Source organism: Hylobates moloch, unplaced genomic scaffold, assembly GCF_009828535.3.
Source record: "Hylobates moloch isolate HMO894 unplaced genomic scaffold, HMol_V3 SCAFFOLD_15, whole genome shotgun sequence".
In the NCBI taxonomy this organism is placed as follows: domain Eukaryota; kingdom Metazoa; phylum Chordata; class Mammalia; order Primates; family Hylobatidae; genus Hylobates; species Hylobates moloch.
The window spans coordinates 30,154,646-30,283,490 of NW_026652290.1; the positions used below are offsets into that span (position 1 = coordinate 30,154,646).

General features: G+C 39.7%; 2 protein-coding genes, 1 non-coding gene and 1 pseudogene across 5 annotated transcripts; 2 read left to right on the forward strand and 2 right to left on the reverse strand.

Annotated features, from left to right (window-relative positions):
- Nucleotides 1–1,558: 1,558 nt before the first annotated feature.
- NPHP1 (nephrocystin 1) lies at nt 1,559–92,401 on the reverse strand. Of its 3 annotated transcripts, none has more exons than XM_032177479.2 (20): nt 91,943–92,399; nt 88,419–88,492; nt 67,597–67,657; nt 66,393–66,517; nt 57,813–58,005; nt 56,462–56,563; nt 53,079–53,179; nt 52,715–52,757; nt 51,090–51,174; nt 49,646–49,740; nt 48,169–48,297; nt 31,700–31,774; nt 25,635–25,745; nt 24,472–24,554; nt 22,211–22,287; nt 21,263–21,362; nt 9,905–10,017; nt 7,411–7,484; nt 3,837–3,881; nt 1,559–2,264 (listed from the first exon to the last, which is right to left on the reverse strand). In XM_032177479.2, the coding sequence occupies exons 1-20, from the start codon at nt 92,009–92,011 to the stop codon at nt 1,992–1,994; spliced, it is 2,028 nt and encodes a 675-aa protein (XP_032033370.1). In that variant the 5' UTR covers nt 92,012–92,399; the 3' UTR covers nt 1,559–1,991. The 3 variants fall into 3 exon arrangements, with proteins under 3 accessions (XP_032033370.1, XP_032033369.1, XP_058284881.1); XM_032177478.2 differs by having other exon boundaries at nt 51,090–51,177; XM_058428898.1 differs by lacking the exon at nt 7,411–7,484 and having other exon boundaries at nt 2,142–2,264; nt 51,090–51,177; nt 91,943–92,401.
- Nucleotides 72,092–73,099, forward strand: LOC116483433 (alpha-centractin-like; annotated as a pseudogene).
- A 1,200-nt stretch (nt 92,402–93,601) lies between the features above and the next one.
- Nucleotides 93,602–93,708, forward strand: LOC116484430 (U6 spliceosomal RNA). The gene has a single exon (XR_004252588.1). It is a non-coding gene; the product is annotated as a U6 spliceosomal RNA (small nuclear RNA).
- Nucleotides 93,709–99,049: 5,341 nt separating this feature from the next.
- MTLN (mitoregulin) lies at nt 99,050–104,030 on the reverse strand. The gene is given in 5 exon segments (XM_058428091.1): nt 99,050–99,140; nt 99,732–100,147; nt 100,150–100,326; nt 103,235–103,351; nt 103,956–104,030. Coding segments are annotated over 4 exon segments (645 nt in total). The 3' UTR covers nt 99,050–99,140; nt 99,732–99,871.
- Between the last annotated feature and the right edge of the window lie 24,815 nt (nt 104,031–128,845).

Below are 128,845 nucleotides of genomic sequence, written 5' to 3' on the forward strand. Positions count from 1 at the left end.
CAGTGAACTGTGATTGCACCACTGCACTACAGCCTAGGTGACAGAGTGAGACCCTGCCTCAAAAAATAAATAAATAAAAATAAAAAATAAAAAGGTAGAGCTTAGAAATTAAAAGTCGTTTCTACAAAGGACTTTCACAGTGAGGAGTGATATGGGCTCATGTTCTTGCAAAAACAGGACTGCAGGGGACTAAGAGTAAGAGGAGGCAACTCAGTAACAGCGTAGGAAAAAGTCGCTGTGCACACTTACCACCTCCATTTGAAAGGCAAAGCCCTCCCTGGGAGCAGGAGCTGGGGAGGGCCACGGTGCTAGAGAAGTGGTGGCACCATTTTGTAAGCGTGCCCAGGCAGCTGATGGGCAAAAGGAAGGTGTTTGCCACACTCAGCCTTGTATTGTGTGGTTGAGGGCAGAAGGGCACGCACGGGGAGAGATCTCCTGAAATGAGTTCCTGGAGAATGAAATCTCTTTTCCAATGCCCAGTTCTCACTTGTCACATTTGTGGCTGGGAACCCTTTCTTTTTTTTTTTTTTTTTTTTTTTTTTTTGAGATGGGGTTTCGCTCTTGTTGCCTAGGCTGGAGTGCAATGGCGCGATCTTGGCTCACTGAAACCTCCGCCTCCCAAGTTCAAACAATTCTTCTACCTCAGCCTCCCAAGTAGCTGGGATTACAGCCACGCACTACCATGCCCAGCTAATTTTGTGTTTTTAGTAGAGATGGTGTTGGCCAGGCTGGTCTCAAACTCCTGACCTCAGGTGATCCACCCACCTCGGCCTCCCAAAGTGTTGGGATTACAGGCGTGAGCCACCGTGCCTGGCCTGGAAACACTTTCATACCATGTTAATTTCTGAAACTGGGGCTCAAGTTAAATTTAGGTTAAGGGTTTAGGATAAGTTAGCCAAGATAGCCCAGAAGTTTCATAATATGACAGATCTCTAAAAATAAATGGCTCTTTTAAGGCAGCATGCCATAAAAAAAAAAGTACCTCTAATGGGATTCTAATTATTTAGGTTAAACTTTTTCTCTTATTTTATTTTCACATGGAATCCTAAAAGGTTTGCACTGATAAGGCAGAACATCTTAGGTTGTAGAAAACTATACACAGTATCTTTACTTGGAATATTAGCTGTGCCACTTATTAGCTGTGACCTTAGGCAAATTACTTCATCTATCTGGCCTGTTTCTTCTACAGTAATAAAAAAAAAACAGTACCTATCTCCTACAGTAGGTGTGAGGATTAACTGGGCTAATGAGAAATGCTCACACAGTAGGTGCTCAATTAACGCAGGCTGCTACTATTTATCACTAAAAGGAAAGGCTTGGGACATTTTACCAGCAATCACAAGTTTATCTGAAATGCAACAAAACGTGAAAGGGTGAATCAACTCCACTCTCCAGTGCCTGAAAGTTTCTTTTTGTTCTTTTGACAGAGCACTTATTTTCTTGATTTGAAAAGGCAAAAGCAACTCTGTTTTTATACTTAATTAGGGGTAAATCACATTCAAGTATCAGACTGAATTAAGTGATACAACTTTCTCAAATGGATCACTTTAACTTCCTCTTTATTGAACAAGATAAATTTTATTAACACTCATAAATTTAAATATTTTGGATACTAGACCCTTATCAGTTAGATGATTTGCAAATATGTTTTCCCATTCTATAGGTTGTTTTTTTCACTTTCTTGAATAATCATAAATTTTGTTTTTGACAAAATCTTGCTTTTATAGAAATCTATACCATTAAGTAGCTGTTTTTGAAAAAATAAATACTGTTTAAATTTAGATATAACAGTATTCCTTATAAAAATTTATTTTATAGTTTTAAAAAATATTTATTGTATAAACATATCTTTAAAAATATGGTCTGTAGAAAGAAAAGAGTAAAACCTAAGTTGTAAAGTGACAGTGATTTTTGGTTCCATCATTTTATTCACGTAATCGTGGAGGATCCATCTGATTCCGTGGGAAGCTGAGGGCTAGAGGCTGCCACTGTCACACTGCATTCTTTCTCATTTCACCCAAGAAGTCATAGGTCTGCTCTGAAAGGTCAAAAGGTTCATGAACTCCATCTCGTGACAGCAGAGCTTGGAGGGCGCCCTGGTTTTCTTGGTTTTGCTTAAGGAAGTCAGTGATAACTTTCCATCGTGCAGTCTCAGTCTCTTCTTCTGCCCACCTGAACGGGGGTAGGCGTGTGGAGTGGAGAAGTGGGAGCACACAGTCATGGTAAACCAGGAGAAACGTGGACTTCAGGAACTCTTTGTCTCTCTGGGAAAACACCACCCCCACAAATAACATTGTTATTTTTAAAGTGTTAAATTCTAAGAACTCTATTAACTAAAAGCCACCTAAGAGGTAGGATGGAGGGTGCCATTAGTGCCTGGCAGGTATCGGCTCTGAGTCAGCTGCTCAGGCAGGACATGGCACTTCAGAAGTGGAAGTGAGCAGAGTTACACAGAGTACAGCGGAGCAGTTCTCCCTGAGAGCCTCTACGTGGCTCCATGAGACCAGGGTGTCTCCTAAGCTCCATGGAGGGTGTCTCACACATTCTGTCAAGGTGTTGCAGTCTAATTTTGGTGACACCAGTGTGGTTAGGGGTAAATATAACTGAAACAATGCCAAGTCAGCTGAACCTACTTACTGACAGCATATCAGAGGTAACTGTCATGTTATCTAAGAAAATTGTTGCAGGTGTTCTGCATAGGATCCAGAGTTGTTGGCTTATTTCCAGCAATGCCTGGGATGGAGGTTGACGGGTCCTTTGGTGATGCAGATGTCAGACCCTTCCCAGATAAGAATGGTGCAGTATCAGCTGTACCCATGTCAAGCCCCAATGCCCACAGGCCATGGTGGGAATCTCAGAGAGCACAGCAAGCTGAGGCCAGAGCTGTCCATAGGCAGCAGAGTCTACACAGAGATATCACCCATCCCACCACACATGTTAACATAAGGGCAATGTCTACAGGCCCAAGGCTGCTGTACTAGAATAGCACTAAGCCTGACAGTTTTGGCAAAGTCACATGTATGTAGATGGTACTGATCAAATGGAGGCTGAAATAAGGATACAATGTATAAATTGTTTCCTAATTTTTAGGGTTTTCAGCTCATTTGTTACTTCATTTTCTTTGTAGATAATGAATACTTTAGATCAGGAGTGGTAAAGTATGGACTGTGGGTCAAATGTGGACTGCCACCTCTTTTCATAAATAAAGTTTTATAGGAAAACAGTCACATTTGGTCATTTACTTATATTGTCTGTGGCTGCTTTTGTGTTAGAACACCAGAGTTGAGTAGTGTAACAGAGACCATAAGACCTGAAAAGCCAAAAAGATTTTCCTTCTAGCCCTTCCCATTTGCCAAATCCTGGATGAGAGCAGTCAAACCACTACTCACTGATTAAAGCAAGTTCGGATTGGTAATTACCATGATTTTACAGCAATATAAGCAGGAGCAGTGCATTGTTTTCAATATATGGTACAGCTCAGTCCATTTTTTTTTCCTTCTCTTTACCTGATACAGGCTTTGAGAGCTAGAGAAGTTTTTTAAAAATAAAAGAAATTTGATACACAACTGAGAGACTTTGGCTTAGAAACTTCGCCTTTATTTAAATAAAACTCAGTAATCTGAAATGGCTGTCTTGAACAAGTGTTCCTTCTCACATTAGTTAACGATCATGCATAACCCTCTTGGAATGTGTTTTTGCAGCCATAATGAAACAGTTTCCCTGGTTAAGAGGGATTATGACTACGGCTACTTTTGCTAAAAACGAGACATTTTTAGAATAGGCAAGCAAACACCAGGTACTGCAAATATGAAGTTCAGTGTGGAAAATCATATTACCTTCTCTGATCTTTTTAATGTACTTTCTTTTTCAGCCCATGAACTCTAAAGAGCAAACAAATATTATATTAGTCCAAGCAGTAACAAGTCCTTGCAACACTTATGCAAATTTACTCTGTAAATAAACTTATGGACAGGGTTAAAAATGCTGTACAGATTCTACACAAGCAAGAAGTGAATCTGTAATTAGGAATCTACTGCAAATGACCCAGCACCAGAACGACTAGGCAGATGTATCTGTGAAAAATGCCGTAGAAGCCCATGATAATTATAAATCAAAACTAACTTAAGAATAGAATCAGTGAAACACTAACACATCCATGCAAACTATACAAACACAGCACCTGAATAATAAAATAGTATTAAGCTTTCCAAGTAAGACAGTAATGAAGATAGAAAACACTGCCAAATACCAAACTTTTCTACAATTCTCTCTGTCATGATTATGACAATGGTCAGAATGAGACAGAATGAAGTACAATTTTGTAAGTAAATATTTCTAATCTGTCCACAAGGCTTCACAGAAATTTCTTTAAATAAATAAAAACCTCAGAGTTCAATTAGTCCCACAGAAGTATGAATTTAAGACTTTCACTGTGTCATTTCCTGGCAAACTGAACGTGTGGGTGGAATATGACCAGTCTCACGGCTGCCTGTTCCAGGGTCTGGGTTCTGTGCATGTCAGTAGATATCCTCCTGTTGGCACCTGATATCATGAGTAACCTGAAAGCATCAGACCTTTCTCAGCAGGGAGGCCCTGGGATGAATATAACATATGGCACCAATAAAGAGATTCTCCATAAAATAAATGATGCATTGATAGAGCTGTTATCTCCTCCTATCAGCAGGAGATAACAGACTATGCCACTCATGAGAACATTTTGGAATGTTCATACCTATTACCACGTGAGGGGACTATGGTCCTCCACCCTATTAACTGCTGTGCTATGGGTCCTTAGGAGTTTGAAGAGGACCCTTACAGAACCAGAGTGTTTTACTAAACAGGCCAAGTGCCATTCTTCTTATTATTAAAATGTCATCCACAAACTGAACTGTGCTAGGTAAGTAAACACTAGGAGGCTCACATGCTGTACATTTTAAATTTTATTCGGTTGGTGCAAAAGTAATTGTGGTTTTTGCTACTACTTTTATGGCAAAAACCGCAGTTCTCTTGCACCAACCTAATAATATGGCTTAACATGAGTATCACTTAGCAAATGCAGACTTAGTGTCTGGTAAAATTTGTCTATTTTTGTTAGTTACACATCAATGTCCCACCTTATTTTTCATTCAGCCACCAGCAAACAGTAGGATGTTTCACTTAGACTAACTCATTTGGGAACAGCAAATGTGTTAAAGGTCACTATTACCTCACCAAGATCCACTTCCTTTCTTCTGGAACAAAAAAAAGACTATACCTCCTTTGAAGTTAAATGGACTGTGTGGCTGGTTTTGGCCAATGCAATGTGAGCAGAAGTGGCCCAGGCCCCTTTGGAGCAAAGGCAGTGAAAGCCCAAGAACAATTCTCCATTCTCCCTCTACTGCAGAGCAACTGGCAACAGAGGCAGCTACTTGTTCCAGATGGTGCTGTGAGACAGTGGAGGCTCCACCAGCCTATATCCTTGGGTGACTGTGGAGCACCGTCTTCCACTGATCCATGCTGGATACATACCATGGGTGAGAAATAAACCTGTGCTAACCACCACAGCATAGCCGAGCTTCTCCTAAGTAATACACTATGCCACGGAGAGAAGAAGGCTCATGAGTGTAGAAACAACCACCACTTTCTTTTTTAAAATTATCATTCCACAAATAATTCAATGTGAAAAAATTAAGAAAATGTAGGTAAAATAATCCAACATCCAGAGATATTCACCAATACTCTGGAATATATTCTTCCAGATCTTTTCACAGGCAGGTATATAAATGTATATATATTTATACTTATTATGGCTCAAATGGGGTCTTTTTGCTAAATAACATATGTGCACAACTTTACCCTCATGCTTTCAAGCAGCCCGTGGCACATAAGGGGTGCACCCAGAGCTGACCTGCAGGGACAGCCCTGGCTGGGTCACGGCTGAGCTCCATGGCCTGCCAGGTCACTGCACGTCTCTGAGCTGTCTGCTCATCAGGGAAATGCAGATTTTAGACTAGATTAGGGTTCCTAAGGTTCCTCCTAAGAACAAGGTGCAGATTCCTGTTACACACCTAGGGAAATATTCCTGTGGCCAGCACAGTGCCTTACATTAATACATAGTGGGCTCTTGTGAAATCTTTGTTGAAGAATCAGTGTATATATGTTCTGTATAATGAATAATTATTATGATACTAGTGACTTTATAGGAGAAGAAAGAGAAATTCTGCATTATCTAGCTATAGTGCCAGATGAACTTATCTAAAATTACAGGAGATCATATGCACCATGAACATTTTCTTAAACTTATCTCTGTTGAAAATGTCATTATTACTATTGACACCCCCCAACCCAGCCAAGCTAGCATATGAATTGGTTTCAAAGTCTAATAAGAACCTTTGTAGATGACTGAGTCCTCCTTCCGTTTCTGCTGTCAGGTCCACATGGCCTAGTTTTTATCAGCAGGAGTCACCCCCTAATATGTTCACCTCCCTCCTGCACATGTTCTGCCTCTTTGCACTTGGCAGAGTTTGCCTAAAGAAGAAACCTTCCTGGGCTACCCAACACCTACCACCACCCTCAGCCTCACACCAAGACTCAGGCTTACCTTGCCCATCTACCAACCACTCCCTTACTTGCATCTGACATGCCACGCTGGACTGTCAGCTCTATTCCTTCCTGCCTCAAATGTCTGCTCATGCTAACCCTTCCACCTGCAATGTCTTCACCCCCATCTCAGCAGGTCGAAATCCTCTTGGCCCTGACCTCTATTAGGCTCTCTCATGCAGGACCTCTCTAATAAAACAGAATTTGGATCCTTCTTTGCTGCCTTCTTTAAATCTTCAAGGTCCTGGGTTATACCTCCCCCATGGCACTTGTGATGTTACCTGTGTATCTGCCTTGCATGCATGCAGCTCTTCTACTTATTGACCCTGATGTATTAGGCTAACCCATATTAAACTGCCACTTAGAGAGGCCAAAAATGGCTGAAAATTGGAGATTTCATATGATTTAACGTACTACCCAACAGTTATTTCAGACAGCAAACAGCACACATGGAATTAAATTAAAGATGATGTGCATGCCCTGATTCTCCCCTGGAAATTCAACTGATTGATCTTACAGACCATTTTGCATTTTTGCTCTTAGGACACAATCAGTGGCCATCCTAAGTCAAGGAAAAAATGGGCAAAGATTGCAAATAGTGTACATAGCAGGCACTCCATCTGCTCCCTGGGTCAGGGAAGGCAGCCCTTGGGAATTCATGCTAAGATGGGAAAGATGAAGACTGAGTTACCTAGACAATGGATAGGGATTGGGAGACATCATCCTAGTAACAAAAAAAAGGGCCTAGACCAGATGACAGAACTCATTAATACAGAGTGTGTAACTGCTTCCATAAGCCAGCAGGTTTCCACTGCAACGCATGCTACCCACCCTGAGGGCATCCATCACATCAGGCTGCTCCAAGAGCATGGGGAAGGTGGCCAGCATGGGATGGCTAATTAAATCTGAAATGCAAAACAACAGAAAGAATTTTATGCAAACTTCACTCAATGGGTTTTATTGCAATAGACACAAAAATATTCAGATGAAAATTATTGTGCCAAATGATTTGTTGATGACACATTCTACACACTTTGACTTCCAGGAGAGCTCAAAGCTGTCCCTTCAACCTTCATTTGCCCCTATACCCATATCCTGGTGAGTTCCTGGACCAAATTAATGGAGCTTTTAGAGTGAGGGCAAGGAGGCTCTGAACAGAATAAGACTAGAAAATTTTGTTCTGTGTTTTTCTTCAACTTCTCTTTCTCCCTTATGGCTGTGGCACGGTAAAAGGAATCTTCCCCTTAGAGGTAGCCCTGCTCTTGGGAGACTGAGCAGAAACCAGGAAGCACTGGGGGAAAGGAGGCAGAGGGCCTGCTGCTCAGGTCTGATACCAGTCCACCAGTGCTCAGGGAAGGACCCAAACTTGTGTCTGGAGCCAGCAGACAGTGGTAGGTGAAACTGGAAGAATTAGGAATTGAGGATTCTGGCCATATGACCAAACACAATGGGGGAGAATATTCACATTTCACAATAGATAACAGCACATGAAAAATCTGTGCAAAGAAGCACACCAGGAAAGACATGTCTTAGTCTGTTTGCACTGCTGTAGTGCAATACCTGAGACTGGGTAACATAAACAAAATAAAATTATTTCTCCAAGTTCTGGAGGTTGGGAAATCCAAGATCAAGGTAATGGCATTTAGTGTCTGGTAAGGGCCTTCTTACAACATCCTCCAGAGGGGAGAACACTGTGTCATCATGTGGCTGAAGGCAAAAGGGTAAGTGAGACAAATTCCCTTGTCAAGCCCTTCTGTAAGAGTCTCTAATCCCATTCATAAGGCAACAGCCCTCATGGCCTAATCACCACTCAAAGGCCCCACTTTTCAATACCATTACATTGGTAACATGAATTTTAGATGGGACACATTGAAACCATAGCAGACACTTTTGAAATGGCAAGGGCAAGGTATTCTATAATCTGGTGTCCTCAGTAGAGAAAAATTCATTCTTTAGATATTATTAGGATATTTTATTCTAATGATTAAATTCAAATGAAGTCAACAATTCTGAGTAAACTTCTTATCTATTGGGAAAACTAACAAGCCTTATCCTCTTTAAGAGGTCATATCATTCATGAAGTTTCTCAAGAGTCATGAAAATGAATTCAAAGGCAATGGTGATTAAAGGTTTACCTGTCCTCCCCCTTAGAGTTATAATGATTCCTTGAGAATTTTCTGCGCTTCCCTGCCTTTGAGTTCCACTTCTACCTATCTATCCAGGTGATAAGTCCCTGGGAGAGGACTCCTGCCTATGAATGTTATTTGTCCACAAGTGCTAAGCCTCTCACTCACTCTGCTCCATCCATACTGGCCTGCCTCAGTTTCAAGCCCTCCAACACATGCATGTCTTCTTTCCTTGGGTCTTTAGACATGCTGGCTCCTCTATCCAGAAAGAATCCTTCCCCACACACTTCCCTCATAGGTCTAATTCCTCTCTCACATCTTTTGTTAAATATTACTCACTCAAAGAAGCCTTTCCTTGCCCTCCACATTAATCAAGTCTTCCCAGTGCATGTTCTCGTTGTGTATTTTCCTTCACAGCACTTATTTCAAAAGGGTGGAAAGAATTATTGATGAAATTATGTGTTTGAGGCCTGGGACGCCTATGCCTGTCTCATTCATCACTGGGCCTAGCATAATATCTGGCACATACCAGGTACTCATTATATATCTGGTTACTGATTTATTGAATTGAAAGAAGAGACAATAAAATTAAACTGCTTTTCTTTTTGAAGGCAATTATTATAACACATGCATTTCTCTTTGTAGGTTCAATCATGTATGGTGACTCATTGATTTTTAAACTTATTTTTTAACATTTTACTTGGTAAAAATTTCAAACACACAAAAAAGTTGCAAGAATAAAGACAGTACATAGGACACCCAAATACTCTGTATCTGGATTCACCAATTTAAACTAATCCATTTGATACTTACACTTCATGCACTAAGAACCAGCTATTTTGGTTGATTTTGGTTTCTCTTCAAAATGATGATGTGCACACCAAACACATGGGAAAAAACAGATTACTCAGAGACATCAAGGGAAAATATGACTATATCTGACTCTTGGGATCTCAAAACTCTAGAATTTGAAATGTGAAAATACATATGTTTGAAAGAACTGAATATGTGTTGAATTCACAAAGCTCAATGCTTTGGATCCAAAGATGTCCCATAAGTAATGTATTAACATCAATGCTGTTCTAAATATTTTATTCCAAAAGTCACAATCAGAAACAGATGATACAAGATGGTATAGGTTACCTTTACTCAGAGTATGAAGCATTACTGCACAAAAGGAAGTGACAAAGCCCACTTACCAGTACTTTGCAAGCTCATCCTGTCTTTCAGAAGCACATCTCCAAGAATTTGTCGATAAAATACCAACAAGTGAATAGAACACACACTTCCAATTAATGTTTCTGGCAGTAGACTATTAAAGAAGAAAAAAATATATTCATTAGACAATCCCCTACAATCCAACTTATAATGTTTTGATGTATATTACCTTAATAAACAGTCCCAAATTTTGCTTCATTACTGGAACACATTTTTAACTATTTAAAGAAAAATTTCTACTACAAGTAGGCCACATTAAATTTCAGATAACTTTTTTTATTTGTTTACACTTTTGAGTCTCAACTCTGTGTTACCATTTTTGTGCTTCCATGTTAGCATATATACCGATGTTAAATGTCAAATAAAAAAGGGAAGCCACTAATTATATGTTTTGAAAAGAAGGGAACTAGTCAGCTACAAGCTTTAACAAAGGCATGTGGCTGCCATGCCTGATTTGGTGAATGCAGAAGAAATACAAATTCAGGCTGTTCACAGTACTGGCTGGAACATGGGAGGGTGTGACAGACCTGGAATAAGTCTGGACTTTGTCACTTCTTAGCATGTGACTTTAAATTAATTAATTCATCTCCTTGTGCTTTGCTTTCCTCATTGGATACCAATAGTAATACTTGCATTTCAGAAGGTTACTAAAAGGATTAAAATTAAGTAAGTGTGGGCTGGGCGTGGTGGCTCACACCTGTAATCCTAACACTTTGGGAGGCCGAGACGGGTGAATCGCTTGAGGTCAAGAGTTTGAGACCAGCCTGTCCAACACGGTGAAACCATATCTCTGCTGAAAATACAAAAATTAGCCAGGTGTGGTGGCGGGCACCTGTAATCCCAGCTACTCAGAGGCCAAGGCAGAAGAATCCCTTGAGCCTGGGCGGTGGATGTTGCCATGAGCCAAGATTGTGCCACTGCACTCCAACCTGGGTGACAGAGCAAGACTCTGTCTCAAAACAAAACAACAACAACAACAACAACAACAACAACAAATGAAGTAAGTATGGAGTGCTTAATGTAGTGTCTGGTATACAGTAAGGGCTAAAAAACAGAAAATAATTCAATATCGAAGTTAAATTGGTATCAGTTTAAAATAGACTGCTATAACCTTAGGATGTTGTATGTAATACCAAGTTAAGTTGGTATTAGTTTAAAATAGATTGTTATAACTTTAGGATGTTATATGTAATACCATAGTAACCACAAAGAAAATAACTATAGAATATTTTCGAATGAAAAGTAAAAGGGAATCAAAATTTGTCACTATGAAAAATCAAACACAAAGGAAATCAGTGAGGGAGGAAATTAAGAACAAAAAAAGCTATAAGATAAGCAGCAAATGAGTAATAAAATGGCAAAAGTAAGTCTTTATTAGTAATCACTTTAAATGTAAATAAATTAGACTCTTCAATCAAAAGATACAGATTGGCAGGATGCACTAAAAAAACACGATTTAATTATATGCTATCTATAAGAGACTCACTGTAGACTTAGGACACTCATGGGTAGAAAGTGAAAGAACAGAAAAAAAAGTTTCATGTAAATAGCAACTAAAAGAGAACATGTTTAGCCATACTAATATCAGACAAAATAGACTTCAAGCCCCCCAAAAGTTACAAGAGACAAAGAAAGATATTGTACAATCATAAAAGAGTCAATTCAGAATATATAACAATTATAAACATATATGCACCAAACATCAGTGCTCCTAAATATATGAAGCAAACACTGACAGAATTGAAGGGAGCAATACACAGATCTATAATAATAGAGAAGATTTCAATATCCTACTTTCAATAAGGTATAGAACAATGAAACAAAAGATCAGTAACACTGTAGACTAATTGGATCTAGCTGACATTTACAAAACACTCTACCCAGCAACAGCAGAATACACATTTTTCTCAAGTGCACATGAGATATTCTCCAGGAAAGACCATATGTTGAGTCACAAAGTAAGTCTTAATAAATTTGAAAAGATTGAAATCATACAAAATATCCTTTTTCAATCATAATGAAATGAAACTAGAAATCAAAAGCAGAAGGAAAACTGGAAAACACATAAATATGTGGAAATTAAACAACACACTCAAACAACCAATGACTCAAAGAAGAAATCTCAAGAGAAACTAGAAAATATCTTGAGAAATGAAATGAAAACACAACATACCAAAATTTACAAGATACAGTGAAAACAGTCCTAAGAGGGAAATTTATAGCTATAAATACTTAACGTTAAAAAAGAAGGAAGAGCTCAAGTCAACAACCTAACTTTAAGCCCTAAGGAACTAGAAGAACAAAACTAGCAGAAGGAAAGAAATAATAAAGATTAGGTCAGAGATAGACAAAATAAAGAATAGAAAAACAATAGAGAAAATCAATGAAAGCAAGAGTCTGTTCTTTGAAAAGATGAACAAAATTGACAAACCTTTAGTGAGAATGACTAATGAAGACTCAACTAAAATCAGAAATGAAAGAGGGGATATTAGTATTGATTTTACAGAAATAAAAAATGTGTAAGAGAGTACTATAAATAGTTGTATGCCAACAAGTTGGATGACCCAAATGAAACAGGCGCATTTCTAGAAACACACAACCTACTAAGGCTGAATCACAAAGAAACAGAAAATCTCAATAACAAGTAAGGAGATTGAATCAGTAATTAAAAAAATCTCCTGATAAAGAAAAGCCCAGCATCAGATGGCTTCACTGGAGAATTCTAGCAAACCTTTAAAGAAGAATTAACACCAATTTTCCTCAAACTTTTCCAAAAAATGAAGAGGAAAAAACACTATCAAACTCATTATGAGGTCAGAATTACCCTAGTAAAAAAGCCAACAATGCTACAAGAAAAAAAAGAAAAAAGAAAAAACTACAGGCCAATATTCCTGAATATTAATGCAAAATCCTCAACAAAATACTAGCAAAGTGAATTCAACAGCACACTAAAAAGCTTGTACACCATGACCAAGTCAAATTTATTAATGAAATGCAAGGATGGCTCAACATCCAAAAATCAATCAACATAATGTGCTACATTAACAGAATTAAGGGGAAAAACCCACATTATTTTCTCAATTGATGATGAAAAAGTGTAAAATTTGACACCCTTTCGTGATAAAAACACCCAACAAACTAGGAATAGAAAGAAACTACTGCAACATAATAAAGGCCATATATGAAAAGCCTACAGCTAACATCATACTCAATGGTGAAACACTGAAAGCTTTTCCCCTAAGGTAAGGAACAAGACAAGGATCCTGCTCCTGCCACTTTTACTCAACATAGTAATGGAAATATTTTTCTAAAAAAAGAAAAGCATCTTTGTTTGCAGACAAAATGATGTCGAAATATGTAGAATATACGTAGAAAACCCTAAATACTCCATGAAAAATAGCTTCAGAATAAATGACTAGCAAAGTTGCAGAATACAAAATCAACAAGTAAAAATCGTACTTCTATACACTAACAATGCACAATTTGAGAAGGAAACTAAGAAAACAATTTACAATAGCATCAAAAAATAGTCAGAAATTTAAAAATATAAAAATTTCAATATTTAGATTTCAAAATAATAATCTGGAAACATGAAAAGTGAATTCTTTAAGACCCTCACACATGACATATAGTAAATACTGGGAATATATCATGCACAAGATTCAACCTTTGAAAGTACTCAAGAAAATATCTTAGATCATTCTAATATACATTTCTAATATTATTTTTAGAAATATATAAACTCTGTCATTAAGCATGAAGAAGGACCATATAGAAAATCTCAAAAACCTTACAAATGATATGTTGTCTTCCATCAAAAGGAAGATGTCTTTGGGTTGAGAAAAATCACCTAAGATTTAAAAAGAGATCTTACTTTTTGTAAATTAATCCTTTATCTTAATTCCTAAGATTTGATTTTTAGAAGGGAAAATTATCACAGAGGTAATATTCAGGCTTCCAGCCTGTTGGAACAGAACAGAATGAATGTGACCACTGTGATGAGGCGACAGCAATGGATTCCACGAGTAATTAAGTTTCACGGAATGCATCAAAAAGCTTATCCACCATGATCAAGTGGGCTTCATCCCTGGGATGCAAGGCTGGTTCAACAAATGCAAATCAATAAATGTAATCCATCATATAAACAGAACCAATGACAAAAACCATATGATTATCTCAATAGATGCAGAAAAGGCCTTTGACAAAATTCATGCTAAAAACTCTCAATAAACTAGGTATTAATGGGACGTATCTCAAAATAATAAGAGCTATCTATGACAAACCCACAGCCAATATCATACTGAATGGGCAAAAACTGGAAGCATTCCCTTTGAAAACTGGCACAAGACAGGGATGTCCTCTCTCACCACTCCTATTCAACATCGTGTTGGAAGTTCTGGCCAGGGCAATCAGGCAAGAGAAGGAAATAAAGGGTATTCAATTAGGAAAAGAGGAAGTCAAATTGTCCCTGTTTGCAGATGACATGATTGTATATCTAGAAAACCCCATCGTCTCAGCCCAAAATCTCCTTAAGCTGATAGGCAACTTCAGCAAAGTCTCAGGATACAAAATCAACGTGCAAAAATCACAAGCATTCTTATACACCAATGACAGATAAACAGAGAGCCAAATCATGAGGGAACTCCCATTCACAACTGCTTCAAAGAGAATAAAATACCTAGGAATCCAACTTACAAGGGACGTGAAGGGCCTCTTCAAGGAGAACTACAAACCACTGCTCAATGAAATAAAAGAGGATATAAACAAATGGAAGAACATCCCATGCTTATGGGTAGGAAAAATCAATATTGTGAAAATGGCTATACTGCCCAAGGTAATTCATAGATTCAATGCCATCCCCATCAAGCTACCAATGACTTTCTTCACAGAATTGGAAAAAACTACTTTAAAGTTCATATGGAACTAAAAAAGAGCCCGCATCACCAAGTCAATCCTAAGCCAAAAGAACAAAGCTGGAGGCATCACACTACCTGACTTCAAACTATACTACAAGGCTACAGTAACCAAAACAGCATGGTACTGGTACCAAAACAGAGATATAGATCAATGGAACAGAACAGAGCCCTCAGAAATAATGCTGCATATCTACAACTATCTGATCTTTGACAAACCTGACAAAAACAAGAAATAGGGAAATGATTCCCTATTTAATAAATGGTGCTGGGAAAACTAGCTAGCCATATGTAGAAAGCTGAAACTGGATCCCTTCCTGACACCTTATACAAAAATTAATTCAAGATGGATTAAAGACTTAAATGTTAGACCTGAAACCATAAAAACCCTAGAAGAAAACCTAGGCAATACCATTCAGGATATATGCATGGGCAAGGATTTCATGTCTAAAACACCAAAAGCAATGGCAACAAAAGCCAAAATTGACAAATGGGATCTAATTAAACTAAAGAGCTTCTGCACAGCAAAAGAAACTACCATCAGAGTGAACAGGCAACTACAGAATGGGAGAGAATTGTTGCAATCTACTCATCTGACAAAGGGCTAATATCCAGAATCTACAGTGAACTCCAACAAATTTACAAGAAAAAAACAAACAACCCCCATGAAAAAGTGGGTGAAGGATGTGAACAGACACTTCTCAAATGAAGACATTTATGCAGCCAAAAGACACATGAAAAAATGCTCATCATCGCTGGCCATCAGAGAAATGCAAATCAAAACCACAATGAGATACCATCTCACACCAGTTAGAATGGCCATCATTAAAAAGTCAGGAAACGACAGGTGCTGGAGAGGATGTGGAGTAATAGGAACACTTTTACACTGTTGGTGGGACTGTAAACTAGTTCAACCATTGTGGAAGTCAGTGTGGCGATTCCTCAAGGATCTAGAACTAGATCTAGAACTAGATGCGTATATACCCAGCCATCCCATTACTGGGTATATACGCAAAGGATTATAAATCATGCTGCTATAAAGATACATGCACATGTATGTTTATTGCGGCACTATTCACAATAGCAAAGACTTGGAACCAACCCAAATGTCCAACAACGATAGACTGGATTAAGAAAATGTGGCACATATACACCATGGAATACTATGCAGCCATAAAAAATGATGAGTTCATGTCCTTTGTAGGGACATGGATGAAACTGGAAACCATCATTCTCAGCAAACTATCGCAAGGACAAAAAACCAAACACCGCACGTTCTCACTCATAGGTGGGAATTGAACAATGAGAATACATGGACACAGGAAGGGGAACATCACACACCAGGGCCTGTTGTGGGGTGGGGGCAGGGGGGAGGGACAGCAATAGGAGATATACCTAATGTTAAATGACGAGTTAATGGGTGCAGCAAACCAACATGGCACATGTATACATATGTAACTAACCTGCACATTCTGCACATGTACCCTAAAACTAATAATAAAAAAAAAGAAAAAAAAAGTTTCATGGAATTAAAGAAATATCCTTGACCACTCTTTAAATCCTGAATTTCTAGAAACATCTAAAAATATAATACAGGTTCTCTTAGCACAGTTATCTTGATATACAACATGTTGATACATAAAATCAGAAACTGTCTTTTTCAAACTGTCTTTTTTCAACCTGGCTAAATTCTGATCTTGTATACATTTGACCTACATTTTAAAGACGGGATGCAGGGGACCATTTCAGCTGCCTCAGCGCCACCACATGCTTTCTCAGGGATCAGGCTGTGATTCTAGGTTGTTCTGGGACCATGGACATGTTCATGAGCAGGGGGGCAGAACAACCTGAGTTCATGAACAACATGTTCATGTTCTGCCCATTGGTCCACGGTCCCATTGCACAGTGTTTCAGCTGCATGCCCGAACTCAGGGCTCATGATGAAGAACAGCCAAGGTTTTGCCAGGGAAAGGGGTGGGAATTTCCTTCCTTCTGCTTGGCCCTCTCCTTTTCTCGTAGACCTGCCTGCTTTGCCTGGCAGGCATTGGTCCACCCAGTGTGGGCACTCCTTTCCTTCTGGCACCTTCTCACAACATGAAGCAACGCTGCTTGCCCTTTATTAGATTTTCTTTAGAGAAAGCATCTGATTTTCCCAAACTTAAGACGACTAGAAAGTTCTGGGCTGCTAAAGGTTAGCTGAATTAAGTAAGTAAAAATATACTTCCTCCTGAATTCACATGTAGACCCAGCAAACTCTGGCAATGAACACAATGAATGGGTCTCAGGCATTTAAGCAACTAACATTATTACCTTATTTCTTTTTAGCAATGATATAACGAAAGTAAAGGAGAAAAAAAGATGGAATGCATCAAAAAAAGGATAATTAATTTATAGCAAATTTACACACACACACACACACACACACACACACGCAACCTACTTCTACAGATCAGGGTTTCTTGATATTTAGAACTCATGCACTGGAAATCTGAAGTCAAATTCAGGGCTTTCCCTCCTCAGGTGTTTATACACATGCTTTTGGTCAAATCACATCAAGTTAAACCCTTTTGAAAAACAGCTCCAAAAGACAAATGTTGGTGAAACTGAAGCATCTATTTGCTTTCTTTTTCTTATGTTGACAAGGTCGCCATGATCACAACCTACTCCACAAAACAAGACTGCCAAGCCCCGTGAGCAGGACTCTGGTGCCATTGGTCTACACTGAATAATTCACATTTTCACAGGATTCCTGATATCCAAAAGATATACATGTGTAGGACTGCTGGCTGAGTCAGAGAGGGCAGTGTAAAGCCAAACAGCAAGGGCACTGGGTAAAAATGGGCACTAATGCAAACTCTAACTAGGCTTTCTGCCCTTGGCCTTGTCTCCACTGTCTCATGTCCTTTGGCATAATGGAAAGAGCCCCTGTCCTTTCTCCTTTGAGCAGAGAAGTTTGCACAAAGGTGAAGTTTGTAAAGAAGGGAGGGTGAGGATAGAGGCGGGGCGTGCCTTTGAAGGAGAGGAGGAGAAGGACTACTGGTGTCATTACCTGTCTTGTTCTCCCACCTACCGAAGGTTTCGGGTCAGGGGAGGAGAGGATGTTGAAATGGATCAGTCCTGCTTCAGTCTCCACCTCCAGGATGCACAGGCTCAGTGATGTCCAAAAGGGCCCAGGCTGGTGCCTAGCCTCTTACCTTGAACCCACAGCACAGCCCCACCCCGCTCCCCGACTATGGCCCCCAGGGCCCTGCTGCAAGGCCCAGGGCCTCTGGTTTCACTGCCCATGAGCTGGTTTCTGTGCGAGCCAGCCTGGAGTTGCACCAGCAGTGTGTCCCAACTCACTTTTGAAATTCCCAGGAATGTATATTTTGGGGTCATGCAAAGTGGAGAGGCAATTTCAAGCCAGCACTCAAGTCTCTCTGTGGAAGAGCACACACCAAGACAAGGCAGAGGGAGGCCAGGGACAGGTGGAAGCTGTGCGGAAGTCCTGAGGAGTATACTTTCACACTAGCAGGGAGAGCTCTGCTTTGAAATTATTTCACAAACATTTTTCGGGTGCCTATTCTGTACTGTAATGAAACAAATGACACAGTCCTGAGGTATGGAGGACAAGGACACAGGACCTTTAAGAACCCAGCATACAGAAGAGCATTCACTGCTTAAGAAGAAGGGGCTGCCTTGCTAACTTCTGCACCACACAGTCCAATTTGATCTTGAGGTCATACAAAGTATCTGAAAACCAGTATTTGGGGGTCAAAGAAACACTATTAAGAGCTGTAATTGAAAGATACACATGGAAGTGCTTCCGGACTCTTGGAAGCTTATCAACAAGATGAGTAGTGGGGAGGCCAAAGATGCAGGAAGAATGAGGCCAAACAAGATTTGGCTTTTCTTTCACAAAGACTCCTACTGTGCTGCTTTCTTTCTAATCTTGAAAAATAACAATTTTCCAAGGAAAGACTGGCCAAAAAAGAGGATTTACAGGCTCTATGAACATCCAACGGGGAAAAAAGCTAAGAGAGTAAATAATACCCATGAACACATTATTAATGGCTATTGAAAGATTGAACTGTTAACACTATAATTATAAAATAAATTTCAGTAGTAGTGGTAAGAACAAGGGGTATTTAAGCTAAGACTATGATCTGGAATGAGAAAAACCATTCACAGGAGCATGCCAAGTCTTCACTGACTTCCCTACTTCTTAATAATCTGTGAGCAATGAGCAGGTCATGGTGGGACAGTTCAGCTGCAACAGTCTCTGTCCCATGCCATGCTCTTCCTTCCCCCTCTTGTCCTCGTGCCTCCTCTGTGGAGCTCCTTTCCTCTGCATCTTCCCAATCCCTCAAAGGTGATTTCAAATGCCCCCTGATTTTACCAGCTACACATCTTCATTTGAACAAATTTTATGATATAGCACCATCTACCTGGCTTTATATTTACATTTATCTATATATAAGACAATTATAGTAGTAAATAATTATAGCTAACACTATTGTGTTAGTTACTATGTGCCACACACTGTAAATACTGGCTAACTGTTTTATATATTTTCTTTCCATTAAACCTCATTATACCTTTATGGGATTGATATTATTATTATTATGTCCATTTTAAAGATGTAGACATTAAGACCCTGACAGAGATGTTAAATGACTAGTCTAGGAGGGTACTGAGTGAGAAACTGATAGATCTGAGATTTTACTAGTTTACAAACTCCCTGAGGAAAATTTATATTTAAAACACCATGAGAAATCACTATTCTCATTTATTAGAATGGCCAAAACAGAAAAACTGATCATATCAAGTGCTGTCAAGAATATAGAGTAACTGGAACTCTCATACATTGCTAATGAGAGTGCAAAGTTGTCCAGTCATTTTAAAAACAGTTTGGTAGTTTCTTATAAAGTTAAACTCCATATGTCCCAGTAATCTCACTCCTAGGTATTTATACCCATGAGAGATGAAGACATAGATCCACAAATATGCAGAAAATTTGTACACAAATGTTTAAAGCAGCTTTATTTATAATTGCCCAAACCTAGAAACAACCCAAATGCCCATCAATTTGTGAATGAATAAACACATTGTAGTATATCTATCAAAGGGAATTCACATGCTCCTCAACTTATGGTGGGTTATATCCCCAGAAACCCATCATAAATTGAAAATATCATAAGTTGAAGATAATATCATAAGTTGAAAATGCATTTAATATACCTAGACTTTTTTTTTTTTTTTGAATCAGGGTCTCATTCTGCCACCCAGGCTGGGGTGCAGTGGCACCATCACAGCTCATTGCAGCCTCAACCTCTTGGGCTCAAGCAATCCTCAAGCAATCCTCCCACCTAAGCCTCCCAAGTAGCTGGGACTACGGGTGTGCGTCACCATACCCAGCTAATTTTTTTTTTTTTTTGGTAGAAATGAGGTTTTGCCATGTTGCCCAGGCTGGTCTTGAACTCCTGGCCTCAAGCGATTCTACCACTTCGGCCTCCCAAAGTGCTGCAATTATAGGTGTGAGCCACCATGCCCAGCCTACAACTAGCCTACTGAACATCAGAGCTTAGACAGGCCTACCTTAAACATGCTCATAACACATTAACCTACAGTTGGGCAAAATCATCTAATACAAAGCCTATTTTGTAATAAAGTATAACTATCTCATGTAATTCATTGAATCTGTACTGAAGTATAGTGTCTACTGAATGGGTTTTGCTTTTGCACCATGGTAAAGTTGAAAAATCTTGAGTAAGTCAGGGACAGTCTGTACTATTTAGAACAAAAAGGAACAAATTACTGGCACATGCAATGGCATGGGTAAGTCTCAAATGCACTAGGCTAAGTGAAAGAAGCCAGACTCAAAAGGCTTCCAAGTGTTATGATTCCCTTTGTATGACATTTTGGACAAAGCAAAACTGCTGGGAAAGAAAATAGGTGTGACTGCCTGAGGCTGGGGCTACAGAGCTGACTACAAAGGGGCATGAGATAACTTTTTAGAGTGAGGGAAAGTTCTCTATCTTGATTGTAGTGGTAATCACATGACAGTATACATTTGTCAAAACACAAAGAACTATAAACTAAAAAGAGTAAATTTTACTGCATGTAAATTATATCTCAATAAACTTGACATTAGAAAAAGTTCCCTGAGGGTAGAATCATGCATTGGTAAGGCCCATTTAGTCAAGTCTTCTATTTACTAGTTAGCTCAAATAACAGATTTGGTTAGAAGAGCTAACTAGTAAATAGAAGAGTAAGCTAATTTCAGCTTTGTTACCCATTTCCCTACTGACCTTTGGGGGAAGAATTAAAGAGGACAAAAATATTATAACAAAAGATGACTAAATATGAGGAAAAGCCAAAAGCAGAGATGGTCTCCAAGTGCTGAATGATCCCAAATTCACTGGACAGGTAAAAGCAGGTACCAACCTTAGTACATTTCTTGATCTTCTGTTCAAGGATCTCAGTTTTACTAGAAGTTGAGGCTGCCTTCTCATTGTCATCATCTGGTAGAAAACACTACCGTGTGCTTTTAAGAAAAATCAGAAGTAACTTACGAAACTTTAAGTACTTGAGACAGTGAGTATAACAAAACAAGTATTTCATGAAAATATACCACCTAGTAGTGCTGAATTGAATGAAAGGCAAGAGTCATCCATAAACCCTAAATGAGCTGAGAGACCTCCCTAAGGGCACAGGATTGTTTGCTAAATCAGATGAGTTACAGCATTATTGCTGCCAGATTACAAAGGAAAACAGCATGTCTGACTCCAGGTAGAACCAACTGCATCCCAGACGCCAAACTCCTTTCTGTCCCAAGAAGGCAGGACTGGCATTGTGGGGGCAGCAGAGGTGGCATGTCCTGAATCACCAAACAAATAGATGGGTGGCTGAGGAGTGGAAATGGAATTCCAAATCTGTCAGGCCCTGAGCCCCATGAGGCAATGACCATATCTGTCTTGCTCTTCATTCTCCCATTATATAGCACAGTGCCTGGTTAATGAACATAGTAAAAGATGCTCAGTATTTCTAGAGGGCAATTTGGCATACATATTACTGTTTCAAATGTCTGCATCCTTTGACCTAGCAATAGGCAGTCTCTGTATTAGTCACAAGTATCAGTTCAGTGGTCAATGAAAAGGAACTAGCATTAGTTCTCATTCTTCATGATTTCATTCTTCATGATTTCTTAGAGTCTCATATGTGTTACCAAGAAAATAAGTACTTAAAATGATTAAAATTTTTACATCAAATGACATATTTTGAAAAGTGTGAATCCAAGTAAAAAACGCTATGCTTATTAGAATGTAGCTACCTCTCGGGTGCTTCTATCTGTTTAATCTTTAAGGAAAGGAAGACAACACATGAGAGCCATACCTCTTCTGGATACTGAAGGATCCACTTCAATACCTTTTTCATAAGGAGTACCACCATTCAAGAAAAGCTCGTAAGTTCTATAAAAGAATAACATACAATGACAGAGATAAGCAGTGGACATGTAGAAAACACTGGAGTCAGTAGTTACATATTTTTTAGCACTAATATACTCACAGACATTTTATTTATGCCTCATTGGTAAATGGAAAGAATAATTGTTGATCCCTCCATGAGGTACTATCTGGGCAAATAAACAGTCTTTCTTTCCTAATTATAAGCTGCAGAAAATTATCTTTCCTAACTATACACTGTAGAAAATACATTTTTCCTTGAAAATGAGAAAAATTAATTCAAGTCATTAAAGTGTTCGGACCTTAATGACTTATGTTAATGACAAGTGATTGTTTTTTAATGTATTTTTCAAATGTGTTGCATCATTATTTGAAATGAGGCCATTATGAACTTATATTATTTTTAAAATATAAAAGTAACATGTAGATTATTATAAAAAGTTTGAATGGCAGAGGAATGATAAGTAAAAAGTGAAAAATCCCTCCCCATGTCGCCTTCTCTAGTTTGGTTAATCTCCTGCCCTATCTTTTTCTATGCAAATGCAAACAAATATATAAACACGGTGAATTTCAAAACTAACACATGCTTCAAAACTAACACACTACATGCTTTTCTTTTGAAGTCACATATTAAGTGTAGAAAGAAGAAGGTAAAAGAGCCCTTTAACTGTAATGCACCACCTCCTCAATTCTGCTCCTCAGAGGCAACTTCTGGGAACAGTTTTGCTTTGTTTTGTTTTTGTTTTTTGGAGGCAGAATCTCACTCTGTCACCCAGGCTAGAGCATGGTGGCATGAAAACTGCTCACTGCAGTCTCGACCTCTCAGACTCAAGCAATCCTCCCAGCTCAGCCTCGTGAGTAGCTGGGATTACAGGCGTGTGCCACCATGCTTGGCTAATTTTTTTATTTTTGTAGAGACAGGGTCTCACCATGTTGCCCAGGCTGGTCTCTAACTCCTAGGCTCAGGTGATCCTCCGACCAAGGCCTCCCAAAGTGCTGAGATTACCGGCATTGTGAGCCACCTCACCTGGCCCACAAATAGTTTTTAATGAACAAAAGCGGAGTCGCAGTATTCAAAATATTCTGCAACTTTTTCCACATACTAATACACTGAAAATGTGTCTATATTAATACACAGAGCTCTACCTCATTTAAAAAAATATCTGCGACTTCACTTTCAGAAAGATGGAATAGATATACAATTCCTTATTTCTTCCACTAAGCACAACTAAAAACCCTGAGCATATTAAAAGACAAAAACAAAAAAGCAAATAACAATCACAAGAAACCGGGCATCCCGGGTAAGGCACCCTCTAGGATGATGTCAAAGGACTTGAGTCAGGACTTCTACCTCTGCCCAATGGCAAGGAGGCCACATAAGGAGCATTATCTAAATTAATCCTCACAACAAGCCTTTGGAGTAGGAATTATTGCAATCTTCCAGATTAAAGATAGGTGAAATTCAGACTTGGAGATGTTAAGAAATCCACCTACAGTTACACGGGTAGAGCTGGCACTGGAGCCCAAAATTTTATAATCCAAATTTGGGATCTTAATCACCATCCTACTGCCTGCCCATTTGTGTCCTTTCTTGAATTTCTTGTTTACATCCTAGATTTAGATCTTTCTTTTCCTCCATTTTAAAATTTGGATTATCTTTTTCTTATTAATTTTTGAGAGTTCCTTTTATATTAGGGATAATGATCTTCTAACTCTTCTGTACATATTACAGTATTTGCTTCCAGTCTGCCTTTTGATCTTAAAGTTTAAATCATTTACCGTGGTTGCCACTATGATTTCAACGTCCCACCTACAGAGGAAGGGTAGAGACTCACAGAGGACCTCTGGACTCTGGACTTAACTTTCCCACTCTTTGAAGACAACTAGGCTCTGTTTTCAGCATGGTGAAATGTGTTAATACTATAGGAAATTACTGAAAGAATATTCTCAGCAGACAGCTAGTGCAAACATCTTTTAAAATACCTCTTCTCTAGGAGTCATTTCTTCCTCCTTAGGATGAGACTGTGCATGCTGTTTTCATATACTTCCTAAACAACACTAAAGTCAACATAAAAAGCCCTCTCCCCAAAAGTTATTGGCATGCTCATAGAACAAACTTGAGGTATCAAGAGTCTAAAAAATGAATTTTTACAGAAGTATTCATTCGTTAGGAATATATAGCCAACTTACTTTGCTGGAATAGGAACTCCACTGGCATCAAAAAGTTTAAGAAACACCCAGCCACAGCTTAACTCTCCTCTTTCACCAGTTGACTAGGAAATAAGACAAGTATATGAAACTTAAGGTCTGAACTAGTCAAATTTATAAGCACATACCAAGTCCTTTTAAAGGAACAAAATTAGTATTCACCTTTAGAACTAAAAAGTTCTTCACAAGAAAATAAAATGAAACATAGTAGAGTCCCATTTTGCCTGCGGGTCAGATATTAAAGGTAGTATATCAAGTGACAATCATATTTTGTCAAAATTGCTCTCGAAAATCCCTTAAACCAGTGATGTGGCAACTGGTGCCATTGTCTCTTGACTGATACAAGCATTTTGTGGAGTGATCTCCAATCACATCAGTACTACATGGGATTATGAACCTTTGTTTCACTGACAGATAGAATGCAGATATTACTCATTCAAGGGCTTTTCTGCTTGGAATTTTACCCCCACTGTCAGTTGCTAGAGGCCCCTAAGGCTACCTTTGGGGGGCTTGCTCCTTTCCCCAGTCCTACCCCCTCCACAATACATATGGATGAATCTGCCTTAAACAAATGAATGGACAGTGTAATACCATTAATATAACATCTCTGTAATGCTCTCTGGGTTACCATGAGGTCAACTATATATACTATACCTATCAAGCTATTATTAGTCTGTGGAAACATTTAATTACTAGCACAGAGCCCCACCCACTGGTTCAGTAGTTTATATGACATAAGTTAACCTCGCTTTATAAAAGTCATTACTCTGCTAAGTCCCTTAATTAGAAACCTCAGTTACAAGGCTAAGTATACTCGGCCCCTGGAGGACAGAGGTGAACCATGGGGCTGAGATGCCAGTGAGCATCTTTTATCACTTTCTGCAAAGTCCCATCTTTTTTGAATTTTTATTCTTTAAAAGCACTGGAGTTCACTCAAGCTATAAATGTGAATAAAGACACTTATTTTAAATGCTAAGAAAACAAATCAGCACACACAAAATTAGAATCACTGGCATTCTCATTCCTCAAGGGATTAAAATTCTATTACACATAAAGACTTCAAGGATTTCCTTGTCAACAGACACATTTTTTAACCTTCCCTTTTAACTGATACATTAGAAAGCCTTATCTTTCAACGGACATACATTGCAAATATAAGAAATTCCAAGTTCAAATAATATTCCAAGATCTGGAGATGCAGAATTAGACCTGATAAAGCAATCACCATCAAGCAAACAAGGCAAGATGCGAGTAACCTGAAATGATAAAAAATTAAAGTTATTGATAAAAATAAAAAATGGGAAGGGGCTTTGATATTGATTCATATGATATGAATAAATGTCCCCACCAAATTTCATGTTGAATCGTAATCCCAATGTTGAAGGTGAGGCCTGGTGGGAGGTGTTTAGGTCATGGGGGCAGATCCCTCATGGTTTGGTACTGTCCTCACCATAGTGAGTTTGTTCTCAGGAGATCAGTTTTTTTAAAAGTGCATGGCACCTCCTTCCTCATTCTTGCTCCTGCACTGTCATGTGAGATGCCTGCTCTCCCTTCACCTTCTGTCATGATTGGAAGCTTCCTGAGGCCTCCCTAGAAGCTGAGCAGATGCCTGTGCCATGCTTCCTATACAGTCTGCAGAACCAGGGGCCAATTAAACCTCTTTTCCTTATAAATTAACCAGCCTCAGGCATTTCTTTATTATTATTATTATTATACTTTAAGTTTTAGGGTACATGAAGAGAAGTTTAGAGAAAAAAGAATAAAAGGAATGAACAAAGCCTCCAAGAAATATGGGACTATGTGAAAAGACCAAATCTACGTCTGATTGCTGTACCTGAAAGTGACAGGGAGAATGGAACCAGTTGGAAAACACACTGCAGGATATTATCCAGGACAACTTCCCCAGTCTAGCAAGGCAGGCCAACATTCAAATTCAGGAAATACAGAAACGCCACAAAGATACTCCTCGAGGAGAGCAACTCCAAGACTCATAACTGTCAGATTCACCAAAGTTGAAATGAAGGAAAAAATGTTAAGGGCAGCCAGAGAGAAAGGTCGGGTTACCCAAAAAGGGAAGCCCATAAGACTAACAGCTGAACTCTCGGCAGAAACTCTACAAGCCAGAAGAGAGTCGGGGCCAATATTCAACATTGTTAAAGAAAAGAATTTTCAAACCAGAATTTCATATCCAGCCAAACTATGCTTCATAAGTGAAGGAGAAATAAAATACTTTACAGACAAGAAAATGCTGAGAGATTTTGTCACCACCAGGCCTGCCCTAATAGAGCTCCTGAGGAAGCACTAAATATGGAAAGGAACAACTGGTACCAGCCACTGCAAAAACATGCCAAATGGTAAAGACCATCGAGGCTAGGAAGCAACTGCATCAACTAACGAGCAAAATAACCAGCTAACATCATAATGACAGGATCAAATTCACACATAACAATATTAACTTTGAATGTAAATGGGCTAAATGCTCCAATTAAAAGACAGACTGGCAAACTGGATAAGAGTCAGGACCCATCAGTGTGCTGTATTCAGGATACCCATCTCATGTACAGAGACACACATAGGCTCAAAATAAAGGGATGGAGGAAGATCTACCAAGCAAATGGAAAACAGAAAAAGGCAAGGGTTGCAATCCTAGTCTCTGATAAAACAGACTTTAAACAAACAAAGATCAAAAGAGACAATGAAGGCCGTTACATAATGGTAAAGGGATCAATTCAACAAGAAGAGCTAACTATCCTAAATATATATGTACCCAATACATGAGCACCCAGATTCATAATGCAAGTTCTTAATGACCTACAAAGAGACTTAGATTCCCACACAATAATAATGGGAGACTTTAACACCCCACTGTCAACATTAGACAGATCAATGAGACAGAAAGTTAACAAAGATACCCAGGAATTGAACTCAGCCCTGCACCAAGTGGACCTAGTAGACATCTAAAGAACTCTCCACTCCAAATCAACAGAATATACATTCTTCTCAGCACCACACCACACCTATTCCAAAATTGACCACACAGTTGGAAGTAAAGCATTCCTCAGCAAATGTAAAAGAACAGAAATTATAACAAACTGTCTCTCAGACCACAGTGCAATCAAACTAGAACTCAGGATTAAGAAACTCACTCAAAACCCCTCAACTACATGGAAACTGAACAACCTGCTCCTGAATGACTACTGGGTACATAACGAAATGAAGGCAGAAATAAAGATGTTCTTTGAAACCAACGAGAACAAAGACACAACATACCAGAATCTCTGGGACACATTCAAAGCAGTGTGTAGAAGGAAATTTATAGCACTAAATGCCCACAAGAGAAAGCAGGAAAGATCTAAAATTGACACCCTAACATCACAATTAAAAGAACTAGAAAAGCAAGAGCAAACACATTCAAAAGCTAGTAGAAGGCAAGAAATAACTACAATCAGAGCAGAACTGAAGGAAATAGAGACACGAAAAACCCTTCAAAAAATTAATGAATCCAGGAGCTGGTTTTTCGAAAAGATCAACAAAATCCATAGACCACTAGCAAGACTAATAAAGAAGAAAAGAGAGAAGAATCAAATAGATGCAATAAAAAATGATAAAGGGGATATCACCACCGATCCCACAGAAATACAAACTACCATGAGAGAATGCTACAAATACCTCTACGCAAATAAACTAGAAAATCTAGAAGAAATGGATAAATTCCTTGACACATACATCCTCCCAAGACTAAACAAGGAAGAAGTTGAATTTCTGACTAGACCAATAACAGGCTCTGAAATTGAGGCAATAATCAATAGCTAACCAACCAAAAAAAGTCTAGGACCAGACAGATTCACAGTCGAATTCTACCAGAGGTACAAACAGGAGCTGGTACCATTCCTTATGAAACTATTCCCATCAATAGAAAAAGAGGGAATCCTCCCTAACTCATTTTATGAGGCCAGCATCATCCTGATACCAAAGCCTGGCAGAGACAACCAAAAAAGGGAATTTTAGACCAATATCCTTGATGAACACTGATGCAAAAATCCTCAATAAAATACTGGCAAACCGAATCCAGCAGCACATCAAAAAGCTTATCCGCCATGATCAAGTGGGCTTTATCCCTGGGATGCAAGGCTGGTTCAACATATGCAAATCAATAAATGTAATCCAGCTTATAAATAGAACCAAAGACAAAAACCACATGATTATCTCAATAGATGCAGAAAAGGCCTTTGACAAAATTCAACAACGCTTCATGCCAAAAACTCTCAATAAATTAGGCATTGATGGGACATATCTCAAAATAATAAGAGCTATCTATGACAAACCCACAGCCAATATCATACTGAATGGGCAAAAACTGGAAGAATTCCCTTTGAAAACTGGCACAAGACAGGGATGTCCTCTCTCACCACTCCTATTCAACATAGTGTTGGAAGTTCTGGCCAGGGCAATCAGGCAGGAGAAGGAAATAAAGGGTATTCAATTAGGAAAAGAGGAAGTCAAATTGTCCCTGTTTGCAGATGACATGATTGTATATCTAGAAAACCCCACTGTCTCAGCCCAAAATCTCCTTAAGCTGATAAGCAACTTCAGCAAAGTCTCAGGATACAAAATCAATGTACAAAAATCACAAGCATTCTTGTACACCAATAACAGATAAACAGAGAGCCAAATCATGAGTGAACTCCCATTCACAATTGCTTCAAAGAGAATAAAATACCTAGGAATCCAACTTACAAGGGATGTGAAGGACCTCTTCAAGGAGAACTACAAAACACTGCTCAATGAAATATAACAGGATACAAACAAATGGAGGAACATTCCATGCTCATGGATAGGAAGAATCAATATTGTGAAAATGGCCATATTGCCCAAGGTAATTTATAGATTCAATGCCATCCCCATCAAGCTACCAATGACTTTCTTCACAGAATTGGAAAAAACTACTTTAAAGTTCATATGGAACCAAAAAAGAGCCCGCATTGCCAAGTCAATCCTAAGCCAAAAGAACAAAGCTGAAGGCATCACGCTACCTGACTTCAAACTATACTACAAGGCTACAGTAACCAAAACAGCATGGTACTGGTACCAAAACAGAGATATAGACCAATGGAACAGAACAGAGCCCTCAGAAATAATGCCACATATCTACAACTATCTGATCTTTGACAAATCTGACAAAAACAAGAAATGGGAAAATGATTCCCTATTTAATAAATGGTGCTGGGAAAACTGGCTAGCCATATGTAGAAAGCTGAAACTGGATCCCTTCCTTACACATTATATAAAAATTAATTCAAGATGGATTAAAGACTTACATGTTAGACCTAAAACCATAAAAACCCTAGAAGAAAACCTAGGCAATACCATTCAGGACACAGGCATGGGCAAGGACTTCATGTCTAAAACACCAAAAGCAATGGCAACAAAAGCCAGAATTGACAAATGGGATCTAATTAAACTAAAGAGCTTCTGCACAGCAAAAGAAACTACTGTCAGAGTAAACAGACAACCTACAGAATAGGAGAAAATTGTTGCAACCTACTCATCTGACAAAGGGCTAATATCCAGAATCTACAATGAACTCAAACAAACTTACAAGAAAAAAACAACCCCATCAAAAAGTGGGCGAACAATATGAACAGACACTTCTCAAAAGAAGACATTTATGCAGCCAAAAAACACATGATAAAATGCTCATCATCACTGGCCATCAGAGAAATGCAAATCAAAACCATAAATGAGATACCATCTCACACCAGTTAGAATGGCGATCATTAAAAAGTCAGGAAACAACAGGTGCTGGAGAGCATGTGAAGAAATAGGAACACTTTTACACTGTTGGTGGGACTGTAAACTAGTTCAACCATTGTGGAAGTCAGTGTGGTGATTCCTCAGGGATCTAGAACTAGAAATACCATTTGACCCAGCCATCCCATTACTGGGTATATACTCAAAGGATTATAAATCATGCTGCTATAAAGACACATGCACACGTATGTTTATTGTGGCACTATTCACAATAGCAAAGACTTGGAACCAACCCAAATGTCCAACAATGATAGACTGGATTAAGAAAATGTGGCACATATACACCATGGAATACTATGCAGCCATAAAAAATGACGAGTTCATGTCCTTTGCAGGGACATGGATGAAACTGGAAACCATCATTCTCAGCAAACTATTGCAAGGACAAAAAACCAAATACCGCATGTTCTCACTCATAGGTGGGAATTGAACAATGAGAGCACATGGACACAGGAAGGGGAATATCACACACTGGACACTGTTGTGGAGTGGGAGAAGGGGGGAGGGATAGCATTAGGAGATAAACCTAATGCTAAATGGCGAGTTACTGGGTTCAGCACACCAACATGACACATGTATACACATGGAACAAACCTGCACGTTGTGCACATGTACCCTAAAACTTAAAGTATAATAATAATAAAATTTTAAAAAAACAGATGGACTTTTAGGTGTGCTCTCGGCAAGTGTGGACAGGCACAGCACACAACTGAGGTGGCTGGCCTCATCCACATCCTGAGCCCTCTCATTGAACCTCCATCTTGCCTTAAGATCTTTTGATGCAACAAGAGGAAAGGTAACTAAGGGTTTTTAGGATGCAGTTATGCAAGGGAGTTAGCTGTGGGAAGGAAGTAAATACTAAATCAATGAGACCTTGGAGATAGACGAAAATAATGTAAAATAAATACAGACAATTGATACTATAAAAACAACATGAAGACATCTTTGTCCTCCCTACATCTATGCAATGCTGACTCAGTGGTTTAAACCCACCTAACGCCATTCCAGTCTTGACAGTATGTGGGTGTAATGTAGCAGTCCCTTAGGTGTCATCCCTGACTATCTGAAGAAAGCACAGCTTTTATTAGCACAGTTGGAAGATTTCATCTTTGAAAAACACCCCACTTCCTAAATGTTATCTTTATGTTTTCATTTTTCATCAAATGAGAATTTTCTAAAAATGAACCCTGAAACTGATTGAATGGGGTGATTCATAGGAATTACTAACATTGGTGAGTCAGAAACATGAGTAATTTTTATCAATGTCCTCATAGAACACCAAAGAATCTAAAGATTTATATCTGTTCCCACATACTCTGTGATATTTATAGAAATATGAATATGTTCTAATGTTCTACTTTGAAATTCACTCACTCCACTCATTCAGCCGATTACTTACCTGGGGAGAAAAGGTCCATGCTTTGGGCTTTTTAGATTGCCATGTGGCTCTGACTGTATGAATGTTGCTCAGAACCTGAAATGAGATTTTCCCTTTTGAAATCATGTAAAAAGCTCTTTGAAACGTCACCATTTCCATGTCCCAAAGAGTTAACAGTGGCTACACTGAGTGAGGAAGACGGCGACGGGAGAACTTTCACTTTTTACTCCATGCAATTATGTAATGTTTTTCTTTTTATATCAGGTACGACATAAATGAATTCAGAGTTGGACTCCTATGTTAATAATAAATTATATTAAGTGAATTCCTTAATATCTGAGATAGGTTTACCAGAAAAGTAATTGAAATTTTAGGTAAAAATGGCCTTTTATTTCTTTATTTTATTTATTTGTTTAGAGAGGGAGTCTTGCTCTGTCGCCCAGGCTGGAATGCAGTGGCATGATCTAGGCTCACTGCAACATCCGCCTCCCAGGTACAAGTGATTCTCCTGCCTCAGCCTCCCAAGTAGCTGAGATTACAGGTCCCCACCACCACACCCGGCTAATTTTTGTATTTTTAGTAGAGATGAGGTTTCACCATGTTGGCCAGGCTGGTCTCGAACTCCTGACCTGAGGTGATCCGCCTGCCTCAGCCTCCCAAAGTGCTGAGATTACAGGCATTAGCCATCGCACCCAGCAAAAAACTGGTCTTTTAAAAGAAAAGATGTGACCCGGTTGTGCACAGTGGCTCACGACTGTAATCCCAGCACTTTGGGAGGTTGAGGCAGGTGGATTACATGAATTTGGGAGTTTGAGACCAGCCTGGCCAACATGATGAAACCCTGTCTCTAGTAAAAATACAAAAATCAGCTGGGTGTGGTGGTGTGCACCTGTAATTCCAGTTACTCAGGAGACTGAGGCAGGAGAATCGCTGGAACCTGGGAGATGGAGGTTGCAGTGAGCTGATACCACACCACTGCACTCCAGCCTGAGCAACGGAGCAAGATTCAGTCTCAAGAAAAAAAAAAAAAAAAAAAAAAGATGTGACCCATACAAGCATTTCATATGCAGTTAATTACTCTGTCACTAAGACAGACAATCCTAATAGTTCAGATACAGTTATATTTTTTCCTCAAGATCTCTAGGCCCATAAATTATATTTTTCTTGAAATTCAATCTCTTATAAAATGCTCTATGCAAGAAGTTCATCATAAAATTTACATAAAACGATGAAATACAAAGGAAGCAAAAACTTTATGGAATGAAGAATTCAAATTCTAAAATGTTATGGCCAAAATTGACATCTTCCAAAGGAATGGATAATAGGTAATTTTTATTTTAGATGAAAATATTTTAGCATAACACTTCCAAAACAAAGCTTTAAAATAATAATTTAAAATAATCCCAAATGTGTTATATTAGGTCAAATTCAACTCACTGTATTCCACATCCCTTGTAATAGGAATATAGGAGTATTTTATGGGCAGCTGGATTGTTTTCCACATTAACAAAATCCCACTTCCTTCAATTACTAATATATATATGTTTAAACTTTTCCTGAAATTATGTATATTTACCACCCGGACTCTTGGAATACAAACTCCTTGTAATTACTACCTTGTGATTACTGTAAGACTGCATGTTATTTATTCTAAGGTTCTTCGTTTTTCAAGAAATGTTTTCTACTTCTAATGGCCAAGAAGTCCTTTGCTATAATCAAAATTGAAATCCTATACTATCTCTGTTTTTATCTTTTCAATTTGGAGAATCCTAATTTTGAAGTCTGGAATCAAGAGTAACTTCTTCTGTTTGATAATTTTATATCTTTCTTGATATATTGACTCTAAGAACTAAAAAGGACTTAGTCCAACCATCTCATTATGCATTTCAGAAAACTGCAGCGACAGAGGGTGAATGACTGGCTTAGAATCACACTGCTTTCTGTGCAAAACCAGACCCAAAGCATGAGGAACTGAAGAGTCAAAATAATTTAGATTTCGTTCAGCAAACTGCATTAAAAATGCAAGAGGGGCTGGGTGTAGTGGCTCATGCCTGTAGTCTAACTATTTGGGAGGCTACGGCAGGGAGATTGCTTGAGCTCAGGAGTTCGGGACCAGCTTGGGCAGCATAGTGAAACCTTGTCTCTATTTTTTTTTTTAAGAATGTACAAGAACTTCTCAACCAGTTTATGCTTCAACACAGCCATTCTGCTCCATATATGAAGCAATGAAGCAGTGATAGTTAAAAAGACAGAGTAATACCCAAAAGTAAGATGAATATGTCAATGGACGACAAATAGAAGATAGAAGAGTAAGGTGAGACTAAAACTAGAGGTTTCCTGGGCTCTGAGTCCAGAAGGAGCAAGTGGTAGCAAGGGGCTGGATTTGTATGTTATATATATATCACCCCATGATAGAGAAATAGATATTGCTTTACTGCTGCCAGAAGCCAGTAGGGTTAAAAAAAAAAATAAAGGTTGCCCCTCCTTCTCATAAAAAGTAGCGAGCCTAAGCAAGTAGGAGGACAAAGACATAGCCATGACACCAGGATCAGAACCATGTCAACGAGTGGGGCTTTTAATGGATCAGTGACATATCTGACATCATCTTAGATCAAGAACTCTAAACTCTACTTCAAGATCTGGTTCTGAACTCGGATTGGGAGAGGAGAGTGATGTACTGTTAACAAAAACCACAACACTACTAGGTAGAGGGAAAAAGCACTGGAAGAAATAATTGGAGTTGCAAAGGTATTTGAGAAAATAACGGCTGAAAAAAAATCCCCAAATTTGGCAAAAGACAAACCTATAGATTGAAGAAGCTGAGCAAACTCCAAGCAGGGTAAACCAAAGAAATTCATGCCAGATACACCATAAACTTCTGAAAACTGAACACAACGAAAATACCTTGAAAACAGTGAGAAACAACATTTAGGTTAGCCAACAGGAAAAAAACAATTTGAATGACAATGAATTTCTCATTAGAAGCCATGGAGAACAGAAGGAAATGACACAATAATTTTCAAGTGTCAAACAAAAATAACTGTCAACTCAGAATTCTCTATCTAATTAAAATATCCTTTTGGAATGAAGAGGAAACAGGGACAATCTCAGATAAAGTATAAAAATCTGTCACCAGCAGACCTACCCTAAGAGAATGGTTAAAGGAGATTCTCTAAATAGGACATGATAAAAAAGAAGACTCTTAGAGCATCAGGAAGAAAGAACAAACAATGGAAATAGTAAAAATATAGGTAAATACTATGGATCTTCTTTCAGGTTTTCCAAATTATGTTTGGTGCTGTGTGATAAGATTCTTAATGTATGTAGAGGAAATATTTAAGACAACTATATTACAAGCTAGGGAAGGTAAAGAACTAAAGGAAGGTAAGGTTTTATACATCACTCCAACTGGAATGCTAACACTAGTAGACTGTGGTAAGTTATGCATGTATAAACTTAATACCTAGAAGCAACCACTAAGGAAACTAGCCAAAAAGATACACTCATCGACACTACAGATAACTCAGAATGGAGTTCTAAAAAACGTTCAAGTGGGGTGGGTGCAGTGGCTCCCAAAGTGTAATCTCAGCACTTTGGGAGGCCGAGGCAGGTGGATCACCTGAGGTTAGTAGTTTGAGACTAGCCTGGCCAACATGGTGAAACCCCATCTCTACTAAAAATACAAAAAATTAGCTGGGTGTGGTAGCGAGCGCCTGTAATCTCAGCTACTAGAGAGGGTGAGGCAGGAGAAATGCTTAAACGCAGGAGGCAGAGGTTGCAGTGAACTGAGATTGTGCCATTGCACTCCAGCCTGGGCGACAAAAGCAAAACTCCATCTCAAAAAAAAAAAAAAAAAATGCTCAAGTGACACACAGGAAGTGATAGGTTTTGCTGTATCCCCACCCAAATCTCATCTTGAGTTGTAACTCCCACAATTCTCACATGTCATGGGAGAACCCAGTGGAGGGTGATTGAATTATGGGGACAGGTCTTTCTGGCGCTGTTCTCATGAGAGTGAATGAGTCTCACGAGAGTGAATGAGTCTCACGAGATCTGATGATTTTGAAAATGGGAGTTTTCCCTGCACAAGCTCTCTTCTCTTGTCTGCCACCATTTGAGATGTGCCATTCACCTTCTGCCATGATTGTGAGGCCTCCTCGGACACGTGGAACTGTAAGTCCAATAAACCTCTTTCTTTTGTAAATTGCCCAGTCTCGGGTATGTCTTTATCAGCAGCATGAGAATGAACTAATACAGTAAATTGGTACCAGGAGTAAGGTGTTGCTGAAAAGATATCCAAACATGTGGAAGCAACTTTGGAACTGGGTAACAGGCAGATGTTGGAACAATTTGGAGGGCTCAGAAGAAGACAGGAAAATGTGGGAAAGTTTGGAATCTCCTAGAGACTTGTTGAATGGCTTTTTGACAAAAATGCTGATAGTGATATGAACAATAAGGTCCAGGCTGAGGTAGTCTCTGATGGAGATGAGGAACTTGTTGGGCACTGGAGAAAATGTGACTCTTGTTATGTTTTAGTGAAGAGACTGGTGGCATTTTGCCCCTGCCCTAGAGATTTGTGGAACTCTGAACTTGAGAGAGATGATTTAGGGTATCTGTTGGAAGAAATTTCTAAGCAGCAAAGCACTCAAGACATGACTTGGGTGCTGTTAAAGGCATTCAGTTTCATAAGGGAAGTGGAGCATAAAGGTTTGGAAAGTTTGCAGCCTGATGATGTGATAGAAAAGAAAATCACATTTTCTGAGGAGAAATTCAAGATGGCTGCAGAAATTCACATAGGTAACCAGGAGCCAAATGTTACTCCCCAAGACAATGTGAAAAATGTCTCCAGAGGATGACAGAGGTCTCCACAGCAGCCCCTCCCATCACAGGCCAGGAGGCCTAGGAGGAAAAAATGGTTTCATGGGCCAGGCCCAGGGTCTCCATGCTGTGTGTAGTCTAGGGACTTGGTGTCCTGTGTCCCAGCCATTCCAGCTGTGACTAAAAGGGGTCAAGATACAGCTCAGGCTGTGGCTTCAGAGGGTGCAAGCCCAAACCCTTGGCAGCTTCCACGTGGTGTTGAGCATGTAGGTGCCCAGAAGTCAAGAACTGAGGTTTGGGAACCTCTGCCTAGATTTCAAGAGGAGGTATGATATGTCTGAATGTCCAGGCATAAGTTTGCTGCAGGGGCGGGACTCTCACGGACAACCTCTGCTAGGGCAGTATGAAGGGAAATGTGGGGCTGGAGCCCCCTCACACAGAGTCCTTACTGGGGCACCACCTAGTGGAGCTGTGAGAAGAGGGCCACCATCCTCCAGACCCCAGAACAGTAGCTCCACCAACAGCTTGCACCGTGCTGCTCGAAAAGCTGCAGACACTCAGCGCCAGCCCATGAAAGCAGCCAGGAGTGGGGCTATACACCGCAAAACAACAGGGGCTGAGCTGCCCAAGACCATGTGAACCCACCACTTACATTAGTGTGACCTGGATGTGAGCCATGGAGTCAAAGGAGATCATTTTGGAGCTTTAAGATTTGACTGTCCAGCTGGATTTTGGACTTGCATGGGGCCTGTAGCCCCTTTGTTTTGGCCAGTTTATCCCATTTGGAATGGTTGCATTTACCCAATGCCGGTACCTCCACTGTATCTGGGAAATAACTAGCTTGCTTTTGATTTTACAGGCTCTTAGGCAGAAGAGACTTGCCTTGTCTTAGATGAGATGTTGGGACTGTGAACTCTGAGTTAATGCTGAAATGAGTTAAGACTTTGGGGGACTGTTGAGAAGGCATGATAGGTTTTAAAATGTGAGGACATGAGATTTGGGAGGGACTAGGGGAGGAATGATATGGTTTGGCTGTGTCCCCACCTAAATCTCATCTTGACTTGTAACTCCCTCAATTCTCACATGTCATGGGAGGAAACCAGTGGGAGGTGATTGAATTATGGGGGCAGATCTTTCATTTTTTTTTTTGGAGACGGAGTCTCGGTCTGTAGCCCAGGATGGAGTGTAGTGACGTGATCTCGGCTCACTGCAACCTCCACCTCCCAGGTCCCAGTTCAAGCAATTCTCCTGCCTCAGCCTCCTGAGTAGCTGGGATTACAGGCACATGCCACTACGGGGGCAGGTCTTTCTTGCACTGTTCTCATGATGGTGAATGATTCTCATGAGATCTGATGGTTTTAAAAATGGGAGTTTTCCCTGCACAAGCTCTCTTCTCTTGTCTGCCACCATGTGAGATGTGCCTTTCACCTTCTGCCATGATTGTGAGGCCTCCTCAGCCATGCGGAACTGTAAGTCCAATAAGGCTTTCTTTTGTAAATTGCCCTTTCTTGGGTATGTCTTTATCAGCAGCATGAGAACAAACTAATATAGGAAGATAGGAAAAAGAAAAGAGACAAACGAAAAAGAGAGAAAACAAAGAGAAAAAAATAAATCAGTAGACTAAAGGCTTGAGGCTCCTCTCCAGTGTCTGCCTGCTGCTGAATGCTCTGTAGTGCCTTCACATAGTTGCTTTTTATTTTGCCCAGAGTTTACAGTTGCCATCTCTGGGGTGGGTGGTCCAAGAGGAGCTGACTCAAACATTAATGGAAGTTGTGTCTCATTAGTTAGTTTTAGTAACAACGCCTTTGGTTTTTTGTGTGTGTATGTGTTTTGGTTTTTGGTTTTTTTTTTTGAGACAGTCTCGCTCTTTCGCCAGGCTGGAGTGCAGTGGCGCAATCTTGGCTCACTGCAACCTCTGCCTCCTGGGTTCAAGTGATTCCCCTGCCTCAGCCTCCCAAGTAGCTGGGACTACAGGCACACACCACCACGTCGAGCTAATTTTTGTATTTTATTATTATTATTATTATTATTATACTTTAAGTTTTAGTGTACGTGTTCATTTTTTGTGTGTTTTTTTTTTTTTTTTTTTTTTTTTTTTTGAGACGGAATCTCGCTCTGTCACCCAGGCTGGAGTGCAGTGGCGCAATCTCGGCTCACTGCAAGCTCCGCCTCCCGGGTTCACGCCATTCTCCTGCCTCAGCCTCTCCAAGTAGCTGGGACTACAGGCGCCCACCACCACGCCTGGCTAATTTTTTTGTGTTTTTAGTAGAGACGGGGTTTCACCGTGGTCTCGATCTCCTGATCTCGTGATCCACCCGCCTCGGCCTCCCAAAGTGCTGGGATTACAAGCGTGAGCCACCGCGCCCGGCCAGGTTTCTTACATATGTATCCATGCGCCATGTTGGTGTGCTGCACCAATTAACTCGTCATTTAACATTAGGTAAATCTCCTAATGCTATCCCTCCCCCCTCCCCCCACCCCACAACAGTCCCTGGAGTGTGATGTTCCCCTTCCTGTGTCCACGTGTTCTCATTGTTCAATTCCCACCTACGAGTGAGAACATGCGGTGTTTGGTTTTTTGTCCTTGCGATAGTTTACTGAGAATGATGATTTCCAGTTTCATCCATGTCCCTACAAAGGACATGAACTCATCATTTTTTATGGCTGCATAGTATTCCATGGTGTATATGTGCCACATTTTCTTAATCCAGTCTATCGTTGTTGGACATTTGGGTTGGTTCCAAGTCTTTGCTACTGCGAATAGTGACGTAATAAACATACGTGTACATGTGTCTTTATAGCAGCATGATTTATAGTCCTTTGGGTATATACCCAGTAATGGGACGGCTGGGTCAAATGGTATTTCTAGTTCTAGATCCCAGAGGAATCGCCACTCTGACTTCCACAATGGTTGAACTAGTTTACAGTCCCACCAACAGTGTAAAAGTGTTCCTATTTCTTCACATCCTCTCCAGCACCAGTTGTTTCCTGACTTTTTAATGATGGCCATTCTAACTGGTGTGAGATGGTATCTCATTGTGGTTTTGATTTGCATTTCTCTGATGGCCAGTGATGATGAGCATTTTTGCATGTGTTTTTTGGCTGCATAAATGTCTTCTTTTGAGAAGTGTCTGTTCATATCCTTTGCCCACTATTTGATGGGGTTGTTTGATTTTTTCTTGTAAATTTGTTTGAGTTCATTGTAGATTCTGGATATTAGCCCTTTGTCAGATGAGTAGGTTGCAACAATTTTCTCCCATTTTGTAGGTTTCCTGTTCACTCTGATGGTAGTTTCTTTTGCTGTGCAGAAGCTCTTTAGTTTAATTAGATCCCATTTGTCAATTCTGGCTTTTGTTGCCATTGCTTTTGCTGTTTTAGACATGAAGTCTTTGCCCATGCCTATGTCCTGAATGGTACTGCCTAGGTTTTCTTCTAGGGTTTTTATGGTTTTAGGTCTAACATGTAAGGCTTTAATCCATCTTGAATTAATTTTTGTATAAGGTGGAAGGAAGGGATCCAGTTTCAGCTTTCTACATATGGCTAGCCAGTTTTCCCAGCACCATTTATTAAACAGGGAATCCTTTCCCCATTTCTTGTTTTTGTCAGGTTTGTCAAAGATCAGATAGTTGTAGATATGCGGCATCATTTCTAAGGACTCTGTTCTGTTCCATTGATCTATGTCTCTGTTGTGGTACCAGTACCATGCTGTTTTGGTTACTGTAGCCTTGTAGTATAGTTTGAAGTCAGGTAGCGTGATGCCTCCAGCTTTGCTCTTTTGGCTTAGGATTGACTTGGCGATGCGGGCTCTTTTTTGGTTCCATATGAACTTGATAGTAGTTTTTTCCAATTCTGTGAAGAAAGTCATTGGTAGCTTGATGGGGATGGCATTGAATCTATAAATTACCTTGGGCAGTATGGCCATTTTCACAATATTGATTCTTCCTATCCATGAGCATGGAATGTTCTTCCATTTGTTTGTATCCTGTTTTATTTCACTGAGCAGTGGTTTGTAGTTCTCCTTGAAGAGGTCCCTCACGTCCCTTGTAAGTTGGATTCCTAGGTATTTTATTCTCTTTGAAGCAATTGTGAATGGGAGTTCACTCATGATTTGGCTCTCTGTTTGTCTGTTATTGGTGTACAAGAATGCTTGTGATTTTTGTACATTGATTTTGTATCCTGAGACTTTGCTGTAAGTTGCTTATCAGCTTAAGGAGATTTTGGGCTGAGACTATGGGGTTTCCTAGATATACAATCATGTCATCTGCAAACAGGGACAATTTGACTTCCTCTTTTCCTAATTGAATACCCTTTTTTTCCTTCGCCTGCCTGACTGCCCTGGCCAGAACTTCCAACACTATGTTGAATAGGAGTGGCGAGAGAGGGCATCCCTGTCTTGTCCCAGTTTTCAAAGGGAATGCTTCCAGCTTTTGCCCATTCCGTATGATATTGGCTGTGGGTTTGTCATAGATAGCTCTTATTATTTTGAGATATGTCCCATCAATGCCTAATTTATTGAGAGTTTTTGGCATGAAGCGTTGTTGAATTTTGTCAAAGGCCTTTTCTGCATCTATTGAGATAATCATGTGGTTTTTGTCTTTGGTTCTATTTATAAGCTGGATTACATTTATTGATTTGCATATGTTGAACCAGCCTTGCATCCCAGGGATAAAGCCCACTTGATCATGGTGGATAAGCTTTTTGATGTGCTGCTGGATTCGGTTTGCCAGTATTTTATTGAGGATTTTTGCGTCAATGTTCATCAATGATATTGCTCTAAAATTCTCTTTTTTTGTTGTGTCTCTGCCAGGCTTTGCTATCAGGATGATGATGGCCTCATAAAATGAGTTAGGGAGGATTCCCTCTTTTTCTATTGATGGGAATAGTTTCAGAAGGAATGGTACCATTTCCTCCTTGTATCTCTGGTAGAATTCAACTGTGAATCCATCTGGTCCTGGGCTCTTTTTGGTTGGTAAGCTATTGATTATTGCCACAATTTCAGAGCCTGTTATTGGTCTGTTCAGAGATTCAACTTCTTCCTGGTTTAGTCTTGGGAGGGTGTATATATCGAGGAATTTATCCATTTCTTCTAGATTTTCTAGTTTATTTGCATAGAGGTGTTTGTAGTATTCTCTCATGGTAGATTGTATTTCTGTGGGATCAGTGGTGATATCTCCTTTATCTTTTTTTATTGCGTCTATTTGATTCTTCTCTCTTTTCTTCTTTATTAGTCTTGCTAGTGGTCTATCAATTTTGTTGATCTTTTCAAAAAACCAGCTCCTGGATTCATTAATTTTTTGAAGGGTTTTTCGTGTCTCTATTTCCTTCAGTTCTGCTCTGATTGTAGTTATTTCTTGCCTTCTGCTAGCTTTCGAATGCATTTACTCTTGCTTTTCTAGTTCTTTTAATTGTGATGTTAGGGTGTCAATTTTAGATCTTTCCTGCTTTCTCCTGTGGGCATTTAGTGCTATAAATTTCCCTCTACACACTGCTTTGAATGTGTCCCAGAGATTCTGGTATGTTGTGTCTTTGTTCTCGTTGGTTTCAAAGAACATCTTTATTTCGGCCTTCATTTCGCTACGTACCCAGTAGTCATTCAGGAGCAGGTTGTTCAGTTTCCATGTAGTTGAGGGGTTTTGAGTGAGCTTCTTAATCCTGAGTTCAAGTTTGATTGCACTGTGGTCTCAGAGACAGTTTGTTATAATTTCTGTTCTTTTACATTTACTGAGGAGAGCTTTACTTCCAACTATGTGGTCAGTTTTGGAATAGGTATGGTGTGGTAATGAAAAAAATGTATATTCTGTTGATTTGGGGTGGAGAGTTCTGTAGATGTCTATTAGGTCCACTTGGCGCAGAGCTGAGTTCAATTCCTGGGTGTCCTTGTTAACTTTCTGTCTCGTTGATCTGTCTAATGTTGACAGTGGGGTGTTAAAATCTCCCATTATTATTGTGTGGGAGTCTAAGTCTCTTTCTAGGTCACTCAGGACTTGCTTTATGAATCTGGGTGCTCCTGTATTGGGTGCATATATATTTAGGATAGTTAGCTCTTCTTGTTGAATTGATCCCTTTACCATTATGTAATGGCCTTCTTTGTCTCTTTTGATCTTTGTTGGTTTGAAGTCTATTTTATTAGAGACTAGGATTGCAATCCCTGCCTTTTTTTGTTTTCCATTTGCTTGGTAGATCTTCCTCCATCCCTTTATTTTGAGCCTATGTGTGTCTCTGTACATGAGATGGGTATCCTGAATACAGCACACTGATGGGTCTTGACTCCTTATCCAATTTGCCAGTCTGTGTCTTTTAATTGGAGCATTTAGCCCATTTACATTTAAAGTTAATATTGTTATGTGTGAATTTGATCCTGTCATTATGATGTTAGTTGGTTATTTTGCTCGTTAGTTGATGCAGTTGCTTCCTAGCCTTGATGGTCTTTACAATTTGGCATGTTTTTGCAGTGGCTGGTACCGGTTGTTCCTTTCCATGTTTAGTGCTTCCTTCAGGAGCTCTTTCAGGGAAGGCCTGGTGGTGACAAAATCTCTCAGCATTTGCTTGTCTGTAAAGTATTTTATTTCTCCTTCACTTATGAAGCTTAGTTTGGCTGGATATGAAATTCTGGGTTGAAAATTCTTTTCTTTAAGAATGTTGAATATTGGCCCCCATTCTCTTCTGGCTTGTAGAGTTTCTGCCAAGAGATGAGCTGTTAGTCTGATGGGCTTCCTTTTGTGGGTAACCCGACCTTTCTCTCTGGCCGCCCTTAACATTTTTCCCTTCATTTCAACTTTGGTATATCTGACAATTATGGGTCTTGGAGTTGCTCTTCTTTAGGAGTATCTTTGTGGCATTCTCTGTATTTCCTGAATCTGAATGTTGGCCTGCCTTGCTAGATTGGGGAAGTTCTCCTGGATAATATCTTGCAGAGTGTTTTCCAACTTGGTTCCATTCTCCCTGTCACTTTCAGGTACACCAATCAGATGTAGGTTTGGTCTTTTCACATAGTCCCATATTTCTTGGAGGCTTTGTTCGTTTCTTTTTATTCTTTTTTCTCTAAACTTCCCTTCTCGCTTCATTTCATTCATTTCATCTTCCATCACTGATACCCTTTCTTCCAGTTGATCACATCAGCTCTTGAGGCTTCTGCATTCTTCACATAGTTCTCGGAACTTGGCTTTCAGCTCCATCAGCTCCTTTAAGCACTTCTCTGCATTGGTTATTCCAGTTATACATTCGTCTAATTTTTTTTCAGAGTTTTTAACTTCTTTGCCATTGGTTTGAATTTCCTCCTGTAGCTCAGAGTAGTTTATTGTCTGAAGCCTTCTTCTCTCAACTCGTCAAAGTTATTTTCCGTCCAGCTTTGTTCTGTTGCTGGTGAGGAACTCCATTCCTTTGGAGGAGGAGACGCACTCTGCTTTTTAGAGTTTCCAGTTTTTCTGCTCTGTTTTCTCCCCATCTTTGTAGTTTTTTCTACTTTTAGTCTTTGATAATGGTGATGTACAGATGGGTTTTTGGTGTGGGTGTCCTTTCTGTTTGTTAGTTTTCCTTCTAACAGACAGGACCCTCAGCTGCAGGTCTGTTGGAGTTTGCTAGAGGTCCACTCCAGACCCTGTTTGTCTGGGTGTCAGCAGCAGTGGCTGCAGAGCAGCGGATTTTCGTGAACCACAAATTCAGCTGTCTGATCGTTCCTCTGGAAGTTTTGTCTCAGAGGAGTACCTGGCCGAGTGAGGTGTCAGTCCGCCCCTACTGGGGTGTGCCTCCCAGTTAGGCCACTTGGGGGTCACGGAGCCACTTTAGGAGGCATTCTGTCCGTTCTCACATCTCCAGCTGCGTGCTGGGAGAACCACCACTCTCTTCAAAGCTGTCAGACAGGGACATTTAAATCTGCAGAGGTTACTGCTGACTTTTTGTTTGTCTGTGCCCTGCCCCCAGAGGTGGAGCCTACAGAGGCAGGCAGGCCTCCTTGAGCTGTGGTGGGCTCCACCCAGTTCGAGCTTCCTGGCTGCTTTGTTTACCTAAGCAAGCCTGGGCAATGGCGGGTGCCCCTCCCCCAGCCTCACTGCCACCTTGCAGTTTGATCTCAGACTGCTGTGCTAGCAATCAGCGAGACTCCATGGGCATGGACCCTCCGAGCCAGGTGTGGGACACAATCTCCTGGTTGCCGTTTTCCAAGTCCGTTGGAAAAGCGCAGTATTAGGGTGGGAGTGACCCGATTTTCCAGGTGCCATCTGTCACCCCTTTCTTTGACTAGGAAAGGGAACTCCCTGATCCCTTGCACTTCCTGAGTGAGGCAATGCCTCGCCCTGCTTCGGCTCGCACATGGTGCGCTGCACCCACTGTCCTGCACCCACCGTTTGGCACTCCCTAGTGAGATGAACCTGGTACCTCAGATGGAAATGCAGAAATCACCCATCTTCTGCGTCGCTCATGCTGGGAGCTGTAGACTGGAGCTGTTCCTATTCAGCCATCTTGGCTCCACCAAAATAACCTAATTTTTGTATTTTTAGTAGAGACGCAGTTTCCTCATGTTGGCCAGGATGGTCTAGATCTCTTGACCATGTGCTCCGCTCGCCTTGGCCTCCCAAAGTGCCGGGATTACAGGCGTGAGCCACTGCGCCCAGCCCAATGCTTTTTATTCATAACTACGTTTAGATTTATTAAAGAAGCACTCTTACATAAACAGCATGAGTATCTGTGCAGCTATTAAATATGTTCCATAACTCTCAATTTGGAAATCTCAAATAAGTTTCTTTCATAAAGTAAATTTCATTATTTTGATATATTATTCAAAATAAAATTTCATTCCTTTTTATGTTCTTATATATGAGAACACAGAGAGGTACAGGAAAAAGTATCAAACCAGATGTATGAAACAGAAACCAGTTCAGCTCTTGGTCACTGAGGACACCTACTGGCTCATTTGTGGCAGTGATTTTGTGCAGAATGTATTATGGAAGTGAGGGAGCATCAGCATCCTAACATAAGTTCATTTCTTTACCCCAAGTTCAGATGAAATAAAGGCACTTTCTTCATGCTGGGTGTTAGCAGTATACTCAGCATGAGCAAAACCAACCCCATGTCAACCCCTCCAAACCTAGTCCTCTTCCAGTGTTCCCCATCTCATTGAATGTTGCCACCATCCATCCAGATGCAGAAGTCAGAGACTAGGTGTCATGCCTATACCCCACTCCTCCTCTCTCCTCCATATCCAGTACATCACCAAGTTTCGTTGATTTTTACTCCCAAATATCTTTATCCACATCTCTCATCGCCACCTCCACCTCTCTAAGTTATCTTCACCACCTCTCATCCAGACACTCTTTGAAAGTACTTACTATGTTCTTTCTATGTATAACATCATTCTGATAACTTCCCTTACATTAACTCATTTAATCTCACATTGACCATTATCAGCTCAAGCAGCACTGTCTTCTCAGGAAGGAGCTTTGACTGTAGATTTGAGAATTCTTTTCTAATGTAAGCATCTAGTGCTATAAATGTCCCTCTAAGCAATGCTTTAGCTAACATTCCATAAATTATGATATGTTGCATTTTCATTTTTTGTTCAGTTCAAAATATTTTCTAATTTCCCATGAAATTTCCTTTTAACCCTTTGATTATTTAGAAGTAGTTTTTAAATTTCCAAGTATTTAAGTATTTTTCCATTTATTTTTCTGTTACTGATTTCAAATTTAATTCCATGTAATCAAGGACCGTATATTATATGATTCCAATTCTTTTAAATTTGTCTAGGTTTGTTTTCTGACCCAGGACTGTCTATCTTGGTGACTATTCCATATGTACTGAAGAGAATGTGTATTTTACTATTTTGAGGTGAAGTGTTATGTGAATATCAATCTAATCCAGTTTGTTGATATGTTATACAGTTCTCTTACATCCTTACTAATTTTCTGTCTGCTTGTCCTATATTACTGAGAGAGAAGTGTTAAACTCCCCAACTATAATGGAGGCCCCAACTATAATTGTGACTTTGCCGGTTTCTCTTTTCAGTTCTAACCATTTTTATTTCTAGTATGTTAAATTTCGGATGTTAGGTATGTACCCACTTAGGATTACTATGTCTTCTTGGTGAACCATCTCTTTTATCACTATGTAGTGCCTGAAGTCTACTTTGAATGGTATATCTTTTCCCATCCTTTTTTTTCTCTTAAGCTACCTATAGCATAATATTTAAAGTGGGCTTCTTATATATAACATATAGGTCGGTCTCTCTCACTGTGGTTTTCATTTGCATTTCCCTGATGACTTTTTACATGTTGACTATCTTTTTTTTACTTCTAGTGGTTTTTGATATTTCTTTTTTGAAGAGGCTATTCAAGTCTTTTGTCCCTTTAGAAAACTGAGTTATCTTTTTATTTCTTGGATATCTTCGACTTGTTCCTGGTCTTAGGAAAAAAGTGTTCAGTATTTCACTGTTAAGTATGATAATGCTAGTTTTAGGTTTTTTCTTGTTGCATTTTACCAATTTGAGGAATCTCCCTTCTAATCCTAGTTTGTAGATAATTTTTTAAAAATCATAAATGGGTGTTGAAATTTGTCAAATGCTTTTTCCTTACCTCTTAAGATGATTATATGATTTTTCTTATGGCAAATTATAATGATTGATTTTCAAATGTTAAAGGTGATTACCCAGGAATGTACATTTGAATTCCTGAAATAAACCCCAATTGGTTATGACATAATGTCCTTTTTATATATTGCTAGATTCAATTTAATAATATTTTGTTTAGAATTTTACTTTCTATATCTATGAAGGATACTGTCTGGTAATTTTCCTTTCTTGTAATGTCTTGTCATATTTTGGGGTCATGTTTTTTCTGGCCTTATGAAATAAGTTGGGAAGCATTTCTCCTTCATCTGTTCCTTGGAAGAATTTGTATAAGATTGGTATTATTTCTTCTTTAAATGTTTGAAGAAATTCACAAGTGAAGCCACCTAGGCCTGAAGTTTTCTTTGTGGCAAGATTTTTTTTAATTATAGGTTTAATATCCTTAACAGAGGTTATTCACATTTTCTATTTCTTCTTGTGCCAGTTTCGGTAAATTATGGTTCTCCAGGAATTTATCTATTTCATCAATGTTATCAAATTTACTGGTATAAAGCTGTTTATAATATCTCCTTATTGGCCTCTTAGTGTCTGAAGGATCTGTGATAATGTCGGTATTTCCATGTCAGATGTTAATAGTTTGTTTTCTTTTACTTTTTAAAAAATGTCTTAATAGTCTCACTATGCATCTTTCAGTTTTATTAATGTTTTCAAAGAATCAACTTTTGTCTTTTTTTAAATTTTCTCTTTGGTTCATCTGTTTTCTAGTTCATTAATTTCTACTCTTATCTGTATTATTTCCTACTTTCTACTTTCTTCAGGTTTAACTCACTCTTCTTTTTCTAGCCTCTTGATTTGCTAGCTTAGATCACTGACTTTTAAATCTTTTATCTTTTTTTCTAATATATGCAATTAAAACTATAAATTTCCATCTAAGTACTGTTTAACCTGTATCTCATTTAAAAAATGAATTTTTTAAAGAGTCATTAAAACTTTTCTTTGGTACTAGGTAAAAAATACTCTCTTAGGAATTGGGGAGGAGTTGAATGGAAAAGAATCTAAGGGAATGTTTCTCCATAATCCTAGTATGAATTGATTTACTTCTCAGTAAGCTTACCTTATTACCATCAAATAGACAGAGGCGTACATGTCTGCTGAGAACCTGTATGCTCATTCCTGGAAGAGGAATCATTTTACAGTGCCATAATGTCAGAATCAATGAAATACGACTTGGTCTCGACCTAATCTGAAAGAAAAATCAGTTATAAAAAAGTTTATTTTTATGATTTCTAACACAAATCTGTCTTTTGTAAATTCAGCTTATGAAAATGTATACAGAATTTTTAAAAAAGAAAAAATTTACACATATACAATAAAAGTTTCAATAATCTGTTCATTGAAAATTAAAATCAGTCATTTTAGGTAAATTTTTCATAGAGTTACATTTGAAATATTTGCATTTTTCTTAAATACTTAAAAACTGTGATGAAAGGAACAATAAATACTGGCAGGTAAAATGTATATGATCTATGACTACAGAATCACTGTATTCCAGTCCCAGTTCACTCCTACAGAATGTGGGTAAGTGCAGAAGGCTAACGCAGCATAAAACCAATGCCACGTGGCATTAAGATTATCCCACTATTTTTTATTCCAAGCAATTATCTACATAGTTCCTTAGTTTCTTAACAGGCGTTTTAACAGAGAGAATGCACTATCTGATATATTTATTCAGATCTACTTCATAGGTATAATTCAGATTGTGAGTAAATAAATTGGCATTCTGATTTTTTTATTTTTTAAGAACAGCTTCAATTAATTAAACTTTACATTCTTCTTTTTGGTCATAAGCCTTTTCATTTAAATAACTTATATTAGACTGGGACAGGTGGCTCACACTTGTAATCCTAGCACTTTGGGAGGGATAGGAGGGCAGATTACTTGAGCTCAGGAGTTTGAGACCAGCCTGGCAATGTGGCAAAACCCCATCTTTACAAAAAATACAAAAATTATCTGGGCATGGTGGTGTAGGCCTGTGGCCCCAGTTACTCAGGAAGCTTAAGTGGGAGGGTCGTTTGAGCCCAGGAGTTTGAGGTTACAGTGAGCCATGATCACACCACTGCCCTCCAGCCTGGGTGACAGAGGGAGACCCTGTCTCAAAAATACTACTACTACTGCTACTACTACTATAAATGATAATAATGGCTAACATCTATTGAGTTATTTTCATATGCCAGGCATTATTCAAAACCCTTCACACACATAATTTTCAAAATAACTTTATGTTGGAAGCATTACTATTACTCCATTTTTACAGATGAAGAAATTGAGGCAAAGAATGATTAAGATAGAAACCTAGTATTATTTCCTTTCTCACAATGAGAGAAGAGTGCAATGGAGAAGAGAAACAAGATAAAGTCAAGGTAGCAAGTCCAAGTTCTGCCTTAGTTATAAAAATATCGCTATTTCAAAATTATCATAAACAATTTTTTTGTTTTTTATAATTCATTAGTCAATTAACGTGTTGTTTGTCTACTTGCAACCATGACAAAATCTGGAAGAGTTACAGTTTTACTGATAGTAACTATACTTACAGTGCCTTCTGTAGCATCCCACATCAGATCTCTGAAGGCCAGTTGTGAAGGCATGAGCTCTGGTTGTAAGAAGTAACTTGCTCGAAACTGATTCCCTGAAAAAATCATTTTTTCTTCATTTTCTTATAAAGAAAGAAACTCAAAATCAAAAATCCATAATGTTATGCTATGAACTAGAGTAAAGGCACTTCCAAAATGCCACGCTGCTTACTAAGAACTTGCTTTCCAAAATAGAAGCACCAGTATAGATTTATGGATAAAAACAGCAGTATGAAACTTACAGATACAAACACATAAAAGATCATCTTAAAGTTCCTTTAAGAAAGACTTTTAGGCCAATAATATGCCCCATGATGACAATAATTCATTCAAATATTTTTGTAAAACGCAGAAATCTGTGAGCACTTTTTGGAGACTTCAGAAGAAACACATAGTCGTTAGTTTTACTTCTGAACACAAAAGCATTTTATGCTCTTCTTCCATGCTTTAATCATGAATAATACTCATAATAACATCATTTATCCATTCAAGAAATAATTTTTGAGTTTCTACTCTTGCCAGATACTACACCAGGTTCTAGAAATACAAAGATAAATCAGAGATATGTCCCCTGCCCTCCATAGTTTACAGTTGAATGGGAGGAAAATTTTTTTTAGGAAATAAGTAGACAAGCAAATAAATAAATTATTAGGGGACAAAGAGCTATAAAGGGTGTTCACATGAATGGGAGTAAGGGAAACCCACATTACTCAAGGAAGGCATCTCTGGGAAGGCAGAATTTACACTGAGACCTGAAGGATGAAAACATGGGAATTTAGGGAGTACTGGGAAGAACCTTCCCAGCAAAGGCAACCTCAAAGCAGCCCTTCCATGACAACTCAACAACTCAGGGTATACAGGACACCCCTCGTCCCACAGCATGATTCCTCTTTAAAATGAGCTTATAGACAAAAGTTGCCAAGTACAGGGAAAGCCAAGACTGAGAAAGGAAAATGAAAATTCCAAATGGAGATAATTCTTTGGAAAAGTCTTGCTGGGAAGAAGATCAGAGAAAAGGAGGTTTTGGCTAGAATGGGATAGGATTCAAGGGGCTGATCCTTAAAGGTGGGGAGAATTAGGTGTGCTGACAGCACAGATGAGGGAATGAACCAGTGTGGGGAAGGTGGGCCAGCTAAAGACACAGGAAAGGGCTGAAAATTAAAGGAGTCACATTTTTGAAAAAAAGAAAGGGGCTGGAACCCGGAGCACTGGTAAACAGGCTGGCCTCTGATAGGATCAGGGATCTTTCTTCACTGTCATAGGAAGGATGAGGAAAAGATGAGCACCAAAGAGATGTGAGATTCAACATCTTCTTCAACAATGTGTTTTTCCTGTGATAGAAAAATTAGACGTGGATCTTGACTGCTTTGCTGAAAGAATGCAGTGGCTGATAGGCACGCATTACCTTCCTCCAGAAGCTGTGAGAGTGTGGAAGGCCTGAACCCTGCAGGAATAGCTCCCATCGTGGTTAACACATCAACAGTGTTTATCTGCTGAAGATAGTAACATCAAAATGGATTTGTTTTCAGTCATGTTTCTGCATCTCTATAATACTTTCTCTTTATCACTAGAATAACTATAACCCAAAAAAGAAAAATCTAAACATACAGACTTTAGTGGAAGAATAATACTATTTGGCCCCAAATTCCTGAGAGGATGCCATCACAGCACCCTGGCCTCTCCTAAGGACCTAAGCCCCATACACAGCCCAGTGTGCAGAGCTGTGTGTTCTGGAGCAGCTGCCGCAAGTACACCCTTATCAAAATGTCCCTGCTCCTGTCCTGCTCCACCCTGCGCTTCCATTTCACAGGTAAGTTAATGTCTATTGGCAAATCATATGCACTGAACAATTAATGGATTTTTTTTGTATACACATACACACAACTCATAGACACACACCCTCACACATACAAGCGTGTACTTATAAGAAATAAATAAAGAAAAAGGTCAGGAAGGATACTTACTAAATTGTTAATGGTGATTACTTATGAGTTTGAGGAGGAGAATTTTCATTTGGCTATGTAATTATTTTTTTGTTTTTTGAGACGGAGTCTCGCTCTGTCGCCCAGGCTGGAGTACAGTGGCGTATTCTCAGCTCACTGCAACCTCCGCCTCCCAGGTTCAAGCAATTCTCCTGCCTCAACCTCCCCAGGAGCTGGGACTACAGACATGCGCTACCACACCCAGCTAATTTTTGTATTTTTAGTCAAGGTGAGGTTTCGCTGTGTTGACCAGGCTAGACTTGAACTCTAGACCCCAGGTGATCCATCCGACTTGGCCTCCCAAAGTGCTGGGATTACAGGTGTGAGCCACTGTGCCCGGCCTGTACTTTTTTTTTAATGACAGAATTATGGATCATTTCTTCCTTTAAAAAATTTTAATTAAATACTTTTTTTTTTTAAGACAGGGTCTTGCCCTGTCACTCATGCTCTGGAGTGCAGTGGCACAATCACAGCTCACTACAGCCTTGACTTCCCAAGCTCATGCAATCCACCCACCTCAGCCTCTCGAGTAGCTGGGACTACAGGCATGGGCCACCAAACCTGGCTAATTTTTCTTATTTTTTGTAGGATAGGGTCTCACTGTGTTGCTTAAGCTGGTCTTGAATTCCTGGCCTCAAGTGATCCTCCTGCTTCAGCTTCCCAAAATGTTGGGATTACCAGTGTGAGTCACCATGCCTGGCCAATTTCTTACTTTTTATTAAAGCCTTTCAGGATTTTTCGAATAGTAATTAAAATTTAACATCTGTTTCCACTCAAATGATAGGAAAGCACGATCAATGAGAATGTTTCCAAGCCCTCGAGTGACACCATGAATAAGATTATCTATTCTTTTTGTACAAAAAAAAAACTAATGAGAAATGTTACTTGGAGCACAGGCTTAGAAACCAGAAATATATGTCCTCTGCTCTGTACATTCCATGCCCTGAACCCTGTTTCAGATCCACTGCTATCTTCCACAGTCTCCATCCTGTTTCTCATCAGAGCTATTAGGTAACAAAGCATCATTAATAAGACAGAAGATACCCACCTCTGAGATCACTTTTTGAACAGCACTCCAGTGGGAATCAGTTCTCGGGAGACAAAATAGCAAAGTGAGTCAGGACAGGTTATGCCTATTCACTCAATTAGGGAACTTCTTTAATCACAGTTTATAATCATCAGTAAGTTTTGAAAACCTAACAGTTTCCAGATGAAAACAAGGTAGAACTAAATGTATTAAAAATAATTACAAAATTAAAATAGTAATGATCTTTAAGCAGACAATAGTATGAAAAGCTCTCCAGGTATAAGCTGTCTCCATTTCAAGAAAGTATTGAATTAGTTACAATAGTAAAAATAAACAAATAAAATGTTTCCTAAACCTACTTTGATATCCTTTCCCACTTTTGTACCTTTGCTTAACTTCTGCTCCATCTGCTGTTTCATCTACCACCTCTACATCTTCTTCACTGCCCTCTTCACTTGATTCTTGGCCTTCTTCTTCACTATAAGGCTAAAAAACCATTGAAATGTGAAGTGCTTTTTAACTAATGCAAAAAACAACCAATAAAAATACCAGTACTGCCACCTAATCCTCCGGTAAAAACAAAAACATGCTTTTCTGTTTAAAAAGAAAAAACAAAAGCATCAGTACTTTCAGAAAATCTCGAGCATAGATGGGAATTTAGTATATATGATGAGCATATAAAACTCAGTGGGAAATAAATTTTCAAAACATGGTTAATAACTTCGCTATTTGGAAAAATAAGAACTGAGATAGACAGCAAGTTTAATCAAAATAAATTCCAGATGGAATTTACTTAAATAAAAAAGAAAAGACGTAAAGATAAAAATAAAAGAAATATAAAAGCATTAGAAGAAAATCTAGAGATGGGGAAGCCCTTTCCAATCATGATACAAAATCAAAAATCAGAAGTGGAAACACTGACAGATTTAGCTACATAAGAAATAAACATGACCTAAAGTCAACAAAGAAAATATCTAACACATAACTTAAGCAAATCCTGAGGGGAAAAAAAGAAAATAGCTCACACAAATATCTAAGGATTAATATCCTGATTATTAAAATATTATAAAAGCTCTTAGAAATCAATGAGTTTTTTAAATCCCTTAGGAAAAAATATCCAAAAGAACTGAAAAGGTACCAACACACAAAAATGATAAGCACTCAAGGTGATAGAAATCTCAAATACCCTGACTTGATCATTACACAATCCATACAAGTAAAAAGCACTCACACAAATACATAAAATATTATGTATCAATAAAGAAAACTGAAAGTGCCATTCACAAAGACACACAAATGGTCATAAAGCATATGAGATGATGCTTAACCTCATTAGGAGTACAGTAAATGCACATTAAACCACTAATGACACTTTTTTTGCTGGTCATATTGGCAAAAATTTTAAAGATTGCTAACAGCCATCACTGGCAATTGTGTGAGGAAACAGCACTCTCTGATTGTTAGAGGTGGGAGTACAAATTGGCATAACTTTTCTAAAAGGCAAATTGGAAAAATAAATCAAAATATAAAGGTATAAACCCTTTGAACCAGTGATGAACATCTAGGAATTTATCTAAGGGGATAATCGGGCAAGTGTGCAAAGATGCACGCAGGCTTGATGACAACACAAGTTGCTGGCTGGCTACCACCTATTCCCCACCTCCTCTTTCAAACGAAATCCCTGATTTAACAATGATCCAGTTAAAAGACTACATTTCCCAAGACTTCCCTGCAGCTAAGTGTTGCCAGAGAACTAAATGCTGGTCAGTGAGCAACAACTGAAAGTTTTTTTGTGTAACTTCCAAGAAACCTTCTTAAAAAGGCAGCAGCTTATGCCTTTTGACTTCTTTCCCTTTTTGCTCCTTGGAATCCTTAAAAGATCCAGCAGCTGACTTAAAACTAAAGAGATAACTCTAGGCAGAGCAGCCTCACATCAGAAACAGGATAAAATACTGGATAGGATCTTAACCAATGCTTGATTGCTTTTCTCCACACTTTTATGCTTGAGAGAAATACGCTTCTACCTTATTTAAGCTACTTTTGGGGGGGATCTTTTTGCAACTGACAGCAGATGCTAATCCCATGTTCTTTGCAACATAATCAATAGTGATTATAGGTTGGAAACAACTTAAATGACCATCTAAATGAGATTAGAAGACTTGATACCATTGAGAAAGATGATCTAGACCTGCCCTATGTAATACAATAGCCCTTTGGCCACATGTAGCTAGTGAGCTCTTGAAATTAGTCCAAACTGAGAAGTGCTGTAAATGTAAAACACAAATTGGATTTTGAACTTAATGTTAAAAAAGCAAAATGACTCAATATTTTAAAATATTGATTATATGTCAAAATAGTATTTTTGATATACTGGATAATATAAAATATATTATTAAAAATAATTCTACCTGTTTCTTTTTACTTTTTAAAAATGTGTGTAATGAAAAATATGTGTTTGTTCTTTGTCACTGGTTCCTGGCACAGAGCTCCTGAAACCCTTGGAATTTCCTGAATGATAGGAGTATGTTTTCTTACTCATCAAGAGTCCCCTTCAGTCACTCCTGAGTTTATGCTAATGAGGTAACTCTAGGTGGGCACCTAAACAGCTTCAGGAAGGGGACAGGTTACCAGAAAAACCAACCCAGGTATTAGAGGTTAGAACTTTCAGCCTCACCCTCCAACCTTCAAAGAGGGGAGAGGAGCTGGAGACTGAGTTAATCACCAATTGCTAATGATTTAGTTAAACATGGCCAATGAAACCTTCAGAAAAACCCCTAAATGATGGGGTTCCAGGAACTTCCAGGATGGTGAACACAGCGAGGTGCTGGGAAGGTGGAAGGCCCAGAGAGTGCATGCCAGCCACCCCCAACCAATACCTCACTCTATGGCTGTTCCTGAGTTGTATCCTTTATAATAAACTGGTAAATGCAAGGAAAATGTTTTCCTGAGTTCTGTGAATCATTCTAGTAAATTACTGAATCCCTGAGGTGATGGTATGGGAACTCGTGAATGTATAGCCAGTCAGTCAGAAGTATGGGTGGCTCTTGGGACTTGTGACTGGCAACGGAAGTGGGCAGCAGTCTTGTGGGACTGAGCCTTTAACCTGTGGGGGTCTGTGCCAGCTGCAGGCATTAGCATCAGAATTGAATTGCTGACACTGGTTGGTGTAGAAGAACTGATGTAGTAACACATATTTGGTGTCAGAGAAAAACCACATACTTGGTGTCAGAAGTGGCATCAGCAAAAAGATATCCCAATGTGGCTACTGAAAAATTTAAATTACATGTGTGGTTTGCATCATAGTTCTACTGGACAGTGTTGATCCAGACAGAAATCTATATATCTTGGCACAGAAAATGACCATGTTATTTTATGAAATAAGAAAATACAAGCTACAAACACACATGTATAGTACGTTCACATTTTAGTAAGGGGATCACATATTTGTGGAAGTTAACATAAAGTTAACTGCAGTTATGTTTTACAATAAACAATAGACACCTATTATTTGTTATGATCAGCATTAATCCACAAAGCATCCCCTCACTGTGAGGTCACGTTCCAGGGCTCACATGCGTAAGAGCACTTCACAGGTCCCAGGACCATTAATACACAATGCTTCTCCCAGGTCCTGTCCCTCCAAAATTAAAGCAAATTCTATATCTCAAGTCATTCACTAGTCAACTGACAAAAGAACACAGTTAAATGTTTTATTAAAAGCGAAAAAAAAAAAAGTCTTAGAAAAGGAAAGCATAAATCAAGACTAACCTCTAGGTAGGTTCTGGGAACAAGACCTTCATTTCCTTTGGCATCCTTAGCTATCCACCAACCATCAGGTTTTTTTTCAATTACAAGGAGAATTTCCCCTTTCTTAAAGCAAAACAAAGTAAACCATTTTAAATAAAATTCAATAATCATGAGTATATATCATTACCAATGATTCAAAATATGGGCTGAAAAAAAAGGCAAAATCTTTTTTTAATCCAATATTTATCCTAAGGTTTATCAAAAGCTTCCCTATCACCCGACCCCTATGTATTCTGCCTAATTCACCTAAAACCACAAATGTGACATAGTTTAATGAATCATTCCTTTTGGTTACTTAACATACACTTGAACCATTTATGCAAATGGAACCATTTTTCACAATCATTTTTAAGGCCCCATACTTATTCCAAAAATTCAATTACTGCGTAAAATATTTTTGAATGTTTTAATATCTCTGGAAAAGTGTCTTTCAGAAGTAGCATATAAATTCCCAAAGAATATCAATTCCATTAAAGTTAAACCCTATTTTTGAGCAAAAATAGTATTTACTGAATACAATTAACCACTTAATTCATCAGATATGTTTTGAATAACACTCACTCTTTATAAAAATAAAATTCATCTTTGAAGACAAAAGCATTTCCACCACTGAGGACACTACAAAAGCAAACACTTTATTAAAATATACATTATTGTCTAATATTGATGCCATTTTCCAGGATAATTTGAAAAAAATCTATAAATTAAACCATATAATTATTTGCAGAATATTCTTATGTATTTTATTATTAATCAGTTACTAAACTTTGAAATTTAATATAAGAACTAAAATTCATATATTCACTTAAATTTCTTTGGCTCATTTCTCTAGCAGAAAACACAGGCTCAAAATCACAACTTTAAAAATCACAACTTTATTGTTCTGTCCCACCTGCCACTTATTTATTCCCAGGCCAAGTAAGCATGGATGCAAGCCCCTCTCACATCTAAGCTAACAGGAAAGACTACTACAAAATGGCAGGAAGTGCTCCATTCTACCTCCACCTATGGACATTGCCTAACTCACTTGAATGAATTTATACATGACATTCAAAAACAAATTATGAAATTTTACCCCTAAATTAGGAATTCTCAACATTAAAGCTACTTTCAAAAATCTTTAGAAGAGGTAACTTTAGTAACACAATCTCATATCACTACTGCTTGTAAATCGTAATTATCACTTATTTAAATAGATGGTTAAAAAACTTCATTTTAAGAATCTGTAATACAGGTGTACAGGCAGAGTTTTCTTATTCTGTTAGGTATGGACATCGACCCTTAGGTTAGGTTTCAGTCTTATTCTACCTACCTTAAATGTAAGATCTCCAACTTGCTGAGCAGTAAAATCTCCAATAGCGATGTATTCTTCACTGGTTGACTGTTTGTGAGATTCATTTTCCTCTTTCTCTTCCTCTTCCTCCTCTGCATCTTCTTCCTCCCCACCACTGTCTTCACTATCTTCACTTTCACTTTCTTCCTCTTCTTCAGTAGGTGCCCCAACTCTACAAAAAGTGTTTCTGAGTAGGACTACTTGAAATAATACAAGAACAGACCAGCTATGAGTGTAACTTCTATATATACATGAATATCCCATATTTGGAGCTGGCAAATAAAAGAAATACAGGAAAATACAACAAACAGTTTCTACCATCTAGCTAAGACGGTGTGCCTGGAGAGACGGAGGCAGAGAGGGAGCTGAGTCATGTATGTGAGATGGCAGAGCATTACTGGACTTGAGGCCAGGAGACTCCAAATTCAAGTCTTGGATTCATCCTTCAGAAAATGCTGTTCAAGCACTATTATGAAGTACTTAGAGCATAGGCTCTGCTAAATTTAAATTCTGACTCTATTCCCTCTTTGCTGGGTGACCTTGAGTAGGCTTATTTTAAGCTCTTCATTTCTCACTGGTAAAGTGGAGATAATAGTAGAAACTGCCTTCTAAGATTGTTATGAGGATTAAGATGAGTTACTACTTGCAAAGTATTTAGAACAGTGCTTGCCCATAGCAAGCTTTCCATAAAAGTCAATTATGATGATGACACTGATGCTGTAGGTCAAGTTCCGTGTCAGAGAGATACACAGTGGACACAAAGGTAAACCAGACATGATTCCCCATCCTCAAGGAGCTTGCAATGAGACAATCTAGAAAATGGAGAATTATAAAATAGTGCAATAGGTACACAGGATACTAAGAAATCAATCACACAAGAGGGACACCTAACCCAGGTTGCATGAATGGGAGTCAGAAAAGGCTATAATTAGGTCTTGAGAGATGATATGGAATTAATCAGGTAAAATGGGAGTAGAAAGGAAGGGCAGGGAGAAGAGAAAGGAGATTTGAGATTAGGAAACATCAAGTAGCTCATGAATGGTAGGGCAAGGCTTGAGGAAAATGAGTGAGAGTTGAGACTGAAAAGAGCTACGCAGAATGTAGCCCAGGTGAACTTTACCTTTAAAGTCATCCCTAAAAATGAGTAGGGGAAGGACATGATATGATTCCCACTTTAGAAAGGAGACAAAGCTATAATGTGGGGAACAGATTAGAAGAAGGGCTAAAGGTGAGGGTGGCTGTTGAAAGTGAGAAGTGACAACACTATGAACTAAGAAAACAGCGTAGGGATGAAGAGAAAGGTGAATCCGAAGGTGAGGAAGAGAGAAATGCCAAAATAACGTTAGCTTGGGCACATCACTAAATCTTTCTGACTTTTATTTATTCATTTAACGTTCAGCAAAGTTTAAATTTTGGGGGGTACCTACTGTGTGACAGATACTATGTGCTTGGGCTATAACAATGAACAAAACCAAGATCTCTGCCCTCCTAAAGCTTACGTGAGAGAAGCTTATCTTTAAAATGGGAAAACAATACTTAGACTAATGCAAATGAACATCATTAACCATAAAACTAGTCAAATATAAGATTTTCTCTGGAATAAAAAGGAATATTAGCTTAACTTTGTTTAAAATAATGGTAGGACACTCTTATACCACAATGATCTAAAACATAAACAGGGATGTAACAACCATTTTTATACCACAAGACTAAAAAATCCATAAAATGTCATATTGACTTTCAATGTGTCTCTTTCCTTCTTTAGGAGATATTTTGCACATATTTTATATGGGTCAATTATTCTAAAATGTTGCCGAAAATAACGTGAACTTGATACGGTTTTTCCCCTTCATTAATGTAGTGCATTTCAATGATTGATTTTTTAATGTTAAGCCAACCTCACATTCTGGAACAAATTCCACTTGGTCATAATGTATTACCCTTTTGAAATGCCTCTAGATTTTACTTGCTAGTATTTTATACTGAGTTTGTGCATCTGTTCATGAGGGCCTTGCAATTTTCTTCTAGTGTTCTTGTCAGGTTTCGATATCAGTGTTATTGAAAGCTTATAAAATGATTTGAAAGTGTTTCTTCTTTGTCTGTTCTCTGGAATGATTTTGTAATATTGGCACTATTTCTTTCTTAAATGTTTACAATAAATTCACCAGAAAAGCCACCTGAGAGTTTAATCTGTGGAAAGGCTTTTAATTACAGATTCAACTTCTTTAGTAGATATTTTAGTAGAACTTTTAAGATTTTCTATTCATCTTGTGTCAATTTTAGTACATTTTCTTTTTAAAGAAACTGATTTTATCTAAATTTCAAACTTATTCACATAAGTTGTTCATAGTCTCTTCATAGTATCTTTTTAATGCTTGTAGAATCTATATTGATTTCTGTTTTTTTCTCTCACTCCTTTCTTGATCAGTAATGCCAGCAGTTTATCCATTTAATTAATTTTCCAAAAACCAGTTTGGCTTTGTTGATATTGCCTACTGTATGTCTGTTTATTGTTCACTGTTTTCTGCTTTTATTTTTATTATTTCCTTCCTGCTCTCCTTGGGTTTGTTGTCCTTTTTCTGGCCCCTAAAGTTGGATGTTTTAGTAATTGATTTTCAACTTTTTTTTCAAACTATACATTTAAAGATATAAATTTCTGGCCAGGTGTGGTGGCTCACACCTGTAATCCCAGAACTTTGGGAGGCTGAGGTGGGAGGACTGCATGAGCCCATGAGTTCAAGACCAGCCTGAGCAATATAGTAAGACCCTGCCTCTACAAAAAATTTAAAAAATTAGCCAGGCATGGTGGCACACGCCTGTAGTCTCAGCTACTCGGGGAGGTGGAGATGGAGAGGATCACTAGAGCCTGGGAGGTGGACGTTGCAGTGAGCCAAGATTGCACCACTATACTCCAGTCTGGGTAACAGAGACCCTGTCTCCAAAACAAACAAACAAAAGATGGAAATTTTCCCTCTAAGCAGTACGCTGGTTGCAACCCAGTCATTTTATTATCATTCCAAATATTTTCTAATTGTCACTGTTATATTTTCTTTGACTCACGGTTTATATAGACGTGTGTGACAATTTGCAAACATGTAGTAATTTCTTTTTTCTTTCTTTTTTTTTTTTTTGAGACGGTGTCTCATTCTGTCACCAGGCTGGAGTGCAGTGGTACGATCTTGGCTCACTGCAATCTCCGCCTCCTGGGTTCAAGCGATTCTCCTGCCTCCGACTCCCGAGTAGCTGGGACTACAGGCACGTGCCACCATGCCCAGCTCATTTTTGCATTTTTAGTAGAGATGGGGTTTCACCATGTTGGCCAGATGGTCTCTATCTCTTGACCTCGTGATTCGCCCGCCTCAGCACAGGTGTGAGCCACCACACCTGGCCACATGCAGTGATTTCTAATTATTTTTCTGTCATTGGGTTTTAATGTCATTCCAAGTCATCAGAGAAAAAATATATATATTCTACATAATTTCAAACTTTTGAAATTTGGTGACAATTACTTTATGGTCCAATATGGTTCATTTTGGTTAATGTTACAGATGCACTGAAAAGAATATGTATTTACATAATACATACTTGGGTGCTGTGTTGTACACATATATAGTCATGTGCTGCAAAACAATGTTTCAGTCAACAATGGGCCACATATACTATGATAGTCCCATACATATAATACCATATTTTTACTGTACATTTCCTATTTTTGGATATGTTTAGATATACAAATACTTACACCACTGTGTTACAGTTACGTACAGTATTCAGCACAGTAACATGCTGTACAGGTTTGTAGCCTAGGAGCAACAGGCTATACTATAACTATATAACCCAAGGGTATGGTAACCTACACCTTCTAGGTTTGTGCAAGCACATTCTATGATGTTTGCACAATGATGAAATCAGTTAATGACTCATTTCTCAGAACATATCCCTATCATTAAGAAAGGCTTGACTAATACATGTAATTAGATCAAGGATTGTGAATTATCTAGCTCTGTTTTAGTTCTGGCAACTTTAGCTTTATACATTTGAACCCATGTTATTAAATGCATACTCATTTAGGAAGATTTTTTTTTCCTACTGAATTGACCCTTTCTTTTATCATTACAAAATATCCTTTCTTAAGTAGTAAATTACTTTTAGCCTTAAATATCTGATATTATTGTAACCATATCACCTTTGTTTTGGTTATAGAACAAATAATATCTTTGTTGTAGAAAATGGAATACCTTTTTCCAGTTCTTTACTTTCACTCTCTCTATAACTGCATACCAAAGTGTATCTCTTCTAAATAGTGTATATTTGGGTTAAAAAAATTCAATCTGACAATCTTTGTTGTAATTGGAGTGTTACTCCATTTACATTTAATGTAACTATCCAAATGGCTGCATTGAAACCACGTTACTATTTGGTTTCTATTTGTCTCATCTGTTTATTTCTCCTTTCTTGCCTTTTCTGGGTTAATCAAATCACGTTTAGTATTCCATTTTATTGTGTTGTTTTACAAGCTACACTTCTTTGTATTATTTTGTTAGTGATTGTTTTAGGTATTACAATATGCATCCCTAACTTATCATAGTCTAATTTAAATATCACACTTCACCAAAGATAAAATAACTTTAAGATAAATAATATAATTCCATTTACCTGCTAGTCTTTGTGCTATGCTGTGCTATTGTCACATTTTCCTTCTACATATAGTCAGTCCTTGTAACATGCGGATTCTGTATTTATGAATTCATTGGCTCACTAAACTTTATTTGTAACCTCCTAATTAATACTCACAGTGCTTTTGTGGTCATTTGTGGACATACACAAAGCAGCAAAAAATTTGAGTTGTCTGGCATACACATTCCCAACTGAAGTTGAACATGGTGACACCTGCCTTTTTTTTCAGTTGTCATACAGGAAAGTGTCCCTTTTTTGCAGTCTATTGAGTGCCACAGTTTTTGCATTTTTGTGCTTTATTTATTTATTTATTTATTTTTTGGTGATTTTGTTGTTTAAAATGGCTCCCAAACATAGCACCATGTGGTATTTCTAAGCACAAGAAGGCTATAATGTACCTCTGGAGAAAATAAGTGTGTTAGATAAGACTTGTTCATGAATGAGTGATAGTGCTGTTGGTGTGAATTCAATGTTAATGAATCAATAAAATATATGAAATAAGGTGTCTTTAAACAGTAACACAAGGTTGTATGTTACTCAGTTGACAAAAACATTGTGACTAGAGGCTCACAGGAGTCTTAAGTCTGTACTAATCGAGTGTTCATGGCAACTTCATAGAACATAACTACTGCAAATAATGAGAATCGACTGGATATTATAAATCCCCACATATATCTCTTGCTTTACATAATCGAGTGTCTTTTAAAGGCATGTAGAAAAGAAAAAAATAGGCTTTTATATGTACTCACGTACCCATCTTCTTCAATCCTTTTTGAAGATCCAAATTTCAATGTGGGATCATTGTCTGCTAGCCTCAAGAACTTCCTTTAACATTTCTTATACTGCAGATCAGTTGACAAATTTTCTCAGCTTTTGTTTGCCTGAAAATGTCTTTATTTCACTTTAATTTTTTATACTTTTGCTGGATACAGAATTCTGAGTTGATGGTTTCTTCTTTCAATGTTTTCAAGATGTTACTGTTACTGCACTGTCTTCTGACCTGTATTTTTTCTCATAAGATGTCAACTGTAATTCTGTCATTTGTCTCTACATGTTTCCTTTTTTCCCTTGGCAGCTTTTACGATTTCCTATTTATCTTTGGTTTTCGGTAGTTTGATGTATCTGTGTGTGGGTTTCTTTATATTGATTCTGTTTGGGGTTCCCTGAGATTCTTGGATCAGTGGATTGGTATCTCTCTTAGATCATAATTTTTAAATGTTTTCAGTCACTATCTCTTTAAATATTTCTTGTGCTTCATTCTCTCTCTTATTCTGAGACTTCAATTACAAATCTGTTATAACTTTTAACAGTGTCCTACCTCTCTCTTACATTCTGTTTTGTTCTTTGCATTTTTTTATTTTTGTGTATCAATTTGAAAAACTTTTAAGCTGTCTTTGGGTTCACTGATCCCTTCTTCTGTTGTATCCAATCTTCTATTAAACCACTCAGCAATTTTATTTCACATATTATATTTTTTTAGTTCCAGAATTTTCATTTTGGTCTTTATTAGTTCCCATTTCTCTGCTTAAGATTTCACTCTATTCATCTTATCAATCTTTTCCTATAAATTATTTAACATATTAAAAATTGTTGTTTTATGGTTATTTACTAATTCTCACATCTCTGAGCTACTGATTATTTATTCTGTTGATTTTAATACATTTCCCAGATTTTTGAGTCTATACATTGAATCAGATTTTGGAAGTTCTCAGGCATTACTTTATCAAATATTATATTTTTTAGTTACAGAATGTTCATTTGATTTTTCTATATTTGAATTAAATACACCCATTTCCCATTTCATTCATCTTTTCTTCTATTTTTTTTTGCCGTATTCATCATTTTATTTAGAAGTCCTTGTCAGCTAGCTCTATATCTGGATCATATCTGGGTCTGTTTTTATTGACCATCTTGTCACTTATTGATCATGTATTTTCCCCTGCTTTTTTGCATTTCTAATTTTTTTTATACTGGTTGCTGTGATGGACACATTACACGATGCACTTACAGACTTTGGATTATGTTATATTCCTCTAAGAAATTTTAAATTATTTTAATGTTACACAGTTAAATTATCTTGCTCCTGATAAGGTCTGCTTTTAGGCTCTTTTAGAGAAGACCTACTTCAGCTTTGTCTTTATTCCTAGATCATGGTTGTTACTCTCAGGGTGTTTTCTTTACTCCTAGGGCCTGGGCCTTCTGTGTCCTCTACTAAATGCCTGAAACATTTCCCAAGTCTCTTTACTAGAACTAGGTACAAACTCCAGTGTTTTTCCAGGACTATATGATTTCCAGAATCCATTAAGCTCTCAGTCTCCCAGCAGGTACTTTCTGCCAGGCCTTGCAGGCATCATGCCCTATACAGCGCAGGAGATCTTTCAGATTGCTGGAGTTGTTTCTCTGCAGCTCCCTTCTCTCTTTGGCACCTTGCTCCACAACTCTCAGTGAACTGGGCAGCTCCAAAGTGTGATCTCTGTCTCCTCAGTCGAGTAAGACTACTATTCCCTGCTTGGAATCTACCTTCCTCCACCACAGCTCATAAATTATTCCCAGGGAAAAAGCCTAGGTGAACGTAGGATTCACTTCATGTGTCTCCCTATATCAAGAATATCAACCCTGCTTGGTAGATGCTCAATGGCTTCAAACAGATGCTTTGCATATTTTGTCCAGACTTTATAGTCATTTATGGTGGGAAGGTAAGTCCAATACCAACTACTCTGCCATTCTCAGTACTAAGAATCAGTGGAAATTCTAGATCCTTGCATCTACCACCTTCAGCAATTTTTCCTAGGATACGGTATAAAGGTTGGAGAACAACACTGAAATAGTCTGAATAACTGATTTTTTTCTTTTGCTTCCCACAAATTGGGTTTGTTCATACAGGTTGGGTATCCCTAATCAGAAAATCCAAAATCCAAAATACTCCTAAATCTGAAACTTTTGGAGCGTCAAAATAACACTCAAAGGAAATGCTCATTGGAGTCTTTCAAAATGTAGATTTCCAGATTAGGGATGCTCAACGAGTAAGTACAATGCAAGTATTCCAAAATCCAAAACAATCCAAAACTGAAGATACTGCTGATCCCACGCATTTCAGATAAGGAATACTCAACTTGTATATGTAAGTCTTCTTTACAACTTTCAGAAGCTATTACTAACATACACTCTGGCAGAAAAACAATGCATGTCCCTGCTTCAATATTTTTTTTTTTTTAATAGAGACAGTGTCTCACTCCATTGCCCAGGCTAGAGTGCACTGAGGTGATTATACCTCACTGCAGCCTGGAACTTCTGGGCTCAAGCAATCCTCCTTGCCTCAGCCTCCCAAGTAGCTGGGACTATAGGTACGTGCCACCAAGCCTGACTAATTTGGGGTTTTTGTAGAGATGGGGTCCACTATATTGCCCAGGCTGGTCTTGAACTCCTGGCCTCAAGTGATCCTCTTGCCTCAGCCTTCCAAAATGCTGGGATTACAGGTATGAGCCACCACACTCAGTCTTTGCTTCAAATTTTTAAAGAACGTTTATGAAAGGGAGAATAATGCAAGTAGACATTCCAAATCATTTCCCTTTTACACATCAACATTGACATTAAATATATCATCTTTATTTTCTAACATTTGTTCATTTAGCTTTTCAGATCTCTGTTTTGTTTCCTCAACTAAATTATAAATTGCCTGAGGGCAGAGACTATGACTTACACTTCTTTCCATCTCTCATGGGATCTAACACTTTCTATTATACACAATAAATAAATGTTGACTGATTCTATTGTTAGTGTCATTTGTTTATATCTATACTGCTATATGTCTTTGAGTTAAACATTAAAGCTATTGGTATATATCTTAAAAAAAGAAAAAAGAAAGGTAGAAAGGAAGCATACTCAGTTATATTTTCTCTACTTATTGTCACAGCAAGGCCCTGCAGTTGTTGGGTAAGCTTGTCCAAAAGAATATGCTCCTCTTCTTTTCTCTGATTGTAGTTTGCAACAGGTGCAGATTCATCAGCCTATGAGAGAATATAGGTCTATTTCACTAAAAAATTAATTTCAGCTTCCTAATTTCAAAAGAACAACAAAAAATTCCAGTAAGTGCTATATAACAAAGTAAATATCAGTGTGACATTACGCCTATCTTAGGGAAATAAATTAGATTTAAAAGAAACAGGTGATTGTGTTGGAATGCAAACCAAATGAAAAAATAAAATTATACCACTTGTTTTAGGTTTTTGTTTTATTTTCTTGCTAAGTATTATAGACCTTCCATAGTCAGTAAGAGATATGTTCTGACAGAAGATCGGCTTTAAGGTCAATAAGACAGGCACCAATCCCAAGTTCTGCCACTTATTGACAGAAGAGGCATGGCTGCTTTACCAATGAGAGCTTCAATTTCCTCACCTGTGAAACAGGAATAATTAGGTTTTCAAACAGTCTAAGTTGAAAAGTTTTGTGTCACTGGAGAAATTTGGATGAGCTCTTCAGTGACCACATATCTCAGATGCAGTAAAGGGGAGTAATATACAGCTGGAGAGCTGACTTTCAGGTGCCTTCCACTTTAAAGACTCCATGAGTCTCTGGACCTGGACATCTAGCTGTAGCCAAGGCTCATGTGAAAAAAAAAAAAAAATCCTGAAGGGATTGTCAAGGTTAAATTCCTGTTCCTCCTATTTCTGCAGAGACATTGATATCAGAGCTGCCATTTGATACAAGAAGCTTCTTTACCACTTACCCTCAGGGCCAGATTATGCATTATTTCCCCACAAAGAAATTAAAATAAAAATAATCTAAACTGTAAAACAAAGAATTCACAAAATGCAAAAATAAAAATAGCTCCTTCCAGGATTGTCTGAATCCTTAATAGCAGGTGAGTTCATCAAAGCTGAACATTTTTCGGTAGTTGGAGCCCTGGGTTTTACTTTGCTCCCAAGCACAGACTTAGCAAGCCTGTTCGGCAAGCCAGCACTGGCTGCAGTTAGACTATATCACTAATGTAAACCCAGGAACTTACCAACTTGAATTAACTCCCACTTAATAAAAATACTTGTATAGGAAGAGACGTTTTAATAATGTGATTAACCTCAATACTTACTTTGCTTAATTTTTGAAGAGCATTTTTATTTTCATCTATTGCCTGCTTTAACTGGATACATCTAAATTTAAAAAAAAAAGAAAATATATTGATTTTTCTATTGTCAGAACCAGAAAGCTATTTTATAAAATCATTCAGTCATTGAGCAGGCAAGGCAATTAGCCACTGTATGAACAATGCTAAAAAACTGACATATAAATGCTTTTCCACCTATTAGCTCAGATGATCCTCATAGGCAAGCTGTAAAACACATAGACATGATAACCAAGCCTCAGAAACCTTCAGTGTCTCGGCATCAGTTTCCTCTCTCTAAAATAAGGAAAAACGCTGGACTTTAAAATGCTTCTCCAGCTCTACAACTCCATAAACCTAAGAACGAGCCTCAGAGACAAAACTGATAATAGTACCTAAAGTTTATTGTGCCAACCATGTTAAGCAGTTTACAAGCATTACCTCATTTAAGCCTCATAACAACCCTCACTCCACTTAAAGAAACAGAAGTTCTAAAAAGTGTCCAAGCCCATATAGCTGCTCAATGATACAGTAACAATATGAAGGCAGTTTAGGATTCCACAGTTGGCCTATTCCCACCACAGCACACTCCTGCTTTGAGCTTGGCTTGTCCAGACAGGTCCAGAGTTTTATTTATTCCATAGATGCCTCAATTCAGCATTAAGTCTTAGATACCCAAATGAGAAGTACAAAAAATGACCAAATATGAGCTATAGCTCATGATGAGATTTTTTTTAATTCAAATGCTTTACCAAACAATAACCTACAAAAGTCACTTTTTTATGCTGTTTGAGTCTTTTTTTTTTTGCTTATAGATGTGAGTGAAATGAAGTAAGCAGTGAAAAAGGGAATAACAATGTTGATCCAAGATGGCCGATTAGAAGCAGCTGTGGTCTGTGGCACTCACTGAGAGGAATGAAGAAGGGCAAGTGAATTCAGCACTTTAAACTGAAATATCCAGGTTCTCACATTGGGACTGACAGGGCAAACAACTTGACCCATGAGAATGTAGAAAAGCCAGGGAACAAGGGGAACAACAGCCAACCTGGGAGTGGCATGGAGCCAAAGGAAACCCCATCCCCAACCAAGAGAAGCGGTGAGTGACCGTGCAACCCTGCCCAGAAAACCATGCTTCTCCCACGGATCTCTGCAACCCACAGATCAGGAGATCTCCTGAGTTCATGCCACCAGGGCCTTGGGTCCAATACACAGAACTGTGTGGTGTCTCGGCAGAGCAGCTGCTCAGGCACATACAGTGACCCCGGAATTTTACATACTCTTGGCCCCAGGATCCCCAGCAAGGGGGGGATATCCATCTGTATATATCCCTAGAAAGGGAGCTGAATCCAGGGAGCCAAGCAGCATTGTTCTGTGGGCCCCACTTCCATGGCCCCTACTTCCATGGCAACTCACAAGTTAAGACCCACTGGCTTGGAATTCCAGCCAGCCAACCAAAGCAGTCTGGAATATTTCTGAGGCAGTTCCGAGGTACTGGGGCAGGGGTGGCTGCTATCTCTGGGGTTCAGTAGACTTAGCCATTCTAGCCTGCTGGCTTTGGAAAATACAAATGGTCCAGACAAGAAAGAGTCCCTTCCTAATGCATCATATGTGCTCTACCAAAAAGCAGCCAGACTGCTTCTTTAAGTGGGTCTGTAATCCCATTCCACCTGACTGGGTGAGACCTCCCAAAAGGGGTTTCCAGCCACCTCCTACAAAGTGCATTTGGGCTGGCAACAAATCAGTACTCTCCTGGGACAGAGCTTCCAGAGGAAGGAGCTGGCTGCCATATTTGCTGTTTTGCAGCCTTCACTGGTGATACTTCCAGGTATGCGAAAAACTGAGGCAATTAGGGTCGGGAGTACAGCAAACCACAGCAACACTACAGTAGAGTGTCCTGACTGTTAAAAGAAAAACAAACAGAAAACAACAACATCAACAATAAAAACCCAACAAAAATCCTATTTAAAGGTCAGCAACCTCAAAGATCAAAGGCAAATAAGCCCACAAAGATGAGAAAGAATCAACACAAAACGCTGAAAACTCAAAAGCCAGAGTGCCTCTTCTGCTCCAAATGACCACAACACCACTCTAGCAGGGGCACAGAAGTGGGATGATGCTGAGATGGCTGAACTTACAGAAGGAGGCTTCAGAAAGTGGGTAATAAAAAACTTTGTTGAGTTAAAGGAGCATGTTGAAACCCACTGCAAAGAAGCTAAGAATCATGATAAACCAATACAGGAGCTGATAGCCAGAACGGCCAATTAAGAGAGGAACATAACTGACCTGATGGAGCTTAAAAACACAAGAACTTTATAATGCAATCACAAGTATCAATAGCAGAATAGACAAGGCAGGGGAAAGAATCTCAGAGCTTGAAGATTATCTTTCTGAATTAAGACAAGCAGGTAAGAGTAGGGAAAAAAGAATGAAAATGAATGAACAAAACCTTAGAGAAATATGGGATTATGTATAGAGACCAAACCTATGACTGATTGGGGTACCTAAAAAAGACAGGAAAAATGGAACCACATTGAAAAACATACTTTAGAATATCATACAGAAGACCTCCCCCAACCTAGCAAGACAAGCCAAAATTCAAATTCAGGAAATCCAGAGAACCCCAGTAAGGTACTCCATGAGAAGATCAACCCCAACACACATAATCATCAGATTCTTCAAGGTCAAAATGAAAAAAAACAAGTTAAAGGCAGCCAGAGAGAAAGGCCAGGTCACCTACAAAAGGAAGCTCATCAGACTAACAGCACACCTCTCAGTGGAAACCCAAACCCTACAAGCCACCAGAGATTGGGGGCCAATATTCATCATTCTTAAAGAAAAGAAATTTCCAACCCAGAATTTCATATCTGGCCAAACTAAGCTTCATATGTGAAGGAGAAATAAGATCCTTTTCAGACCAAGCAAATGCTTAGGGAATTTATCACCACCAGGCCTGCCTTGCAAGAGCTCCTGAAGGAAGGACTAAATATGGAAAGGAGAAATTGATACCACCCACTATAAAAACACACTGAAGTACACAGACCAGTGACACTATGAAGCAACCACATAAACAAATCTGCAAAATAACCAGCTAGCATAATGATGATAGGATCCAATTCACACAAAACAATACTAACCTTAAATGTAAGTGGGTTAAATGCCCCAATTAAAAAGACACAGAATGGCAAGCTGGATAAAGAGCCAAGACCCATCAGTAGGCTGTCTTCAAGAGATCCATCTCATTTGCAAAGACACACATAGGTTCAAAATAAAGGGATGGAGGAAAATTTACCAAGCAAATGGAAAACAGAAAAAAGCAGGGGTTGCAATTTTAGCTTCTGACAAAACAGACTTTAAACCAACAAAGATAAAAAAAGACAAAGATGGGCATTACACAATGGTAAAGGGTTCAATTCAACAAGAAGAGCTAACTATCCTAAATATATATGCACCCAAAAAAAGAGCACCCATGTTGGGAAGAGACCCCCAAATCTGGCCATAAACTGGCCCCAAAACTGGCCATAAACAAAATCTCTGCAGCACTGTGACATGCTCATGATGGCCATGATGCCCATGGTGAAGGTTGTGGGTTTACCAGAATGAGGGCAAGGAACACCTGGCCCACCCAGAGCGGAAAACTGCTTAAAGACGTTCCTGAACCACAAACAATAGCATGAGCGATCTGTGCCTTAAAGACATCTTCCTGTTGCAGATAACTAGCCAGACCTACCCCTTTATTTCGGCCCATCCCTTTATTTCCCGTAAGGAATACTTTTAGTAAATTTATAATCTATAGAAACAATGCTTATCACTGGCTTGCTGTCAATAAATATGTGGGTAAATCTCTGTTCAAGGTTCTCAGCTCTGAAAGCTGAGACCCCTGATTTCCCACTCCACACACTATATTTCTGTGTGTGTGTCTTTAATTCCTCTAGCGCCGCTGGATTAGGGTCTCCATGACCGAGCTGGTCTCGGCAACCCAGATTCATACAGCAAGTTCTTATGATTTTCAAAGTGACTTGGACTCCCATACAATAATAGTGGGAGACTTTAATACCCCACTGACAATATTAGGCAGGTCATCCACATAGAAAATTGATAAAGATATTCAGGACCTGAACTCAGCTCTGGATCACGTGGACCTGATACATATCTACAGAACTCTCCACCCAAAAACAACAAAATATGCATTCTACTCATCACCATATGGCACTTTCTCTAAAATTGATCACATAATCAGAAATAAAATATTCCTCAGCAAATGAAAAAGAATTGAAATTATAAAAGACCAAAATGCAATCAAATTAGAACTCAAGATTAAGAAATTTACAATGGCACTAGCAGCACACCTGACTGGTAGTTCCTTCCCCAGGAGAGATTCCTCTGCCGTGGAGTCCTACGATGTGATCACCAACCAGCCTGTTGTGATCGACATGGATCTGGTGTGATTAAAACTGGTTTTGCTGGTGATCAGATCCCCAAATACTGCTTTCCAAACTACATGGGCCTACCCATGCACATTCGTATCATGGCAGGAGCCCTTGAAGGTGACATCTTCATTGGCTCTAAAGCCAAGGAGCACCAAGGGCTGCTCTCGATATGCTATCTCATGGAGCATGGCATTGTCAAGGACTGGAATGACATGGAACACATCTGGCAATATGTCTATTCTAAGGACCAGCTGCAGACTTTCTCAGAGGAGCATCTTGCGCTCCTCACTGAGGCACCTTTAAACCCACAAAGACACCAAGAACAAGCTGCTGACGTTTTCTTCAAGAGCTTCAATGTGCCTGCTATTTTCATCTCCAGGTAAGCTGTGCTCAGCCTTTATGCCACAGGCAGGACCATGGGGGTGGCGTTGGATTCTAGGGATGGCATCACCCATGCTGTGCCCATCTATGAGGGCTTTGCCATGCCCCACTCCATCACGTGCATTGACATCACAGGCCAGGACATCTCTCACTTCCTGCACCTCTACCTGCATAAGGAGGGCTACAATTTCCACTCATCCTCCGAGTTTGAGATTGTCAAGGCCATAAAAGAAAGACCCTCCTACCTATCCATAAACCCCCAGAAGGAAGAGACACTAGAGACAGAGAAGGCTCAGTACTACCTGCCTGATGGCAGCACCATTGAGATTGGTCCTTCCCAATTCCGGGCCCCTGAGCTGCTCTTCAGGCCAGACTTGATCAGGGAGAAGAGTGAAGGCATCCACAAGGTCCTGGTGTTCGCCATCCAGAAGTCAGACACGGACCTGCAGCTCACGCTTTTCTCCAACCTCATCCTCTTGGGAGGCTCTACCTTGTTCAAAGGTTTTGGTGACAGGCTACTGAGTGAAGTGAAGATCAGGATATCTGCACCTCAGGAGAGACTGTATTCCACGTGGATTGGGGGCTCTATCCTTGCCTCCCTGGACACCTTTAAGAAGACGTGGGTCTCCAAGAAGGAGTATGAGGAAGATGGTGCCTGATCTATCCACAGGAAAACCTTCTAATGCTGGGATATCATCTTCACCTCTCTCTGAAGTTAACTCCACTTTAAAACTCGCTTTCTTGAGTTGGAGTGTTTGTGAGGAATTGCCTGTGTGTGTGAGTGCATGTGTGGATACAAGTGTGTGAGCACATGCAAGAGCCGTGTGGCCCAGGGACCCCAGGCCCAGAAAGGATGATGAACTACCTGCGATGGTGATGGCCTGAGGCCTGGCGGTGACCACTAACTGGCTCCTGACAGGGAAGAGCACTGGCAGAGGCTGCACTCCCTCCTCAGGTGGGCCTCTGACTGGCTGCAGGGGACCCCGTTTACTCCACAGAGAGACAGAGGGAGATAAGCCACCCCCTGGGAGACCTTGCTGCTGCCCATCCTAGGCTGGACTGGCCCCGCCCTCACTCCCACCCACCAGGGTGCCCTGAGGCCCCAGGCAGCTGCTGCCTCCCCTTGCTGGTTACTCCGCTATCAATGCCCCCTGACTGGGCACTGAAGACTGGGGCTGGGGTTGAGCTCTGTCTGGTTTTGTTGCCATTTTGGTTTGGGAGGCTGGAAAAGCATCCCAAGAGCTAATACAGAGACTGGAAAGTCAGGAGAGAGCAGGAGGCCCTCATATTCACCAGGGAACAGGACACCCTCATATTCACCAGGGAACAGGACCACACCAGCCACTGGAGGAGGGCAGGAGTAGTCCTCCCCCTGAATGGCTGCAGAGATAATGTTCCCAGGCCATTCCCCTTCCAGGGGCCTTGGGACAGTTTAAGGTGCCTGCTGATTCCAGGTCCTTGCTTTCCATCTGTTCTTGTTGCAATGCCATCTTCAAACAGTTTTATTTATTGAAGTGTTTGTTCAGTAAGGGGATGGAGAGAGGGAGCTCACTGCCTCCTGCCCTGCCACACTAATGTTTACAGCACCTAAGCTTAGCCTAGCCTCCAGGGCTCCGCCTCTCCCTGTTGATGGTGAGCTGACAGTGTCCACAGGTTGCAGGACCATTTGAAATTGGAAGCTATACTCAAAGACACTCCCACCAGCCTCTTTCTCCCTCTTCCTCTTGCTCACTGCCGTAGAATCAACAGGCTGGTTGCTGGTTAGATTTTCTGAAACAGGAGGTAGAATTTTTCTTTGGCAGAGGCCCCTAAGCAAGGAAGGGGTGTTGGAGAGCCAGTGTCCTTAGTACTGGAGAAAGCTGCAATTAACCATGTTGCCTTTTGCCACTGTAGCTGACCAGGCAACTAAGCTGTAGAGGTAGGATGGCTCCCTCTTGGCTGATCTTGGGCCATTCTTGACCTTGGACCTGCTTGGTTAAGGAGGGAGAGAGCCAGACAAGAGTACCAGGAGCTAATGGAGCCAGGGCTGACTCCTAGAAGTGGTCCAAAGGCCTTTAGCCCAGGTTGTGCAAAGCTGGGGCCAGCCTGTCTTCACTGGCACCCTCACCTGTGACACCATGACCCACCCCAATCCCAGACCCCATGCAGTAGTCTCCCCCACGCCCCCATGCCGTCCTATGACCAAAGGCCTCTGCCAGGTATGGGCCAAAGCAGCAGGTGTGTGTGAAAGTGATGTAGCACTCTGCAGACTGCAGTGCACTTAACAACTCACCTCCCTTCTCTTAGCCCAAGCCTGTCCCTCACACAGCCTCGCACAAACCACACTGCCTGGTGGGGCTCACTGTACTGAAATAAAGTCATTCTGATAGACACATTTAAAAAACGAAAGAAAGAAAGAAAGAAATTCACTCAAAATCACACAACTACATGGAAAATAACAACCTGTCCCTGAATGACTTGGGTAAATAATGAAATTAAGGCAGAAATCAAGAAGTTCTTTGAAACTAATGAGAACAAAGAGACAACATATCAAAATCTCTGAAATGCAGCTAAAGCAGTGTTAAGAGGAAAATTTCCATCACTAAATGCCCACATCAAAAACCTAGAAAGATCTCAAGTTAACAACCTAACATCTCAACTAAAAGAACTAGAGAACCAAGAGCAAACAAACCCTAAAGCTAGCAGAAGACAAGAAATAACCAAGATCAGAGCTGAACTGAAGGAGATAGAGACACGAAAAACCCTACAAAGAACAAATTCAGGAGCTGGTTTTTTTTAAAAAAAGTAATAAACTAGATACACCACTAGCTAGACTAATAAAGAAAAGAGAGAAGAATCAAATAAACACAATCAGAAATTATAAGGGGGATATTGCCACTGACCCCACAGAAATACAAACAATCAGCAGAGAATACTATAAACACCTCTGTGCACATAAACTAGAAAATCTAGAAGAAATGGATGAGTTCTTGGACACATACACCCTCCCAAGACTGAACCAGGAAGAAACTGAATCCTTGAACAGATCAATAATGAGTTCTAAAATTGAGGCAGTAATAAATAGCTTACCAACCAAAAAACTCCCCGGACCAGATGAATTCACAGCTGAATTCTACCAGAGGTACAAAGAAGAGTGGAAACCATTTCTACTGAAATTATTCCAAACAATTGAAAAGGAGGGACTCCTCCCTAACTCATTGTATCCAGCATCCTCCCGATACCAAAACCTGGCAGAGATACAGCAAAAACAGAAAACTTAAAGCCAATATCCTTCGTGATCATCGATACAAAAATCCACAACAAAATACTGGCAAACCGAATCCAGCAGCACATCAAAAAGCTTATCTACCATGATCAAGTTGGCTTCATCCCCAGGATGAAAGTTTGGTTCAATATATACAAATCAATAAATGTGATTCATCACATAAACAGAACTTAAGGCAAAAAAAATATGATTATCTCAATAAATGCAGAAAAGGCTTTCAATAAAATTCAACATCCTTTCACGTTAAAAACTTTCAATAAACTAGATATTGAAGGAACATACCTCAAAATAATCAGAGCCATATATGACAAACCGACAAATAATATCATACTGAATGGGCAAATGCTTGAAGCATTCCCTTTGAAAACAGGCACAAGACAAGGATGCCCTCCCTCATCACTCCTATGCAATGCAGTGTTGGAAGTTCTGGCCTGGGAAGTCAGGCAAGAGAAAGAAATAAAGAGTATTCAAATAGGAAGAGAGGAACTCAAATTATCCCTGTTTGCAGATGACATGATCCTATATCTAGAAAACCCATTGTCTTGGCCCAAAAACAACTTAAGCTGATAAGCAACCTCAGTAAAGTCTCAGGATACAAAATCAACGTGCAAATATTGCTAGCATTCCTATATACCAACAACAGGCAAGCAGAGAGCTAAATCCTGAACTCACATTGACAACTGCTACGAAAAGAATAAAATACCTAGGAATGCAGCTAACAAAGAAAGTGAGGGGGACCTTCTCAAGGATAACTACAAACACTGCTCCAGAAATCAGAGATGACACAAAAACATGGAGAAAAATTCCATGCTTGTGGATAGGAAGAATCATATCATGAAAATGGACATACTGCCCCAAATAATGTACAGATTCAATGCTATTCCCATTAAACTTCCATTGACATTCCTCACAGAATTAGAAAAAACTATTTTAAAATTTATATGTAACAAAAGAAGAGCCCAAATAGCCAATACAACCCTAAGCAAAAAGAACAAAGCTGGAGGCATCACACCACCTAACTTCAAACTATATTACAAGGCTACAGTAACTAAAACAGCATGGTACTGGTACAAGAACAGACACACAGGCCAATGGAACAGAATAGATAACTCAGAAATAAGACTTGCACATCTACAACCATCTGATCTTTGACAAACCTGACAAAAACAGGCAAGGGGAAAGGGCCCCCTATTTAATAAATGATGCTGGAAGAGCTGGCTAGCTATATGCAGAAAATTGAAACTAGAACCCCTTCCATACACCACATACAAAAATTAATTCAAGATGGATTAAAGACTTAAATGTAAAACCCAAAACTATAAAAACTCTAGAAGAAAATCCAAGCAATAGCATTCAGGACATAGGCACAGGCAAATATTTCATGACAACAAAAAGCCAAAAGCAATACAAACAAAAGCAAAAATTGACAGATAGAATCTCATCAAACTAAAGAACTTTTGCACAGCAAAAGAAACTATCATCAGAGTGAACAGACAGCCTACAGAATGGGGGAAAATGTTTGCAATCTATCCATCTGATGAAGGTCTAATATCCAGAGTCTAAAAATAAGCAAATTTATAAGAAAAAAACAACCCCATTAAAAAGTAAGCAAAGGACATGAAGTGTCACTTCTCAAAAGACACACATTCAGCCAAGAAACACAAAAAAAAGTTCAACATCACTGATCATTAGAGAAATGCAAATCAAAATCACAGTGAAGTAGCATCTCATGCCTGTCAGAATGGTGATTATTAAAAAGTCAAAAAAACAGATGTTGGCAAAATTGCAGAGAAAAAGGAACACTTGGGGTGGTTCCAAGATGGCCGAATAGGAACAACCCCAGTCTACAGCTCCCAGAGTGAGTGACACAGAAGACGAATGATTTCTGCATTTCCAACTGAGGTACTGGGTTCATCTCACTGGGGATTGTCGGACAGTGGGTGCAGGACAGTGGGTGCAGCGCATCGAGCGTGAGCTGAAGCAGGGTGAGGCATTGCCTCACCCAGGAAGCGCAAGGTGCCAGGGAATTCCCTTTCCTAGCCAAGGAAAGGGGTGACAGACAGCACCTGGAAAATCGGGTCACTCCCACCCTAATACTGCACTTTTCCAATGGTCTTAGCAAACGGCACACCAGGAGATTATATCTCGCACCCGGCTTGGAGGGTCCTACGCCCACGAAGCCTTGCTAATTGCTAGCACAGCAGTCTGAGATCAAACTGCAAGGCAGCAGTGAGGCTGGGAGAGGGGCGCCCACCATTGCCGAGGCTTGAGTAGGTAAACAAAGCGGCCTGGAAGCTCGAACCAGGTGGAGCCCACCGCACTCAAGGAGGCCTGCCTGCCTCTTTAGATTCCACCTCTGGGGGCAGGGCATAGCCAAACAAAAGGCAGCAGAAACCTCTGCAGACTTAACTGTCCCTGTCTGACAGCTTGGAAGACAGTAGTGGTTCTCCCAGAACGCAGCTTGAGATCTGAGAATGGACAGACTGCCTCCTCAAGTGGGTCCCTGACCCCTGAGTAGCCTAACTGGGAGGCACCCCCCAGTAGGGGCAGACTGACACCTCACACGGCCAGGTACTCCTCTGAGACAAAACTTCTAGAGGAATGATCAGGCAGCAACATTTGCTGTTCACCAACATTCGCTGTTCTGCAGCCTCCACTGCTGATACCCAGGCAAACAGGGTCTGGGAGTGGAACTCCGGCAATCTCCAACAGACCTGCAGCTGAGGGTCCTGACTGTTAGAAGGAAAACTAACAAACAGAAAGGACATCCACACCAAAACCCCATCTGTACGTCACCATCATCAAAGACCAAAGGTAGATAAAACCACAAAGATGGGGAAAAAACAGAGCGGGAAAACTGAAAATTCTAAAAATCAGAGCGCCTCTCCTTCTCCAAAGGATTGCAACTCCTCAACAGCAACGGAACAAAGCTGGGCAGAGAATGACTTTCACGAGTTGAGAGAAGAAGGCTTCAGACGATCAAACTTATCTGAGCTAAAGGAGGAAGTTCGAACCCGTGACAAAGAAGTTAAAAACCTTGAAAAAAGATTAGAAGAATGGATAACTAGAATAACCAATGCAGAGAAGTCCTTAAAGGACCTGATGGAGCTGAAAACCACGGCATGAGAACTATGTGACGAAGGCACAATCTTCAGTAGCTGATTCGATCAACTGGAAGAAAGGGTATCAGTGATAGAAGATCAAACGAATGAAATGAAGTGAGTAGAGAAGGTTAGAGAAAAAACAATAAAAAGAAACAAACAAAGCCTCCAAGAAATATGGGACTATGTGAAAAGACCAAATCTACATCTGATTGGTGTACCTGAAAGTGACGGGGAGAATGGAACCAAGTTGGAAAACACTCTGCAGGATATTATCCAGGAGAACTTCCCCAATCTAGCGAGGCAGGCCAACATTCAAATTCAGGAAATACAGAAAATGCCACAAAGATGCTCCTCGAGAAGAGCAACTCCAAGACACACAATTGTGAGATTCACCAAAGTTGAAATGAAGGAAAAAATGTTAAGGGTGGCCAGAGAGAAAGGCCGGGTTACCCACAAAGGGAAGCACATCAGACTAATAGCTGATCTCTCGGCAGAAACTCTACAAGCCAGAAGAGAGAGGGAACCAATATTCAACATTCTTAAAGAAAAGAATTTTCAACCCAGAATTTCATATCCAGCCAAACTAAGCTTCATAAGTGAAGGAGAAATGAAATCCTTTACAGACAAGCAGATGCTGAGAGATTTTGTCGCCACCAGGCCTGCCCTAAAAGAGCTCCTGAAGGAAGCACTAAACATGGAAAGGAACAACCAGTACCAGCCACTGCAAAAACATGCCAAATTGTAAAGACCAACGAGGCTAGGAAGAAACTGCATCAACTAACGAGCAAAATAACCAGCTAACATCATAATGACAGGATCAAATTCACACATAACGATATTAACTTTAAATGTAAATAGGCTAAATGCCCCAATTAAAAGACACAGACTGGCTAATTGGATGAAGAGTCAAGACCCATCAGTGTGCTGTATTCAGGAAACCCATCTCATGTACAGAGACACACATAGGCTCAAAATAAAGGGATGGAGGAAGATCTACCAAGCAAATGGAAAACAAAAAAAGGCAGGGGTTGCAATCCTAGTCTCTGATAAAACAGACTTTAAACCAACAAAGATCAAAAGAGACAAAGAAGGCCATTACATAATGGTAAAGGGATCAATTCAACAAGAAGAGCTAACTATACTAAATATATACGCACCCAGTACAAGAGCACCTAGATTCACAAAGCAAGTCCCTAGAGACCTAGAAAGAGACTTAGACTCCCACACAATAATAATGGGAGACTTTAACACCCCACTGTCAACATTAGACAGATCAACGAGACAGAAAGTTAACAAGGATATCTAGGAATTGAACTCAGCTCTGCACCAAGTGGACCTAATAGACATCTACAGAATATACATTCTTCTCAGCACCACACTGCACTTATTCCAAAATTGACGACATAGTTGGAAGTAAAGCTCTCCTCAGCAAATGTAAAAGAACAGAAATTATAACAAACTGTCTCTCAGACCACAGTGCAATCAAACTTGAACTCAGGATTAAGAAACTTACTCAAAACCATTCAACTACATGGAAACTGAACAACCTGCTCCTGAATGACTACTGGGTACATAACGAAATGAAGGCAGAAATAAAGATGTTCTTTGAAACCAATGAGAAAAAAGACACAACATTCCAGAATCTCTGGGACATATTTAAAGCAGTGCGTAGAGGGAAATTTATAGCACTAAATGCCCACAGGAGAAAGCAGGAAAGAAATAAAATTGACACCTGAACATCACAATTAAACGAACTAGAGAAGCAAGGGCAAACACATTCAAAAGCTAGCAGAAGGCAAGAAATAACTAAGATCACATCAGAACTGAAGGAGATAGAGACACGAAAAACCCTTCAAAAAATCAATGAATCCAGGAGCTGGTTTTTTGAAAAGATCAACAAAATTGAAAAACCACTAGCAAGACTAATAAAGAAGAAAAGAGAGAAGAATCAAATAGATGCAATAAAAAATGATAAAGGGGATATCACCACCGATCCCACAGAAATAGAAACTACCATCAGAGAATACTATAAACACCTCTACGCAAATAAACTAGAAAATCTAGAAGAAATGGATAAATTCCTTGACACATAAACCCTCCCACGACTAAACTAGGAAGAAGCTGAATCTCTGAATAGACCAATAACAGGCTCTGAAATTGAGGCAGTAATTAATAGCTTACCGACCAAAAAAAGTCCAGGACCAGACGGATTCACAGCCGAATTCTACCAGAGGTACAAGAAGGAGCTGGTACCATTCCTTCTGAAACTATTCCAATCAACAGAAAGGGAGGGAATCCTCCCTAACTCATTTTATGAGGCCAGCATCATCCTGATACCAAAGCCTGGCAGAGACACAACCAAAAAAGAGAATTTTAGACCAGTATCCCTGATGAACATCGATGCAAAAATCCTCAATAAAATACTGGCAAACCGAATCCAGCAGCACATCAAAAAGCTTATCCACCATGATCAAGTGGGTTTCATCCCTGGGATGCAAGGCTGGTTCAACATACCCAAAACAATAAACATAATCCAGCATATAAACCGAACCAATGACAAAAACCACATGATTATCTCAATAGATGCAGAAAAGGCCTTTGACAAAATTCAATGACCTTCATGGTAAAAACTCTCAATAAATCAGGTATTGATGGGATGTACCTCAAAATAATAAGAGCTATCTATGACAAACCCACAGCCAATATCATAATGAATGGGCAAAAACTGGAAGCATTCTCTTTGAAAACTGGCACAAGACAGGGATGTCCTCTCTCACCACTCCTATTCAACATAGTGTTGGAAGTTCTGACCAGGGCAATCAGGCAGGAGAAGGAAATAAAAGGTATTCAGTTAGGAAAAGAGGAAGTCAAATTGTCCCTGTTTGCAGATGACATGATTGCATATCTAGAAAATCCCATCGTCTCAGCCCAAAATCTCCTTAAGCTGATAGGCAACTTCAGCAAAGTCTCAGGATACAAAGTCAATGTGCAAAAATCACAAGCATTCTTATACACCAATAACAGACAAACAGAGAGCCAAATCATGAGTGAACTCCCATTCACAATTGGTTCAAAGAGAATAAAATACCTAGGAATCCAACTTACAAGGGACGTGAGGGACCTCTTCAAGGAGAACTACAAACCACTGCTCAATGAAATAAAAGACGATACAAACAAATGGAAGAACATTCCATGTTCATGGATAGGAAGAATTAATATTGTGAAAATGGCTATACTGCCCAAGGTAATTTATAGATTTAATGCCATCCCCATCAAGCTACCAATGACTTTCTTCACAGAATTGGAAAAAACTTTAAAGTTCATATGGAACCAAAAAAGAGCCCGCATTACCTAGTCAATCCTAAGCCAAAAGAACAAAGCTGGAGGCATCACGCTACCTGACTTCAAACTATACTACAAGGCCGCAGTAACCAAAACAGCATGGTACTGGTACCAAAACAGAGATATAGACCAATGGAACAGAACAGAGCCCTCAGAAATAATTCCATATATCTACAACTATCTGATCTTTGACAAACCTGACAAAAACAAGTAATGGGGAAAGGATTCCCTATTTAATAAATGGTGCTGGGAAAACAGGCTAGCCATATGCAGAAAGCTGAAACTGGATCCCTTCCTTACACCTTATACAAAAATTAATTCAAGATGGATTAAAGACTTACCTGTTAGACCTAAAACCATAAAAACCCTAGAAGAAAACCTAGGCAATACCATTCAGGACATAGGCATGGGCAAGGACTTCATGTCTAAAACACCAAAAGCAATGGCAACAAAAGCCAAAATTGACAAATGGGATCTAATTAAACTAAAGAGCTTCTGCACAGCAAAAGAAACTACCATCAGAGTGAACAGGAAACCTACAGAATGGGAGAAAGTTGTTGCAATCTACTCATCTGACAAAGGGCTAATATACAGAATCTACAATGAACTCAAACAAATTTACAAGAAAAAAACAAACAACCCCATCAAAAAGTGGGTGAAGGATAGGAACAGACACTTCTCAAATGAAGACGTTTATGCAGCCAAAAGACACATGAAAATATGCTCATCATCACTGGCCATCAGAGAAATGCAAATCAAAACCACAATGAGACACCATCTCACACCAGTTAGAATGGCAATCATTAAAAAGTCAGGAAACAACAGGTGCTGGAGAGGATGTGGAGAAATAGGAAACTTTTACACTGTTGGTGGGACTGTAAACTAGTTCAACCATTGTGAAAGTCAGTGTGGCAATTCCTCAGGGATCTAGAACTAGAAATACCATTTGACCCAGCCATCTCATTACTGGGTATATACCGAAATGATTATAAATCATGCTACTATAAAGACACATGCACACGTATGTTTATTGCGGCACTATTCACAATAGCAAAGACTTGGAACCAACCCAAATGTTCAACAATGATAGACTGGATTAAGAGAATGTGGCACATATACACCATGGAATACTATGCAGCCATAAAAAATGATGAGTTCATGTCCTTTGAAGGAACATGGATGAAGCTGGAAACCATCATTCTGAGCAAACTATCGCAAGGACAAAAACCCAAACACCGCATGTTCTCACTCACAGGTGGGAATTGAATAATAGAACACATGAACATGGGAAGGGGAACATCACATACCTGGGCCTGTTGTGGGGTGGGGGCAGGGGGGAGGGATAGCTAGGAGATATACCTAATGTAAATGAAGAGTTGATGGGTGCAGCACACCAACATGGCACATGTATACATATGTAGCAAACCTGCACGTTGTGCACATGTACCCTAAAACTTAAAGTATAATTTTAAAAAAGTAAAGAAAAACAAACACTTATACACTGTTGTTGGGAGTGTAGATTACTTCAATCATTGTGGAAGACAGTGCGGTGACTCCTCAAAGACCTAGGGGCAGAAATACTATTTGACCCAACAATTCCATTACTGAGTATATATCCAAAGGAATATAAATTGTTCTGCCAAAAAGAGACATGCACACGTATGTTCACTGCAGCATACTCACAATAGCAAATACATGGAATCAACCTAAATGCCCATCAATGATACACTGGATAAAGAAAATGTGGCACATATACACCATGGAATACTATGCAGCCATAAAAAGGAACAAAATCATGTCCTTTGGAGGGACATGGATAGAGTTGGAAGTCATTATCCTCAGCAAACTAATGCAGGAACAGAAAACCAAACTCCGCATGTTCTCACTTATAAGTGGGAGCTGAATGATGAGAACACATGGACACAAGGAGGGTAACAACATACACTGGGGCCTGTAGGAAGGAGGTATTGGAGGAGGGAGAGCATCAGGAAGAATAGTTAATGGATGCAGGGCTTAATACCTAGGTGATGGGATGATCTGTCCAGTAAACCAGTATGGCACATGTTTACCTGTGTAACAAACCTGCACAATGCCATACATGTATCCCTGAACTTAAAAGTTAAAGAAAAAACATAAAAAACAGTAATAAATAAAAAACATTTTAAAGGAACAAAAGTCCTTTGTCAAAAGGGTAGCAAAAGAGAAGGGGAAACATCAAACTGGGGCTGACCCTACTAGCAACCTCCCCAAAAGCCCCTTTCCCACCCTTCCTCTTTGCTGGCAGTCAGCTTCCCACTGGCACCTATGTTCTCAGCCTCCACTGCAGGCAGGGTGGGCAGGGGTTCCAGGGGTGCCAGTGTAATATAAAGCACGTATATTGGGATTGCCTCCCATTTTATCCTCCCTTACCAGGCATGAAAAGAATCCCTCCTACATCTGCTCTTAGATACTGAGGGTATGGACTTTGTAACCATGAGGAGACTGAGGATATGGACTTTGTAACCATGAGGAGAGACATCACCAATAAGCAAAGGATGGCAGAGTGGAATGACAGCAAAGGCTGGTCTCTGAGGATATCACAAGCCATAAATCCACCCTGAGAGAACCTAGCTGCAGGCTTTTGTCAAATGAGACTAACAGTAAAGCCGCTTATTTTGGCAGGTGTCATGTTACTTGACCAAAAAAATCTTTACTGAAACTTAGACTCAGAAATTTCACTTAAAGGCCAGCGTGGAAAACTATTTTAATATAATATACCGAGAAAATAAATTATTTATTACAATTACCTCCTTTATAACTATGTAATTATCAAAATCCTCAAACAGTTGATATTTTAAGACTCCTGGTTCAGGATAAAAACTAAGCACACATTCATCTTCACTGGCTCCTGAAACCCCACAAAAAATGATTAAAACGTTTGAAAAGGTAACAAACTCTGAAAACTGCAAAGAAGGAAAGAGGGACAACTAGCCAGCAAGAGATTTCAACAAATTTCTGCTCCATGGAAAAAGGCTGGAAGCATGTTCTCCTATAAAGGTTGGAAGACATGACACAAGCCTAAGAGGGAGATAATCTACCAGGCCGAAAACTCCAGGACTTGAGTCAGCAGACATAAAGGACCAAAGGTTAACTAAACTAAATCACAGAGGGACACATTATGAAATTCTGCAGATGAAAGACACGCACAGTGGCTGGGGTTTACTTTATACATTATCTAATATTCTTGTGTTATATTGTGTAAATTAAATCATATGCACACATCTAAGCTTTGAAGAGGGAAATCAATGTTAAAGCAATCTAAGGTCTTTATATTAGCCAAGGGAAGAGTAATGACACTGATTAAGTTTAGATTTAGTTGGGGCTCTTTCTTTTAAAAGTCTATTTACAGAAAACCTGAGCCAGTTAGCTCCGTTTTCCCTTCTCTGCTCTCCCTCCTTACCAGGGGATTCTCCCCTAAAAACAAAAAAACAAACAAAAACAATTAACAAGTGACCTGAAGAGAATCATGACTGCTAAAGAAGTTTCCCATACACCAGGGTTAGAGCTCGCCCTATTCTGGCACTGGGGGCTCCGCAGACTAAAAGCTACTTCCCAGCCTCTGATAAGCCCTATCAACACACAGAATTTCATTCTGATTCAGGGGATGGTACTAGCAGGAAAGACCCCTCTCTATCTAACAGTAGAAAAGCCCATGAGAGCTCTCTGGAATAATCAACCTAGTCCCTCATTGTTCAATAAAAATAGATAGGCCAGACCTAATAAAGAAAACCGGCAATATGAAGATAAAATTTAAGAATAACCAAATATAAATTAATTAATTAACTAATTAAAAAGAATCTGAGCCCAGAGAAAGCAAAAACAATTCAGAGAACAGAAGAGAACCTAAGGAAAAAAAAAAAAAACTTCCTAGTCATGGAAGTAGTAAGAAGGCAATCAATATGAAAACAGGAACATGATGCTATGAAAAAGAACAATTCGAGAACAAGAGAAAACACTTGTAAATTAACAACATGACTGATGATGGCCAGGCACGGTGGCTCACGCCTGTAATCCCAGCACTTTGGGAGGCCATGATGGGTGGATCACCTGAGGTCAAGAGTTTGAGACCAGCCTGGCCAACACGGTGAAACCCCGTCTCTACTAAAAATACAAAAAATTAGCCGTGTGTGATGGCGTGAGCCTGTAATCCCAGCTACTCAGAAGGCTAAGGCAGGAGAATCGCTTGAACCCAGGAGGCAGAGGTTGCAGTGAGCCAAGATCATGACAGAGACTCCATCTTAAAAAAACAAAAAACCAATATGACTGCTGAAATAAAACAATATGGCTGTTGAAATAGGTAATAAAGAAAAGTGTTAAAGTCAAGAGAATTGCCAGCATGGTAGCTCATGGCGGGGGAGGGGGGCATCCCTTGAGCCTGGGAGGCAGAAGGTACAGTGAGCCATGATTGTGCCACTGCATTACAGCCTGGACGACAGAGTGAGACCCCCCACTTCCCCCCCAAAAAATCTCCCATACAAACAGGCAAAAAACCAGAAATTATTAACAGGAAGTTATGGGATCTAGAGGATCAGTCCAGGATATTCAATACCTGACTCAAAGGTGTTTCAGGAAGAAACAGACAAATGGAATTAACAAAATAATCGTTTTGTAAAATAAAATCTCCCAGAGCTCATGAGACATGAGTTTTCAAACTGAAAAGACTCAGAGCATTGAGTAGATAAAAATGATACCTAAATGACATTTTCAGACATGCAAATGTCAAAGTGAGTTTTTAAAGGACAGTAACAATCTTCGTTTCATGCGCAGAGAAGACTATGGTTACTTGGGCTTAAAAATAATTATTGGGGCCAGGCACGGTGGCTCACGCCTATAATCCCAGCACTTTGGGAGGCCAAAGCAGGCAGCATGAGGTCAGGAGATTGAGACCATGCTGGCTAGCACAGTGAAACCCCATCTCTACTAAAAATACAAAAAATTAGTTGGGCATGGTGGCACACACCTGTAATCCCAGCTACTCGGGAGGCTGAGGCAGAAGAATCGCTTGAACCTGGGAGGCGGAGCTTGCAGTGAGCCGAGATCACACCACTGCACTCCAGCCTGGGCGACAGAGAGAGACTCCGTCTCAAAAAAATAAAACATAACAATTATTAGGCTGGGCAAGGTGGCTCACACCTATAATCCCAGCACTTTGGGAGGCCAAGGCTGGGGGATGCCTTGAGGTCAGGAGTTCGAAACCAGCCTGGCCAACGTGATGAAATCCATCTCTACTCAAAACACAAAATTTAGCCAGGTGTGGTGGGGCACGACTGTAATCCCAGCTACTCAAGAGCCTGAGGCAGAAGAATGGCTTGAACCTGGGAGGTAGAGGTTGCAGTGAGCCGAGATTGTGCCACTGCACTCCAGCCTGGGCAACAGAGCGAGATTCAGTCTCAAAAAATAATAATAATTATGATTTTTAGTTTACTAACATAAAATTTAAAAACGTAGTTTTCCCTGGGCCTTCAAATTCAGGCTATAAATCTTATTCTGTTTTTAAATCTAGTAAAGCAAGAACAATAACCTTTGCTTTTCTTTCATTACTGTTAATTCAACTTGAACTAAATCCCTTAAACAATCAATCCTACTATTATAAATTAAATTCATTCGACATTTCAAAATTCATTTGTTTTGCCTTTAAGCACTCTGAATGCCTGACTTAAGTAAAACTTTTCCAAACAATTACAATTCACTTAAATTAATAGAATGAATCTCATGTTCTTTGGAATGTAATACAATCTTTAAATATCTCAAAAACAAAGATTATCTTAATGATGTCCTAAACTTAATACAAATGTTATGAATTAATAGTCTAAATTTGATGTAGTTCATCACATCTATTTAAACTCTCCCAAGGATTTTTTTCTTTTAAGTAAAAACAAATACAAAACAAAAAACACCCACCTAGAAAACAGTGTTGTCTTCTCATGGGAGTTAAAATTAACATCCCAATGAAGTACTAATTGCTTATAGACAGAGGTTTCTGACCAGGTCACAGGATCTGGGCTACATAGGCCAAGGATTTAGGGTAATCCTGCCCAAGTCACCTATGTTTACATTAAGCAGTTTTTATAGTTGCTGTCACAACAGCAAGTCCACAACCATCAGGTTTAGGTTGGTTTCTTCTACATTCAACTTACAACACTATGTGATTCTTCCATTTGATTCCAAAGGACCAATCTCTATGCCTTAAATACTATGCATTGAAATGTAAGTGCGGTTCCTGTAAAGCTTATATAATTTAGCATACTTTACCTTTGATAAATATCTTGTCTTTTATTGGGTTCTAGAGCTTCTTTCAGTTGGCTCTCAGAAAGCAAACTATCAACCTATGGAGACCATTTAAAATATCACATTGTTAAATACCATAATAGCCTTAGGAAAGAAAACTTCTTTTTTTATCCAATATTTTATAATGAACACTTTTAAACATACAACAAAGTTTTAAAAATTTTACAGTGAAAACCCATATACCCACTACCTAGAAAAAACATTAACATTTTACTATACTTATTTGATCTATCCATCAACCCACCTTATGCCTTTCAAAGTAAGTTGCAGTTATCAATACATTTCTCCCTAAATAATGGACTATGGATGTCACTAACTAAAGTTTAATATAAAATATGCATATAGTGAAAGGCACAAATATGAGGCATACATTTGCTGAGTTTCGACAAATGCATACAACTGTGTAACCAAAATTCTTATCAAGATGTAGAAAACTACCATCACCCTAGTAAGTTCCCTCATGCCCTTGCCAGTAAATCCCCTCCTTATTCCTCCATAGACAAACCTGTTTTGATATTTTTCCAACATAAATTAGTTTTGCCTGTTCTTAAAATTTTATATAAATGGACTTATACAGTAAGCACTCTTGTGTAACCTTTCCACAAAGCATGTTTTTGAGATACTTCCATATTGTTGTGTGTACCATTAGTTCATTCCTTCTCATTACTGAGTGGTATCCATTGTATTGAATGTATCATGACTTTGTTTCTCTTGACTTAGTAGTTTAAGTTTACTAACACTATATGTAACTTTGTCAATATACTCTCCAAAAAGGCACATACTTCTTTGGTCTGTTTTCTATAGATTACGTAGAGAAGATAAAGTGGATGAAAAAAAGAGAAAATTCCACTAGTTTCTTCTCTACTCTTGCAATTTGGCATCCATCTGAGTGTTATTTACAAAATTCACACACCTAGTGATAGAGCCAGTCATCACAGGCCTGACCCAGAGGGGCTGTTGATTACTTGTCCTACGGACACCGAATAGAAAATCTGTTCCATATTCAGCTTCAGGTGTCCTCTGTGAGGACAGGGAAGAATTAGCTAATACTATCAAAATAAACTTTCCAGATAGTCAAGGTATCAAAAGGCTCCAGAGCCAATATTTCTCCAGGGAGAATAATCTTTGTAAAAGTTTGTTTTAATAATCATTTTTATAGTTTCCTTCTAAAACTTTTCCTGGTTCTCCTAATGTCCCACTAAATTTAAAATTAACTCATCATGACTAATCATCAGAGAAAGGCAAATTAAAACTACAATGAGGTACCATCTCACACTGGTCAAAATGGCTATTATTAAAAAATCAAAAAATGACAGATTCTGGTGAGGCTGACAAGAAAAAAGTACACATATACACTGTTGGTGGGAATGAAAATTAGTTCAGCCACTGTGGAAAGCAGTTTGGAGATTTCCCAAACAACTTAAAACAGAACTACCATTTGACCCAGCAATCCCATTTCTGTGTATATACCCCCCCCCAAAAAAATGATTCTACCAAAATGTCACATGCATGTGTATGTTCCCTACAGCACTATTCATAGCTATTCATAACAATAGCAAAGACATGGAATCAACATAGATGCCCACCAATGGTGGACTGGATAAAGAAAATGTGGTACATGTACACCATGAAATAATATGCAACCATAAAAAAGAATGAAATCATGTCCTTTGCAGCAACATGGATGGAGCTGGAGGCCATTGTCCTAAGTGAATTAGCATAGGAACAGAAAACCAAATACCATATGTTCTCACTCGTTCAGTACACATGGACATAAAGATGGGAGCAATGGACACTGGTAACTGCTGGGGGTGGGGAGGAGGAAGAGGAATGAAGACTGAAAGGCTGCCTATTGGGTACTATGTGCACTGCTTGTGTGATAGGCTCATCTGTACCCCAAACCTCAGCATAACACAGTGTCCCCATGTGACAGACCTGCACATGTACCCCCGAATCTAAAATAAAAGTTGAAATTTAAAAATAAGACACAGAACCATATTAAGACCCACCGAAGTTCAGCATAAGTCAATGCCAGAAGAGTATTTTTTATTTATTTAAGTAAATTACTTATTTAAATTTTTTATTTCTGCCAGAAGAGTATTTAGCTTTTGTTGCACCACTGTGATTCCAACACACAGTCACCTAAATATTTACCTTCCAAATCCTTTTTACTTTAAACAAGAGAACAAAAATGGATAAAATATGAGCATCAGTGAATCTCTTACTGGCCTAAGATTATAAAATAATTTTACTCAGTGGAAAAATACTTGGTAATAGATCACATGAAAAAAATTAAAATAAAGTAAAATTAAAATGTCAGAAAATAAACCCACTGGTTGCTATTTACTTTTTTCTTATTTTTAATAAGAACTCAGTGTATTTTTAAAAAGTTTTTTTTTTTTTTTTTTGAGACCAAATCTTGCTATGTTGCCCAGGCTAGTCTCGAACTCCTGGGCTCAGGTGATCCTCCTGTCTCAGCCTGCCAAGTAGCTGGTACTACTAGCATGAGCCACCACACCTGGCCTAAAATTTTTTATAAATATGAAAAAGAATAAAGAAAATCATAATAATCATCAGCATCCTGTCACAGAGAAATACCATATTAGCCTGTTCCCTTCTATGCTGTTCTGTGTATAAGTAACAATGTGATGAATACTTTTATACATCAATCTCTGTCCTACTTTCTCATTATTACATATAGCAGATCCCTGGAAATGTAATTTTTGAGCCTAGGTGCCTACACATATGTTACACCTTGTCAAGCTGCTTTCCTGAAATGCTGTACAAGCACCTTATACACGGGAGCAGTGAATGTGCCTGCTTCATCACACCTTCCTCAAGACTGAGTGTTGGGATTTTTAAAATTTTTGTGATACTTTATGTGCTTTGCAATTACTTGAGTATCTTTGAAGTTAACATTCCTCATATGTTTATGAGTTACTTGTATTTCCTCTCTCGTTCACCTCCTTTGCTCATTTATCAGATCTTAATGTTCTTGCATATTAAGACTATTCCTTGACACCTATTTCGCTTGAGTTCACGGAGGCAATAATAATCTCCACTTGAGGAAGGCTCAAAGGAAATGGGCTTGGAAAGTGGAGGAGAGGAGCTAGGCTCAGAGTTGGGTTGGAAATGGTTACACCACTAAGTTTAGATTGGGAGATGAGGTGGGTTAGTGAGTTGTTAGGGTAGGAGGTTGAGACGTTAGGTGGGAGTGAGGGTCGGAGGAGGGGGCGCTTAGTTGATCAGATGGTCACGAATTTTGGGAGGTTTCGCCTTTGGCTGGGGGTTGAGTTGGGATCAGGAGGGGTTTAAATCGGGGTTGGGTGCTGGAATGTTACGGGGTAAGGGGACGTTATAACCTGGGAAGGTAAGTTGACTGGGGGCAAGCTACCAGGATTAGGTGGGGTCACGGTGGGAAGGCGCAGTGCGCGCAACTGCGTCCGCCTGTCGCCCGCCCCAGGGCCCTCTGCACAGCCTGACCATACCTGTTGCTTCAGCTCCTGATTGCGGCGCCGCAGGGCCTGGAGAGGATCTCGCTGTCGTCTCGCCAGCATCTCTCTCGCTGCGGTGCCCTGATTGCTCCAGTTGCCAGGGAAACCAAGCGGCGGCGCCAGTGGGTGACGCCATCGATGTGCGTCCGCCTCCCACCCCGCCCCGCCCGGGCTGGTCCCGGGAAGGGTCAAAATGTTCTCTTGCGGTGGTCATCCCAGGCCACCAGGCAGGTCACAGCCGGGGGAGTCGTTTTTCCTCGCCAATTCGTAAGGATAGGGGAACGTCCCCCGGCGCCTGAAACTACATTCCCCACAATACATCAGTAATAACACCACCTTGTTGCTGGAATACCTGTTTTATGGCATTTGCTTTCTGATACCAATTTTGTAAGCTAATGTTAAGATACAATTTTAGCATCTTAAATTCTTTCATTAACTGCAAGGATAGCTTTCCTATGGAATATATGGTTCTGTTCCATACTCTCACTTCGAAAGGCAGTTTTTAATTCTTTGCCATTTAGGCTACTGAAATTTCATTTCATTCTAATATTGCACGTTGTCAATTCTGAATTCTGTAAGGATGGTTAATTGTTCTACAGCAAATCTATGAGCAAATTATTAGTTCTCATTATGATTCCCAGTTTACATCAACTCTCAGGAAGGTTGTCATGTTTCTCCCATATGGGACTGCATCCCATGAATCCAATTCCAAAACTCCACTACACCAAAATTGGACTTGAATAAGAATGATGATGCTTGGGGCTCACCTTCCAAATGATGGACCCCATTAATATAAATGAATGTTCTTCAGAACAACCACAGGCCAGGCTGAACCATTATTTATGTACTTTTTTCTTCAAGTATAATACCTACAGAGAAAAGTGTACAGACTTTGCTCTGAAAACCCTCCACCCCATAACAGCACCCAGATTATGAAATAGAACATTATCTGCCTACTAACAGTCTTCCTGTCTTTCTAGTCCCTGCCTACCCCCACCCCCAACCTCTCAACCCTCTCACTTCTCCACCACACACCAAAGGTGAACAATATCCTAACTTATAAGAGCACAAACTTGTGTTGCCTTTTTTTGTACTATACAATGAAATTATGCACTGTGTGGTGGCTTCTCCTGTTCTTTAAATATCACATTTGTGAGATGCATCTATACTGTGTGTGGCTGTAGTCTGTTCATTCTCACTGCTGATATTTCACATATGATATACCATAACATACTCATTGATTCTACTGTTGCTGGGTAAGTGGGCAGTTTCCAGCTTAGGGCTAGTATAAATAGTGCTGCTAAGAACATAATGGTGCAAGTATTCTGGCAAACACATACCACTGCTGAGTCACAGGGCATGTTATACATCAGCTTTAGTAGATACTACTACCTGGTTTCCCAAAATGGTTGTACTAATTTATACCCTATCAGCAGTGTATGAGTTTTTGTTCTTTATGTCCTTGGCAAGATTTGGTATTGTCTGTTTTGTTGTAATTCATGTCTTATTTTGAATTAATTTCTCTATTATGGCTCATGATAATTAGTTCACTTAAATAGCCACACATAGGATTTCCATTAAAAATCTTTACAACAAATGAGAAAATGCTATAGAGTATTTCTAAGTGAATTATTAAATCAATAATTCAGGTGAGTGCTTGCTTCGGCAGCACATATACTAAAATTGGAACGATACAGAGAAGATTAGCATGGCCCCTGTGCAAGGATGACACGCAAATTCGTGAAGCGTTCCATATTTTTGCACATATACACCATGGACTACTATGCAGCCATAAAAAATGATGAGTTCATGTCCTTTGTAGGGACATGGATGAAACTGGAAATCATCATTCTCAGTAAATTATCACAAGGACAAAAAACCAAACACTGCATGTTCTCACTCATAGGTGGGAATTGAACAATGAGAACACATGGACACAGGAAGGGGAACATCACACTCTGGGGACTGTTGTGGGGTGGGGGGAGGGGGGAGGGATAGCATTAGGAGATACACCTAATGCTAAATGACGAGTTAATGGGTGCAGCACACCAACATGGCACATGGATACATATGTAACAAACCTGCACATTGTGCACATGTACCCTAAAACTTAAAGTATAATAATAATAAAAAAATTATAATTACAGGTGATGAGATGAGCAAAACGAAAAAAATTGCTCTAAAATACAGCTATTACTTAGGAAATTCTCAGTCTATAAATAAATTAGAAAAAAGTATTCTGTATCTACTTATTTATAGGGATTTCCATATTTTAAATGGAAAAGTTAATAGCATCTGGATACAGTTTAATTCTGTTGGTAAAAATAAACTAATAAACCCCCCGAAATATGTGTGAATATATGAACAACAATAAGGAAAGGTGCAAAAAAGTGTATTACTCATTCACCTCAGGTATGAAGATGTTTGACTTTATACATTTTTGCACCATATTGTTTCAGTTACAAGTATTCATTACTTGCGATTCCTAGATCAGCATCAAACACCTGGGACCTTGTTAGAAATGCACATTTTCAGGCCCCACCACAGTCCTAGCAGAATCAGAATCTGTATTTTAACAATACTCCAGTGTTTCATGTGCACATTCAAGTTTGAGAAGTACCACTGAGGTATTCAGTGTGCTATAAATGATATGATTACTCAGCTAATGATTTTTCACTAATAACTGTAATATTCAGGACAGTCACATTAATACTAGTCATTACTCCTCTGTAGTTATACCTTGATGCCATTATAAAAAACAACATAACATAAAACAAGAGAGATCTGCAGTGAGGTAGCCAAAAGAAACTAAAGCAAACCATGGCCAATGTTTCTCCTGAGAGCAAGCTACTTCATAAAACTCATCATGATTTCTATCAGTGTGTTAAAACGAGTAACAATTTTGAATTGCTTCCTCACAGGCAATACTGAAAAAGAATTTAACAGCTTCCAAGAGACTCATAATGTAGACAGAACCAGTGGAACAAGACGACTTGGAATCAATAAAAAGATTATAGCAAAGAGAATACAGAAGTGTGCAGTTTTAGGGCCTTAAAAGAAAATTCAGGCTGGGTACGCTGGCTCACGCCTATAATCCCAACACTTTGGGGAGTCGAGGTGGGTGGATCACCTGAGGTCAGGAGTTCGAGACCAGCCTGGCCAACATGGCAAAACCCTGTCTCTACTAAAAATACAAAAATTAGCCAAGTGTGGTGGCACATGCCTGTAATCCCAGCTACTCAGGAGGCTGAGGCAGGAGAATCACCTGAACCTGGGAGGTGAATGTTCCAGTGAGCGGAGATCACGCCAGTGCACTCCAGCCTGGGCAACAGGGTGAGACTGTGTCTCAAAAAAAAAGAAAAGAAAAGAAAATCCACCTCATATAAAAATGACAAATATATACCTTGGTGCAAGGCACTGTTTAGGCCTGTGGTACAAGATGTTTAACACTACTCTCAAAGAGCTTCCAAGCTACAGTAATAGACTAGAAACATGAAAATTGTACCAACCACTTACCACAGAAGTGCTACCTGGTGTACAGAATAACCCGCCAAATGAACAGCTTATGATTAAATACACTGAGTTCTACAGTAAGGTCATGCATTGAATACGTCCACTAGACAGCTGAAAGAGTGAAGCTGGAATTGAAGGAAAGGACCACAGGGAGGGGGCTCTGCTTGGATATGCTAGTTAAGCCAAGAGAATGGCTAGGGTAATCACAGGAGAGCACAGAGCAGAGAACGAAGGCGAAAGTTTGAGGAACTTGAGAAAGGCTGCAATAGTAGCAGTTTGGAAACTCAATAAACTTTTGTATTAGAGAAGCAAGGGGAGGAGAATTTCAAGGGACAAAGTGGCCTCATCAAATACCCTCAAGGTAAAATGTGAGGATTCAGAAAGAGCCATAGATATTAATGTTTCTGGAAGGTGCAGAGGGCAGATCACAGCAGACCAATGGGCAAAATATTTGGAAAGAAAATATTGGCAAATGATAGCATCAACTAAAATAAATTTTAAGTCAAAATCCGTGCATTCGTTAGCCGGGCATGGTGGCAGGCACCTGTAATCCTAGCTACTCGGGGAGGCTGAGGCACAAGAATCGCTTGAACCCGGGAGGCAGAGGTTGCAGTGAGCCAACATCACACCACTGCACTCCAGCCTGGGGGACAGAGTGAGACTCCGTCTCAAAAAAAAAAGAAAATGTGCGTTTGTAAATAGAAAGCAGGGAGAGACTGCAGACGCAAGAAAGAGATGATGTACTGGAGAACAAGGAAGGTCCTGAGGGAGATGCAGAATTCTGCAGAGGCCAAAGAGGAGACAGCCTTGGAAAGTGCCCGTGTGTCTTCTCTCCTGGTAAAGGAAACCTAATGAGGCAGAGCTTCAAAAACAGTAGTTTTCAACCTCAGCTGACCATCACAATCACCTGAAGAACTAAAAATTCTAACACCCAGGCTATATTCCAAATGACAGGAATCAAAATGTCTCGACAGTGGCATGCAAGAATTAGTATTTTTAAAGCTCCTTAGATGATTATAATGTGTAGCCCTGTTGAAAACTACTGCTCTAGACAAAACTATCGAGAAAGACGAAGGAATTCCCAGCTAATGGCCTTTATCTTCTCATATGGTTGATCTACTAGGAATGAAAGGCATCAAGAAAACTGGGAGTTAAAGGAACTCAGGTGCTAAGAAATGAGACAGATGCAGTCACAATAGAACCAATTTGTAGTGAGCCAAGTGAGAAAGGTGAAGTCTTTCTCTAAAGTTCAGCAGCTCAAAAGAGCAAAAGCAGTGGTGAAGGTAAATATACAAGCAGGGATGGAGTCTAATCTGATCAGGGAGCCCAGGATGACTCATGAGGATGGAGTCTAATCTGACCAGGGAGCCCAGGATGACTTACGAGGTTAACTGGAAGGGTAAGACAACTAATAGTCTCCAGACCGGGCAGTTCTATAGGAGATGTAGAGGATGTAAGCTGTCCTAATGAGGTGGGGTTACCCCGAGACTAAACAGACCAAGTATAATATAACAAAGTCCAGGCCTGTTGATGATAAGGTCCAGAGTATGGCTGAAGCAATGTGGAGTAGAACAGGTGGTCTGGGAAGCCCATATTGGGGGAGAAAAGGAGGCAGGGTAGGGTAGTAAAAGTGGGCCAAGACATGTAGATGTCATGACTAAATGGCAGTGAAAAATGGAGGTGGGGGAATATAGATTCAAGGAGTCAAGTGTGTCATTTCCAAGTTATGACTGGCACTGACTCCTGGCTCCCAACTTTCCATTTCCAGTTTTGGCTAACACAGGAAAAGTGCTATCTCCATAGTATTTTCGGGGGGAAAAAAACCTACCACATTTAAGTAAGGCAAAGGTAGAAAAAGTGACGTAACGTCAAAGGTAGTTGCCCACTACAGAAGTGAGGAGTACAGTCACAGTGTAAAAAGGTAGTAAGCAGACAACTAGAAAATTAGGAGCGGCAGAGTGGCTAAAAATCCCATAATGATATGGACAGGACTTGGAAGTAGCACATGCCCAGAGGCAGGGTTACCTAGAGCAGAGACGGGAGAGGGGCATGACTGTGTCAGGGTGCTGTACGTAAGTAATGAGAAAGAATCAACTTGGAAGGACCAGGTCCACCACGAACATGGCACAAGAATGGGTCCAAACAGGCAGAACTAGGCCAGTCACAATCCAGATGCTTAACCAGGCACATTCCAACAGTTTGGGGGTAACATGTCCCTCAAGAAATCTACGTTGTCTCAAAGAGTCTCAACTCTTGGAGGCTCAATTAGGGGTGGACACTAGGAAGCTTCAGCAAACTGTGGCCCAGATGGGACTGAGCTCCAAGAACCATTTCAGTCCTTGACTACTACATTCACAGAATGAAAACAAAGTTGGAAGTAGTAAGGCATAATAGCCCCACTAAAATGGGGGGAGCGTGGGGGGTGCTTCATGTGGAAACAACTTTCCGATGTTAACATGAGGTTGAGACACGAAATTAATCTTTGTAGGAATGAGCAAGGGTGGTGTTCTAGAAACACTCATTGCAAATCAAAGGAACCAGGCACTCACTCTTGATTTTTAGATATAGGTAGGAATTATCACTAAGCTCTGTTCAGGAGGGTTTCTCCTTCACGTGTATTCCACAATGACACATAAAAGAGATTTTGCCAACAAAAACTTATACACTGGCCAGGCACAGTGGCTCATGCCTGTAATCCCAGCACTTTTGGAGGCCAAGGCGGGTGGATCACCTGAGGTCAGGAGTTCAAGACCAGCCTGACCAACATGATGAAACCCCATCTCTACTAAAAATACAAAAACTAGCCAGACATGGTGGTGCATGCCTGTAGTCCCAGCTACTTGGGAGGCTGAGGCAGGAGAATTGCCTGAACCGAAGAGGCGGAGGTTGCAGTGAGCCAAGATTGTGCCATTGCACTCCAGCCTGGGCAACATGAAATTCTGTCTCAAAAAAAAAAAAGGAAAAGAAAAAGAAAAGAAAAAAACTTATACTCTGTACTTGGAACACACTGTTTTGTTTTGGGTTGAGACAGGGTCTCGCTCTGTCATCCAGGCTGGAGTGCAGTGGTGAGATCACAGCTCACTGCAACCTTAACCTCCTAGGCTCAGGTGATCCTCCTGCCTCAGCCTCTGGTTTACAAATTAGCTGGACTCACAGGTGTGTGCCACCACGGCCAGCTAATTTGCAAGTTATTTGTAGAGACTGGGTCTCCCCATGTTGCCCTGGCTGGTCTCCAACTCCTGGGCTCAAGTGGTCCTCCCACCTCAGCCTCCTAAAGTGCTGGGATTATAGGACTGAGCAGGGCCAAGGAATACACTGTTACTCTTGGAAATTCAAAGGTCTTACGTATAGCACCCTTACCTCAGCTATGTTTACACAGTCCCTTGCTTTCCAACAAGTTCAGTAAAAGAACCCATAATGGTCCCACAGCCAAGTCTGCTTTGTGCCTGTACCAAAGAAGGGGCACGTGTTACATAATACGTCTGCTCAAAAACACTAGTAAATCAGTTTTGAAAATGCAGAACTCTTGATGCACTAAATTGCATGAAAAACATGACACTTCCCCTTATGAAAAAATAAAAATTCAAAGATGTTTAATTTTTTTATTTTAAAAATAAAATTGATTCATAAAGTGCAAGAAGTCATTTCTTTCCAGTAGTCTATATGCATCTTCAACAAGCTGTTAGAAACAGAAAAGAGAAAAAAATTAGAAATACACAATCTGTAACTTCAAACTGTACTGTGGTATTAAACCATGAACCATAAGATCTGATGTTACGACAAGAAAACTGAGGTTCTGAAAATTAATCATGCACAGCTCTTCTGAAGCTAAGACTGGATGCGAGGTTCCTGACTTCCAGGCCACTGCTCTTTCCACTTTACCAGGCTGCCAACAACCTAAGAATTCAGTATGGAGTTTACAATCTCCAAGTTGAAGATGTGCTAACAAGGATGTTACTGAAAAGAACTGGGGGTGGCAAGATCACCTCCCCGGTTCCTTTTTTCTTTTGTTCTTTCCAGTATTTTCTATACTGATGTTTAATGTTGTCAGGATGAACGACAACATAGCACGTTGGTAAGACATTCTCATTAAACACCCAGTGAACTAAACCAAGACACCAAAGAGCAAGTTATCAGGGAAGACAAAACTTCCACCTTCTGGTGTCTGTGGGAACAAGTCCTATCTTCTGCGACCTAGCCAGAGTTGATCCTAAGATATCCGCCCGACCCCAAAGTCTCCCTTTGCAATGTCACTATGTGTACTGCTCACCAACACTCCAGGAAGAGCCGGCCATGGCAGGCGGGGACTGCGTGGCAAGCGTGGTTCTGGCCGCCGCCGGACCGCAGCTCCGGCGCGGACATGGCAGGGTGGCCATGCGGGGAATCGAATGGGCCGGAAGGCGCGGAGTCTCAGGCCAGGTCCAGCTTCTTCTGCGTCGCCGCCAGCTTGTCCTGCAGCCTCCGTTTCCTCCAGTCCAAGTAGCGCCTCCGCAGTCGGTTCGCCTGCCAGCCCAGGAGTATTCCAGAAGCGAAGGCTACTAGCACTGACAACTGCAGCGTCCTCTCCGACACATCCGCCATGGCTGCCTCCGGCGTGCAGCGCGGTCTACGGCGCGGCGGCGGGGTCAAAAAGCGCCGCGCGTTCAGGGGTGGGGTGTGGGGCAAAAATGAAGCCAAGGCGGCGAGGGCCGCCCCGCGCAGCCGGCGAGGCGTTGGTTCGCTGGAAACTCACCAATAGTCCCAACTGTCTCGCCTTCAACTGAAGACTTTCCCAGCCTTTGGACGACCCCACCTTCCCCTTTCCTGAACCCCCACATTTCTTGTTGATGCCTTACATCATTAGCTAATATTGGGGGCGTATCTTGCTAACCCGACTGTAAGCTCTTCACCGCTCTGTATTTTCTCTCAGCAATAGAATGGGAGTGACTTGCGTAACTTTAAATTTTCTGGTAACCTGTTTTTTAAAACATAAAAACAAAAACATGGAATTGTTTTTAATAATATATTATCCCAACATATACGGGATGTTATCATTTCAACATGTAACTCGTTTTTAAATTATTAAGGAGATGCTTTGTTTTTTTTCATACCAAGTCTTTGAAAACTGGTCTGTATTTTACAGCGAAAAGCACATCTCAATTTGAACACTGAATTTTCAATGGAGATACTTATCAGTGTCTAGATTTCATAAAATGTACAGCTGAAAAAGTAGATTCATATACCCAAGCTGTTCTAAAAACACAAACATTTTTCCAATAACCGAATGGAGTACCAATTTTTAGATTAAATTTAAATTCATTAAAATTTTTTAAAAATTAAAAACTCAGTTCTTCAGTCACACTAGCCATATATGGGACCAGTGGCTACCATATTGGACAACCCAGGTCTGGGGGCTATGCTGTACCAGAACTAACATGGGGTCAAAATTGTTGGGATAGGAAACAAACAAACACATTTCTAATGATGAAAGTCATTTTGACACACACCACCCCCCAACCACGACTTCCACCTCCTGGTGTTCAGGCCTTTGTGTAATCCCCTCCCATTGAGTGTGGGTGTGACCTGTGACTTGCTTCTAACTAATACATAACAAAGCAAAGGGGATGAGGATGTCACTCCTGTGATTACTACGTATATTAATCTATTCTCACACTGCTAATAAAGACATACATAAGACTGAGTTTATAAAGGAAAGAAGTTTAATTGACTCACAGTTCCACATGGCTAGGGAGGCCTCACAATGATGGCAGAAGGCAAAGGAGGAGCAAAGGCACATCTTACGTGGCAGCAGGCAAGAGAACCTGTGCAGGGGAACTTCCCTTTATAAAACCATCAGATCTCATGAGACATATTCACTATCACGAGAACAGCATGGGAAAGACCTACCCTCATGATTCAGTTACCTCCCACTGGGTCCCTCCCATGACATGGGAATTATGGGAGCTACAATTCAAGATTTGGGTGGGGACACAGCCAAAACATGTCACTGTGTATATACAATTTTTTAGCAAGTTAAAGGCTCTCCTGTGGCTTGATGAAGTGGACATGCTGGAGAAGCTCACAGAACAAAGAACTGCAGTGGCCTCTAGGAAAAGCCTCCAGCCAACAGCCAGCAAAAATCTGGAACCCTCAGTCCCAAAACCACAAGGAAATGAACTCTGCCAACAACCTGAATGAGCTTGGAAGCAGATTCTTCCCCATTTGAGCCTCCAGATGAAAACACAGCCTTACACATTGATTGCAGTCTTGTGAGATTATAACAGAGGACCCAGCTTAATTGTGCTTGGATTCCTGATCCATGGAAAATGTGAGATAATAAATGTGTATTGTTTTAAGTGACTACATTTTTGGTAATCTATTACATGGTGTAAGATATGGGACAAAACAGAGTGTTTTTCCCACTTTAACTCTCAATACAGACCACCTCTGGTGACTAAACAATATATTCAATACTCTGACACCAGAGTTGGGGTGAGGGAGACCTTTTTCCTATACACCAATAAATTCTGCAGCAGACAACAACTGGATGTCCTCTAATTCAATTTAATTTTGACACTTACCTACCTGGATATAGCATCAGGTTCCATAGGTTGAGGGCTCAGTCCCACAAGACTTCTTCCTACTTCCAATGCCAGTCACAAATAGTAGGTTGTCACCTATACCTCTGAAGAACTGGCTATAAATCAGGAATTCCAACAACCCCCTCCTTAGGTTTGATTAATTTTCTAGAGCAGGTCACAGAACTCAGAAAAACACTTTACTTACTTTTACCCACTTATTATAAAGGATATTACAAATGATACAGTTAAACAGCCAGGTGGAAGAGATGGATAGCATAAGGCATATAGGAAAGGGTATGGAGCTTCCATACCCTGTTTAGGACCACCATCCTCCAGGAACTTCCACATGTTTAGCTATCCAGAAGCTCAATCAAACCCAATCCTTTTGGTTTTTAAGGAAGCTTCATTACATAGGCATAACTGATTACATCATTGGCCATTGGTGATCAAATTAACCTTCAGGCCCCTTCTCCTCCCTGGAAGCTGGGGAGTAGGGCTGAAAGTCTAATCATGCCCTGGCATTTCCTGTGGCCAGTCCCTGTCCTAGGGACCTGCAGTCATCTCATTAGCATACAAAAGGCATTCTTATCAATCACTTGAGATTCCAAGGATTTTAGGAGCTGTATGCTAGGAAACAGGAAAGAAAACCACACACACACACACACAAACACACACACACATATATTCACAATATCACACACAGTAATAGAAATGAATAAAGCCCTGAAAGGAAGGTCAGCAAGTGGAGCCTGAACTCAGCCTCTCTGCAGACATCAGCAAATGGACTTTCCTACTTGAGGCAAAACGTATCTTAGGAGGGAGATGATAAGGACAGTGTTGGGTCCAATGTGAATTCACATCTGCCACACTTAATGTTCATTTACTCAACAAATATTTATTGAATGCTGCAGTAGGCATTGGGAATGTAAAGGTGAATACAACACAAGGTCTGCCCTTAGCTTAGCACAAAGTAGAAGAGGTAGAAAAAAAATTTATGACACAGTGTGATGAGTTGGAATATGTGTGTATGTATGTTGCTTAGACTTAAAAAAAGAAAAAAATCCTCATCATTGTAGTTTGTGAAAGCAAAACAAAACAAAACCCTTAGAGACATTCTTTCTCTTAAAATCCATCCAATCTCTCAGCCAATCCTGTTGGTTCTATTTTTAAAACATAGCCAGAATGAAATCGCTTCTTACCACTCTACTGCTACCAACAGGTCCAAGCTGCCATCGCTTCTTTTCTGAGTGATTGCAACAGCCCTATCAGGTTTCCATGCTTCTATATCTGTCCACCACATTCTCTTCTCAATACAGCAGCCAGAATGGGCCTTTGAAATCAGAAAAAGTTGAATCATGTCACTTGTGAAAGTTGATCATACCATTTGGGTCATTCTTGTCATACCCAATTAAAATAGATTTGAGAGGGCAGAGGGTAAGGCACTCAGGACACAAAACATTGCTCCAAGAATGTAATTCTCTACAAGCCTGGCTGCTGAAACTACCTGCTATCACCTGAAACCAGTCTTACCTATAGCTACTGAAACAATCTCCTGAAACTCTAAGAATAGTTTAACCCATTGCTGTCACTTACCAATCAAAACTTGTCAGCTCCTCAAAACCTTACTAGTGCCAATGAACTTCCTGAGAGCAAAACATAACATTTCTCTTTTTACAATGAAACCTCTAAGCTTCTCTTTGTTCTGCAGACATACCGAAGACCACTCAGTCTGCATGTATGTCCCAAGTTGCAATTCTTTCTTTCCAAATAAGATTTCCAAATTTCAGAGATTTGTCTCCATGTTTTGACTTTGACACACTCTTCTGCTAGAACTCTGCAGTGGCCAAAGCCCCTATGGTCATCCCAAGTGTTCTGCAAACCTGTTTCCCTTCCACCCCTGAAGCTGTCACTTGCTCACTGTGTCTTGAACTCACCAGGCATGGTTCTGCGTAATAGCATTTGCATGTGTGGTCCTCCTGCTTGGCATACTCTTCCCCAGATCCTTGCATAGGTAACTTCCTCACCTCCTTTAAGTTTGTGCCAAATGTCACCTTCTCAATGAAGCCTACTCAACTATTTAAAAATCACAAACTCAACCATCTCCCACTCAGGCACTCCTTATCCCCATGACCCTGTTCTGTTCTCCTCCAGAACTTACTGCCTTCAACACTTATTATACTCACTGTTTACTACCTGTTTCCCATGCTAGAATGTAAGCTGCTCCAGGGCAGGGATTTTTGTCTCCATTGTATACTGGTGAATCCCAAGTGCCTAGAACAAGGACTAGCATATAACAGACACTCAGTAAATATTTGGTGTTGATGACAGTGGAGAGTGGTCAGGGAAGGCTTCTGAGTGGATGGCTGAAATGTATCTTGAAAGATAAGTCACAAATTGAGAAGAGACTAAATTTCTCTGTGTCTCACTTGACTCATTTGTAAAATGAGGAGTTTAGTGTTACTCAACAGCTCTAAGACATTTTAAAGAGCCACTTTTGGCAGCCTCAAGTTGCATACTTGGGCCACTGGTGTTACTGCAAATTTGAACCTCACTTGGAATTCTGGCCTCATCCCTAAGATGTCTTTAGACTAAAAATAAGCTAGATCATGTATACCAGAGTTTTGAGTATGGGAAAACCTTAGACACACAGAACTGGAAGAGACTATAGACATGACTTTGTTGAAGCAGAAGGAAACTCTGGCCACTGGGGAGAATACAGCTGCTGGGGAGAAGGCAGGGACGTAAATGTTAAAATCCCTCTTAAAGAGCCACTGTGTCCCCAGCTTGCCACTTTGTGTTTTTCCCCTGAGTGAATTGTTTCAATGGAGCATTTTAGTGGACTTCACAATGGTAAACCAGCTTTGAGGTAATGCTTAAATTTGGATTAACAGGCTGAATAGTCAAGCATAGTAAGTTAATTGACCGCAAGAATGCCTTTTGAAAGATACATTAGCTGCTACTGTTGAGTTTGCTGTTTGAAGGACTTGCCAAGGGGAAAGATTTTACCATTTGTAGTGTTAGATCTTTATTGATTGTAAATAAGTTCATTTAAAGTGTATAAAAGAAATCAGTTTCCTCTGCAACTCCCAGACCATAAACAACAAAATGATCACTTTATACTTTAAATTTAGCCCCCATAAAAGGTATAGCTTTGCCATGGCTAAAATGGAGCACTCACCTCAATAAATCCTTGAGTTCTGGCCCTAAAGACTCTCGCTGGGCCTGTTCCACCTGAGACACAAGCAGAGAGCCCAGTGTCTTGGGGGTCTAATCACCAGGTCCTTTGTCTCCCATTCTCTTCCTCTGAGCTGTTGTGAATGGAAGGGAAATCCCTGTAGGGTTGGGTGATATGCTCAAGTTCTTCACCTGCCCCCACAAGTACAAGCAAACACACACCCCACTGTCAGGCTTCTGAGCCTAAGCCAAGCCATCGCATCTTTTGTGACTTGCACGTACATATACGCCTAGATGGCCTGAAGTAACTGAAGAATCACAAAAGAAGTGAAGATACTTTGCCTCACCTTAACTGATGACATTCTACTACAAAAGAAGTGAAAATGGCTAGTCCTTGTCTTAAGTGATGACATTACTTTGTGAAAGTCTTTTTCCTGGCTTATCCTGGCTTAAAAAGCTCCTCTACTGAGCACCTTGTGACTTTTACTCCTGCCAGCCAGAGAACAACCTCTTTGACTGTAATTTTCCTTTACTTACTTAAATCTTATAAAACTGCCTCACCTTTATCTCTTTTCGCTGACTCTTTTTTCAGACTCAGCCTGCCTGCACCTAGGTGATTAAAAGCTTTATTGCTCACACAAAGCCTGTTTAGTGGTCTCTTCACATGGACGCACATAAAATTTGGTGCCATGACTCGGATCCAAGGACCTCCCTTAGAAGATCAATCCCCTGCCCTCCTGCTCTTTGCTCTGTGAAAAAGATCCACCTACGACTTCAAGTCCTCAGACCCACCAGCCCAAGGAACATCTCAGCAATTTTAAATCAGGTAAGCGGCCTCTTCTTACTCTCTTCTCCAACCTCTCTCACTATCCCTCAACCTCTTTCTACTTTCAATCTTAGCGCCACACTTCAATCTCTCCCTTCTCTTAATTTCTATTCCTTTCATTTTCTAGTAGAGACAAAGGAGACATGTTTTATCCATGGACCCAAAACTCTGGCGCCAGTCACGGACTAGGAAGGCAGTCTTCCCTTGGTGTTTAATCATTGCAAGGACGCCTCTCTGATTATTCACCCACGTTTCAGAGGTGTCAGACCACGCAAGGATGCCTGCCTTAGTCCTTCACCCTTAGCGGCAAGTCCCGCCTTTCTGAGGGAGGGGCAAGTACCCCAACCCCTTCTCTCTGTGTCTCTACCCCTTCTTTTCTTTTCTTTTTTTTTTTTTGAGACGGAGTCTCGCTCTGTCGCCCAGGCTGGAGTGCAGTCGGCGCGCTCTCGGCTCACTGCAAGCTCCGCCTCCCAGGTTCACGCCATTCTCCTGCCTCAGCCTCTCCGAGTAGCTGGGACTACAGGCGCCCGCCACTACGCCTGGCTAATTTTTTTGTATTTTTAGTAGAGACGGGGTTTCACCGTGGTCTCGATCTCCTGACCTCGTGATCTGCCCGCCTCGGCCTCCCAAAGTGCTGGGATTACAAGCATGAGCAACCGTGCCCGGCCCCTTCTTTGCTTTTCTAGGAGAGGAGCAAGAACCCCTCAACCCCTTCTCCTTCACCCTTAGTGGCAAGTCCCGCTTTTCTGGGGGAGGGGCAGGAACCCTGACCTCTTATCTCTGCACCCCAATCCCTTATTTCCACCCCCTGACCTCTTATCTCTGCACCCCAACCCCTTATTTCTGCACCCCGACCCCTTTCCCACTGGGCCTGTTCCACCCAAGACACAAGCAAACAGTCCAGTGTCTTGGGGGTCTAATCACCAGGTCCTTTGTCTCCCATTCTCTTCCTCTGAGCTGTTGGGAATGGGAAGGGAAATCCCTGTAGGGTTCGGTGATATGCTGAAATTCTTCACCTGCCCCCACAAGTACCAGCAAACACACACCCCACGAGGCTGAGACTTAGAGGAGGTAGGCAGGAATACTAAGTAAATGGGCTAGGTGTGTGATTTCCAAATGTGGATCATTTTCTCCCAGTGCAGGGCAAGAACACAAAGTGTTCCATAAGAGAAGGCTGAGCCTCGAGCTTTGATCCTTCTTTTTCACAGGAACAAGCACTTCAAGTCTGCCTCTCCATCCTGTAATTCTGAAGACACACTGTACAATAGCCTTCTATAACCCTACAAGAACAGGAAAATCCTTCTGAGTAACACACAAGCCAGTCTCATAATTAATTCCAAGGTTAAGTTTTCATCTATAATTCACTGATTATTCCAACAAGTATTTCCTCAGTGCATACTGTGTGCCAGATATTCCATGCTGAGCCAGTCTCAAGGATCTTACTCTCTAGGAGAGAGAATGACAACAATCAAATACTCACACAAATAAACACAGCAGTACAAACACTGATGAGTGCTCTGATAGAAAAGTACTGTGTGCCATGTCTGTGTACCATGAGGATGCACAGAGGAACCTAACTGAGACTGGGAGGGTGGAAATAGTCAAGGGAGGCCTCCTATAGCTAAGACCTTAAGTGAGAAACAGAAATAGAAATGAGAGGGAAGGGATTTTTGTGGGCTGAGGGAATGCATTTGTGAACATTCTGGGGCTGCAAATAGCTGAATCAGGCTGGGTGCAGTGGCTTACACTAGTAATCTCAGCACTTTGAGTGGCCCAGGTGGGAAAACCACTTGCCTCCAGGAGTTTGAAACAAGGCTGGACAACATAGTGAGACCCTGTCTCTACAAAAAATAAAAAAATTAGCCAAGTGTGGTGGTGCATGTCTGTATTCCTAGCTATGTGTGAGGCTGAGGTGGGAGGATTGCTTGAGCTTGGGAGGTCAAGGCTGCAGTGAGCCATGATTTCATCACTGCATTCCAGCCTGGGTGACAGTAAAACCTTGTCTCAAACAAAATTATGTTTTAAAAATGCTGAAGCAGCAAGAGTTAGAAGAATAGGAGTGGAATAAAGGTAGAACAAGCACACAGAGGCTTGCAAGCCATGTCAATGGCTTTGGATTTTATTCACAGTGAAATCAGCAGCCTTTTTTTTTTTTCTTAAGCAGGGGAATTGTATAATCCTGTTTACATAGTAAAAACATTAATTTGATTTCAGCTGGAGAATAGATTGGAAGTCACCAAGGATGGAAGCAGGGAGGCCAGTTGGGACACTATTCCAGTAGTTCACATAAGAGACAATAGTAGTATAGCCTGTGGTAGGTGATGTTGGGTTGATTTGGTGTTGTTCTGTGTGGGAAACATGTGAGGGGAGAAGAAAAGACACATGCACAATACCTTTAATGGTAATCAACCTTTATCCTATATAAATGGCAATGCAGATATAATAAGCAAATGATATAATAAGCAAATTGATATAATAAGCAAATTGCAACGGGAAGGGGAGAAGGGAAAAGATATGTATATGTATATATACACTCACCAGACTATGGAGGGTTCATCGCCAGACCGAGAAGCAACAGCCTGAGCTCCAGAGTCGGACGCTACACACACCAGACCATGGAGGATTCACCACCAGACCAGGAAGCAACAGCCTGGGCTCCAAAGTCGGCCACTCATCCATGCACAGATGAGGAGAGGTCTCATGAAGCTAAGGCACAGTCTGAGACCCTAGCTCTTTTTGTAACAAGTCACAAGGGCCCTTCATGACTGGGCTCAAGGAACACAACAAGGTCAACTTGGTTTTAAGATTGTCTATTGTTTTTCAATAACTAACGTATAGGAATAGATTGAAATAGAGATTTCTCCAAAACAGCACTGGATGAATGCCTCAAGGGGCTTACACAACCTGTTCTAGGACTTGGTGACCATTGTTTGTGTCCATGTTCAATTGAGTTCAAATTTAATATTTAACTTTTCCTCCACAGTTGTAGACGATAAAGCAACTCCATCTTGGATGCTAATCTACCATACTGACTTCTCATTAACCCTTGTTCTGGGAATGCCTTTGAGATTTCTACTTTTTCTACTGTTCATTCTAGCCTCTCACTGAGGGGTTGATTTCAGTTGTTACACATTCCTTCCCTGTGGTATATAATCCCTGGACCTGGAGGATAAGGGCTCAGGGATCCACTATCCCTTCTCATGGCTGCCAAAGGATATCACTTCTGTTTGTAAGTTCTTCTTAAATATTTCTTTCTGATAAGCCGGATATGTCAGCCTTCTTTCACCTCTCAGCTTCCTGGGCTTTGGGGTTAAGTTCGCATAGACTTGCTCACCACGGAACACTTATGGTTGACAGTTTTTTTCTTTTAGCACTTTAAAGATGTTCCATTGTTCCAGTTTATGTAGTTTTGGAAAAGAAGTCTGCTGAAATTCTTATCTGTATATAATGTATCTTTTTCCCAATAGCTGTTTTTAAGACTTTATAAGGATGTGTGAGCAATTGGTCATGATATATTTTAGTATGGTTTTACAAAGTTTATTCTGTTTCAGATTTGTTGAGTCTTCTGGATCTGTGGGCTTATAGCTTTTACCAAATTTAGAAAACTTTTGGCCATCATTCCTTCAAATATTTTATGTCTCCCTTTTTTCTCTGACTTCAGTTACACGCATCTTAGACTGATATCCCACAGGTCACCGAGGCATTATTCTCTCTCTGTTCAGCAACTTTATTTCCTATACTTTGCCTGTAAATTCTAGCCACCTGTGCCTCCAGGGTACCAGTCTCCATCTCCTCAACTCAGTGGGACTCTGGTTGCTTTTGCCCTCCCTGCACTGTGGCCTGGAAACTCTCTCCAGGCAGTATACTGGAGCAATCATAGGACTGAATTCATTTGTTTTCTTTCCTTTGGGGATCATAGTTCTGTGCTACCTGTTGCACCATGTCTGAAATTGGTTGTTCAATGAAGTTTGTGCATTCTTAAATAGTTATTTATGGTAGGCAGGCAGTTCCTATAGCTTATAATCTTTCCTGGGTGGACACAGTTATACATTTTGTATATTTTGGTATTTCTATTTGATTAATGTCTGCCCTTCTCCACTAGACTGTAGATTTCATGAGAGCAGGGACAATTTTTGTTTCTGTTTAACATGTTTCCATATAGTATGTGCTCAATAAGTACTTGTAGAATAAGACAACTATTTTTAAATCAAAAATACTTATTTAGAATGAGGAATCACAAAAATCATATTTTAAAAAAAAATTTAACAAATGCCATCAATAATACAATGTCCAGACAAATGGTATAAAATTGTAATTACGTTGAAGGAAGAGGCCACTTCTTAATATCAGAAATAAAAAAGCTGAATTGATTACTTTGTAAGCAAAGTTAGAGCTGTACCTGTAAAGCACAGTCTCTCTCAGCAATGCAGAGTTGGTCTTGTAATACAGAGTTCAGGGATTGGAGGATTTTCAAAAATAGGAATGTTGGCTGAGTGCGACAGCGCATGCCTGTAATCCCAGCACTTTGGGAGGCCAAGGTAGGCAGATCACTTGAGGTCAGGAATTCAAGACCAGACTCGTTAACATGGTGAAACCCTGTCTCTACAAAAAAAAAAATACAAAAATTAGCAGGACATGGTGGTGCATGCCTGTAACCCCAGCTGCTTGGGAGGCTGAGGCATGAGAATCACTTGAACCTGGGAGGCAGAGGTTGCAGTGAGTTGAGATTCCGCCACTGCACTCCAGCCTGGGTGATGGAGTGAGATGCTGTCTCAAAACAAAAAACAAAAAACCCAGGAGTGTTTAGGGTGTTTTTTTTTGTTGTTGTTGTTGTTTAATGTTTAACTGTGAAAGCAAGTAACACCATTGATGGCTGGCTAACTTTCAGAAGCTTGTTCACCGAATAGAGTGAAAAACTGTTGCTAATTGGCTGATTTCAGGGAGTGTATTTACTGATGTGAAGTTGTCATGATTGATTAGGATGGGTTTAAAACTGGCTTTGGTCGTTATTTGTTGCCATGGTCAGATAATAATAATTCCTTTCTAGGAGGATAGAATTTTTTTTCTCAATCCCCCTTTTTAATCCTCCATCAGTCAGAGTTGCAGAAAATAATCTAGGAATTCTCCAGAGCTTTACCACTGTTCCTGATTCTTCTTAAAGATGGTTTTTATTTTCAGTGGTTTGATTTTCTGTTACGTACCAACCAACATATTCAACTTGTTTTGTCTTTGATCAATAAACATTTGTAACACTAGGTAACAGACACTGAGCTATGAGAGAGACAAAAATAACTAATAATAAGATGGGACTAGTGGGCACTTAGAAACCAATCACCCAATGTGTTTTCTCAGGCTTGAAGACAAGTCTCAGATTTGTTGAGTCAACAACTTCCTAAGTCTACCTAAGGTAGACAGGTTGCCTTTTCTCTTAGTTGTCCCAGCACCATTTGTTGAAAAGACTGTCCTTTCACCATTGGATGGGTTTTGGCAGCCTTGTCAAAAGTAAGTTGACCATTATGTCTGTCTTTACACCAATAGCATACTGCCCTGATTGGAGCAGCTTTGTAGTAAGTTGAAATTAGATACCATGATTCCTCAACTTCAGTCTTCTTTTCCATAATTGTTTTAGCTACTCTAGATCCTTTGCTTTTATGTATAAACTTCAGAATTATTTATTAAATCATCAATTTCTGTTTCAAAAAGCCTGCTGAGATTTTGATTATAATTGTATTGAATTTACAGATAAATTGGGGGAGAATTGATATCATAATGATACTGAGTGTTCTGATCTATAAACAAAGTATCTTTCTATATTTATTTATTTACTTATTTCTCTTCATTAATGTTCTGTAGTTTTCTTCATAAAAAATTTTCACTTAGATTTTCTCTAAATATGTAATGATTTTTGATGCCACCATAAATGGTAGTGTTTTTTACATTGTAATTTGTAATTTATAATTTTTATTGCTAGCATATAGAAATACATTTAATTTTTGTGTATTGCTTTTATATACTCTGATATTGCTAAACTTCTGGTATTGTTTCTCTAGATTCTTTGGAATATTCTATGTAGACAATCATGTTGTCTATGAATAAAGACAGTTTTGTTTCTTCCTTTCTAATCTGTAAAATGTTTTCCTCTCTCACCTTACTGCACTTGCTAAGCCTCCAGTACAATGTGGAGTGAGTGGAAATCCTTGTCTTGTTCTCAATCTTAGGGGGAAAGCATTACACCTTTTCCCTTTTTTTGTCAGAATTAAATTTTATTTCACATTGAAATAAACTGTGAAAAGAATTTACATTTTCCCATATTACAGCACAACATCTTAATGAAATATTTCTTGCCGTAAATAAGATCTTGTTAGTTTAAATAACTGAAACAATAGTTTATGTTCTTCAAGGTAAAGCAAAATGACTTAGCAAATAATAGTTTAAAAGTTTTAAATCCAGACATAAACATATGGTTCATTATTAACATCCTTTATAGTACATTACAAAATTATTCCCATTATCAATTAGCGCCCATTTACAAAGATGCATTCCTAACTTCATTTTGGTCAGTTGAAAAGCAGCAGAAAAATTAGCAAAGCTCAGAAATCTCAAGCATACATTTTTGCTGCATAATAAACTGTGTGGTAACTACACCATACAGTCACAGTTCTAGCTAATCTTTATTACCCACAAATTTGTTTTCAAATAATTTTTACTAATCTGAAAAATTTGACTATTTAGAAGCAAATGATTGTAATTTTTATGGTTGCACAAAATACTAATTTTAAGTCATTTATGCTAATATTTTAGAAAATAAAGAAAAAAATTAAAAATACGTTCAGAATGTCAATTCTAATATTTCAAAAATAAAAAATAAAGAAAAATTAAAAATTAAATATTATTTATTCAAAAAGTGAAATTTTCAAATAAGTTCATTAGGAAATAAAATAATGAAAATTTTCTAATAGATTGCTCATTTTCTACAGTAGTTGGCTTCAAAAATACATACGAAATAAGTAAATGTAAACTTTTACTTATTTAGTAACAAGGAGAATCATCTTAGAAATTAGTTTTGAGATCAGTCTTAAATATTTCAGAACATACTAGAATATGACCTATTCAGTTGATTACAGAAAGATAAAACCACAGAATTATTCCTGTTAACTGGATTGAAAGTTTTAATTACTAAATGGGTCTAAATTTGGACTAAAGTACAGTTTTTTGAAATAAGTAATGTAGAAAGTTTTGAGTAACATCTACTCTCTTTATAAAGTATACATACACTTTAAATACCATGTGTCTGTAATTCAGGATGTCAAATTATAGCATGCATCGACAGTACATGTCTATGGTAGGGAGATAGTATTTGGTCTGTTAGGGACAGTAAAGGAAGAAAGAATATTTCTTGAGAGAAAAAAAGAATATTAAATAGAAACATCAGGGAAAAGAAAAGCCTGATCCTCAAAATAAAAGGGCCATTAACTGAAGAGAGCAATATTACTCTTTACTGACACTTAAAAGCATTATCTCTGTTATTAGGAATAATGTAATACTACCTCATACTTATTACATATTACAATCATGTATCTTTGTGCTGTGTGTATATATATATCTCTCTACACACACGCAACATATATATTTATGTATATTTATCTATTTGTACACAAACTACATATAATATAGTATATATACTGTGTGTGTATATATGTAGTATAATATATATATATAGTGTGATTGTGTGTGTGTGTGTATATATATGTTCTGACACTGCATGATGACATGGTGATATTTTAGCAATTTTTAAAAAATCTTTTTATTGTATTTTACTTTAAGTTCCAGATACATGTGCAGAATGTGCAGGTTTGTTACATAGGTATACATATGCCATGGTGGTTTGCTGCACCTATCAACCTGTCATCTAGGTTTTAAGCCCTGCTTGCATTATGTATTTGTCCTAATACTTTCCCTCCTCTTGCCCTCCACCCCCCGACAGGCCCTGGTGTGTGATGTTCTCCTCCCTGTGTCCATGTGTTCTCATTGTTCAACTCCCACTTATGAGTGAGAACATGTGGTGTTTGATTTTCCATTCCTGTGTTAGTTTGCTGAGGATGATGGTTTCCAGCTTCATTCATGTCTCTGCAAAAGACAAGAACTCATTCTTTTTATGGTTGCATAGTATTCCATGGTGTATATGTACCATATTTTCTTTATCCAGTCTATTACTGATGGGCATTTCAGTTGGTTCCATGTCTTTGCTATTGTAAATAGTGCTACAATAAACATACGTGTGCATGTGTCTTTATAGTAGAATGATTTATATTCCTTTGGGTATGCACCCAGTAATGGGATTGCTGGGTCAAATGGTATTTCTGGTTCCAGATCCTTGAGGAATCACCACAATGTCTTCCACAATGGTTAAACTAATTTACATTTCCACCAACAGTGTAAAAGCATTCCTATTTTTTCACAGCTTCGCCAGCATCTATTGTTTCTTGACTTTTTAATAATTGCCATTCCAACTGGCGTGAGATGGTATCTCATTGTGGTTTTGATTTGCATTTCTCTAATGATCAGTGATGATGAGTTTTTTTTTCATATGTTTGTCAGCTGCATAAATGTCTTTTTCTGAGAAGTGTTCATATCCTTTGCCAACTTTCTGATGGGGTTGTTTGTTTTTTTCTTGTAAATTTAAGAATCCTTGTAGATTCTGGATATTAGACCTTTGTCAGATGGGTAGATTTCAAAATTTTTCTCCCATTCTGTAGGTTGCCTGTTCACTCTGATGGTAGTTTCTTTTTTTTTTGCTGTGCAGAAACTCTTTAGTTTAATTAGATCCCATTTGTCAATTTAAGCTTGTGTTGCCATTGCTTTTGGTGTTTTCATCATGAAGCCTTTGGCCATGCCTATGTCCTGAAGGGTATTGCCTAGGTTTTCTTTTAGGGTTTTTATGGTTTTGAATTTAAATTTAAGTCTTTAATCTATCTTGAGTTAATTTTTGTATAAAGTTTAAGGAAGGGATCCAGTTTCAGTTTTCTACATACGGCTAGCCAGTTTTCCCAGCACCATTTATCAAATAGGAAATCTTTTCCTCATTGATTGTTTTTGTCAGGTTTGTCGAAGATCAGATGGTTGTAGATGTGTGGTGCTACTTCTGAGTTCTCTGTTCTGTTCCATTGGTCTATATGCCTGTTTTGGTACCAATATTATGCTCTTTTGGTTACTGTAGCCTTGTAGTATAGTTTGAAGTCAGGTAGCATGATGCCTCCAGCTTTGTTCTTTTTGCTTAGGATTGTCTTGGCTATAAGGGCTCTTTTTTGGTTCCATATGAAATTTAAAGTCGTGTTTTTCTAATTCTGTGAAGAAAGTCAATGGTAGCTTGATGGGAATAGCATTGAATCTATAAATTACTTTGGGCAGTATGGCCATTTTCACAATATTAATTTTTCCTGTCCATGAGCGTGAAGTGTTTTTCCATTTGTTTGTGTCCTTTCTTATTTCCTTGGGCAGTGGTTTGTATTTCTCCTTGAAGAGGTCCTTCAGGTCCCTTGTAAGTTGTATTCCTAGGTATTTTATTCCCTTTGCATCAGTTGTTAATGGGAGTTCATTCATAATTTGGCTCTCTGCTTGTCTATTGTTGGTGTGTAGGAATGCTTGTGATTTTTGGACATTGATGTTGTATCATCAGACTTTGCTGAACTTGCTTATCAGCTTAAGGAGTCTTTGGGCTGAGACGATGGAGTTTTCTATATATAGAATCATGTCATCTGCAAACGGAGACAATCTGGCTTCTTCTCTTTCTATGTGAATACCCTTTATTTCTTTCTCTTGCCTGATTGCCCTGGCCAGAACTTCCAATACTATGTTGAATAGGAGTGGTGAGAGAGGGCATCCTTGTCTTGTGGCGGTTTGTAAAGGGAGTGCTTCCAGCTTTTGCCCATTCAGTATAATATTGGCTATGGGTTTGTCATAAATCGCTCTTATTATTTTGAGATATGTTCCATCAATACCTAGTTTATTGAGAGTTTTTAACATGAAGGGATGTTGAATTTTATTTTATTTTATTTTATTTTTTTTGAGACGGAGTCTCACTCTGTCGCCCAGGCTGGAGTGCAGTGGCGCAATCTCGGCTCACTGCAAGCTTCGCCTCCCGGGTTCACGCCATTCTCCTGCCTCAGCCTCTCCGAGTAGCTGGGACTACAGGCGTCCGCCACCATGCCCGGCTAATTTTTTGTATTTTTAGTAGAGACGGGGTTTCACCGTGGTCTCAATCTCCTGACCTCGTGATCCGCCTGCCTCGGCCTCACAAAGTGCTGGGATTACAAGCGTGAGCCACCGCGCCCGGCATAGGGATGTTGAATTTTATCAAAGGCCTTTTCTACATCTATTGAGATAATCATGTGGTTTTTGTCATTGATTCTGTTTATGTGATGGATTACTTTTATTGATTTACATATGTTGAACCAACCTTGCATCCAAGGGATGAAGCCAACTTGATCATAGTGAATAAACTTTTTAATGTGCTGCTGGATTCAGTTTGCCAGTATTTTATTGAGGATTTTCACATCAATGTTCATCAGGGATATTGGCTTGAAGTTTTCTTCTTTTGTTGTGTCTCTGCCAGGTTTGGGTATCAGGATGATGCTGGCCTCATAAGATGAGTTAGGGAGGAGTCCCTCCTTTTCAATTATTTGGAATAGTTACAGGATGAATGGTACCAGCTCCTCTTTGTACCTCTGGTAGAATTCGGCTGTGAATCCATCTGGTCCTAGGCCTTTTTTGGTTGGTAGGCTATTAATTACTGCCTCAATTTCAGAACTTGTTATTAGTGTATTCAGGGATTCAATTTCTTCCTGGTTTAGTCTTGGGAGGGTGTTTGTTTCCAGGAATTTATTCATTTCTTCTAGATTTTCTAGTTTATTTGCGTAGAGGTGTTTACAGTATTTTCTGATAGTAGTTTGTATTTCTGTGGGATCAATGGTGATATCTCCTTTATCATTTTTTATTGTGTCTATTTGGTTATTCTCGCTTTTCTTCCTTATTAGTCTAGCTAGCAGACTATCTATTTTGTTAATTTTTTCAAAAAAACAGCTCCTGGATTCATTGATTTTTTGAAGGGTTTTTCATGGTCACTACATGGTGACATTTTAGCAATTTTAGAATAAATCCATAGACTAAATCACAGCATGCATAAATCATTTATATCTTAATGGCTCATTTAATTATTTTATTTTATTTTACTTTTTTTAGAGACAGGGTCTTGCTCTGTTGCCCAGGTTGATAGGCAGTGGCAATTATATATAAGTCACTATAGCCTTGGACTCCTGGGCTCAAGTGATCCTTCTGTCTCAGCCTCTTGGGTAGTTGAGACTACAGGTGTGCACCACCACACCCTGCTAAATTTTTAATTTTTTGTAGAGACAGGGTCATACTGTATTGCCCAGGCAGGTCTTAAACTCCTGGCCTCAAGTGATCCTCCCCTTTTGACCTCTCAAAGCACTGGGATTACAGGCTTGAGCCACCATGCCTGGCTTTAACTGCTCATTTAAACCTGAACAAATCTTCATTAAGCATACTAGTAATTTTTTTTTTTTGAGCTCTTTCGCCCAGGCTGGAGTGCAGTGGCTCCATCTCAGCTCACTGCAACCTCTGCCTTCCAGGTTCAAGCAATTCTCCTGCCTCAGTCTCCCAAAAAGCTGAGACTTACAATGAATGGTTGGGAAAGAATAAGGCTGTGCAGTATGGATTGAGATGCAGGGTGGGGCCCGTAGACATCTTTGAGGGTCTGCACTGTCCCCTAAGATATGCACTATCCCCATGCCAGAGGGAAGAGGGAGTGTAACATTAAATAGCAAATAAATAGCAACGTGACAAGGAGACAGGAAGAGAAAAGGATAAAAGAGAAAAAGGAGAGGGGAGAAGTAGGGAGACTTACCTGAGGAACAACAAAAAAATTTCTGCTCTAATGTCACGTTTTGCCAGCTTTTTGGACAGAAGGGCTCACATTTTCACTTTGCACTTGCGCCTCCGAGGGCAGTGTCTCTCCATACTCCCTTCTCCTCCAGGCAGGAGCTGCTCCTCCCCCTTCTTCCCTTGGGCCTGAGGACAGGCCTGAGAGGGTGGTGCTAGCTCTGCCTCCCCAGCCCTAGAGATTGTTCTGGACCCACTACATTTCACCCCCCACCCCCACCTTTGTAAGTAGTCCTTTGATTAAACCCTCCTCATATCCTCCTAATTTGAGTGTCACATGTTTTTACTGCTTGAATGCAGAGCAATACATCCTCCCACCTCCACCCCCACAGACCTGATTGTTGTCCTGTATTTCATATGAAGTTGAGCTGCATAATTTAGAGCTCTGTGTCGGTTAGTTTGGCACATAAAACAAGGTTGTGTATTGACTGATTGATGAAAATACTGTGACCAGAGACTTGCAGGAACCCAAACCTGTATGTCCTCCAGGAGCAATGGTTCAGTATTTGCTAATTCACTGTTTGTGGCGACTTTATAACCAGAATAATGAGAATCAACTGTACTTCAACTTTTTGAGTTTCAATACACTTCTAAAAATCTAATTACATGCTCACCAGGGCTTTATTTTTCTAGTCTTTTTTCCCCTGCTGAGGTAATGGATTTTGAAAATCTACAGGTTTGAAAACTACAGCCACTGTAAGCCCCCCAGAAACCCTGGTGAATTGTTTGTAATTAGCAGTGCAGATCAGTGGCTCCCCCACTCTACCAGGAATGGAAACCACCTGTGGACTTGTTTCAAAATACAGTGCAGGGGACCCAACACCAGACCTAAGTCAGCATTTTCAGAGACAGGATTTGGGCATCTAAACTTTAAACAAGTGCTGCAAATGATTCTGCCTGGCAGCCGGGTTTGGGAAACGCTGATGTAGCTCTTACTTATTATGTATCCATATGTTTATGTTGTTTGTTTCTTTTTGCTCTTCTCCTTTCCTACCTCCTGACAGCCCCGTTATGGTGCCATTGGCTTTATTGTATGTCTCCTATTATTTTACCCCTCTTTCTCCAGTTTCTAGAATATTTCTCCACAAACCGAGAGCTCCAGAATTGATGACTCAGAGTGAACCGAGGAGATCACTACTGTGCACAAATTTGCCTCCAAACAACTGGGTGATGCCTCCAAACAGGTCAGATGTTTTTCACCATACTTTAGAGATAGGAACATGTAGCTATTGGGTACCTGATGTGTGACCATGAAAATCCCAGGAATTTTAGGGGATATCTTAAAGTAACTCTCAATATTAATGCTGCTAAATTTAAGGAGTCAAATTGGAAAGAGTTGTACATTTTAAAAATATATTATGGATAATTTAAAATATATACAAAAGTAGAAAGAAAAATATAATAAACTCTCATGCCACTGTCATACAGCTTCAACACTGATTAACTCATAGTCAACCATGTTCCATTTGTATGCCCCCTCACCCCTCATCATTTTATGCATAAATATCTCTAAAAAGATATGATCATCTCTAAAAAGAATTTCTTATAAAATTTAATAACAACATCATTATCACATCTAAAAATGTAATAATCCTTTAAAATTATCAAATATCCAGTTAGTTCAATTTTCTCTGTCACATAATTTCTTTAACAATTTCTTTGTTCAAACTAGGATCCAAACTGAAATTGGCCAATTGGCCAATACGTCTATTAAATCTCTTTTGAGGCTGGCTCATGCTTGTAATCCAAGCACTTTGGGAGGCTGAGGCAGGAGGATTACTTGAAGCCAGGAATTCAAGACGAGCCTGGGCAATACAGTGAAACTCCGTCTCTACAAAAAAATTTTAAAAAACTAGCCAGGCGTGGTGGCACATGCCTGTAGTCCCAGCTACTCTGGAGGCTGAGGTGGGAGGATGGCTTGAGCCTAGGAGTTCGAAGTTGCAGTGAGCTATGACTGGACCACTGCACTCCAGTCTGGGTGACAAAGCGAAACCCTGTCTCAAAAAATTTTTTAAAAATTTCTTTTGATCTATAGATTTCTCTCCAGTCCCCTTTGTTTCTTCATTTGTTGAAAATAGGTGGTTTGTCCTCTAGAGTTTTCCACAATCTGGATTTTATTAATTACATCCCTCTGGTGTCATTTAGCACATTCCTTGTTGCCTGTATTCCTCAAAACTCAGCATTAGAACTGGAGACCTGGACAGATTCAAGTTCTAATTTTTGGCAAAAGTGTGCCTTAGGTGTTAGTGTGTTCTTGCATTGGGAGAAAAAGACATTTTTCTTTTTTGTGTGATGTTAGTAGTCACTGATGGTCATTGCCCATATCCACTAACTCATCAAAGATTGCATGCGGTTATATTTTAATTGTACATTTCTTTTTCATTTCTCAGCTGGAATACGTCAATAAGGAGAAGCTTTCCATTATCTACAGTTTGGTTACCCTGAATATAGTTTGATTCAGAAAAGCAGTATCCCACCTTTCAAGATGCTTGAAACTTCCCCTCTGCTTACCAGTTTTCTAAATAATGAAGTGGTTTTCTAAGCATTCTCTAGTTATATATCTGTATCATTAGAAATGCACAGACTTTTAGCATACTTAATATGTTTCAATGTTTTGTCATTATTATCCTTATTGGTGGAGAAATGGTCTTATTCTGGCTAGCAGAAACTCTTTAAGTTGGTCCCTGAGCCCTTCGGACATGCTGCTAGCAGTCTCAGACAGCCTCCTTGGTTCCTGGTATGACAAGATGTTTTAGGTTTATTTGTGTATTTCCTTCTCCAGATCTGGAATCATCCATTTCTCCAAGGATCTCTGCTTCTTCTTGTAAAATAAGCTACTTAAGGACTACAGTCTGAGCATTAAGGCGAGTCCTTTTCCTCATTCTTCTAAAGCTCACTTTGAAAGAAGTTTTTAGTATGTCCTTCCTTTGGTATTTTAATATAAGCAAATATGTTTTTATATTCATATTCTCTCTTAGATGAATAGCAATATGCTATACACATTTATCTCTACCTTGCTTTTTCACTGAATATATCCTGGCCATCACTTCATAGTATCCAGAGACAGACTCCATTTCTTTTTATGGCTGAACAGTACTCCATTATGTGAAGGTTCCACTTTTTCCCACCAGTCCCCTCCTAATGGTCATTTGAGTTATTTCCATCCTTTTCTGCACAAACAGTAAGAGCAGTGAATTATCTAGAGGAAAAAAATGTAAGTCCAAGTGTGCAGTAAGGAACTAACCATAAGCAAAGAAAGTTCTAGTCTTTGCCTTCAGCTACTGGGAGGTGATCCAGGGAGGCACCTGCAATGCCCTGCCTTATAGGAGTATCTCTGTTTGTCTGGGGGCTTTGGGCCACATGGTATTAGTTCTGAGTTCCAGAGGAACTGAAGCCTAAAGGTATTAGCCAGACCTCTGAGAGAGGCTGGAGATGAAAAGCCAGTCATGCAGACAGCATGTGATCAAGCCCTAATACAAACTTTGGACACCAAAAGCTTGGGTAAACTTCCTTGGATGGCAATAACCTGTGCTCATTGTCACAGGTCATGGCTGGGAGGAGGTCACACTGTCCAGGACTCCACAGGGATAAAAAGATAGAAACTGCAAATTTAGAGCCCTCCCAGGTTCTGCCTGATGCACTTCTTCTCTTAGTGAATTTTAATATGCATCCTTTCACTATAATGGACCATAACCATGTGCATAACAGCTCTCAATATGTTTTGTGATTCTAGCAAATTATCAAACCTAAAAGTGGTTTTGGGAACCCCCCAAATCTTCAGTTGGCGTCAAAAGTGAAGGCAGCCTTGTGGGTCCCTCAGACTTTGCAGTTTGGTTAACTTCTCCAAAAAAGAAACTCATGTATTTTAAGAGAATTGCTGTTTTCAAAAGTGCAGACTTTAAACAAGGACAATTGCTCAAATGAAATAGAACTATAAGCAGCTTGTTATATGAGAAAAGCCACAGTAATGCTTTATTTTACCTAGTGTTTTAGTTCTGGGCCTCAATTTTGTTTATAAAATTCTCAAATTGTAAGAATCAGCATTTTAGACTGTGAACTTCACTTTTGGAATCTCACATGGCTTCAAAGGATAGCTAGGTGAGAATTACGGCTGTGGCAACAGCCTTTCTGCTGTGACCACAAGTGACCAACTCCCCATTAGAAGACAGGCAAGATGCAAAATGGGTCTCTGGGCCTCCCACAGGGCACAGGGAAGGGGAGTAGGAAGGCTTGAGGAAATCGTGTTCTCTTGTAGCCTGAAGCCAGGACAGCCTCATACATCCTCTTTTCTGTGGTTGATTGCAAGGTTTTGATGGAAACCATTCCACACCACTTACAGAAAGTCTCACTCAACAAATAGTTTTTGAAAACCTTCTGTTTTCTGGACACTATTTTAGGTGCTTGGGAAATACCTGTGCACAAAATAAAGATCTCCACCCTTGTGGAGATTGTGTTCTATCAGGAGTACACAGATAGTTAAGAATAAATGGAAGATATAAAGAATCATATCGTGTGGCAGAAGGTGATAAGGGCAATGCAAGGAAGTAAAAGATCATGGGGGAGGGGAGCAGGAGGGCAGCGGTGGGCTGAAGAGTTCAGTAGGGTGGGGATCAGGGTCTGCCTCCCTAAGAAGGTACGATCTGAGCAAACACTTGGGTGTCTGGGGAATGCATCATCCAGGCTAAGGGAATAGCTAGAGCAGAGGCCCTGGGGAATGTTTGAGGAGCGTAAAGGAAGCCATTGAGGTTGGAGTGGAGTGGAGTGAGTGAGGGGAAGGGGAAGGAGATGGAGCCAAAGACAGCAGGGCTCCTGCGTGCCCTGCCTTGTGAAGGCATTGGAGAAGGTTTGGCCTCTATTTTCAACCACCACTGTTGACTTTGCCCCTACCTCTTGATTGCCACATTGCACTATTTTAAAAAGAATTCCACAAAATCCTGTGGAATCTAGGAGATAACTGGCAAATAGAATTGGGTGGAATTCTCAGGTCGAATATGGACTTTGTTCATTTTCTCAATTGAAACTACCCAGTAGCTGCAGAGTAGAGTGGAGATGCCTCTGTGCTAGTAGCTCTGGGTTTGCAACCCCAGTGCTGCCATTTTCAAGCTGTGTGACCTGAGGCAGGCTGACGCTCCTCTCTGAGCCTGCATTTCCTAAGCTCTAATGTGGATGTTGTAATCGGTACTTGTTATGGGCTCAATTGTATCTCCTCAAAATTCATATGTTGAAGTCCTAACCCCCAGTATCACAGAATATGATAGGGTCTTTAAAGAGGTAATCCAAGTAAAATGAGGTCCTTAGAGCAGGCCCTGATCCAATAGGACTGTCCTTATTAGAAGAGGAAACTTGGACACAGATACACACAGAGGGAGCACCGTGTGAAGACACAGAGAGAAGATGGCCAGTTACCAGCCAAGCAGAGAGCCCTTACTGTAAACCAACCCTGCCACATCCTGATCTCAGAATTTTGGCTTCCAGAACTGTAAGGAAACACATTTCTACTGTTTAAGCCACTTGGCCAGGAGTACTTGGTTATGGCAGCCTGAGCAGACTAAACCAGCACCTCAAAGGGTTGTTATAAGGTATGCTTAGCGGTAACTGGTTCCTAAAGGACTTGCTTTCTAAGGCTGACTCCTTCTCACCCTGCAAGGATGCATTCTCCCCACTGGCAGATATGCAACCAGGAACAGGCATTAACACGCTTTATTCTCAGAGTTTTAATTTTTTCCATTGCATAAAATATTTGTTCATGAAAATGACAAAATTGCTATTAGATTCTATCACCACATCTCTGTTGACTTTACTATCTGAAAACACATAAAAGTAATGTAGGCATATGGTTAAAAATGAAACCTTATCCTGTAGTTCCAGCTACTAGTGAGGCTGAGGCAGGAGAATGGCATGAACCTGGGAGGCGGAGCTTGCCGTGAGCCCAGATTGGGCCACTGCACTCCAGCCGGGGCAACAGAGCGATACTCCATCTCAAAAAAAACAAACAAAACAAACAAACAAAAAACAAAACAAAACAAAAAAAACTTATAGACAAGTACAAAATGAGAAGAAAAAGTCCCTTTCCCTTCATGCCTCTACTTCCTGCCGTATTCTCAAAGGTAAGCACTGATCACAGTTTACTTATGGATCTTTCCAGGAAAGTATTTTATGCATTTATCAGAAAATGTAAGTATATGCATCCTTTAAAATTCTGCATAAATCAAACTCTGCAGGGTACTATCTTCCCACCCCCATTTGATATTTTGTATATCTTTTCCTATTGGCTATACAGATCACCTCATTCTGTCTCCTGGGACATACAATATAGCTCACATAATTCTAAGTCTGAAGGTTGGTCCAAATGGTTCCAAGGATGCAGGTACCAAAAAGTAGTCTCTCGAAGAGGCCATCAGAGACCTGGCTGTTTGTATCTCCCTCCTCTGCCATCCACAGTGTCATCTTCACCCAGGGTGGCTGGAGAAGCTGTTAGGAATATGTGATTTTTTAAAAATTACATTCATAGGAAAACGGGAGGGAAGAGAGGAAGAAAGCCTCTCTCCCTAAGCTCATGGCTCTTTTTAGTCAGGCTGGGCCAACTAAAGTCATGTACTTCCCTTAGATAGGTAACTGTTGCCAGGAAAATGCCCTGTGTGGATTGGCCTGGACTAAGCAGGATCCTCCTCTAAAGAGAGAGACGAGATGAATGCCTGACCCAAGTCTGGGATCCTGGGTGGGAGGGTTGTGGATAGTAGGTCAGAGGTCAGCAGTGTCTGCGGTTTAGGATGTAATCCCATCTCCACAGGGCTGCATACATGCGTGTTTAAGTATGTGCAAGTTATTACCTTTGATTAGTAGTTTCAACTCTTTACAATGAACACATTTATCTTTTTAAAAAAATAAAGCCATTTTAAAAGATCTTGCCATAAAACAATCATTCCATAAGTCACCACTTAGGATAGACCTAGAATATTTGTCCTTTCTCAAGAGCACCAGAGAGTTTTCTGGTAATCCATGCAATAAACAGTTATAAAAGGTGATTGTTGAGATCAGGGGAAGATGGCAGACAGGAGGCAGTGCTAATGTGTAGCTCCCACATGGATGGACAGAACACCATGTGGAGACTCACACTGTGACCCTGTTGTGCTCCAAGAACTATCATAGGAACGTACTGGGAAAACCGAAAGAATTCACGGATCCTTTGAAAGAAGACGCACACCACTGTAAATTCGGTGGAACAGGAGAAAAACTGTGAGTTCCCAAAGTGTGAGAAGGGGAAAACCTACCTTTGAACACACATCCCCACTGGGGAATCTAAAAATCCAGATCATAAGAGAAGGATTTAACCTTAACTACAGATGAAATGGGTTTAGGGAGTTGTAAGAAAAATAAAAGTATGAGAGTAGTAGTGGGAAGTGCCTTGAATGGACTCCGTCTCCAGCTTGAGCCCTGGGAAGCCATCCCTGACTGTATCTCACAGAGTCACTCAGGGAAGTCAGCCAGTGGAACTGGAGAGGGGTTGCAGGGCAAAGGAAGCTCTCAACTGAAATTGGTAGTGGTTTTGGCTGGGCACAAACTTTCTCGAGCAGAGTCTGGAGGATGAGTGGGAGCTGCTGTGGATACAAGCAAGAGAGTGCAGGAGTGCAGGAGCTGCTGCTGGCAGAGTGGGCAGACAGGGAGGGGTGAGGTCCTTAAGCCATGCTTGCTTTCTCAGCAGGGTAGCTCACGGCCTGAGCAGGGGCACTGTGGGAGTGAGACCGACCTCGCCAACTGCTTGGAAACTGGGCAAGGCCTCGTATTAAGGGCTATCCAACGCTTCCCTGGCAAACTATATAACACAGCAGAGGGCCAAGATCCACTCTAGAACAGAACCCCATTAGCCTAAGAACCACTCCTTCATTCCCCACAGTGGCTACTGCAAGCCCTGTCCAAGGAGAGTCTGACCCCAGACCCACCTAACCCTGCCACCACTTGATGGTATTTCCCTAGCCACCCTGGTAGCCCACCACAAAACACAGAACCTCTTGGGAGATTTATGGCCATGCCCATCACCTGAGAAACCAAAATGCTTACCCTGGCCACTTTAGGACAAGCTTAGAGCCCCCTACTACTACGGCAGCTGGTGCTCTCTTGAAAGTGCCACCTCGTTGCTGGAGGCCAACCAACTCAAGCCATTACAGCAACTCATGACAGAATAATGCTGATCTTAGGAAGGAGAAGACAACACCTAATTCTACTGCCTGCAACATCCTGGCTAAACAGAGGTCCTGAAGATGTCCACGTGACAACTTCACTGTTACGACAACCAGCATTCAAGAAAGCCAGCACACTAAACCTATCCATAACCAAGGACTCTCACAGAGTCTACTTCACTTCCCTGCCACCTCTACCAGAGCAGCTGCTGGTATCCATGGCTTGGAGACCTGAAGACAGATCACATCACAGGAATCTTTGCAGACATCCCCCAGGACCAGTCCAGAGCCTGGTAGCCTCACTGGTAGCTAGACCCAGAAGAGAAATAACAATCACTGCAGTCCAGCTCTCAGGAAGCCCCACTCCTATAGGGAAGGGGGGAGTACCACATCAAGGGGTTACCCAGTGGGACAAGAGAATCTGAACAGCAGGCCTTGACTTTCAGACCTCCCCACTGTATTAGTCTACCCAACTGAGAGGGAAGAAAAGTAATTCTGGTAATATGACAAAACAGGGTTCTAGAACACCCTCAAAAGATCATACTGGCTCTCCAGCAATGGATCCAAACCAAGAATAAATCTTTAAATTGCCAGATAAAGAATTCAGAAGGTCAATTATTAAGCTATTCAAAGAGATACTAGAGAAAGGTGAAAACGAACTTAAAGAAATAAAAGGCTGGGTGTGGTGGCTCACACCTGTAATCCCAGCACTTTTGGAGGCCGAGGCGGGTGGATCACAAGATCAGGAGATCAAGACAATCCTGGCTAACACAGTGAAACCCCATCTCTACTAAAAATACAAAAATTAGCCGGGTTTGGTGGTGGACACCTGTAATCCCAGCTACTCGAGAGGCTGAGGCAGGAGAATTGCTTGAATCCGGGAGGTGGAGGTTGCAGTGAGCCGAGGTTGCACCACTGCACTCCAGCCTGGGTGACAGAGTGACTCAAAATAAATAAATAAATACATACATACATACATACATACAGGATATGAACGAAAATTTATCCAGAAAAATTACAAATTATGAAATAGTTGAGATGCCCTGAATTATAAGCCACAAATAATAGAACAATAAGCAAAATATGGACTTAACAACATTTTTCTTAAACTGAAGTATTTGAATATTAGAACCTATGAAAAAATACACATTGGGTTTGATTTGGGATTTCAAAATAGTTTCAGCAATAAAGTTCAAGAACAAATTCCACTGCTTTACTATTTCTCTGTGAATGTTAAAAATGCTACTTCATTAAACCTATATAACAACCTAGTGAAAGAAGGCAGTAAAATCTAGAAGAAGACATTGTGCCTAAGAGAAGCAACTTGTTTAAGAGCAAATACCTGTTGGCTGTAGAGCCAGGACCTTCCAGTAAGAGCCAGGAAGGTGACTGTCCATTATGTCAAGCTGATGTGAGATAGTTTGCTGAGCTATATTGCCTTCACTTCATGAGTACTTCACCTGTTTTTATTATTTAATTAAAAAGGTACTAAGAAGTTTGTAGAGCTTACAGAAAAGTTTATAGGATAATTAACATCTTGATATTGTTTAAAATACTCTAATAATTTAGTATATTTGGTAAGTTTTTGATAATAGTATTAACATATTAATTTCATTTATTAATTTTTATGCAAAGCATTATCATACTATTTTCTGAATACAAAGAAGAAATCTAAAGAGCTTTCTATAAATAGCAATCCAGGTAGATTTCTGATAGTGAATTACTCTTGATGGTACTACCATAGATGAAAAAGAATAAGGATGTTTTGATTACAAAAAAAGCAGTTTAAAAAATCACTGTTTAAATTGCATGCATTTGAAAAATACTTTCTTAGTAGTCTAGATTTCATAATTATTTAAAAAGTTAATTGTATGTAATTTATAATCTCAAATAATATTGTTTGACAAAATTATTATTTAATTATGGTTCCTAATATTCTAGATGATCTTTTTGTGTAAATAATAAAACAAATTTTTAAATTATTATGTTGTATGTTTTCTTTATAGTCACATTATAATGAATTAGACTTTTTATATAATTAGAACTTCTATTTAATTTGTAAAATAAATTCTTTGCAGTTAGTAAATGAACAATAACTACAGTTAACCCTTGAACAACATGGGATTTAGTGCTGCCAATCCCTATGCAGTTGAAAATACATATTTGGTATGTTGTATGTGTTATATATTGTATTTTGAGTACAAGAAAGTAAGCTAGAGAAAGGAAGCTTTTGCAGTAAAGCTGTGGTTTCCTTGTAGTTCAATCCTTGAACTGCTATCAATATAGTGTGAGGTATTCACCCATCCATGGTAAAATGAATAAAGTAAATAAGCTCCATTTACTCATTTTAAAATGTTGGTCTTTTTCTTGCCCTTATGCCTTCGTTTGTTTTGCTTAATTTTTTATTTATAAAGAAACAATAATAGTTGGTAGGGAATTTTTTTCCCATGAAAGCCATCAGTGAAGAGGCCATGTTGATCTAGGAAATATAAACATATTTATTTGGTGGCAGTAGATATATAAAACAGAAGTAGAAAAGAGGTACAGTTAATATGATGTAGTGAACACTGAATGTAAAACATTAGTGGGGAGAGAGAAATCTTGGATCATTCACAGGCTTCCAGGTTGTGTACTGGCCTTTATACTGCACATGAGAAAGGAGTAGGATGTGTTCGGTGAATGGAGAAGT

What these genes read in the sequence shown, in the direction of transcription:
- NPHP1 (XM_032177478.2), bottom strand. Translation starts at nt 92,011, where the DNA reads ATGCTGGCGAGACGACAGCGAGATCCTCTCCAGGCCCTGCGGCGCCGC. An exon ending in GATGAGCTTGCAAAGTACTG is followed by an intron (nt 7,485 to 9,904) that starts GTAAGTGGGCTT and finishes TTTGCATTTCAG; the next exon opens with ATTTAATTAGCCATCCCATG. An exon ending in CATTAAAAAGATCAGAGAAG is followed by an intron (nt 2,265 to 3,836) that starts GTAATATGATTT and finishes GTGTTTTCCCAG; the next exon opens with AGAGACAAAGAGTTCCTGAA.